Source organism: Passer domesticus, unplaced genomic scaffold (genome assembly GCF_036417665.1).
Source record: "Passer domesticus isolate bPasDom1 unplaced genomic scaffold, bPasDom1.hap1 HAP1_SCAFFOLD_37, whole genome shotgun sequence".
NCBI classification, from domain to species: Eukaryota; Metazoa; Chordata; class Aves; order Passeriformes; family Passeridae; genus Passer; species Passer domesticus.
The window spans coordinates 944,385-1,085,521 of record NW_026990149.1 but is presented as its reverse complement, the minus strand read 5'-3'; the positions used below and the strand labels follow the sequence as shown (position 1 = coordinate 1,085,521).

General features: G+C 50.6%; 2 protein-coding genes, 3 long non-coding RNA genes and 1 pseudogene across 5 annotated transcripts in view; 3 read left to right on the top strand and 3 right to left on the bottom strand.

Annotated features, from left to right (window-relative positions):
* Window positions 1-1,734, bottom strand: part of LOC135292516 (H-2 class I histocompatibility antigen, D-37 alpha chain-like) — a 1,817-nt gene extending 83 nt beyond the window's left edge. The window contains exons 1-2 of the mRNA XM_064406709.1: window positions 1,485-1,734; window positions 1-1,199 (exon numbers count right to left, since the gene is read on the bottom strand). The exon at window positions 1-1,199 is cut by the window's left edge and continues 83 nt beyond it. Coding sequence (XP_064262779.1) covers window positions 757-1,199; window positions 1,485-1,734 — 693 coding nt within the window. The 3' untranslated portion in view covers window positions 1-756. The remainder of the gene's footprint in view (window positions 1,200-1,484) is intronic.
* Window positions 1,735-4,949: 3,215 nt separating this feature from the next.
* LOC135292551 (uncharacterized) lies at window positions 4,950-7,377 on the top strand. Its single transcript, XR_010354789.1, has 3 exons — window positions 4,950-5,068; window positions 6,203-6,322; window positions 7,261-7,377. It is a non-coding gene; the product is annotated as an uncharacterized LOC135292551 (long non-coding RNA).
* A 12,623-nt stretch (window positions 7,378-20,000) lies between these two features.
* LOC135292515 (hydrocephalus-inducing protein-like) lies at window positions 20,001-42,686 on the top strand. The gene is made up of 9 exons (XM_064406708.1): window positions 20,001-20,257; window positions 22,179-22,246; window positions 24,391-24,623; window positions 25,420-25,520; window positions 26,767-26,902; window positions 27,348-27,512; window positions 30,443-30,669; window positions 32,541-32,652; window positions 42,660-42,686. Exons 1-9 carry the CDS (start codon window positions 20,001-20,003, stop codon window positions 42,684-42,686), a joined length of 1,326 nt encoding a protein of 441 aa, XP_064262778.1.
* A 5,956-nt stretch (window positions 42,687-48,642) lies between these two features.
* LOC135292513 (zinc finger protein 883-like) lies at window positions 48,643-139,871 on the bottom strand (annotated as a pseudogene).
* LOC135292558 (uncharacterized) lies at window positions 74,401-76,139 on the bottom strand. The gene is made up of 3 exons (XR_010354796.1): window positions 75,999-76,139; window positions 75,031-75,122; window positions 74,401-74,526 (listed from the first exon to the last, which is right to left on the bottom strand). It is a non-coding gene; the product is annotated as an uncharacterized LOC135292558 (long non-coding RNA).
* On the top strand, window positions 119,983-121,399 carry LOC135292559 (uncharacterized). Its single transcript, XR_010354797.1, has 2 exons — window positions 119,983-120,225; window positions 121,021-121,399. It is a non-coding gene; the product is annotated as an uncharacterized LOC135292559 (long non-coding RNA).
* Window positions 139,872-141,137: the final 1,266 nt, after the last annotated feature.

Genomic DNA, 141,137 nt, shown 5'->3' with positions numbered 1-141,137 from the left:
CATGGTGGAGTTTTGGGGGTTCCCAAAGGGAGTTTTCAGGGGTCCCAGAGGGGGGGATTAGGCGATCCCAAGGGGAACGCAAGGCTGTTTTGGGATACCTGCTGGCGACGGAGATGGGGATCCCATGCCAGGTATGAACCTTCTCAAGGGGGTCTGGAGGGGTGTTGGGACGTCCTGTGGGAATTTTGATGTCCTGAGAAGGTTTGGGGGGGTCTGTATGGGGTTTTGCAGTCTTGGGGAGCTTTTGGAGAGGCTAGGGATGATATTGGGGTCCCAGGGAAGCTGGGATGTTCCAGAGGGTTTGGGGTTCCCGGGAGGCTTTCTGGGTACCTGGGCGATGCCAGTGACACAGCTGAGGCCTCGTGCTGGGAATGAACCTTCTCACTGAGCATGGGCAGTGCCACCGTGTTCAGGGAGATCCTGGGTGACCCGGGGGGGTGACCCCTAACCCCAGGGGACCCCAAATGCTAAGGGACTCCCCTCAGTGCTGGATCTGCTGCAGGCAGGGAGGCACCAGCACTTGGACCCCAGCCCCCACCATCACAGAGGGGCTGTGGAAGAAATCAGGGGGGGCACAGACAGGTCGGGGGGGACCCCCAAAGTCCTGGGAATGGGGGAACACAGGGGAACTCACAGAAATCCCCACTGGGGACTTAGGGGTGACCCAAGGAGGAGTTTGGGGGGGCTGGATGGGTCATGGGGGGATCTCCAAGCGTCTGGGAAGGGGAGAAGAACAGGGTGACCCCCAGGTTGGGTTTAGGGAGAACCAGATTGGAGCTTCCAGACACCAAATCCAATGAGGATAACAATGCTGATGGCAGCACTGACAGACACAGCGACCACCAGGGTGAGATTCCTGCTGGATTCCAGCTCTGGGAAGCATGGCATGGTTAGGAGGGAAGGGGAACCCCCATCCCACTGCTCCACAGTCCCAAATTCCCAGTTCCCACATTCCATGTTCCCAGCCTCAGCCCAGGAGCAGATCCCAGGCTCTGGCATTCCGGGATGCTCCGCCCGGCGCAGGGGCTGCTCCTGCTCCTCCAGCAGCGCTTCGATCCTGCCCAGGTGTGGAACGATCCGGGATTTCATCCCCTTCATCCAGCTGGTCCCAATGGTGCAGGGGTAGAATCTGTATGCGTGGCAGGACAGTGTCAGGATCCCGTGTTCCACTTTTCGGGACACACGGACATCAGGGGGCTCTGGGATGGGGTAACGGTGAGATGCATGCATGGAATTCCATGGCAGTGGGACAGGGCTGAGATCTCCCCATGGAATTCCATGGCAATGGCATGGCAGTGAGATCCATCTACAGAATTCCCATGGGAACGGGACAACAGTGGGATTCAACCATGGAAGTCCCATGGGAATGGGATGACAGATCTATCCATGGAATTCCCTTGGTAATTCCCATGTTGGCAGATTTTGTCCTCCCAAATCCCGCATTCTCAATTCCCACATTCCCATGGGAACTCTGCCCTCCCCACCTTTACACTGCAGCTCCTCCCGCCCATATCTGACATATTTCTGGAGCCACTCCACGCAGCTGTGCCCTGGGGAATTTGTTCGTTCCTCGGGCTCCATCTCCCGGATCCCCATGGCAGTCCCACAGTTGCCATGGCAGCCCCAGAGATGCCCCAGGCGCGGCTGCCCCCGCTCAGCCCCGCTCTGGCTGTGCCGCTCCCGCGGCACCTGCAGCTCCCCGGTGGCCCCGGGCTGGTGCTGCTCGTTGTGCATGCTCTGTCTGTGCTGAGATCCCGGCTCGGCTCCAGCTGCCACCCCCGGCGGCTGCGGCAGTGCTGGAAGGGGATCCCATCCAGGGACCCCATGGACACCAACCGGGGGAACCCCGGGCCGGGCTCCAACAGTACCACGGGCAGGGAACACAGGGGCAAGAGAACTGGGGGGGGACAGGGAGCTCTCAGTGCCCGGCAAAGGGGTAAAAGGGTGTCTCGTTTCTCAGGAATAGGGGTGCAGGAGGGTGTCAGTGGGGTGACGGAAATGGGGGGAGGCAGGGACATGGAGAGGTAGAAGGGAATTCCAGGGGGTCCTTGAGCCCAGGAAAGGGGAGTCCAGGGTGGGGACACCTGGGATGTTGGGAAAGGGGGAGTTCAGGAGGTCTCTGGTTTTGCAGAAAGGAGGGGCTAGGGGCTGGGAAAGGCAGAAATGGGGTTCCAAGGTGTTCCAGGCCGTCAAGCCCACGGCAAGTCTGCAGGCTGGGAGCCATGGATGTCCGGGAAAATGGGGAGCAGAGGGTCCTGATGTCTGGAAATGGGGGATTCAGGAGGGTCCCTGTGCAGGATAAAGAGAGCAAGGGGGTCCCGTGCCGGGGGTCCCACCCCCCCTCTCTCGCCAAGGAGTGCCCCCAGTCCCAGCGCTGCAGCCATCGTGCTGCTCCTACTCCCTCCCAGCATGATCCCAGTATGGTCCCAGTACAGCCCAGTCACTCCTACTCCTGGCATCCCCTCTCTGCATTCCGCCCTGTCCCGGCTCTATCTCCACTCCTCCCGTGGGCTGCGAGGGCTTCGGAAATGGGGGAGGAGGAGGAGGGAGGGAGGAAGAGGTTGAGCGGGAGAGGAGAGAGGGAACCACGCCGCTCCGGCGCTTCCTGAACCCGCAGCGCCCTCCTGCCAGGGAGCTGTGCAGAGCCACAAGGTCCCCCCGAGCCTCCTCCTCTCCAGGCTGAGCCCCTTTCCCAGCTCGCTCAGCCCCTCCGGCTGTTCCAGCCGGGACAGAACACCAGTGCTACACAGAGAGCAAGGGACAGACCTGACAGAGGTGCCTCTAGCACCACATTTTAGGCTTTCGTGAATACTTACAGAAAGACTCTTCACAAAGTTAAGGCAGTAGTTCAAGTGACAATCTCCTTTGAAAATCACTGCGGCCCGGCCCCGGCCCGAGCCCGCCAGAGCCCGGCCCGGCCCCGCCCGAACCCGCCCGGCCCTGCCCGAGCCCGGCCCGGCCCCGCCGGAACCCGCCCGGCCCCGCCCGAACCCGGCCCGGCCCCGCCGGAGCCCGGCCCGGCCCCGACGTTCGGGCGCCGCGGTTGCCTGGTAACCGCGCGGGCGGCAGCGTCTGTGACAGCGGCGCGGCCTCAGTTGCCCGAGAACGCGGCCCTGGCTGGGTGTGCGCAGCCTGGGCTCGTACAGGCAGCTACACTGGGCGATTCGCCGAGTGAATTGTTCACGGAGCATTGGTCTCTGCGAGTGAGTCCTTTGAATTTGCGGAGCATTGTGCCCCGCTGAGAATTCCGAAACGTGCAGAGCATTGGCCTCTGCAAACAACATCCTGAACGTGCAGAGCATTGGCCTCTGCTAGGAGTCCTCAGTTCGCGGAGCATTGGTCTCTGCAGAGGATTCCTCAACGTGCAGAGCATTGGCCTCTGGAAAAGATCGTGAATTTCCTTTGAAGGTAAAGATTGACTAAAGTTGAACTGTTTGGTTTTGTCTCATGTGCACTCTGAGAGAGAAGGCCAAAGGGAAATACAGGATGGGATAATGCCAGTCTTCTGGTGCAGCAGTTCAGTGGCATGCACAGCTGAGTGGATGAACAATAGTTCGTCTACTGATTGTGCTTTTTTTTTGCACTGAAGAAATGCAACATTTTCTAAATGTACTCATCTATACTTTTTTTTCCCTATAGTGATTGCTTAAACTGCTTCAAGGTGAATGAGTTCTGTTCCAGTTTCCGTGGGTTGTTATCATCTGGTTATTAAAATTATTAGGGAGAGGCCTCTGAATTGAGGTGCAAACGAGGCAATTTGCCAAAGTCAGTAGTCTGGATTTTATGGAACAGTAAATGTGAGGAAGAGAGAGAAAGGAATAGAAAAAAGGGGGGGTGGGGTGAAGGGGGTGGAGATGGGGTTGGGAAGAGGGGGAAGAAAGAGAATGACAGAGACAGATGAAGTAAAAAATATCACCATTCCATGGATCCCATTGGCATACCATAAAATCCTCTTCTGGTCTTCTCTGTGGTGAGGTATTGAAAAATGTAAGATTCCAATGGATTAATGCAGATTTGGGCAAGGTGGGACCTCCCAGGTACCTCCCTGGGGTGGGGCAAGTTTGACTGTCTATTGCTATTTTCAAGTAATATAAAATCTTCAGCACCAGTATATCCTTTGAGTCTGCCATGAATTGGGTTGTGGATTTTCAGATCTGTTGTGTTACTTTGCATGCCCTGCAATCATCTGGTGCAAGGCCTCAGGAATGGGTCTGGGGACACAGTGGAGGTCTTTGATGGGAAGTTTGTGTGCAAACCTGGCCTCAGCAGAGGAGTCTGTGGCTATGACTTGCCCAGCCTGAAGGCAGACAGAGCTGATTTTCAGGAGAGCTGCTGGCTTTGGCTTTGTTGTGGATCTGTTTTTCTCCCTTGGCCTTGTTCACTTCTGCCCAGACCTGAGCTAATGGGACAATAGTGTCACCTTTATCTTGTCTCAAGTTCCCTTGTGGGGCTGAATTCTCAGTCCCAAGTTCCAGTCAGGAGGCATTTTCAGGGAAGGGTGGGCTTGGGTGCTCTCAGCTTCTTTATAGAGTTTTGTCACAGTCGGCAAAATGTCCTTTATAGCAATATTTAAGCCATGAACCATAACATTGCAGTCTCTCCCAAGTCCAGTGAGGAGCAGCTGAGAGAGCAGGGGGTGTTTAGCCTAAAGAAGAGCAGGTCCACGCAAGCTGTTTTTAAGTAATATTTAAGCTACAGCTTTGTCTGTTCTAAGCATTATTCATGCTCAGCTTTTTAGCTCCAGGTTTCAGTATGATCCATCTTTGAATTGCACAAGGTGGTCATCTATTTCAAATAAAGTCCAACTAGAGGCCTAACAATACTAGCTACTTATGACAAACAAGCACTTAGCTACTTTCAAATGATATAAAATGTTTAGCAGCAGTGTATGCCTTGAGTCTGCCATGAATTGGGTTCTGGATTTTCAGAGTTCCATTGTTGCTCCTTCCAGTTTTGCTGAGGCCTTGTCGTTCCTCTGTAACATCCTCTCTTCAGAATGGCTTCTGGATTCCCAAAAAAGACACCAACACCTCGTCTTTTGCTGAGGGAAAGACTGCAGCCTAACACTGTGAGTAGCCACTGGGGCTGTGCTCAGGCTGGCAAGTGCCCTGGTGTTCCTGGTGTCCCTGCCCCTGTTGTCCAGCAGCGCTGGGAAGCTGCAGAGCCCCTGCCCAGCTCTTTGTGCTGTGCTGCTGTTGGTGGGGGCTGTCCTGGTGCAGTAGGGAACACTGTGTGATGTTTCAGGGACAGCCCAGCGCCTTGCCTGGCTGTGCCACGGGAGCCAAGTGAAAGCAATGTGCAGCTGAAGCCCTCAGCATGTGCTTCTGTGCCTGCCCTTTGCCACAGGAATTCCTTCTGTCAGGCTGGGCACTGCCCTGTGCTGCTGTGACCAACCTGCCCTTGGGCACCTGGGCATGTGGGGGGGAGAGCTCAAACTGTGCCCAAAGCCTTGAGAGCCACGGCTGGTCCCAGCCAGAAGAGCTCCCAAAGCAGCTGTTCTCTCTCAGCTCCTGGGTGGGCACAGCTCCAGCCCTGCAGGCAGCACTGCAGTCAGGGCCACCAAGGTGCCTTGCTGTCTGGAGCTCACTTGGCTGAAGATGCCCCAGTGCTGAGGCTCTGCCAAGGAGATCCCTGTGTTTTCTTCTCTGGAGGTCTCTGTCAGCCCAGACAGAGAAAACAAATGCTCATTAACAGAGAGAGCTAAAACTTGGACACATTCCTGTGCACCTCCCTCTTGGTACAGCTTTTCTTTCTTGCTTCTCTTGGACTCAGCCAGCAGTGCTGTCTCCTGCTGTGAGTTGTGAGTGTTGTGCAGGGATGGAGTTGGGGCAGTTCTGAGAGCTCCTTCCCACTCTCTGAAAAGGTCACTGACACTTACATTTTTCATTTCCAATGAAATGTAAGAGGAAAGAAATGGCCAAAGAGCAGAAATCCCCAAACATGTCACATCAGATCACAGAGAGACTAATGGGCCACAGCCATGTGGTTGGAGTATGTGTATTGCACTCTGTATTGATTGATTGGTGCTAAGTATTTCAGCAAGTACCTTCCAGGGCTTCCAGAAGTGTCCTAGTGGCTGTGATCACAAATTATTCACCAGTGATACTTGATCAAGATAAACCCCTCTGAACAAGCACATCTTGCTAATTTGTTTTTTTTTAATTATTATAATTTTTCCTTTTTTTCCTTTTTTTCCTTTCAGTTGCCTCTGTCTAAGTTCCAGCAGGAGAAGTTTGTCAGCATGAAGAAGGAGGCCAGCACTGGGGGGAGTATTCTGCCCAGAATTGGCCCATGGATAGACCTGGGCAAGACTGGTCCAAAGGTAGCCTTTTCCTGCTCTTTTCCTTTCTGTTTGATGGCAAGTTTGAAGAGGGTGTGTGCTTGTGACAGGCTTGCCTCCAGCAAAACACCTCAGTGTCCAGGTGCTGTTGTCATTGCAAGCTGCTGGCAGTGGTGGACTGGGAGTCCTGATGTGCACTGAGGCAACACAAATAACCTCTGCTGCAGCTGCTGGGCTGTGCTGGAGTGTGGCTGCCATTGCTAAAACAATGGGGGAAGGCTGGGGACACAAAGGCACAGCATTGCCATGTGCCATTCTCCTGCTGAAGGAGCCACCTCTTGCTTTGGTGTGGTCACCATCAAATGCTCGGGGTCACAGGATTCCCTCCACAGTGGCAGCGTTGGCCTTGGAAGGCCGAGGACCTGCAGGAATTCCTTCAGATTTAGCAAAACCAATTGCATTCCTTCTTTGGGTTGGAACAATATGTTGGACCCTGACGGGGTGTTAGATTTTGCAGGCTGCCAGATGTGCAGGGGACTGGCCCTGGGCAGAGGGGAATGGATGTGCTTTCTGTGGATCAGTGCCTACTTAGAGGTGTGTTTCAAGTTGCTTTTGTGACAGGACTGGCTCAGTAGAAAGCACAGTCCAAAGGGGCAGGTGAGCCAGGTGGGCTGTTGAGCAGGAAACTGGCAGCAAGGGACATGGAACAAAGTGGTTCAGGATTGCCCTGGAGAGGGGCCTTGTGGAGAAAGAAAGGTGGAGAAATCAAAAGAGCAGCTTGGCTTGAGCCTGCTGGAAGCTGATCAAGCAGTTCTTGATCAGCTCCGAGCAGAGGTGGGTGAGGCACTGTTTGCCCAGTGTGTCCTGGGCAGATGTGCTCCCCCAGAGTCTGCACTTCACTGGGGGTCAGTGTAAGATTGTCCTTCATGAGCCTTCCTCCCAGCAGCTGAAGCTGTCCCTGCTCTCTCTCGCCTCTCCAGCTGCCGTCAGCTGCCCCGAAACAGAGCTTGTTTCAGGTTTCCCCACCAGAGATGGTGTTTGAGAACTTCGTGGCTCGGGAGGTCTCTGAAATGGTGCTGTCTGTGACGAATAAGGACAAGGTGAGTGCTGGCACCTGGAGCTTTAACCCTGTGCTGGAAGAGGAGAGTGCTGTCATTGCCCGAGTGTCCAGCAAAGCAAGTTATCTGCTGCAACACATGCAGAAGAAAATGTCTCAGCAGCTGGCTCTGCAAGATGGTGGAAATCTTCCTGTGCTGGGAATTGTGCCCTGATTTTGGACACGCACTGATGGTGCAGATGACTTGATGTGGTCGGTCAGGTGCTCTGTCTCCATCCTGCTGGTGCTGACCTGCTTGGCCCTTCCTTGCCACCAGGCACTGCCCCAATGGCCCTGACCAAAATGCTGGAGCCAGACAGAAGGGATTCCAGTTGAGCCTTGTGAATGATGTGCCTGTACCTGCAGAGCTGCAAATGCTTTGGAAAAGGGGTCAAGGAGGGATGTCAGCAGGGCAGGGACAGGTCTCCTGTTGTCCTGTGTGCACAAGGGGCGAAATCATCATTTGATGTCTTTGCTGCAGATTCCTCGTCTGGTGAAGGTGTGCATGGAGAGCTGCCCTTATTTCCAGCTGGCGAGCCCCAGGGGTGTGTACCACATGGTGCCAGCAGGCGCCTCTGCCCCTGTGCACATCCGCTTCAGCCCCGAGGAGAACAAGGTGAGCCTGGAGGAGCCCAAGCACAGAATTCTCTGCAAAGCCATTGTTTTCCCTGCACTCTGGGTGCAGCCCATTCCATGCTGGGAGCTTGGCTCCAGGCCGTGGGCAGGCAGCCTGCAGCCAGTCCCAGCTTGGCACGGGCTGCCAGGCACTGCAGCCAGGCCTGACAGGCTCTGCTTCCCCTCCCTGCACATCCCTGAGCATTGCCAAGGGAAGATGCCCAGGGAACAGGATGAAAATGACAGAGGGCTGTTGATAGATGTTGGGCCATCTCTAGGTACAGTGGAAGGTTTCATGATGATGGCAAACACTAGAGGAACAAAGAGGTCTGAGAGCTTTCCTCCTTCCTGCCTGGCAAGAGCTTCCCTGCCTCCCCCTGGGCTGGAGCAAGGACGGTGCTTTTTCCCAGCCTCTGCTCTGCAGCCTTGCAGCTGTGCTGTGCCAGAGCACAAGTGAGCATGGTGCAGCTGCAGGGCCAGGGCAGAGGATGTGCTGTGCCCGTGAGCCCGGCCTGGCACAGGCACCCTGGGCTCTGGGTGCCCTTGGCCAGCAGGAGGTTGCTGAGCTGCAGGGACTTGGACAGCTGCCTGCAGGAGCTGGTGTAGGGCAGGTGCAAGCTGCAGGCAGAGCTGTGAGCCCAGAGCCCGTGGCAGTGACACTGCTGTGCCTCTGTCTTCATGCCTGTGCCTGTGCTTGCTCTGTCAGCTGGCACCCATTGCGTGCCAAAGGTGCTTTTGCCTGGAGGTTTGAACAGCAGTGCTGAGGCCCTGGCAAGTCTGATCTCAGTGCTGGCATCTGCAGGCTTGTTCATCCAGAAGGGTTTAGGCCGTGGCATGGAAGGGAGGAAGCCTTGCAGGGAAGCCAAGAGAGGCTCTTTCCAGCAGCATCCTGCTGCCTCTTAGCACTGTTCTTCTCCTGACTTGCTTGGAGAGGCAAAGGTGGAGGGGAGTTCTGAGGCACCTGATGTTTCTGCACCAGGCCAGAGATGCAGGAGCTCTTTGGGTCCAGCTGTTTTCTCATCTTCCTTTTGCTGCTTCCAGTCAGTTGAACATTTTGTCCTATTCTCAGACAGTGGGAATATAGAAACCTAAAGAGGAATGTCCTGTGATCCCTAGCTCCATGTTCCTTAGAAGGAACGTAGGAATTCTTTAACATCATTAAAATGTAGAGTAAAAATTATGGTGGCCTAGGGCAGTTCTTAGTATGACCCAAGTGACACAAGAGCTTAATGTCACAGAGATAGGTTTTGCAAAGTGCCCTGGTGCCTTTAAAATGTGGCATATTAGTAGAGCTTAGTGCTTATTTTGGGGTGGAATAGCTAAATTGATGCCCTTGAAGGGAGTCCATTTTTTTTTCCTGCCATGGGGATGGCACTAAATGCCCTGTGCTGAGGCAGTTTCTTTTCCTGCAGGATTATTCCCACGAGCTCATCTGCATGACTACCAGTGAAAGGATCGTGGTGCCAATTCGGGCCATTGCTGCCCGAGCTGTCCTGGACTTCCCTGAGCAGCTGGACTTCTCCAGGTGTCCAGTCAAGAGCAGCACCCAGAAGACTCTGCTGCTCCGCAACACTGGGAACCTGGAAGCTCGTTTCCAGCTGAGCACCCAGAGGTGAGGCAGCCCATCTGTTCTTGAGCAAAGGATATCACCTCTGGGTGATAGTAGCGTTGGGAAAGGGCAGCAAAAGGAAGCAGAGCATCAGAGCTGCTGCCCTGCAGCCCTGGCTGGAAGGGAGCAGGATGGATGGCAGCTGCTCTTGCCTTCAGTGTTCTTAGCAGGATGCAGCCTTTGAGCTTTCTCTGTCCCAGCTTTCCTGGAGGCTGCTGGAACATGTTGGCAGCTGGCTTGCACCCTGCTGAGCACAAGCAGCTCCTGAAATGCTTTCTCAGCACTGTCAGCCAAACAGAGCCATTCTCTGGGAGGCCACAGGCACGTGGCTTTGCAGGGGTCCCTGCATCAGATGCCCAACATGAGCTGTGCTGCAGGCAGCCCGTGCAGTTCCTGTTCCTGAAGCTGATCTGCTTTCCCTTGTCAGCTGAGGGCATCAGTCACCTCTTGTGTTCCATGATGAACCTCTGAAAGCTAGTTTAAAATTTCGTAACAGATGATTCAAATCTCTGAATCAGATTATGCCCCCTTTCATTGAGATTTCTTTTTGAATACTCTGAAGTTGCTGTGTTTCTGCTGTTTTTTTGTTTTGGTTTGTGTTAAATGTTTGCCAAAAGATCATACAAATAGACCTAGTTAAAAAGCAGAAGAAAACAACCTATTCAAACCCTCTCCATACTTTATCTTTTCTGCCTGTCACGTGCAGTAGTGATTAATGGAAAGGGCAGATCTGAGAGGATGAGAAGTGTCTTAAGGAACAGCTCACAATGGACAGAAAAAAGGCCAAAATGTAGCCTGTCAGCCCCATCTCTTGGCAGTGGTTTTCATTTGGTTATTAGAGTGTCAGGGATGTCTCCTTCACAGCTCTTCTATCTTAGAGCAGCTTTCATTGAAATGCTGATCAAATGTGCCCTTTCTAGGCTAAATCAGGATGTTTTCAAGGTAAAGTAAACCAAAGAACCACACTGCAAATTCAACAGTTACTATTCCTTGGTCTTCAGGGAAAAGTTCCTTCTCCCTGTGTGATTCCTAGGCTGTAATCTCCCAGGACAGGGAGTGCCCTAACATTTGCATCTCCTGAGATGAGGTTTATAGGCGGCAGGAAAAGAGAAATTCCTGAGGCAGACAGTGTCCAGTTGTGCCTGCAGATAGCTCTGAAGCCTCTCTGTGCTCTTCAGAAAGCATTCTCTGATGGGATTGCTGGCAGTGGGAGCCCTGAGTGTCACTGCAGAGAGCTGGATGCAGAGTGTGGGGAGCTGAGGCCATTTTGCCCACAGGATGTTGTGAGGGCTGGATCTGCTCAGCAGTGGCTCCGTGGCTGTTTCTGATGCTGTCTGTCCTGGCTGTCTTCTGCTGGCTGTGCTTGGTTTGCTCCCTGCTTGCCCAAGGGAGCTGCAGTGAGCTGCAGTGCAGAAGGAATCTGCTGGCCAGCTGTGGCCAGCCCTGATGGCTCTCTTTGTGTTGCAGTCCTTTCTCCGTGGCTCCGGCCGCAGGAGCTCTGGGCGCTGGTGACACCGTGCAGGTGACAGTGAGATTCCACGCGCTGACGGCCGGTGACCATTGCGGGTGCCTGGCAGTGTGCTGCAGCACAGGTGAGTGCTGGGCCTGCCCGGCCACAGGACAGCTCTGCACCATGGCTCCCTGCTGTCCCATCCCCTCCATTCCCTCCAGAGGTGCCTCCCCTGCTCAGCTTCACCCCAAAGCAAACGGAGAACTCCTTGGTGTTTGGGGGCTTGAGAAAGTGCATCCCCTCTAACAGGCTAAGATTTTGGACTCCTGTTTTGCTGGGAGTTGCTGAGTGGAGGAAGGAGGATCCCTGATTCTCCACTGCCATGTGGCTGTGCCTGGGTGAAGGTTTCTTTTATTCCTGGGCAATGCTGTAGGTGAGCTCTCCATCAGATTCTCTGCAATGCAATGGATTTCTAGCACACCTCTGTCCCATATGCTGCTTCTGCACTGGCTTGTCACAGACCCTTTTCTATGTGGCCCTTACACATATATGTAGTTTCTGTTTAACAACATTTTCAAGCCCTCAAGTTCCTTTTTTGTGACAAATCAAAACAAATTTTTCCTGTCCCCATTTCCCAGGCTGTTCATGCTGTTGCAAAGCTCTCACATCTATCTCCCATTTGATTTCTAGGCTGAGGAACCCCATTGAGTCTTCCTGCAGAAACTGCTCTGTACTTAGTAATCTTTCCTTTGTTCCCTTTTTATTAAATTGGAAATGCTGCTCTTGGTTTTTGACAGAACAATATAAAATATTTCAAGGCTGATGTGGCTGTGGGTTTGGACAGGGAGATGATGATGATGATGATTTTCCTGGTGTTCATTTTGTAGTGGTTTGTCCTATTGCAGAGCCAGGCTGGTTGTGTTTCCTCACCTGGGTCCCCTCCTGCTGTGGGCTGTCACTTCACTTGTTCCTCTGGGCCTCCTTTTGCTGCCCACCTGCCCCCAGGCATATTTGCTGGTCAGCAGCAAGGGATGCAAGGGATCAGGAGAGACAGAAGTCTGGTGGGATGCCCGGGGAGGCCCTGGGCAAGGCAGGAGTGAGCAGGGCTCCTCAGCGTCACCTGAAGGACTTTGGTGCAGAAATCCCAGTGATCTGAGTGGGTCACCAGAGCACATGGACCAACCCCACTGTACACACTGTCACCCTGGGGCCACAGCTCTACAAACACACTCAGAAATAAGGTGTTGAAGGAGCTGCCCAGGACATCCCCACGCTCTACACCCAGAGCTGTCAGGATGTGATCCATGGACTGATCCACAGAACTGCTCATTCAGCTAAAAACTGGGACACTTTCTTCTGTGACCTGTGGTTTGCTGCGTTCCTTGTGCTTCCATCAGCCAGTGAGCTGAGCAAAGACTCCCCTTTGCTTTGTTCCAGGTGAAGAAAGAATCCACACACACCTCAAAGGAGAAGCTGTGGATGTCAACGTTGGGTTGAGCACAAGTTCTGTGGAGATGGACAAGACTTTGATCACCATGTCAAGCCACAGAACTGTGTTCATCCAAAACAGGAGTAACATCACAGCCCACTTCCAGTGGAAGGCTTTTCCTAGTGAGGAAGAAGAGGATGAAGAGAAGAGGAGGTTGGTTTGAAAGATGCATTTCAGTGAGATACATGGCCCAAGACTGAAAGGAACATGTGGCCTCAGGGGGTGTTTTTGCTTTTGAATGGTTTAGGCCAAGTAAACCATCCCTGGCACCAGGGTGTGTGTCCCTGGGCTTTGGGAGCTCAGGACTCAGCATTCCAGTTCCATTTATACTCCAAGCATGGATGGCATTTTGGGAAGGAAAGGTTGATTGTGATGACTGGATTTCCTCAGGTTCTGATTGGCCTTTTGCCTCTCTCATCTTCTTCCTACATGACCTGGCCACATCCTTAAACAGTTCACCCTCTTTCCAAAGGTGATACACCCTCTTTTTTTCCCTTAGTTCCTTCAAAGGCTCCTTGCCCATCCAGGCTGGTTGTCTTCCCTGTCAGCTTGTCTTTCAGCACACAGGGGCAGTCTGTTCCTGTGCCTTCCAGACTTCTTTCTTGAAGCATGTCCATCCTTCGTGGAGCCCTTTGTTTTTAAGGGCTGTTTCCCAGGGTACTCTCCAAATCAGTCTCTTCAACAGGCCGAATCTGCCCTCCAGAAGGCCAGAGTGGAAGTTTTGTTGATGCCCCTCCTCGTTTCACCAAATATTGAGACCTCTATTATTTCCCCGTGACTGTAGCCCAGAGAGATGAAGGTGAACAGATGAAGTTCATTTAGCCATTAGGGAATTTCCTGGTGATATCCAGTACCTGGAGGCAGGGAGGCAGCAGACTGCCCTGTGGAATGGATCCAGTCAATAGACAGGGCCCTCAGCTCCCCTTAGAAGGGAGTCACCTACTGCCACTACCCTTCTTTTCTTCTCAGTACTTGAGGCTGTGCTCTGTCTGACAGACCAAGTGCAACTGGGAGACTCTCTAGACTGAATTTTTTTCTTTAGTGTCATCTGCCTGAGCCTCTGGAGCCCGGGCCTCATACCTGTCCTGTCAGGGCACCTGGGTAGGTGATGGGGGTCAGGATGGGATTTATTACCTGCCCAGTAGAGGCCCACTTCCATTCCCCAGTGTCTCCTAGGTCTCCTCCTTCTGCCTGATCCCAAGAAGGGCAGGGCTCCTGTGACTCCTGCTGAGCTTCTCTCAGGGTTGGACAGGTGTAACTCCACAACAGTTTCTTTCTGTTTCACTCTCCCTAAGGCTCCTCAGCCTTTCCACTTCTTCCTTTTGCCCTGTCCTCTGATATTAACACCAGGCTCAGACCCTCCCTGCAGCCAGGGGCCTGGACAGCTGCGTCCTTCCTGGGGGGTTCTCTTTGAGTTCCTACACTCCTGCTGGCAGCAGCAGCAGCAGCAATGGCTTTTCATCATTTGTAAACCATAGCTGGGGAGGTGGGGGGAAAGCAGAAGGAAGAAAGAAAGAAAGAAGAAAAAAAAAAGGCAAGCACCTCACAACCAGCAAAAAGACCCAACCCACTACACAAGGAGGATGGGTGGCTGCACCCTTTCTGCTCAGCCTGTTTGTGCCAAGTGCCTCGCAAAAACTGAAAAATGCTGTGCCAAAAGTGCTGGGCCAAAAGTGCCATGGCAAGCCTCTGTTTGCTGTGGGCCAGATCACTTACACTCCCCAGAGCCATTTTAAATTGCCTGCAAAGGCCCAGGAGATCAACCCTTGCCCACCTGAATGGCTGGTGAGAGGGTCCTTTAGTGTCCTGGTCTTCTTGGTTTTGCACTGTTCTCGATCTCCTTGCTCAGTGTCTGACTTCCATACAAGCTCTGGGTGTTCAAAAGAAATCCCAGGACCTTCTCTGGCTACTTCCCTGGGCTGTTTATTTCCATTTTTTCCCACTTTCCTGCCTCAGCCTGGACCCCAGGGGATCCACTTTCCCCTGAGAAGCAGCTAGGTTTCCCCAAAATAAACTTCAACCTGGTTTTGGTTTTGGGGGGGTTTCTTTTGTAATTGAATCTGGTTTTGTGCCAGTTTGTGTCCTAGACTGCCACCAGGACATTTTGCTCTTCCTTCCTTCCGGTCTTAGGCATGGTTGTAGCTCCAAGGCCACTGTCCTGCTGTCAGAGCAGCTTTTGAGGTCTCAGAGCAGAGAGGACTTTTTGAGGAGAGGAGATCGTGCAGGATCCTTTCCCTCTCAGGACATTCTAGAACCATGCACTGGGATGGGAGCCAAAAAGCTCTGGATGATGAAAAGGTCTCTCCAAGAGTTTGCTGTCTCCCTCCTCCACAACAAAGTCCCTTCCCCTCTCAGAGCCTCTGTTTTCATGCATATAGAACCTTGAATGTCACTGAAGGGATTTGGTGCCTGAATTCATCAATTTCCTTTGGAAGTGCTCTGGGATGCTCTTGTGAAAGACAGAGTAGGGAACAGGGCAGGTCCAAAACGAACGAAACAAAGTGATGTTTGTGAAAAACAGCAATCACTTGTCTTAATTTTTTTAAATGTTTAACAGTAATGAAATAGTTATAAAGATAGTAATAAAAATTAGAGTAGTAACAATTTGGACAGTCAGAGTTAGGACAATAAAGGGACAATAAAAAAGCAAAGAATTACAGACATCTGGGTGCTCTGCTCTGCCACAGAACAAGTTTTGCTAACAAAGGATTAACCCTTAAAAGCAATAGCTTGTTGCATATTCATCTATCTCATACATGATGCAAACATTCTTTTCAAACAAAGGGTGTTTTCTGTTTATTGTCAACTTCTTCCCTCATCTTGTACATCAGTCATCTTGGTCCCTTGATGTCTGGTTCTCCCCAGTGAGGAGGCAATAATTCTTCTCTTGGGATTTTGGGTGTCTTGTTGCTCTTATCTCTCCTTGAACTAGTTAGAAAAAGGATCTTACACCACATAGTTTCTGTAGCCTAAAACTATATGCACCACACTACTTAAAACGATTAGTACAGCACTGTAAAAAAGGATTCATACAACATCACTTTCCAACATCACACATATAGTAATCAGTTTAATATTTGCAAAAAGCCAATAATATAATAGGCATTTTTCACAGTGCTGGTAACATGGAGCTGCAACCCAGCTCTGTCTCCCCTCCCCAGGGAAGTCCTGCTCCATAATCTTTATCTGCCTCCCCCAGCAGCTCAGTGGGAGGAAAAGCCACTTGAAGTGGCTGGTGGATTGTCCCTCAGTTTTGGCAGAGGCTTTGAGCCAGGAGGTTCCCTTGAGGGATTCTGGCTTTGGAAAGCCCTCCTGAGCCTGCAGGTGTGGAGTAAAACTACCTGCTGCGCCAGTGAGCAGCAAGTTATCCTGTGATCCCTCTGGGACCCCCAGGGCTTGGGGTCAGCCCTTGCTGGGGAGCGGCTGCTTGTGAGAAACAGCCACTCACTTTTCCTAAGTTTAGAAAGGTTGATTAAACCTTATCAAAAATACAACCGGAGACTGGATAGAGAAGATGTTACAGCTCTGGGAGCAAAGGATTTGCCCCACCCTGTGCTCGCCCACACAATGGAGGTTTTGCCTTTTAACCCTTTAGCCTCTCCCAAAATTCTGACCATCGACCCCTTCTTCGCTGTCCTGTGGTGGAGTTTACTTCCTCCAATCTTGATTGGAGGTCAGATGCCACCATGGTGACAAGCTGACCCTCCCAAATACCCCAACCCCGGCTGTCCCTTGATAACAACTCAGGGGGTAAAAAACCTTTTCTTAACCTATAAACATGGTATTGGTCTGTTAATGGTGAGAGTCAGTCGTGGCATTGCTCATCTGTCACACTGCTGCTCCTCCCCAGGTGCTTTGCTCTCCTGCACTCCCACTTCTCTCTGCAAATCTGTGGCTCATTAAACGACCTGCTGGCTTTGTCTCTCCTCTGGCTGCAGGCAGTGTCTTATTCGGCAGTCACAGAGAGAGCTGCAGCAGGAAAAATTAATGGAGGAGAAAGAAACAGGGAAGGAGAAGGGCTCTTGTGAGGATCGTGCTGCCCTCCTGAGAGCCCCAGGGGAGATGGCAAAGGTGCACCCAGACCCCATGTTCTCTGATGACTTTTTTTTCATTGAGCCAATGGTAAGTGATAGCTGAGAACCTCATTTTCCTCCTCTTCCTCCTCCTCCTCCTCTCCCTCTTTCTCCTCCCACCCACTCCAACCCTGGCTGTGGTCACTTGGCAGATCCTCAGCTGGCCCCACATGCTGGGAGGGAGGACATGGAGTTTGTGGTGCAGCTGCAGAGCTCACCTAAAAACGCTGAAGTGCTAAAAGCATTTCTGCCCTGGAGGGTCAAGGCAGGGCTGGGAGCCTGACAAAGCCCAGCTCTGCTGCCAGGGCTGGAGCTCAGGGCACTCCGTGCGTGTCCTTGCAGTGTCACAGGGAGCAGTTCTTGTAGGGAGGGGCTGCCCCCACACGTGGGGCTCAGCAGAGGCTGTTGCAGCACTGCCAGCTCACACACTGACCTGAAGCTGGCAATGGCTGGCTGGGAAAAGGAGGCCAAACTCAGCCCAAGGTTGATCCCAGAAATGCCAATGGCCTCCTGTAACCACGCCTTGCACTATTTCTGAGTCTGCCTTCCAGTGTCATCTGTGAGCCTGGACACAAGGCTGGAAGGTTTCACTGGGCCTTTTGAGTTCTCCTGCACACAGGGACAGAAAACCTTTTCCTTTTCTGTTTCTGCAAGCAAACTGCCACGTGCTGCCATCAGCCAGAGCCCTGATTCTGAGCACTGGCATTGTGAGAGATGATGAACGCCTGGTGTCTGCACAATGCAAAATCCCTTCTCCCCTTGGAGTAAAGCCCAGAATAATCCCAACCTCTGCTTTCTTTCAAAACAGCTTGACTAATGTTTGTATTTCAAGGAAGGGGCTCATGTTCTCTTCTTGGTTACTGCTATGGCCCATCTAAGGCCAAGAGGCAGCAGTGCACAGGGGCAGTTGCATCCCAGTGCAGCTGACAGCAGCATGATGTGAGCAAGAGCTTGTGTCAGAGCAGTAGGAATCTTGTGGAGAGTGGGAGCTGATCAGCTGAGCATTGAGAGCTTCCAGCGCTGTGTTGAGCTGCCTTTGGAGGGTTTCCTTGGGCTCCTTGTGTTGTTCACTCATCATTGATGCTCTAAACAAAGGCTGACAGGACTGTGGTTGAAAACAGGAAATGTGAAGTTAAAGAGAAATGTTTTGCTGTCTCTTTGTGTTGCAGGAGGGAGAAATCGGGCCGAATTGTTCGGCCGAAATCCAGGTGACCTTCAAACCCCTGGCAGCTCTGGAGTATGGAAGTGTGGCTTACTGCAGCATCTCAGGTGCAGCTCCTTTGCCCTGCTTCTCTCCCCCTCAGTGCAGCCATGGTGCAAGCCTGAGCCCACTGGGCTGGCCTGGCAGTGCTGGGAAGAGTCCCTGGCCAGCAGGGCAGTGCTGGCACATCCCCAGTGGCCCTGCAGCTCCCAGGGAATGTCCCGTGCAAGGCCAGGACTCAGAGTGCTGTGTCTGGGTTCCTGAACCCAGCACAGCCCTGACAGCGCAGGGAGAGGTTTTGATGCCATGCCTTTGCCAGCATTTCCTCAAAGGCCAGAGAGCTGCAGAGCAGAGCAGCTTTAGTGAACAAGCACTAAGCCCCTGCAGGCCCCTGGCCTCCAGGATGGCTCCATTGGACATGGATCCATCATCAGGTGGCAGGAGCTGGGTTAGAAATGTGCTCCCTGAGCCTGGCTCAGCTCCCACTGGCCAGACAGCACCAGAGCAGAGGTGGCTGAGCCCCACTGAGCCCAGGCTGTTGGTAGAAGGAGCAGTCTTGGCCAGCAGCTGCTTCTCTCCCTGTGTGGGAGCTGTCACCTTGCAGCTCTCCGTCTGTGGAAACAGCTCCAGTGTCTCACCACCCTCACAGGAAAAAATGTCATCCCTAATATCTAACCTAAATTTCCTTTCTTTCAATTTCTACCCATGACTCCTTGGCCTGCCACTCCAGGACCCCAGAGATGTTTGAAACTCAGAAAACTGGTGGCTCCCATTGGAAACCAGCCTGAGGAATGGGTTAGGAATTAGAAGTCAGCCCCAAGGGATATCTGCTGAGGGAAGAGAAGGGTCCATATCTTCTCCTGCAGCATCAGGAGCTGGTAGCATCCAGCTCAGAGTCAGGGACTAGCGCTGAGGCAGCCTGGAAAAGACAGTGTGACAGAGGGAATGCTTGTACTGAAATGGACATCTCTCCCCAGGCCGTGAGAGCAGGCTGCCCCTGCAGCTCAGAGGGGAAGGCCAAGGACCCTTGGTTGAGCTCAGCTGTGACACTCTGGACCTTGGGGACATTTTTGTCAACACCCCCCATGTCTGTGAGGTGAGCAGCAGGGCTGGGGATGGATGCTGATGGCTCCTGAGGCAGCAGCAAGCCTGGTGGAGCTGTGGAATTCCTGCCAAGCTGGGCAGTTGTGAGCAGGGAATATTTGATGTGCTGGTCCAGTCTGGGGGGTCAGAAAGGTGTGTCTGTTGTTCATGAAGGCCCAGCCCCTGCTTTTGGGCAGCCTTCCTTAGGGATCAGCTGGGAGGCTTCCTGCAAAACAAGCCCTTGGCAGGTGAAACCAGCACTGGGTGCAAAAGCTGCATGTCCAGAGGCTTTTGTGGCAGTGCCAGACACAAGGCACCTTTGGACTGGGCTCTGCAGAAGCAGCTGGAACCAACTGGCTGCCTTTGAGCTTCAGTCCACTGCCAACAGCTTCCAGTCAAGGGTCTCCTGCTCATTCCTGGAAGTCCCAGGAAAGCCTTGGGAGTTCTGTCCCTTGCTGGCAGTCCCACACTTCAGCCTTGGTGCATCTCTGGCTCTGGAAAGAGAAAAGTGGTCCTGGGAATTAAGAAAAGGATTTTTCTTCCTCTTTGCTTCCCCCACAATAATGCTAAGCTTGCAAAAAAACCACAAGAGAGCAACTGAAAAGAGGTAGAAAATGAGGCACTGCATCAGGGCAGACACTTTCAAAAGCTTGGCTGGGGAAGAGAAAGACACCCTGAGTTTTCTCACCAAAAGATGGTGCTGTCTGTACATTTTGATGCTGATGCCTCATTACCAATGTCTTCTTTCCATGGTGTGGGAAAAGGTGAATGAGTGGATGGTGCTGTTGGAGCTGTGCTGGCTGGGGCAGCAGCAGCTCAGTGCTGATTCACTAGGCAGCTGCAATCACCCCACGTTGCTCTCAGGGCCAGGTCTCCATGAGCAGGGTGATGCTGCCCAGAGGTGCACTGCTCTGTGTCCATGGGATAAGCCCAGGGTGACTGCAGGTCTGTGCAGTTGCCACTGCTTTGCATGAAAACCCAAAGGCAGAACTTGTCCTCTTGTATCTTTTGACTTCTGCCATTCAGCAGCACAAAGCATCTTCTGCCTTTCCTGGCTGTTCATTGCATCCTTAGACAATAGCTCCCAAGAAGGGAAGATTCCACATGGATTTCCACTTTGCTTTCTTGCTGCTGCAGGTGAACCTGATCAACCAAGGAGCTCTTGATGCTCCCTTCAGCTGCATCCCTTCAGCCACAAAGGTGGGCTTGGGCTTCAAGTTGGCACCTCAGGAGGGCATCATTGCAGCACGTGGGAGCCAGACTCTCCAGATCTCCTTCAGTGCCACCGTGTTGGGGAGGTTTGAGGAAGAATTCCGGTTCAGTGTGGCTGGATCTCCTACGCCTGCCATCCTGACCATCAGGTAAGGACCCTGGGAGCTTGGTGGGCACATCTGGAGCTGTCTCTGGGACATGCCCCACCTATCTCCTGTTGGGGTGGAGCAGAGAGAAAAGGTGTTTGCTGAGGTCTTCATCTCTGCTCTGATGCTGGCATTGCTTTAGTGGGAGGATGCCTCCTGCCCTGTGTGGTACCTGGAGCTGGAATGACTCCTCCCTGCAGGGATCTCCCTCTGCCCTGGGCCATGGCAGGCAGTGGGATGGATCAGCTTTGGGCAGCAGCTGCTCTGGGATGTCCCAGCTGAACAGCCAGCAAGGCCCCCAGGGCTTTGGAGATGGGCCAGCCTGGGGCATTCTGCAGCAGCAGCAGTGCTTGTAAAAACTTCTGTCAATAATCCATGCCAGATGGGCAGCAGCAGCCTCACCTCACCTCTCATGGCCATGCTGTGGGGCACAAGCCGTGCTCCCAGCTGCTGTGCCCAGAGTGCTCTGGTGCCTCCTGTGCACAGCCAGGCAAGGGCTGATGTGGGAGTCAGGGAACTGTGCAGCAGGAACTGTGCCAAGGACTTGGGCATCATCCCCTGGGCTGGTGCCATGGCAAGAGATCATCCTGGCCCAGCACAAGGGACAAGGGGTGATGATAGGGGAGGCAGAGCTCAGTGCTCAGCACCACAGTAGCACGAGGCCTTGTCCCTGCCAGCCTGAGCCTTGTGCTGTTAGGATAATGCAGTGGGAGCAGGAGAGCTGATGCTGGCTGCTCTGCAGCTTTGGAACTAGGCTGCTGCTCTTGGGAGGCACTGGGGCAAGGCAGTGAAGAAATGAAAGCAATCTGCACTGGATTATAGCAGTAAGATAAGGGAGATGGATGAAAAAGAACAAGGAAGTTATTACTTCACAAGAACAAAGTGGTGAGTAGGTCTGCCCCCAGTGGAGAAAGAATGATGATGGCTTTGTTTTTGGAGGAAAAGTGCTGCTTTTTTATTTTGGAGATCAAGAGGGAACCTTCCACCATCCAATAATTGATTCTCCTCTGTCCCTCCCCTAAACTGGTGATGGGATGTTTGTGCATCAGCAGCTTTCTCCTTGAGCGAGGGCAGGTTGTTGAGATGTGTGGAGCAGAGCCAGGGGCAGTCCTGTGAATCCAACAGAAGGCACAGGTCACTGGGCCTGGATTTTTAACCACAAGGCAGAGTGGGCATCGTTTGGCATCAGCCATGAAATCAACTGGGGAGTGTTGTGCAGCTTCAAGTGCTGCTTTCAGTGGGTGTTGGTGGCTTTTGCAGTGTGTCTGCTGAGTTCAAGGACAGGTGAGGTGCTGTGCTAGATTCAGGACCCCCTTGTTTGGTTGTTGAAGCTGTTGCTCTTGGCTGTGCCAGCTGCTGCACTGCTGACAAGCTGGTCCTTTCCTCTAGGATTCATCTGTGCCCTGTGTAGAAGTGTTGCTGCTCTTTTCAGAGGATGTTTGGGGCTGCCCTGGGTTCATGTGTCAGAACTGTGTCTGTAATGATGGTGTGGGTCAAACTCTGCTGAGAAAGCTCCTCCGTGGGAACAGCAGTTCCAGCTAAGAAGTAGCAAAGCAGGAACCTGTGTCTGGCAGGGCTGGTTACAGAAGTTTGTGGGGACACCTTGATGTCCATCCCATTGCAGATGGGGAAAGTTAGGCCCAGAGCCATGTCTGGCTGTGTGTTCAGGGTCCTTCATGGGACCAGCAGCATCCCGGGGGCTTTTCCTGCCTGCCCTGTGCCCAGAGCCCATCAGTGGCTGTTGGCTGCTGGCCACTTGGCTTTAGCTGCCTCCTGTGCCCAGGGGCACTGTGCTGAGCACATGGTGTGTGCTGGTTTGAAAGGCACGGTGCCCTGACCCCAGGTTGGTGCCCCCGAGCCACGACAGCCGGAGCTTTGCAATTCCTTGAACCAAGGCATTTCCTGCTCTGTCCTCGCCATGCAGGGGCAGCGTCACTGGACCGAGTTTGCACTTCGACCTCCCTGAGCTCGACTTCGGGGACATCTCCTTTGGTGAGTGCTGCCTGGGCTGGGACACAGCGGGACGGATCTGTGCCTTCCGAGAGAAAAGCATCCCTCCCTCCTGCTCTGCCCCAGCAGCCTCTTCAGGGTGGGAACTGCAGGGCTGCTGGTGCCGCAGGGAGCATTTGGCCATTGTCAGATCAAACAGAAGCAAGGCATAGAAAGTCAGGATTTTCTGGTGTCTCTGTCCTGCTTGAAAAGACAGATGTCTGCCAAGGAAGGTGGGAATCTTCCTGGAATGGAAAGATGAGCCCCTCCCTCCAAATGATGATACTTTGAAATGACAGGGCTCCCGGGCAAAACTGTGGGAAAAGGAATAACAGTTCTTTCCTAGACTATATCAGGAGAGCCCAGAGAACAAGAGCAGACGTTTGCCAGCTGCCAAGTCCCGTTTTTGTCCTTTGGTGCAGTGAGGATCCCAGCAGGAGGAGCTGTGGGCTCTGGCAGGGCAGTGATCCCCTGCCAGCCGGCAGCGGCAGGGAAGGAGGGAAGGAGGGAAATGCTCCTTTTGCAGAGGGACAGAGGGCAGGGGGATGTGGGCAGTGCCTCAGAGCAGCAGGCAGCAGCGGGGAAGGCAGGCAGGGTGGGTGCCAGGCTGAGCTGCAGCCAGGGCAGTGCCGGGGCCAAGCACACAACCTCCCGCAGCAGCACGCGGCCGAGCTCCCATCCCCGAGCGGGAGGAAGGGAAGCTCCGCTCCCTGCCCAGCCTCAGCTCCCACTGCACAGCGCCCACGGCATCACGCCACGGCTGCCAAAAACCCCCAAGGGAAAAGCCCACCCCCAGGGCCAAAACCCCCAAAACCCCTATCCCCCTTCCCAGACCAAGGGGAGCATTCACTACCAAGCCTGAACCCAGAACAAGGAAGGTCATGGACTTTTTAAGGAAACTACTTGCCTTTCCTGAGCTGCTTCTGTCCCACCCTGCATCACCATGGAGGCACTTGTCAAGTTGCCTTTTTGAAGAAATGAAACAAGAAAGGCAAGAGATGGAACTATGGTTCTGAACCAGGAGATCGATCCTGCTGGATCTGCTTTCATTCCTAAGGTCTCTTCAGCTGAAGGCAGCTGTTGTATCTTTGCTTCTTTGGAACTGTTGACTGTTGTCTGCATGCGGTGAGCTCAGTCTCATTGGAGGTTTTGCCATCTGTGTTTGTCCTTGTTGTGCCTCTCTTGCCTCCCTGCTGGAGTCACTGCTGGAGCTGGCAGTGCTCACTGGGATGGGCACAGAGAAACTCTGGGTTGCAGCTGCAGTTGTTTTTTCTCCCCATCTGTGTTCCAGTGCCTCTTGGTGAGCAGGCCCGGGGAGAAGTCTCCTCCCCAAAGAGCTGGCCAGCCCAGCCAGATGTCCACTGCAGAGCAGCTTGTGGCTGCTCTCCGGGCTCTGCAGGACATCCCCACCATGAGTGGCTGCATCTCTGGCTTTCCAGCATGGAAAGCAAATCCCAGAGCTCCAGTGGGGTAAAGCCTTGCAGGCTGCAACCCCAGTGAGCAGCATGGGTGTGATGTCCCCGTTTGTTGGGTGAGGTGGGACCTGGTTCCTCATTGCCAATCTCCAAGCAAGGCTTGGGTGTGCCCCCAGTTGAGTGGGCTCTGAGCTGTCTCGTGCTCAGTCTGTTTGGCCCAAACCAAGAGATGCCTTTAGGATCCTGCAGAGAGAAGCTGCATTGGGGTGCTTTGCCTCACGTTCTAGTTCCTGATTCCACCCTCTCTTTTGCTGTGGCTTCTTCTCAATGCTGACTCACTGTTTATCTATCTTGAAAAGGGTGGGAGTGTTGGCAGGCTGAACAGGGAATTTGACAGCTTGAATTCTCAGAGGAAATGCTCGGTCTGGGTGCACACTCGTCACTGGGAGATCACTGGTGCTGGTTTGGGGCAGGTGAGGCAGCTCCTCCCCATCGCCAAGAGAGAAGCTTGCAGTGTTCAGCAGGGCTAGGAGTGGGCATTTTCAAGGCTGCAGTCTGCAATCTGTGTCAAAGGGAACTGAGTGACGATTCATTCCTCATGCAGCTTCTGGGTGAGCTGTAGTTCAGATAATCCAGAGCTAAACTCCAGTGCCACTTTCATTGTGCCAGGCCATTCCCAGCAGGAGTCAGGCCACAATGGGAGCCTCAATGGATGTTGGTGTCCTTTCCTAGGCTTTCCCTACACCCAGTGCTGCCGGCTCACTAACAGCTCCCCGGTGCCCGTGACGTTCCAGCTCCGCATGTCGTTCGATGGCACGCAGCCGGCTGTGGACAGCGTGGATCAGATCCGCTGCCACAGTGACCCAGCCTGGAGGAAGGGCGTTCACTTGTATGTGGAGCCCCGGGAGTTTACCATCACTCCCAGCCAAGGGACCATCCTGCCCCAGGGACACCAGGACATCCAGGTACGGGCAGAGTGCAGCCAGAGACGCTTCAGCACCAGGGCTGCAGCTGCACTGGAGCGTGGGAGGGCTTTAGCTCTGCTGCCAGCTTTGAGCATGGTGTGAGTGAGAGATCTGCACTGCTCTGAGGCCTCTGCTAGCTGCCTTACTCGGGATGTTCCTCAAGGAGCACTGTTTTCTTTCCAAAATCATATGCTGAGGTCACATACCATATGGTCAAGGCCAGAAGTCACTCTTGGGTTCTTGAGAGCCATTTATTTGATTGCAAGTGGGCAGAGCAAAGATGAGGGCAAAAGGTGGCTGTTAGAGAGATGTCATTGTAGAAAGCAGCTAGCTTTTCTTCTTGGTCTGATTTCCCCTCTCCTGGGGAGCAGAAGGATTTGTGTTCACGGCAGGAATCTCCAGTGGGGACAAAAAACTCTGCAGCCATGAACTGCCCAGCACCTGCTGGGCCACACTTTGCCCTCATTTCCTGCTGTAAAGCTGAACTCGTTGTGTTCAAGTCAGATTTCTTCTGCATTTATGTCATTGTAGTCAGATGAGAAATTGGGTCTTAATTTGAATACAGTGGTTCATAGAGCTTTAGTCTAATGTTTTAATGTAGCTGAGCTATGCCCTGATAGCAAGGTGTGTTTAAGACATCTGCTATTGCCAGAAGGCTTTTGTTGCTTTGAGACTGTGCTCTACACATGGAGCAGCAGCAGAATTAAGACAAAATCTTCCCTCAAGGGCTGGAGGATATCACACGTGGATAATGAGCTTTTGTAAGGAAGAATTTCCTGTTCTTCTCTTCCACCAGGTGACCCTGTGTTCCAACTCGGTGATGGAGTTCTACAGGAAAATGCTGGTGGATCTGGAGGGTTTTGGCAAGGGAGTGGCATCATTGGTCATCACAGCCAGGTACCAGCCCTTCCCTGGCCTCCTCCAGCCCCTGCCTTGCCCAGGCTTTGCTGGCTGCAGCTGCCGAGGAGAAGTGCTGGTTCATGAGCTCATGTTGTGCCAGCTGGGCATGAGAAGAGCAGAGCTTGGACAGCAGCCTGTGGTGAAAAGCAGCCCTGCTCCCAGCCCAGCAGGGTCCTGGGCCCTTTTCTGAAGGCACCAGGAATGAGATCATTTCTTGGCCTGGCTTTTGGTGCTTGAGGTGGAACAAATTTCCCCAGGGCCTCCTCTCCTTCTTGCTGCAAGAGGTGGAGTTGTGCTGGGTGCGAGCACCGTGCATTGGTTTGGGACACAGCAAGCAGCCTGCTGAGAGCCAGGCTCTGGTTCTGTTCATGAGGGCACGTGGCAGGGGGGAAGTGGCTGCCAGCAAGAGTGCTGAGGGCAAGGTCTCAGGAGGGGAAAGCAGCCCTTGGTGTGGCAGCTCAGCTCTAGATTTTCTCCTTCCCTCTGCTTCCCACTCTGAGCTTGAATGTTCTCAGTGTTGAGAGCAAAAGTGGTTGTTGCTGCAGCAGAATTCCATCCTGCTGTGCTGCGGTGGGTGTCAGTGGAATGCCAGGAGGGATGCAGTTCCCTGGGGCTGTTCCCTCTCCCAGGCAGAGCCATCCAGGCAGTGCCTGGGCTGGCATTTTGTCAAGCAGGTGGGCTGGGGACAGTCAGTGCCTGGAGCTGTGGAGGGAAGGAGCCAGGGAGCTGTAGGGCCTGGGAGGGGCTGATCAGCCACTCTGGAGGGCAGCTGGTGTCTCGTGCCCTCCAAGGCTGGGGCAAGCAGCTGAGTTCCCAGGCAGGGCAACAGCACCATGGCAGAGAAGGGAGTCATTTTTCCTGGGACACTGGAGTTGTGTGTTCCTTGAGCATTAGTGAGCTCTGATCCTTGTTGGGAAGGCTCCCCCAGAGCTCATGGGTCACTGGGAGTGTTACAGGAGTCCTTGCAAGCCTTCCTGGGGAAAGGAGGGGCTGAGGCAGCTGTGGGACAAAGTGCTCTGCCTGGGGCACTTGGCAGCCTCTGGCTGCTGCCTCTCAGGGTTTGCCCCTCCTTGACAAGACCTGTTGGAGTGGGAAGACGTAGAAGGCAATTTATCACTGCAGGGCTGTTCAATGCCCATTTGACAGTGACCAGTGTGTTATGCTCTGTTTTACAATCTTTGGGGGTAAATGTTCTCCATTCTCTCAGTATCTCTGATTCCCCTGGGCTCATCTCTTTGTCCAGATGTCTTGTTCCTAAGCTGCAAGTGTCCCCCCACGTGCTGCAGTATGATGAGTGCCTCCTGAAGGTGCCATATGAGAAGAAGTTCCTGATTAGGAATCCCAGCCACCTGCCTGGCTGCTACGGGCTTATTGAACAGGTTTGGCATCCCATCCACCTCCCCGTCTCAAATATTATTGAGGAGCTTATTGGGGGAAAAAGGGTTTGGACGTGACCTTGTTGGTTTCTATTCAGTCTTAAAGATCTGCTGAGAACAGGATCCTACCCGAATGTTAACTTGAGGATGCAGTTTAACCTGCTGAGGGAACAGTTGATGTTCTAGTCTTCAGGGTGTTTTCTTGTGGGAGATCTTGGAGGGCTGTGAAAGCTGCTGCATCCACAGACAGCAGTGCCTGTGCTGGCAGTCTCCTGGCAGGATCCCCTGGGAATGCTAAGCCTACAATTCTTGCATCTTGTTTGTGCCTTTTACCTTTGTCCTGGGCATTTTTAAACACGTGTGTCAGTTGCTGTTGCGGTGGATGTTAGGGAGTGTAAAGTTTCTTCAGAGGTGCCTCTGAAGCTGCATTTCATTGTGTCTCTTGCAGAAACGCAAGGAGGACTCTGCTGTGCTCTACTCCAGCCCCAAGCCCTGTGGGATTGTCCAGCCTCACAGCACTGCAGAGATCCCAGTGCTGGTGGAAGTGCAGGCGCTGGGCACGCATCGCACCAATGTTCTCATCGGCGTGTTCGGGGATGAGAGAAACCCACTGGTGAGTGCAGGGGAGATGTGTGCCTCTGTGCAGCTGCTCCTGGCAGGCTGCAAAGGGCACAGGGATTCTGCCGGGGAAAACAGGCACAGGCTGCTGTGGAGAAGGCCAGGAGGGATGGGTGGCACAAACAGCTCGTGCCTCACGGGTGGTAATCTCAGTGTCTGGCACAGAACGTCGTTGGTCTGAGCTGGAATCCAGGGTCACTTTAGTGCATTACTCTTGAAAATGCTGTTAACTTTGGAAACATCTGTTTGAAAATGGCATCTCTCTGAGCGCAAAAGAGGATGTCAGAAGACTTCTGGGAACCTTGAGCTTTCTGTAAAAAAAAGGAAGGCTGGCATTTCAAGAGTGGTTGCAAGGATTGAAACTTAGATTAAAACATAAGGAAATGACAATGGCAAATTCCCTGAATGGCACCAAACATCTGAACCTGGGCCATTATGGCACTGCATGTAAATCAGTGAACAGGAAGGACAGGCAATGCAGGCTGTGCCAGGGAGCCTGAAGTTTGACAGAACAGTGTCTTTCAACTCTGAGGCTGCTTACCTTAAAGAGGAGGGTTTCTCCCCACCAGAGGAACCAGTTGTTTAACTGTCAGCCTGGCCATAACTAGAGACTTCTTGCAAAGCTTTTACCTTTGGGCCAATCCTTTGTAGTTTGAAAGGTTCTCTTACCTTGATCCTTTTAAATTTGGAGGTGAACATGTAATTATCTTTTTCTTTTTTCCCAAAAGCCCAGCATTTCAGCTGGAGAGTGGTAGCTGTCCCTAAAGAAATACCTTGAGCAGGGATGAGCTGTTTAAGGTTTTTTAGTTTTCCCTGTTATGGTTTGTTTGGGTTTTTTTTAAAAATCTTTCTTGCCTGCTTCCTGGGACAGAGAAAAAAGTTATGGAGCTCTGGACGGCTGGCAGAAACCTCCCCAAGCCCAAGGCTGATGGAGTCTGGCAGGATCCCAGCACTACAGCCGATGTATGTATGTCTGTATGCATGGGGAATGCCACCTGAGTCCCCTGGGAGTGTTGGAAAATGTCAGCCAAGCCCCCAGCAGTGTCAGGGAAACATTCCTGATAAATACCTGCTGGAGCTGCAGAGTTTCTGGCGTTGGGCCCTGGGGGGGCTGTGCTGGCTGTGCTGGCTGTGTCTGCCCCTGGATGTCTCAAATCTGCCCTTTTCGCTTGCCTTCTCTGTCTTTTCCTCTCCCACTGTGCTTTTTGCATGCCCACAAGGTGTTCATCCCTGTCCTCTGCAGTTCCTCAGTGCAAGCAGTTGCAGCTGCTGCAGCAGCTCAGTGTCATTCCTGGGCTGCCTTTAGAGCAGACCTGCTCCAGCCTGGATTGGGAAGGGCTGGATCAAAGCATTTCTCAGTTCAAGGTGCCAGCAGCCAGCCAGGGGCTGCATCCTGACCAGGAGCTGCTGGTGCAGGTGTCCCTCCCTCCCACTGCAGGTCTCTGTTCACAGTTATCTTCTTTTCCAGAGATGAGCTTCACCCACCTAAATTCAATCCCCAACCACCAAAGAAGATGAGAACATGTTTGGATTGCCCAGCGTCTCGATGGAGGCACTTCAAGGCTGGAAAGCAGGAGGCAGCCACAGCCCTGACTGAAGAGCAGGATTTGACCCAGTCTTCAGGAGCAGAGGTGGATTTTCTTGTACACCTACTGCTTGTGCTGCCTCCTTAGCCTGCCACCAGCAAGTCATGCTCCTGCTGAGCTCCCTTTTTGCTGCCCTGCTGTCCTGTGCCCTGACAGTGGCTGGGCAGCAGGGCCAGTGGCTGGACATGGGGGAGTGGCAGGGAGAAATAGGAGAGTTTTCCTTGGAGAAGCTCACTCAGATCCTACAGGCCTGTGTTGAGTGTGGCATTTTTTGCCTTGTTGCCTTCCCAATGCAAGATGAGGCTTTTATCTGCATCATGATGGGAAGAGCTGCAGCTTCCTTGCCCACAGCAAGCTGGGATGAGTCCTGATCTCCATGTGCCCTCTTCCCAGCCCAGCCAGACTCCCTGTTTGCAGGTCTCTGCTGTCACCCGAGAGCTGCTCTTGCACTGCTGGCCCTGAAGCTGTCTTACAAACTGAGACTTGGCAAAGTGGCTGTCTCTTCCTGCAGGCGTAGGGAATGGCTTGTTTTTCAGGTGCCACCACAAGCTCCTGCAAACCCTCACCTCCCAGCAGGCCTGGAGGGATTCAGGTGCTCCGTGGGCGCACCGCACACTGCCCTGGAAGCGGAGAAGGGAAGAGGGAATCTGTCTCCCTTGCACACTGGCAGTGTGGCAAGCAGGGCTGGAGCTGCCAGTGCCACTGGTGGCCCTGAGCATTGGCCACAGAGGGGCCTCCCATCCCTGCAGGCCCAGCACAAAGTGCTGCTGGAGCAGCTGGGTGTTGGAGAGGCCGTGCAGGACACGTTGTGGGGCTGCCCAAGGACGCTGTGCAGCACCTATGGAGGGCACTGCTCCCCCTGCAACTCCTCAGGTGGTCCAGAGGAAGGTTTTGCAGGAGCTTTTGCTGTAGCACCTTGAGGAAGCAGCATTTAAATCAGAGAGAGAGGGGAAGAGCCTCAGGAGTCAGATGAGCTGGGCTGGGAGTCCTTTGCTCAGCTCCAAGAGCTCTCACTCTGAGTCTCCTCCTTTTCTAAAAGCAGTAAGTTTTGAAACTTTTTCAAGGCAAGTTGTGCATCAGAGAGAATTTCTAGTGCCAGGAGACATCCCAGTTCACTTTCATGTCATGTACTCATGAATGCATTGACCCGTGAGGATGGGAGAAGATTTTCCCCATGGTCCCTGCACTGGTCAGTGGCATGGATGCAGGATGAGATCAGGGTGATTCTGGCAGTGTTTGGGGAATAGGCCCCTCTGGCTGCAGCTGCACTTTGCTCCAAGATGCTCTTCTGCATCCATTTCCATGCTCAACACCTCCATCTCTCCTGTCTTCCATACAGGCTTCCAGTATCCTGCCAGTGTCAGGTGTGCTACAGCCAGGAGAGAGCCAGCAGGTCTCCTTGCCCTTCTCTGGCCACCTCAACAGCATCTCCAGTGCCACGGCGCTGTGCCACGTGGAGGGAGGCCCCAGCTCCGAGGTGCTGGTGCCCGGGGAGGCCTCACGTGTCAGCTGCTCCCCGAGCCCCCAGGAGATCAACTGTGGCTCTGGGGCACCTCTCAGGGAGAGGTGAGTAAGCCTTCCATGGGTTCCTGCTCTCCATGGGTTACTGTCCCTGCAGGGCTTCCCTGCTCCAAGGACTCTGAGCTCAGAGGTGCTGCATAGCAAAGGCCAGAAGCAGCACAGGGATGGCCACTCTTAGCTCCCTGGCTCCCAAGAGAGGAAGCACCTTCTTCTGTTGGGACAGAGCATCTTCTTCTCTAGTTTAGTGGTGAGCCCTCCTGGCTCAGATGCTGCCTTCAGGGAGCTGGGCTCTGGCCCTGCCTTGGCACTGCCTCTAGAGGTGTCTTTAGCTCCATGGTGTTGAGTCGCATCTTCTTCATCATCTCCCTTCTTCACCAAAACAGTGGGATTGCGGTGTGGGCAGGCGTGGGGCACAGACCAAACCTTGGTTTGGGTGCTGGTGCTGCCACAGATGAAGTCCTTGCAGTGCTGATCTGCCAGGGTTCTCCTGATGGTGGGACAGCAGCCATAAAAGCTCCTGTCCTTGAGGCTCCCCTTCAGCTGCAGCAGTGGGCAAGCACAGGAGAAGCTCTGCTCCAGCAGGGCAGCCCAGCTCAGGACACACAGGCAAAGTGTGCAGCTGGGAGTGGGGGCTGCTTAAAGCAAGCCTGTGCATCAGGACTTCCTTCAGGCCAGGCTGAAGTTGGTTTCATGGGGAGGAGAGGGACGAGGCTGCTTCAGATGGTTTCCATGGCAGACAGCACCAGCTGGCTTGGTCACAGCTGGCTTCCAGCAGGAAATCTGGCTGACAAGAGCCTGTCTTGCAGGAGAGCAGTTCCTCCAGCCTTTGCTTTCTGACTGATAGGCTATTCTCATTTAGGATCAGGCTATGAGTTGTTAAAACCGAGGCTCACGGACAGAGACTCTCTAACTCATTAAAGTTAGAAAGTGGTATGTTTATTAACCCCGGTGGGTGGCACCAGAGTCGTCCCTACAAGGCGTGACCGTGCTGTACAAGGTTCTTTGCCCTCTCTTTATTTCCCAGGATCTTACATACAACATATGTGCACAACCCCAGCACTTCCCCTCCGTGCTCTGTATTAAAATGAGGTCATTAGTCCTTCACACCGGTGCAATTCTTCTCTGGAATTGGGTTGGTGGTCTCCTATTGGGCCAGTGGTCTTAAGGGATGAAGTCAGGAATGTCTTCATCAGGTCTCTGTGACCCTCTGGCACCATCCAAGGTCCCCTGCTTAGTGACTGATTGACATAAAGCCCAGGTGCTAACCATTGTTCTACGGGTTTCAGTATGTTCTTCTAACAGTTCACTTACTCCACTTCCTTCTATCAAGAAGCTCATCATGGTAAACAATATAACAATCAGCTCTGGCTTAAGCATCTAATCATCATTAACCTATGGTCTACCTGTCTAACTGACATCCTGATCAATGTGAATTGCTTCTAAGCCTCAGCTGAAATCTGAACTCTTTAAATTCTTGCTTCAGCTCTGCCCAGGGAGAAGGGAGCTGAATGAGCTGAGTAAGAATTGCAGGAGAGATCAGCAGACGTTGGCACTCTGTGCTCTGCTTGAAACTGGGAAGTCAAGAGACAAAGGGCGTTTTCAGGCACAGCGCAGAGAGCTGGTGGATCAGCCTTTGGCAGTGGGCTGGAGGTGTCTGGCTGTGCCTGGAGAGGGAGCTTGCACAGTCAAGCCCTTCTGATGGCAAGGCTCAGGCTTGGCCGGTCCTGGAGGTGCCCTTCCACCACTGCCCTCCCTTGGGATGTTCCCAACCTCTGGGGGTTGAGGAGAATTCACGGAAATGGTCTGGCGCTGCTGCCTGGCCTCAGGGTCAAGGAATGAAGTGCAGGGCCAGCCAGGACGAGTGAGCCCAAGGTTCTGGTGGTGACTCTCAGCCATGTTTTCTGTTTTGTCTGCAGAAGGGAGCTGAAGCGGCCGTCTCCAAAGCTTGAGGAGGAGACAAAAGCCTTGGCGGAGGAAGAGAGGCAGAAGGAGAAAGAGAAGCAGAAGAAAGAAAAGAAGGGTGTCTCTGTGGGGAAGGAACCTCCAAAAGCAGAGAAGGGGAAAACCAAACCCCCAGAGAAGAAGGAAAGCAAGGCCCCAGAGAACAAGGACACCAAAATCCCACCAAGGAAGGAAATCAAAGAACCAGAGAAGATGGAAAACAAACTTCCAGAAAAGAAAAACAAACATCCAGAAAAGAAAGAAACCAAAATCTCAGAGAGGAAAGAAAGCAAAGCCCCGGAGAAGAAGGAAAGCAAGGGCCCAGAGAAAAAGAATACAAAAGCATTAGAGAGGAAGGAAACTAAATTCCCTGAGAAGAAGGAAACCAAAGCCCCAGAGAGGACGGAAAGCAAACTCCCAGAAAAGAAATACAAACCTCCAGAAAAGAAGGAAACCAAATTCCCAGAGAGGAAGGAAAGCAAGGCCCCAGTGAAGAAGGACACCAAAGCATTAGAGAGGAAGGAAACCAAATTCCCAGAGAAGAAGGAAAACAAAGTCCTGGAGACGAAGGAAATCAAAAGCCCAAAGAAGGAAAGCAAAGCCACAGAGAAGAAGGAAATGAAAAGCCCAGAGAAGAAGGAAAGCAAAGCCCTAGTAAAAAGGGAAATCAGAATTCTAAAGAAGGAAACCAAATCTCCAGAGAAGAGAAGCAAACCTCCAGAACAGAAGGAAACCAAATTCCCAGAGAGGAAGGAAATCAAAATCCCAGAGAAGGAAATCAAAGCACCAAAAAAGAAGGAACCCAAAGCCCCAAAGAAGGGGGAAGCCAAAGCCTGAAAGAAGGGAGGAACCAAAATCCCAGAGAACCCAGCTGAGGTGGAGAAGAACTCTTTATTTTATTCACACAACTTATTTTATACAGTTTGCCAAACCTAATGTGCAACTTTAGGTAGTTAATCGATTTCTTATTACTAGTTATGCCAGTTATTCTGTTGGATAATAAAATATATTTTACTTGTGCATCAAATCTCTCTGTTGTATTCTTTGTATTGTTACCTATTCTCTTCACTGATTCTCATGGGACAAATCCCTTGTTCTTGCAGGTGCATTTGTTTTTCACCCTCAGATCAGATTGTTCACCAAGTCTCATTCTCAAAATAACTTCACGTGGGAACTTGTGACTGCTTAGCTGCACTTAGAAGAGATGACAGGCCAGCTGTTAATATAGCAGAACAAGGCCTGGTTTCATAAGGCCTTTCTTTTATCATTATTCTACCTGTCTCTGACATCTCCCCCTTTTTGTTCATTTAAAAAAGGCTCCTATGTTCTGATGTTGAAACAGCTCACTCTTGGGAGGGTATGATCTCATGAAGGTTATCACTGGTTATCTGTTAGATGTGGGATAAGATACATAAAAGACCCGTTCCAATCAACAAAACTTACCCAATTCTGTCAAGTCATTGACACAGGGTTTTGCAGCATGAGCAAACAAAAGAATAATGTCCAATGTCTCTTAGGGAAATGGAAAGAAATGACCATTGTTTCCAATTAGCTGAGAAGTAGGAGAAGGTCCATTAGCTGGAAATGTTGATCTTGGACATCACTGAATGTCCTCCTGGGAGCAGGAACAGGGAAGAACTGAAGAAGGTTGGGAGGAGCACTGTCCCATGATGATGCCATGAGGCTTTTGTTGGCCAATTGCCTCTGTCAGTTTCCAGGCACAGCTATGTCTTGGCAGTCCTACTCCTGTTCCTGTTCTGGCCACAAAGGCTGCAAGGGGATGAGGTTATTTCTCTTTCCACTGGGCTTCATTTCTTCAGAGCTGATCAGTATCTGATGGAATGAACAGGTGACTGCTTTGAGCTGTTGGTGATAAAACACAGGCATCTCTTCTCCTGAAGTTAATGAATCAATTAGGCTTCCCTGTGGGACACTCCACTGGGATTTAGATGGGATGACCTTTTTTCCAAGTTTCTAATGTAAATATTGCATGATTCAAAATGATTAGTCGTCCAAATTTCTCATGTACATATTGCATTATTTGAATGTTCTTAAGGCATTCATTCCTCTTTTTTTTTTTTAATAAGAATGAGATGCATGTCTTTTGTTATGAGTATGAAGAAACATTGTAGCGAAATAATACATGTAGTGGACAAGAAACTTAGAGCAATTAGGAATAATTTGGATACAACAATCAGGAATATTTCTAATAGCAGACAAAACTAACAACATAGGTGGAATGAAATAAATAGAAATCTCTGAAATAATGTACCATCATTCCAGAGTCTGCAAACAGCTGACAAACCTCGATTCAGTGGGGATTTGGATAATTATTTCCAGATCATAATTCCCAAGCTCCCTTTAAAAATAGTTCAACTGTCATGTACAGACGGTGAAATTGCAAAGTCAAAGCAACTCCAATCTAGTTCTGATGCAGAAAACATCTGGGTCTGTTGGCAAATTCCTGTCCAGGTAGAGCTAAGGCCTGGCCACCACCCAAGCTCTAAGTGGGAGAGAATTCCCTAAATGTAATTTTAAACAAGGCTCCTAAGAATAGCACTTAGGAGTAAAGGTCTAGGGGTGAAAGACGGATGAACCATCCAATAGCCGCCTCCTCCAAAATCTCCTCAGCATGGAGATGCTTTAAACACAGCAAACTGTTGGAGTGGTTCTGTAATAACAATTGGGATTGCATCTGATTGCTTAGAGTAGATGTCACAATACCATCAGTTTAGAGAAGACTTCTGACAAAGCTGAGATATCATTTCCTGGAACTCTGAAAAATACTTGAAAATCATGAGGCAGCACTAGGTCAAACCATGGAGCCCCAGTGCAGAGCCCAGCCAGAGGGGTAGTCTGGTCTAAGAGATACATGAGCAGCTAGAGAACAAAAGAAGGATCCTGAAATGACACGTGTCTTGTAGATAATTACACCAAAAGATGGTAAAACATATGAAAAGCTGGCTATAAAAACAGGAATACAAACATGAATGTATTTATGACAGAAAAAATGCAACAAAGGAAACACTGAACAGCTCACTCATAAAATTTATGATATCTCAGATTAAATCACACTCAAACCTGATATAAATTCCTTTCGACATCAATAGAGCTTAACAAGATGAACTCAATAAAACCCAGTCCTAAAAGGATTTCAAATTAATAAACATAATTTCATTATCACCTTAGTGGAACAAAAAGCACACTCAAGAGAACTCAATGTTAATTACTATTAATACCGAACATAACTGGATCCATAAAAAGCTGGAATAGATCATTGCTGAAATGACGTAAAACTGAATCTTAACATTTATAAAATCTACCAAAATTTACTTAATAAAACTTAGCCTTATTCAAGAAGGTAACTGAGCGTTACAATATTTGGCCTTAATTTAACAGAATTCAAATGAACATTCTTAAAAGTTATAGATATGACATGATGTAACTCAGTCTAAGGTTATTAACACAAAAAGACAACTTAAAGGTGAACAAGCTGTAAGTGAAATAACAGCATGATGGTCTGCTGGAGGGATTAAAGTTGTAACAAGCATATTAGAATTAGAAGTAAATCAGTTATGAGTAAAACCCATGGTAACTGCAAATTCCATGGAAACAGAAATTCAGTAAGACTTTTCAAAGTGCAGGGTTACTGGGAAATAAATATAATAATGTGCAATTTAGCATATTGCTGAACAACTCAACAGCTTTTAGTGACAGTATCTGGCATCATTTTATATGGCAAATGTGTTAGCATTCTTGTTAAAGAGATCAGACCATGTTAAAATTTGATAGGTAATAAGGCGCTGCATTTACCGCTTTTCAATCTCTCCAGTAACTATAAAACTACATAAAACAATCAGAATTTAGTCAGAAACTAAAATAAACTTTTAAAAACCCTAGAGCACCACGTTTTCAAGGCACACAAACACAGCTCTGGGCCAGAGCGGGGCCTGTGCCGCCCACAGGGGAGAGGGAAGGCGCTGCCCACAGGGAAACTATGGGGAGAACAGAGGCCATCTAAACTGCAATGACATAACTGTACACCAATAAAGCTTCTCTCAATATTCACACAGTATTCATCCCTTAATTGCCAGAGCCAATCATCTCATTTTCCATCTCCCAGCAGGGCCCTGCGGCCGTGAATCCAGCCCGCCGGGGCTGGCCCGGCTCGGCTGCCACAGCCCTCCCGGGGCTGCTGCACCTCTGCTCCCCAAACACTGCGGGGAAAAGAGCAGGGGAAAAGCAGCAACACACAACAAACCCTACAACCTGCACACAAATAATAAACACAGAAGAGGCACAAGCTGCATTTTATTGCACATTCTGACAACAGTCACTGACTGAGAGTTGCATTTCCAAGGCCAAGATCTGTCTTTTGAGAAACCTCAAACTCAGAAATACCATTTTTACTAGATGTGTACAAGGCCAGGCCTCACTGGAGGCACAGCTTTTCTCGCAACTCTGCATCATCTTGAACTGAAAAAGAATTAAGCAGTGTGCTCATGATTCTGGCATCTCAGCCAGAAAGGCCAGGTATTAGAGGGAAGAAGTCAGCCTACAAAATCTGATTATTTTTTCTCTTCCATTGGCCTGTCAATAATGATAATCAGAATATATTTCCACATGTTAACATGAAGGTGTTTGTATTTACAGAAGCAGGAACATATCTATGAAGGCTTTTGAATTCTCTTCAAGGACAAGGACATTTGAACCACTAACCCATTCTTAATAGAGAGGCCCAGTTTAGCTTTTCACTGAAGATGTTAAACCCAAGGGCAGTTCATGCAATGCTGTCTTTACATGTCGCTGTAGAGACAGGCAAGACACCTATTTCTTCATGCACAACAGCCCATCTTTATTCTTCACAGTTCATATTTCTATGGTTTTCTGAAGGCATTGTGTTTCATTTTAATTGCTTAGTAACTTAGTGCAACTCAGTTCATTGGTTAGTAGTTGCTCATGTAGGTGTCAGTCAAAACCTTTCCTCTCTCTAACGCGGTTTCCATTCTTGTCTCCTGCATAGAAGATGTGGGTAGAAGTCTTTCCTCTCACAGGTGCAAATTCCTTTCTCACAGGAACTTGTCAGGCTAGCTGTTAGCTGTACTTAGCCCAAGCAGCAGGCCTGAGCCATCATTTTACAAGGGTAACAAGGCTCTTCTTTTATAGGGTTTACCTATATGCAACATTGACATACGATTCTTTCAATCTTAAAGAATCATCTTTAATTTCTTTCACGTGAATTTTGACCTTTGTAATATTTGTATATGGTAGATTTGGAGTTCAAATCTGTTTTGAATCATGCCTTCATAGAATCCCAGACTCATGGAATCATTCAGGCTGGGAAAGCTGTGTGAGACCATGGAGTCCCAGCTGTGCCCGATGCCCACCTTGTCCCTGAGGCGACTCCGGCGTTTCGGGGTTTCCCCGGCCCCGGCTGCCGTGGGAGCCCAAGACAGAGAAGTCCAATTCAGCACGACCTGTCCGGGCCCCTCAGGCAGGCCCCAGAGCTGCAGCCAGTCTTAGCAAGCTCAGCTCTTTAGTGATTCTCAGCTCATTTGTGATTTCAGCTCTTGGCTTGCTGAGTGCCTTTGGCAGATGCTGGCAGAGAGAGGAGAAGGCTGTGTGAGGTTCCACAGAGATGTCTTTATTGATGTCTTCTGACAAGGTCTCAGGGACAGCTCTTCTGCAGAACAGGGCAGAAGTAGGGCTTTATATAGGGTACAGGAGTTTTAGAAACAATCCAATAGTGAGGGTCGAGGCGAAAGTGAGCTGTGGGCTTAGAGAGATAAGCAAGGGTCCGAGGGTGGAAGAGGGGATTCTTAGGTCCAGTCATCATGACCAGGCATTTCCTGTCTTAGGCTGCTGAATGCCATGGAGGCATTGCAGGCCCTGGGCCTGCTACAACTCCACTTTCTGTATTTAGAAAAAAGGCGTGTTTCTGTATTTAGAAATGGGGCACACTCTAGTTGAATGTCCAAAGCATTTACCTGTATTCCCATTTCTACTCGCTTCAGAGACCATTCTGGATTAACCAGCAGTCTCTGAGTTCTTGTTTTCTTCATAGCATACGGCCCAATTCTAGTAATCACAGGAACTACAGGCTGCACTTCTGCTTCTGGAATAATTGGCCTTTGGGTAGGAACAGCTTTCTTTTGTGTTAGTGGGGTAGTTCTGATCTTGTTCTTCTGATATTCAGTGCACACTTGAGTGATGCTAAAGTCAAGATCATACTCTCTTATTGCACACCCTTCTATTTTTAGGGCACTTACTCAAAGATTTGTCACAGCATTCAGAGCTAATCTGAATGAGTTTCATGGGTGGATGGTAAGCCTCATGCAACCCACCTTGCACAAATGCATAGCTACATCCCCAAACATTTCTCCCTTCCCACAAACGTGCATTTGTGACTTTCAGGATCTCATTTAGGGCCCTATGAGAGTGGGGATCACAGGCCCTCCCTTGGCACCGGTACATCCCAGTTACGTTGTACCTGCGCGGTATCGCACTGGCTCCTGTTACAACCATGGCAATGGCTATAATAGTTACCACCTTCTCCATCATGTCCATGGTTTCTCTAAGTCCATATATTCACGGTTCCAGGTGAGCTTCAGCTTCAGTTCTTTGTCACCTGGCATCAGTTTCCAGACTTCCTCAGGGGCTTTCTTCACTCGGGAGTGATGGATGCAGGCCTGCTGTTCTTTGATCTTGATTGCAGTAAAGGTAGTGAGGAGCACCTGGAATGGTCCTTCCCACTGCAGTTCCAGGGTCTTTTCTGCCAAAGACTTAACATACCCATAATCCCCAGGTTGTACATCATGTACTGGTCCATCCAAATCTCTGTTTTGAGCTCCAGCCACATATTTTGCAGTTCCTCTCAGTTGTTTATTCAGGGCTATCATATACTCGGGTAGGGTTTCCTCCCCTATTTGTGTAGGTGTGGCTCCTTCTTGAACTGCATATGGTCTCCCATATAATATTTCAAAGGGGCTCAATTTTTCCCTTGTCCTTGGTTTTGTCCAAATTGGCAATAATGCTAATGGAAGAGCCTGGGGCCAAGGTAGGTTTGCCTCTTCTCCCAATCTCACAATTTGTTGCTTAATCAAATGATTCATCTTTTCCACTTGGCCACTCGATTGAGGATGATATGGGGTATGCAGCTCACAGTCTATCCCCAGCTGGTGGCTAATTTCTTGCACAATTTTGGAAACAAAATGCGGCTCTCTGTCTGAGGATATGGTGGCTGGAACCCCAAACCTCGGGATTATTTCTTGCAACAGTGCTTTGCTTACCTCTCGTGCTTTAGCTGTCCTAGTAGGGAAAGCTTCTGGCCAACCTGAAAAGGTATCAGGCAATACCAAGAGGTAATGATATCTACCCTTCCTGGATAATTCTGTGAAATCGATTTGCCACTGTTGCCCAGGTCCGCAGCCTTTCCCAATTTGTCCAACTTTAGGCTTTGGGATGTTTTTAGGATTAGTTCAGAGGCAAAGACTACACTGACGAGTTACCTGTATTACTGTGCCCTGGAGTTTCCTGGCCATAATTTTTCCTTTCAAATGGTTGTACAGGGCATCTACTCCCCAGAGTGTTTTTTCATGTTCTTTTTGCACTGATGACCACAGCAAATAGGAAGGCGCTACAAGTTTCCCTTCCTCTGTTACAGCCTGTCCTTCTTGATTATAATTTGCTTTTTTTGCCTTAAAAAGTTTCTTATCCTTTTTATTGTACACTGGCTTACCATCAATAGAAATGTTTCCATCTGGGATCAATGTTGCCTCCACTGTCTCCTCAAATACCTCACCTCTGGCTGCGTCTTTTGCCTCTCTGTCCACCAGCATGTTCCCTTCTTCCAATTCAGAGCTCACTTTTTGCTGTGCCTTAATGTGCATGATGGCTGCCTTCTCAGGTAGTTGTACTGCACCTAGTAGTCTCAGTATCTCTTGTGCATGTTTAATATTCTTCCCTTGTGAATTCAACAGTCCTCTCTCTCTCCAAATGGCTCCATGTGCATGAACCACCCCAAACGTGTACCTTGAGTCCGTGTAGATGTTAACCTCTTTTCCTTTTGCCAGCTCTAAGGCTCGAGTTAAGGTGATTATTTCAGCCTTCTGTGCAGAGGTGTTTGCTGGTGAAGGTCCAGACTCTATTACCTCTCTGCTTGTGGTAACCGCATATCCAGGGTGCCTTTTTCCACTGATGACATAGCTGCTTCCATCAGTGAACCAGGTCTCAGCATCTTCAAGTGGGGTGTCCTTCAGATCCGGGCAGCTGGAGAAAGTGGCTCCAGTGGTCTCCAGACAGTCATGGATCACTGCTTCTCCCATACTCCCACTGAGGAAGGAAGCTGAATTTACAATGTGAGTTACCACAATTTCAACATCATCTTGTTCTACTAGTATAGCTTGGTACTTCAGAAACCTCTGTGGGGAGAGCCAATGTCCCCCTTTTGCCTCAAGGACTGCAGACACCGTGTGGGATACCAGCACAGTCATTTTCTGGCCCAGGGTGAATTTGTGTGCTTCCTGGATGTTCACTGCCACTGCTGCAACAGCTCTGAGACACCCTGGCCATCCTTTAGCTGCCGTGTCCAGCTGTTTGGAGAGATAGGCCACTGCTCTCTGGTACGGGCCTAAGTTCTCTGCTAATATTCCCAGGGCAATCCCTTGTTTTTCATGGGAAAACAGGAAAAATGGTTCACTCACGTCTGGAAGTCCTAGAGCCGGAGCTGACATGAGGGCCTTCTTTAGTTGGTCAGAGGCTTGGGTTGCTTCTTTTGTCCACTGAAGATCTCTGCTCCCTTCCCTGATCAGGGCATATAGAGGTTTAACAAGTAACCCATAGTTAGAAATCCACAGGCTGCACCACCCTGTCATGCCTAAAAAGGTTCTCAGTTCCTTCAGTGTCTGAGATCTCGGGGTCTGGCATATTGCTTCTTTGCCATCCTGCCCCAAGGTCCTTTGACCTGCACTCACCTCATAACCCAGGCAAATGACTGTTTGCCTCACCATCTGGGCTTTCTCCTGGGATATTCCATACCCCTGCAGGCCCAAACAGTTTAGGAGGCTTACCGTCCAGTGCACGCGTGTCTCCTGGGTCTGGGTGGCTGTTAGGAGGTCATCCACGTACTGCAGCAACTGCCCTTCTCCTGGTGGAGGTTTCCAAGACTCTAAATGCTTGGCAAGTTGCTCCCCAGATACAGTGGGAAGTTCTTGTACCCCTGTGGTAATACACACCATGTGAGCTGCTTCCTCCGTGCAGTTTTGGGGTTCTCCCATTTGAATGCAAAAATTTTCTGGCTGGCCTCGGAGAGAAGGAGGCAAAAGAAGGCATCCTTCAAATCTAAAATGGTAAACCAGGTTAGTTCAGGTGTTAAAGGAGTTAATAAAGTATAAGGGTTAGCAACTACTGGATACAAGTCTTCAGTTACTTTGAGAACAGCCCTTAGGTCTTGTACTAACCTGTATGACCCATCAGGCTTTCTTACTGGCAAAATGGGGGTATTGAAATCAGACTGACACTCTCTTAACAGTCCTATTAGCAAAAAGTTTTCTATGATTTTGCTAGTCCCTTCTCTGTCTTCCTTCTTTAGGAGGTATTTTTTAACCCTTACTTGTTGTTCCCCTTCCTTGAGCTTAATTTGTATGGGCAATGCATTCTTTGCTCTCCCTTGTATATTAGAAGCCCATACACCAGGGAATATTTGATCCATTATTTTCTTGAAGTTTTTCTCTTCTTCACTTACAATTTCAATTTCTTTGATTATTAACATTAGGCTTAACAGCTCCACATATTGTTGGTCCTTTACCTCCAAACTAATTTCTCCATTTTTCAATATTATTTTTGCATCCAGCTGCTCTAGCAGATCCCTGCCCAAAAGTGCAGATGGAGCATTAGGCATATATAAAAATGGATGAATCTCCCATTGCTTTCCCAATTTATACTTTAATGGTTTGCAAAAATATGCTCTTTCAGATTGACCAGTAGCCCCCTTTACCATAACATAATCATTTGTTAGAGGTACAGGACCTTATTCAACACTGACAATGTTGTCCCTGTGTCCACTACAAATCCACTTCCTTTTCCTTGTTCCCCAGTTTAACTACAACCAGAGGGTCCCCTAGGGTAGGGCCCTCCTGTCCTCCTCAGTCCTCCTTCACATGAGCAACCAGCCTTTCCCCCGACCCCCAATCGCTTTTTCTCTGTTCATCACCCCTTCTTCATTCTGGGCACTGGTTTTTCCAGTGTCCAAATTTCTTGCAAAATGCACATGGATCTTTTCCCACTCGGGGTGGTCCTTGTCTTGGCAGGTCTTGCTCACGTTTCTCCTTTTCTCCCGCCCTTACTACTGCTACTAATTTCTTCATCCCTGGTTTATATCCTCCCTCCCGATTACTAAACACTCTCCATGCTTCATCCAATAGAGTCTCCAAGCCTCAGCTATTTGGGCCCCGGATCTTCTGAAGTTTCCACCTGATATCTCCTGTGGATTGTCCGAAAAATAAATTTATTAGTTGTTGTATTCCTTCATCCAATCCAGAGTCCAGGGTGGTATATCGCCGCATCGTGTCCCAGAGGTGATCCAAAAATTCAGAAGGTGTTTGAGTAGGACCTTGTTTAACAGCATGTAAGGCTGACCAATTTATGGTTTTAGGAATTGCTCATTCTAGTCCTTTTACTACAAAGTCTTGGTATCTCTTAAGCTGTGCCCATTCATCGGGTTCATTGGGATCCCACATCGGTTCCTGAAGGGGAAACACATCTTTGATATCCTCTTGTGCTGCTGCACAAGCGTCTTCAGCTAAATCCTTGGCTACCTTCAAAAGCAACTGCTTCTCTGTTTCTGTTAAGGCATCAAGCAGTAACTGCATGTCTGCCCAATCAGGTAAATGCTGCTTAGCCATAAACTTTACCCTTTTAGCAACCCCTATTGGGTCATTCCCTTAACCCTTAGCAGTCTTTTCCCAAGCCTCCAAATCCACTGAGAAAAAGGGGACCTTAATCATCCTTGGTTCCCCATTAGAGGTTATAGCCTGCCTTAAGGGTGCTTGTATGAGTCCTTTAGTTTGCTTTCTAGTTGTTTGTGGGGGTGGGTTCAGTCTGGTTTGCCTTCTGGCCCTTGATGCTATCAGACCTTGCAGGGAAGGCTCAGGACTTGGTTCAGATTCATCCCATTCACTATCACTACTAGGCAACGGTGGGTAAAGCCTCCATGGTTCCCTTAATTCAGGAGTTGGTGGGGAAACCCCTCCCTCAATTACTGTTTTTCCCAGGGCAGATGAACCAGAAGACAAGTTAGGGGAGGCTAAAGTTGGTGAGGGTTCCAATTTTACTCGTTCCTCTACCCTGCCTCCTTCCTGCTTTCTAGGGGGTGCTAAAAGTGCCTCTACTGTCTCTTGTTCTAAGATCTCTGTTGCATGGAGCACGTGCTACAACACCGTTTCAGCTTTTCCCTGTTAGCTTTATTATCCTTCTCAAGAGCCAATACCAGTGGATCAGATGGAGGCCTAATCCCACAATCCCTTTGCCACTCAGGGAAAGCATGAACTGTAATAGAGTCTCATAGTCCAGTGTACCATTTGCTGGCCACTTCACTCCTCCATCAAGTCTATAGAGTGGCCACCACTACGTGGAAAGTTTGACAAGTTCCCTTTTAGTTTCACTGCCACCATAGCCCACCAGCTCTTTCCAGTGTGTTAACATACACCCTAAAGGGCTTCCTCTGGGAATCTCTTTGCTTTCATTTGCCCCCATGTTTAGGATCCTCTTTTTCACAATGTCATTTGATCTTATCCCAGTTCTTAAATTTCACTTGGTATTCCCTTGGTACAAAAATATACTGGCAACACTCAACTCTAAGAATTTCCACTGCTTTCTTTAATGTTCCTGGAACCCCATTTTCCAACAACTCAAATATTTTACTGCTATCCCGTAACTCTTGACCAATTGCCAACAAAATTCATATAGTTATCTGGGCAGCCTTTTGTTCCTTTTTATAACAGAGAGACAAGTTCCAGTCTTAGGTATTAACCACCTGTACCCTTGCCAGACCCACGAGTCCTGACAGACTGCACACCGAAACACGATCCACAGATCACAGCAGCAATCTTTCCTTGGGCAGGGGAATACCCCTGAACCAGGTTCTCCATTCCTGTGCCTCCTGTTCCTGCTCATATAGTTGTGCTAGCAAACAAAAGGGATAAAACAGCTTGTTAATTAATTTTCTCCTTTTCTCTAAAAAAAGAAAGGGTTAGCAGGCCTTCAAAGGCAGGGTTCAGAGCAGCAGCCGTTAGGGAAAGAACTTGTAGTTCTACAAAAAAGGGGTGGGAAAACTCCTTTTGATTCAATCTAATGAAACCACACCATGTAGTTAGGTACTCCACCCAAGTTGCAGGTTACTAATAATTTATTAAATCAGGTCCTCTGTTAAGCTTTGCTCCAGGTGTATTCCTATTAAAATATGTTTAAAAATTGGAAGCAACTTTTCATACACTGTAGACAGTGTGCAGCTGAAAGCAAAGCGTATCTCTTGTCATGCTGTAACCAAAGGACAGATGGAAACCTTGCAAAGTATCAGTCAAGTTCTGGCAGAAATTTGACGATTCCACGCTGCACCAAGAGCTGTGTGAGTCACTACTGTAACCCATTCCGAAGCTTTCTGGACTGCTAACCAAATTTCTCTCACCCTTTGGTGGAAAATGTTACAGAACACAGAGTTCAGCTGCGTATCTGGGCACCAAAGAAGTCTCTCAGCTACCTCTGCCAGCACTACTTCTGGGCTCTCTGTTTTCTGCATACAACCAAAGCCGCTAAACTGAATTTCCCTTTTCTTGCTGACAACCTGACTCCTAACACTAATAGTTTAGGCTCACAAAAAAGAAACAGACAGGGGTTTTTCACGACCCCAAACACAACAAAAGTTTTAACAAGGTCCTGCTGAAAATCACACAAACTTTGGCCAGGGCACAGCACAAATCCCTCCACAAGAATTGGGGGGGTGGGGGTAAACCATCAGCACTTTAAAATATTACCACACACTCTAGCAACTGCAAACCTCACATACCAATAAAATTATCAAAACACGCGCTCACCAAACTCTCTGCGTTTTACAGGGAGATAAAAAGAGGTATCCCAAGGCTACAAAGTCTGGACTCCCCTCTGGTTACCCAGGAAACAAATGACTGCCTGATCACCAGGACTGTGTCAGGAATAGTTGTGGGCTTTCCATTCACTCTTTTAACTACTAAGGAAACAAATTTAACTCACACAAAGCCTTTTTCACCTGACCATACATCAAATAAAAGTTTACATCCAAAAACACATGCTGTCCAAGCTCACACACAGCCTAATTCCCCTCTAACACAGTCTAAGCACAATACAAACACTTGAAATCAGTCCGCTCTCCCAAACAAAAGTGTCAGTGTTCCTCCACAATCAGGCAGGGATTTCAAAGACCTTTTACAACTTTAAGCTTACAAAACTCCCAAAAACACTTACAAACGTTAATAACACATGCCAAATCACACAAATGATAATGCTTACAACACAAACTCTCACAAACCACAACAAATACAGTGCATCTACAACCTAAACACACAAAATCACAAAACCACCAAACAAACACGGATCCAATTACAATACACACACACACACACACACACACACACACACACACACACACACAGAGACACACACACACAAAGCTGGGGGCACAACCAGGATTGTCTGCCACCCACAATGGGACCCTTCGCAGCCCAAAAATTCAGACTAACCACCCAAATGACGAGTCACTGAGGTGCACCTTTAAACTACAAATTGAAACCAGAGCCACCCCTGCTCCAATCCCAATTCACAACACCACAGCCATTGTCTCCACTATGAGACATGGACTACCAGAGCCCTGGTCCCCACTGCGGCACACGGGTTACCAGACCACTGAGGCGGGACGTCTCCCGCGTCCTATTAACTGCTGATATAATAAGGTACCTTTCCCTAAAGAGAAACATACCTTTTGTCCGTGGTTCCAGCAGGACCTGGTCTTTCCCCATGTAGGCAGCAGGATCACAGGATCCTCCTTCCCAGAAATTCCTGGGTGGGTGCCCAGAGGGGTCCCGGACCCCCACTGGCCCCACGGCCAGAGAGTGCAGGATGTCCTGCTGCAGTCACCAAAGTGATTTATTAAAAAAATATGGATATTGATCTAGCACCGATATCCAACTGTGACGGACAAAAACTCTCTAACAGTTTAAAGCTAGAAAGTGTATGTTTATTGCGATGCTGGGTGGCGTGTGGGATAGCTCCCAAATGCACACTGCAATTTACAGGTGATTACAGAGTCCTGTCATCCATACAACTACTGAATACCCAAAATACAAATACATATTCATAATTTTGGTACATCCCATTCCCTGTTTCATAGGCTAATTAGTTCAAAATCTATTAGGCATACGTAGTTTGTTCTTTGAAATGGGTCGAGGTCCCTTTCATGGGAAGGGTCCCAAAATGAGGAAGTAAATGAAGTCTTCCTCATTCTGACCTTTCTACCTTTTCAATGCAAATATGACAAATGAACCCTTGATAGAATTCCCATTCCCTGTCTTCAATTGGTTTCAGAACACAGGAGGCCCACAATTGTCTTATGTTCCTAAAAGCTATCTGTCAGTTTCTATAGTCTTCATTAGAAACCCAGCTAACCAAACATTGTGTTTGATTAGCTGGGTTTATAATAAAGACTATAGAATGATTGACAAGCAATCCATTATTAGTTAATTACTAACTCTTACCTTCATCAAGGCCTACCTATTTATTTTAATTAATTACAATAAAGCTTATCTCTAACTAAAATCTTAGCTCCTCTAAAATGTCTAACTTCCTTAAAGTTTTTGTTTCAAATCCAGCCTCTTGCCATGGTGCTCTTGGGTCTTCCTCTTCAAGATGGGGGTCCCACAAGGTGTGGCCATCAGGGGGTGACTTACGGGGTGCAGGTCGTGCTGTCCTGTCTTGGTTTGGAAAGCCAGGTGTCTGCTAAGGAAGGCAGGAACCTCCCCTGAAATGGAAAATGGAAACTCCTTCCCTCTGAATTGTTATAATTCTGAATTAAGGGGCTCTCAGGCAAAGCTATGGGAATAGGAATTCTTTTTTAGCAAAAATTAAAAATACAAAGGCAATAGCAAAAACCAAAAAAAAAAACCAAAACCACTGACAGAGTCAGAATATAACCTGACACCCTGTGGGTCAGGGTGCTGGCAGCAGTCCCATTGAATGGTGGCTGAAGCCCTCCTGCAGTGACAGGTGTGGCTCTGTTGGAGCAGGGATCCTGGAGAAGGGTGGAGTTTTCCTCTGAAGGTCCAGTGGTGGTATAGATGGGCCTGGTCTTCCTCTGGCAATCCAGTGGGAAAAGGTTGATCCTCTGGCAATCCAGTGGGAAAAGGCTGCTGCAATGTTCCAAACTCAGATTCTATCCAGGAAGAAATGCTTGGCTCCTCCCGCTGGGCAGAGCATCTCCCAGTGGCATGATGTTATTTTATCAGCCATGCAGTAGCACTCACTGGCCCATTAACAGGAGGTAATTAATAATTATTGACAGAAGCTATCTCCTGGATGAAGGATTGGTTGTGGAAGAGATAAACTGCCCAATGAACAGAAGATAAGTGCTCCACCTCTGACAGATGGCAAACAGAACACACACTTAGCTTGCAATCCAGGACATGTCCTCACTGGCTGCCCCCATTCTCCAGAGTCCATGGTGTCCAGGGAGGCTGCAGCTGCCGGTGCCGGGAACAAACGAGATGGGTCTTGGTTTCAGAAAGCTCCAGAATCCATTTCTTACCCCCAAAAGACAGGGCAAAGGCAGGTGCCCCCTCAAACACCTATGAAATGGTGAGACTTTAGAGATCGCTGATCAATGTCATTCATTTAACACAGTTTGGGCTGTTTTTAAGGGATAAAGATGAATCAGAAGAAAATCAAGGCCAAACCAAAAGGACAAGCAGCCAGGTGTGTTCCCAGCATGGATCACAGGGAATGTGGGTCACCAGGGCTGTGCCCAGCGTGGCTCCTGCAGTGGGGGATGGAGCTGGAGCAGCGCACGAAGCTCTTCCCGCACTCGGGGCACTCGCAGGGCTTCTCTCACCGGTGCCTCCGTTGGTGTTGGGTCAAGTTAGAGCTGCTGGAGAAGCTCTTCCCACACTGGGGACATTCGTAGGGCCTCTCTCCGCTGTGGATGCGCCGGTGCCTGACAAGGTGGCAGTTCTGCCTGAATCCCTTCCCGCAGTCGGGGCAGCAGAAGGGCCTCTCCTCCGTGTGACTCCAATAGTGCAGGAGGAGATGGGAGTGGGTCCGAAACCCCTTCCCACACTTGGAACACTCGTAGGGCCTCTCCCCAGAGTAGATCTTTTGGTGGACAATCAGGCTGGAATGCTGGCTGAAGCTTTTCCCACACTCCCCACACTCGTAGGGCCTCTCCCCGATGTGGATTCTCTAGTGGCAGAACAGACTGGAGCTCTGGCTGAATCTCTTCCCACACTCCCCACACCCGTAGGGCCGTTCCCCAGTGTGGGTCCTCTGGTGCTGGATCAGATTGGAGCTCTGCCTGAAGCTCTTCCCACATTCCTCACACTCGTGGGGCCTCTCCCCAGTGTGGATGCGCCGGTGCGTGACAAGATGGGAGTTCCGCCTGAAGCCCTGCCCGCAGTCGGGGCAGCGGAAGGGCCTCTCCTCTGTGTGCGTGCGCTGGTGCCTGAGGAGATCAGAGCTGGTCTGAAACCTCTTCCTGCACTGATCACACTCGTAGGGCCGTTCCCCAGTGTGGCTCCTCTGGTGCCTGATCAGGTTGGAGCTGTGCCTGAAGCTCTTCCCACACTCCTCGCACTTGTGGGGCTTCTCTCCATCAGGAACCTCCTCATGGACCACCAGCTCCGACCTCTGGCTCCATCTCCGGCCGCCTTCCCGGCCCAGGCTGGCTCTTTCCCCCTCAGATCCCCACCATCTGCGTTTGCAGCCCCTCCTCGTGTGGCATCTCCGGGGCTTTTCCTCCCCGTTGGGTTCCTGCACCGTGGAGCCGCTCAAAATGGCCTCTGCCACGAGGTTCTGCTGTGCTGGGCTGGGAGGTGGAGCAGGAGAGAGAGGCAAAGGGGCACTGACTTCCTCCTCACCTGACTCCATGTCCAGGGACATCTTCCTCTTCCTCACTACCTCACAAGAAGTGACAATGGGAAATCCTGGTTTGGGGAAAACAAGGGATGAGCATGTTGAGTTTGAAGGTCTTTCTGCCCAAGTCAATCTCTACAAGTCACCAGCGACCTAGGCTGCAGAAACACCTCCCAAACACCAAGATTCAGGGCTGAAAAACCCTCCCCAGGAGTTCCCCACCCCTGCTCCCTCCCCTCTGCTCTTTGGGAGTTCCCTCTGTCCCAGGTGCTGGGGTCATGCTTGCATTGGGGGTCCCCCTTCTCCTCAGTGCCCGCCCTCCCCAGCCTGCTGGCAGTCCCAGCAATCCTAAAAGCTGCCCCCTCTTCGCTCCCCATTCAGGGCTGCCGGGGCTTTTTGGGCTCCCTTCTCCCCTCATGCTCTCCTCTGGGCTGCAGGGGCTCCAAGGAGTCCCCCCTGCCCCTCTCCAGCCTCTGCAGGCTCCCGCCCATGGCGGCGCTCCCCCCTCTCTGGGCTCCCCACTTTGGGCTCCTGGGGGACACAGGGCTCTGCTCCTCCAGGCTGCCTCTGCCGCCAGCCGCCACCGCCACCCCCCGATGTCCCCCCGAGGGGCCTTTTCCGCTCAGCCTTGCACTTCTTCATTCTCCAAACATCCCCCCAAAAAAATCCCAGCCCAGGGACCCCCCGGGATATCTGGGCCGAGCTCCCCCTCCCCGCTCACCTGCGCCATGGGGGCGATGATCCCACAGGTGGGGGCTGCGAATGCACGGAGGGCTCGACCGCGTGCTTCCTGCTGCTCAGCCTTGATCCGCCTCTGTCCCTCCTCTTCCTCTTCCTGCCCCTTCTCCTATTCCATCCCCCGCCTCCTCCTAATCCTTCTCCTCCCTAACCACACCTCCTTCTCCTTCTGTGGCTGCTCTCTCTCCGCCTTCCCCTTCCTCTTCCATCTCCCCTCCCACCCTCCTCCTCCTCCTTCATCCCTCCCCTTCCCTCCCTCCTCCTCCTCCCGCAGCAGCAGCGACCCCCTCGCTGCCCCGTTCCCGGAGCCCTCGCAGCCCGCGGCAGGAGCGGGGCTGGAGCCGGCACAGCTCGGCACGGGCAGCGCGGGGCTCTCGGCTGCTCCCGGCCGCTGCGGAGAAGGGGGGAAGCCGGCCCGGGCAAAAGGAGAGGCAAACTGCGACAACTGGGGGCCCCACATCCAAACTGGGCCCTGCTGGGGAGCCTGCCTGGGCACTGCCAGCCCTTGGGGCTCCTCTCGGCACAGCCGGGAGGGGGGAACGCACAGAGGGCTGCGGGATCCCAGCGCTGGCAGCACTGCCAGGGACTGGGCTCTGCTGGCATCATACTGGGAGTGACTGGGACTGCACTGGGTTTGTTCTGGGATCATACTGGAATCATACTTGGACTGTACTGGGTTTGTACTGGGATCATTCTGGGATCATACTGGGAGTGAGCAGGAGCCTGCAGAGGCAATTGAGACCATGTTAGGGGCAAATGGGATCTACTGGGAGTGACTGGCATTATGCTGAGGGTGACTGGGAGCAGCTGGGAGCAACTGGGATCATGCCAGCAGCAACTGGGAGTGGTTGGCTGTGTGCTGGGAGGGATTGGAAACAACTGGGCTTATACTGGGATCAACTGGGATCATGCTGGGGGTGACTGGGATCATCCTGGCAGTGAGTGCCACTGCACTGAGGCTGACTGGGAGTGCTTGGCAGCAAATGGGATCATACTGGGGAATAATGGGAGGGACTGGGAACCTGCTGGAGGGACCTGGGATACACTGGGAGATACTGGGAGTGACTGGAACCAAAGGGAGGGTGAAAGAGAGCCACTGGAACCATGTGGAGCACAACTGGTTCATACTGGCAGGGACTGGGAGCACACTGGGCTCATCTCTGGATCATACTGGGAGGGACTGGACTAATACTGGGAGAATCTGAGAGCGACTGGGAACACACCCTGCACATCATCCCCCATACTGGGCCTGACTGGGAGCAACTGGGATTATACTGGGACCACACTGGGAGGGCTGGCATGTGACTGGGATCCAGCTGGAGCTTACTGGGATCATATTGGGGTTGAAAGGGTGCAACTGGGATCACACTTTGGCCTACTGGGAGCACCTGAGAGAAACTGGGATCATGCTGCAAGCAAACTGGAGGAACTGGGCAGGACTGGATGCATGCTGGAGGCAGCTGGGATATTCTGGGCATGACTGGGGAATCACACTGAGAGAACTGACACCTTCCTGGGGCCACTGGCGGCGCCTGGAAATGACTACAGACATGCTGGGACAAGGTGGGAAATGTTGGGGGGTTTTCTGGATTTTGGGGGTGTTTGTGTTTTGGGGGTTTTATTGGTGCTTTGCGGGGGGGGGGGTTGTTCTGGAGGTGTTTATTGAATTTTTTGGGGTTTTGTATTTTGGAAGGTTTTACTGAGATTTTCCTGGGTTTTTTGGGATTCTCAGAAATTCTGGGAGTTTTATTGGGATTTCTAGGAGATTTTGAGGCATTTCACTGGAATTGTGGGGGCTTTTAGTGGGATCCATTGGGGATTTGGTTTTTTCAGAATTTTCGTGGGATTTTTGGGGTTTTATGGGGTTTTTTGGGTGTTGCCATGATTTCTTCGGGTGTTGGGGAGGGATATTATGGGATTTTTATTATTTAGGGGACATTTTTTGGGGGGATTTGCGAGGTTTCATCTGGATTTTGGGGGTTCTTGAGATTTCAAAAGATTCTGTGGGGTTTTATTGGAAGGAGATTTTGATGCCTCTCAGCCCTTCCGGAAAACCCTGGGACAACCCCAAAGGTCCACTAAAAGGTCCAGACCCCCGAACTCCACTAAAAATCCCAAATTCCTCAAGAAATTACAATAGGATCCTCCAAAACCCCAGAGAATCCCACAAAATCCCAGTCAAACCCACCAAAACTCAAAAAAACTCCCCAAAATTTCACTGAAGCCACTCAAAAATCAATCCCCCCAACCCCAATAGAATCCCCCAAAATCCAAAACTCCCCAAATCTGGGCCAGAAAATGACTGTGCTGGTATCCCACACGGTGTCTGCAGTCCTTGAGGCAAAAGGGGGACATTGGCTCTCCCCACAGAGGTTTCTGAAGTACCAAGCTATACTAGTGGAACAAGATGGTGTTGAAATTGTGGTAACTCACATTGTAAATTCAGCTTCCTTCCTCAGTGGGAGTATGGGAGAAGCAGTGATCCATGACTGTCTGGAGACCACTGGAGCCACTTTCTCCAGCTGCCCGGATCTGAAGGACACCCCACTTGAAGATGCTGAGACTGGTTCACTGATGGAAGCAGCTATGTCATCAGTGGAAAAAGGCACCCTGGATATGCGGTTACCACAAGCAGAGAGGTAATAGAGTCTGGACCTTCACCAGCAAACACCTCTGCACAGAAGGCTGAAATAATCACCTTAACTCGAGCCTTAGAGCTGGCAAAAGGAAAAGAGGTTAACATCTACACGGACTCAAGGTACACGTTTGGGGTGGTTCATGCACGTGGAGCCATTTGGAGAGAGAGAGGACTGTTGAATTCACAAGGGAAGAATATTAAACATGCACAAGAGATACTGAGACTACTAGGTGCAGTACAACTACCTGAGAAGGCAGCCATCATGCACATTAAGGCACAGCAAAAAGTGAGCTCTGAATTGGAAGAAGGGAACATGCTGGTGGACAGAGAGGCAAAAGACGCAGCCAGAGGTGAGGTATTTGAGGAGACAGTGGAGGCAACATTGATCCCAGATGGAAACATTTCTATTGAAGGTAAGCCAGTGTACAATAAAAAGGATAAGAAACTTTTTAAGGCAAAAAAAGCAAATTATAATCAAGAAGGACAGGCTGTAACAGAGGAAGGGAAACTTGTAGCGCCTTCCTATTTGCTGTGGTCATCAGTGCAAAAAGAACATGAAAAAACACTCTGGGGAGTAGATGCCCTGTACAACCATTTGAAAGGAAAAATTATGGCCAGGAAACTCCAGGGCACAGTAATACAGGTAACTCGTCAGTGTAGTCTTTGCCTCTGAACTAATCCTAAAAACATCCCAAAGCCTAAAGTTGGACAAATTGGGAAAGGCTGCGGACCTGGGCAACAGTGGCAAATCGATTTCACAGAATTACCCAGGAAGGGGGGATATCATTACCTCTTGGTATTGCCTGATACCTTTTCAGGTTGGCCAGAAGCTTTCCCTACTAGGACAGCTGAAGCACGAGAGGTAAGCAAAGCACTGTTGCAAGAAATAATCCCGAGGTTTGGGGTTCCAGCCACCATATCCTCAGACAGAGAGCCGCATTTTGTTTCCAAAATTGTGCAAGAAATTAGCCACCAGCTGGGGATAGACTGTGAGCTGCATACCCCATATCATCCTCAATCGAGTGGCCAAGTGGAAAAGATGAATCATTTGATTAAGCAACAAATTGTGAGATTGGGAGAAGAGGCAAACCTACCTTGGCCCCAGGCTCTTCCATTAGCATTATTGCCAATTTGGACAAAACCAAGGACAAGGGAAAAATTGAGCCCCTTTGAAATATTATATGGGAGACCATATGCAGTTCAAGAAGGAGCCACACCTACACAAATAGGGGAGGAAACCCTACCCGAGTATATGATAGCCCTGAATAAACAACTGAGAGGAACTGCAAAATATGTGGCTGGAGCTCAAAACAGAGATTTGGATGGACCAGTACATGATGTACAACCTGGGGATTATGGGTATGTTAAGTCTTTGGCAGAAAAGACCCTGGAACTGCAGTGGGAAGGACCATTCCAGGTGCTCCTCACTACCTTTACTGCAATCAAGATCAAAGAACAGCAGGCCTGCATCCATCACTCCCGAGTGAAGAAAGCCCCTGAGGAAGTCTGGAAACTGATGCCAGGTGACAAAGAACTGAAGCTGAAGCTCACCTGGAACCGTGAATATATGGACTTAGAGAAATCATGGACATGATGGAGAAAGTGGTAACTATTATAGCCATTGCCATGGTTGTAACAGGAGCCAGTGCCATACCGCGCAGGTACAACGTAACTGGGATGTACCGGTGCCAAGGGAGGGCCTGTGATCCCCACTCTCATAGGGCCCTAAGTGAGATCCTGAAAGTCACAAATGCACGTTTGTGGGAAGGGAGAAATGTTTGGGGATGTAGCTATGCATTTGTGCAAGGTGGGTTGCATGAGGCTTACCATCCACCCATGAAACTCATTCAGATTAGCTCTGAATGCTGTGACAAATGTTTGAGTAAGTGCCCTAAAAATAGAAGGGTGTGCAATAAGAGAGTATGATCTTGACTTTAGCATCATTCAAGTGTGCACTGAATATCAGAAGAACAAGATCAGAACTACCCCACTAACACAAAAGAAAGCTGTTCCTACCCAAAGGCCAATTATTCCAGAAGCAGAAGTGCAGCCTGTAGTTCCTGTGATTACTAGAATTGGGCCGTATGCTATGAAGAAAACAAGAACTCAGAGACTGCTGGTTAATCCAGAATGGTCTCTGAAGCGAGTAGAAATGGGAATACAGGTAAATGCTTTGGACATTCAACTAGAGTGTGCCCCATTTCTCAGAAATCCTTTCATGGACTGGACCACTTGGCTTCAAGAATGAATGCCCCCTAACTTTAGGAGTGAAAGAGATCTCACTGGGCTGCTAGGGACTGGACTGGGAGTGCTAAACACCATAGATTCAGAAGTGTTGATGAATAAATTAACCACAGTGGGGAGTGACTTAGTTAAATTACAGCAACCTTTACAATCCTCCCTGCTAGCACTAGGTGACAACCACTGGAAGTTCTCCAAAGTATTGCCAGAAAGGAAGAACACTGAAGAACAGGACGATGAGGTAATAATTAGTGCATTAGGCACAGCCAGTGAAAACGTCTCACTAGCTCTTGGGTGTACTCAAGCACAACTGTGGATGCAGTCAGTGGCTGCTGCATCATCAGGGAGGGCAGAGGGGAATATTCTCTGCTGAACTCCACAAAATTGTTTGGGATAGTGCTTCCGATATGGAAAGGGATCTTGGTGGACTTTGGCCAACTTCACTTATAACCCTGCGACTAGTAAAGTAACAGCCTTTGTTTTAACAATACGTAATGCATCAGTGAGCTTAAGTCACCCAATAGTTCCCCTGGGACTAAACCATGAAGGGACTGTGTTGTATCCTTCTGAACATAGAACATGGGCACGAGAAATTAGAGGAGAGTGGCAGACCATCAACCTAGAGCCCTGTTTTATGAGGAACCAACTGGGGTACATATGTGAGGGGACATTAGAAAGTGATCAAGACACACGTTTGGACACAGACCAAAGGATTTGCCACTTTGAAACGCATTCAGGCAATCAGACAATGTTGCTTGTATATATAGGACAAGGTTGTATCTGTCTCAGCACAGCATGTCCCACCGTAATGATATGAAGAGATAAGGGGTCTGGAATCAAGACACGACTCGACACGAGGTATGCATCTTGTTCGATTTATTGGAAATTGATAGGCTCTTATATAGTGAAATAAATGGGCAGGAGATCTTTCTCCTTTTTAATGACTTTATTAAGAAGAATCAGCTCAGGTGGGAAGAAATCGACGGGTTGCGCCCTCGCCGCCGCTGCTCCCAGGCGTGGCACGAAGCAGGAGGATGATGCAGTTTTGTCCGCTGGTCTGCAGACAGAACTGGGGACTCTGTCCTCACGGGAGAGTCGTTGAGTCCTTGGTTTGTTGGTTTAGAAACCCGGGGGGGTCTCTTTAATCAGTTTCTTTTCAGGTTAGGGTGAGAAATAAAAAGATTCAAGCAGGTACGGGACAATGCTCCCATCCTTAGACGTCACTTTAAGTCACTTATTGGCTCGTGATTTTAGGGGTTTTTCTTATAAAAACTGTAAAACTGTAACAATCCAGGGTGCACTGCGTTTCTTATTTGCATGTTGTTTCTGGTGTCACTGCCCATCTCTTTACCCTGGAGGGTTTCCCTTGGTATCTTCTTGGCATGCAGCCAGCATCAGGGAAACAATCAGTTAATCACCTGCCATTAACAGGTATTTGAAAAGCTTTCCTTCGGCAGCGAAACTAAAGGAGGCTGACTCGGTCTGGCTTGGTTTTTTTGTTTTTTTTTGTTTTTTTTTTTTTTTTTTAACTCTGAAACTTTAAAAAAAATACAACTTTCTATTCATAACAGTTCCCCCCTATTTTTCTTTGATCAAGCTTAAGCTTGCATCAACTTATAATTTTTGGCTCATTAACATAGAATTTCCTATATTTTTTGTATTGATTATACATTTTCTCAGTACTTGGGTGATCATATTTACTAAGCTTCATTACCTTTTTTTGGTTTTTTCAGGTTAATTCTTTTAGAGATCCTTAGGTTATTCTGTACAGCAGATGTCACTATTTTTGTTAAACATGGAAATAAGAACAGACTAACAAGTGTACCCACAGTGAAGGTTATAGTTTTCCAACTTTTTTTGAAAATCCATAGATTATCCCACCAACTGGAATCAAGTGTAGGAGTCTTTTGATTTCGCAAATATGCTAGTTCTTTTATTTCGTTTAAAGTGTTTCTAATGACTGCTACAATTAATTTGATTTGATAAACTACTGTTTTGGTTTGGTTGGGTTGGTCATTAATATGATTAAGAGCCAATGCGGTCTGATTAGATATTACTTCCAATTCTGATTGTAGTTTCAAAATTTTGTTTAACATATATTGTTCCTTCAGTTTTGTTTTTCTCAAATCCTCATATATAGGAACTCTTAAACTTGATCCAGATTCTTTGTGTATTATAAAGACAGTTTGTTTTATAATTTTAATGATGCCACTACTAGACCAGCCTCTTGGCAATTCAGTGGATGTTGTGGTACCATTGACCCAAAACAGGTGTTTAGGGGTTTCCTGAAAGATATTAATTTTTGTCGTGCCCTCCCAATATTTAGAAATACTTTTTCCTTTTACCAGATTTACCAGGTTTGCTTCAGTAGCATTACGTTCAAAGCACCACCAGGTTTCTCCTACAGGGTGCTCTCCCAGGAGTGGCTGCCTAAAGGTGGCAGTGTTCCGGGTCATCCAATATATTTTCTTATTCTCTTGATAAAAGATCAATTGGGAGAGGTTAACACAATTGTTGTGGACTCTCAGCAAGGAGCTTACTTCTTTCTCATAGAAAGGTTGGTAGTACTCATTGCACGGCTCTCCTGGGCTCTCCAGAGCACCACCAGCAATCAGAGCCAGCACTACTACCCTTCCCAAGAGTCCGGTATGGGTCATCCTGCACAGCCTGCCCACCTGGCCTTGCCTCTTGAGGATTTTACTGAGAAGAAGTCTCCAAGTTCTTTAGAGTCTCTTGCTCCTCTGGTTAAACCTCTCTTGATCTGTCCCTGCTAATTTGGTCCCTCCTAGGGGAGCACTCTGGAGAAGATTAACCTGGGGTCTTTGGTACCAAGTTGGGCCGACTTAACCAGAATTACTTATTAACAATTTTTAACTTTTACAAATTTCTTAAAACACTTCAAGACATGTTATGATTCTAAACTTTTTTCTTATGCAGTTCATCAGTCTTTTTGAATGTCAATTTTAAGTCATTTGGTCCTTTTATAATAGTATACTCAGCTGAATTAACTCCTGATGCAGTTGAATCCTGTCCCGAGTTAGAGTGTGAGGGTGGTGTGGAATCTGGTCCAATACCAGAAGGAGACACTGACGAATCTTGTCCAATGCCCGGGGGTGAAAGTGGTGTGGAATCTGGTCCAATACCACACACTGAAGAATCTTGTCCAATGTTCGGGGGTGGGACTGGTCCTTTAATTCTCGTAATGTGAGTCCAACCTTTTTCTCTGGTTCGCACGGCCGAATTAGCGATGAGGAGTACCTGAAAGGGGCCTTCAAATTTCTCCTTCCAGGTAGTCTCCTGTGCTATAGGGTGTTAACAAGAATGGCAATCCGAAAATCATTTTATAAGGTGAAATCCTTATATCAGACCGGGGTCTTGTTTTGATGCGCAAGAGCGCTAGGGGTAAACACTTTAGCCAATTCATTTTTGAGAATTTTGTTCATTTGTTCCACCCTCCCAGAACTCTGGGGGTGCCACAGAGTATGCAATCTCCACTTTATTCTTGAAGCTTCAATTATAATTTGGAATGTTTGGGCCACAAAATTTGGACCTCAGTCTGAGTCTAAGGTATTCACTATTTCATTCTGGTTCACGTTTTTGGCAAGTTAAACACTTTTTTATAATTGTTTTTGCTAGACCATATACACTTATGCACAGGTTATTTCTTAGGAAATAATCACATAGTCCTTGGACTCCCCAGTGGGTTAATTTCTGTAGTTCTGTTAGCACTATCCCAGCAAGTGCTTTGTTTAGCAACACTCATCCGTCAGATATTAACCACTCCCCCATATCCCTTGATGTAACTTTAAATTTCACAAAATATGAGTTCTTTTTTTCTTTTTCCCTACTCGGGTGTGGTTTCTGCTTAAAAAAACTTTTTACCAGATCTTCTGGTCTTAAAGCTGCTTCCTTTGCTATCTTGATCAGCTAGCAAAGGTTTCACAACTTTAGGCTAAACAGTCTTGGGGGGGGGTCCAGTTGCTCCACAGTAATAGCAGCAGCTTTCACTCAAAGGGACTCGAGGCCTCTCCATGCCTCCTGTTCCTGACAGTACTGCCGTATTCTTGCCTGCTCCTGGTGGTGGCCCCCCCCACTCCTTTGTGGCTTTGTACTGTAGGAAAGAGTTGTTTGCTCCCACACTTTCTCTGGCTATAGCAAGCATGATCTTGGCTTTGGCTATTGCTTTTTCTTCTTCCCTCCTTAAATACACTTTCAATGCTTCCCTCAATAACTCATTAATATCTTTTTCTTGCCAATCCTCAATCTTTTCCAATTTTCTTCGTATATCAGGCCAAGATTTAGTAACAAAATGGACTTTTAGTAGCATTTCACCTTCGCTGGTGTCCAGGTCTGTTTTGGAGTACAATTGAAAGTTCCGCCTCAGGCGATTAAGCCAAGTGGCAGGAGTTTCATCTTTCTCTTGTATACTCTCAAATGCCAGTTTTGTATTGGTTCCTTTGGGAATTGATTCTCTTATCCCTCGAATTATCAAGGACCTGTACTCCATCATGGCCTTCCTCCCTTCCTCCTGGTTAGGATTCCAATTCGGATCTACTAGTGGCAATTTTTCTTCTCCTGATGGCACTTGGGGCCCTGGACGGTTATCTTTTTCCCAAACTCTTATGCTTGCGGCCCTAATCATTCGGGACTCTTCTGGGGAAAATAATATATTTAGAATGGAATTCATCTCTCCCCAAGTGTAGAAATTTGGACCTAAAAACTGATCCACTTGGTTAGCAATGCCCACGGGGTCTTCAACTAAATTCCCTAACTCCTTCTTGAATCCTCTCACCTCAGAAGCAGTTAGAGGAGCATTTACAAAACCAACACCTCCTGCTACTCCTCCCATAGGAACTTCTCTAAGGGGAAAAAGTCTCTCTGCCTTGGAGGTCCTGGATCGGGTACTACAGTATGGCCCATCTTCAGACACAAGATTGTTCACTTGAGGGGTAATAGCATTAACTTGGACCTGCTGTAAGTCAACGGCTATACCTGGTGATAAGGGGTTATTAGATAAGGAGGTATTTATGTCACAGTTAGGAGGAGGTGGAGGGACTGCCGTAGGAGGGGGAGAAGAGCTTGGGTGCATGTTAGGTGGAGCTGGAGAAGGGGTGGAGCATGCAGCAGGTGTAGTAGGTATTAGTGGTGGTGCAGAAGCAGCTGAAGGAGTCGAAGGGGGTGGTGAGGGAATGGCCCCCATGGCAGCCGGGAGAAGAACTGGATCTGCTATTTGAGGTGCTCGAAGGAGAGGGTTATAAGGTGGAGGGGCATCAGGAGGCAAGTAGTCTAGGGGGTCCCACCTTTTACCAATTTCCTTAATTCTAGCATCTCCTCTTTCATTCCCTTCTTTCTTGCTCTGCACTTTACAAATTTGCACTCCTTTTTTCTCTATAGCATTCAACCAACAAGCTATATACAATAGTTCCTCAGCATCAGTATTTTCTCTAGCCGTCAGGTAATTACACAGCTGTTGACACATCCACTTGTCTTTCGTCCCACACCATGGCCATCCTCCTTGCACTTCTAATTCTGGCCACACTTCTGAACAGTAATGAATCATCTTAACTTTTTCTAATCCTTCTGTACTTTCTATAAAGTCCCATCTCTCTAATAGTTCACCTAGGGGACTGTGGGGAGGTATATTCTTTAATCTTTGGCCACTTTTCTTACTACCGCACCCTCCCATTATTTTCTGCCAAATCACAAGATGTCTTTTTCTCTAAAGGAAATATATCTTATTTAAGAAGTCTCGACCTCCTGCCAAAACTCCAATTTCACTGACCCTTTTCGTCAGGACTTTGTTAAGACCTTGGCTTTCTTGCCAAGACTCAACAAACAACCAAAATACAAAAAAACATCCTCGAGGTCTTGACCTCTGAGGTTCGCCTGACCTCCTTCGTCAGGACTTAGAGAGACCTTGGCCTTCCCTTGCCAAGGCTCAAACAGTCAAACCTCGAAACCCTGGCTTCTGAGGCGCCCTTTGTCTGGGCCAAACTGCCTGATACCCTAACTTCTTTCGTTAGGACCTGTATCAGGGCCTTTGGGGTGCGTGCCACTCACACAGCTATTTCCTCCGCACGCCCGGAGGGGGGTCCTGTGGGGTGCGTGCCACTCACACAGCTATTTCCTCCACACGCCCGGAGGGGGGTCCTCTTTACCCCTCTGGAGGCGCCTCAATCACCAGTTCCACTCGCTTCCCCCTGTTCCCGGCCGGCCCCCTCGCGGGGGTGCGGAACCGCGGTACTGAGGGGTCCTCACTCGCTTCGAGGGGCTGAGCTGCCGGCCCTCGTCTCACGCACACACACTCGCTCGCCTCCCTCTCCCGCCGCCGGATATTCTCACCTATCCGACGCTGCTCCGTGTCACTGTCCCAAGCTGATCTTCTGTGGTCCTGATAGCCAGCTGTCCTGCAGGTCCAGGGTGGGCGGCCGTCCCAGTCCTGGTGTCCTCTTCAGGCGTGGCTATCCCGGACGAGCCCCCAAGCTGAAATAAATGGGCAGGAGATCTTTCTCCTTTTTAATGACTTTATTAAGAAGAATCAGCTCAGGTGGGAAGAAATCGACGGGTTGCGCCCTCGCCGCCGCTGCTCCCAGGCGTGGCACGAAGCAGGAGGATGATGCAGTTTTGTCCGCTGGTCTGCAGACAGAACTGGGGACTCTGTCCTCACGGGAGAGTCGTTGAGTCCTTGGTTTGTTGGTTTAGAAACCCGGGGGGGTCTCTTTAATCAGTTTCTTTTCAGGTTAGGGTGAGAAATAAAAAGATTCAAGCAGGTACGGGACAATGCTCCCATCCTTAGACGTCACTTTAAGTCACTTATTGGCTCGTGATTTTAGGGGTTTTTCTTATAAAAACTGTAAAACTGTAACAATCCAGGGTGCACTGCGTTTCTTATTTGCATGTTGTTTCTGGTGTCACTGCCCATCTCTTTACCCTGGAGGGTTTCCCTTGGTATCTTCTTGGCATGCAGCCAGCATCAGGGAAACAATCAGTTAATCACCTGCCATTAACAGGTATTTGAAAAGCTTTCCTTCGGCAGCGAAACTAAAGGAGGCTGACTCGGTCTGGCTTGGTTTTTTTTAACTCTGAAACTTAAAAAAAAAATACAACTTTCTATTCATAACATATAGCATTGTTATCTGTCCATGCGGCTCAAGCGTACATATTATTGGTTACAAGGGACTGTCCAGGAGCCCTGACTCATGCTGTGATTGGTGTAAACCAGCTGCTCATGCTTTTCTTGGTTCTACACTCTTTCTGTCCTGCGGTCTGCTGCTATCTTGTGTAATTGCTGCCTTGCGGTTTTGCTGGTATCTCCTGGTGTCTAGCTAGCCTAGTCTGCAGCCATTGTGTAACTGTCCAACTTCCTCTTATCTCTGGTCCAAGGACATTTCAAGGACTGTCTGTTGGCTTCAGGCCTGGGTTATGCACTCCTTGTAAAAGTCCATGCCCTCTCTTTACTAGCCAGGCAGTAGAAATACTTTCTGTACTAATACTCTCTGCAATGGACCTCCCTATACCTCTTGTCAGTTAAAAGAGTTCTTCAGTGAGTGGGGAATAGAACACAAGAAAGGCATACCTGCAAATCCCACAGGACAATCCATCGTAAAAAGGACACATCAAACCCTCAAAAGAGTCCTCAGTCAGCAGCAAAGAGAAACAAAAATGAAATCTCCAGTGGAAAGACTTTGCAAGGCTCTCTATGTCATCAACTTCCTGAACTCTACAACATCAGAGCCTGACCCCCCAGTACTTCACCACTTTGCAAATACCACCCAAGCAAAGCTCACTGAGAAACCACCTGTACTGGGGAAGGACCCAAAAACACATCAAATTTCTGGGCTATTCCAACTGATTACCTGGGGAAGAGGGGATGCCTGTGTTCTACTCCCATCTGCTCCTGGATGGTACCCAGGAAAAAACATAAAACCATACCTAGGCACTGCAAAAGCCACTCCCACAAACACTGACAAGAATTCCCCTGAGTCAAACACAAGACCTCCTCAAAACCAGACCAGTTCTGCCTGGAGATGAAGATGTTGCCAAATGTCCACATACAGAAGAAAAGCCCATCCCATCACAGGACAGCAGACAAAACAGAAAGCTGAACAACATTCTGCTGCATCAAGCCATAAGCCAGACACAGCCTGAACACAAAATTGTTCTCTGAATTATATGTTATTATCCCTTTAGGTCCTAAAAAGCCCTATTATTCCCCTTTCTCAACTCTTACCAAAAACCCCTAACCTTATACCCACTCCCCCATCCTTAGTTTAAGGAAAAAGAAAAAAAAAAAAAAAGAAAAGAAAGAAAAAAAAAAAAAAAGAAAAGAAAGAAAAAAAAAGGGGGGAGGGGAAGGAACAGAGGAAAGGAACAAAGGAGAAAACCCTAACCCTCCCCTCCCACCATCAAGATAACAAATTTTGCTTATATTCCCTATCAGAAGCCCCATTCCTGTCCAGAGATGAAAAATGTCTCCGTTGGTGCTGTCCTCACTGCTGCTTGGATTTCCTCACTGTACCGTGTGCCATCAGTTGGATCAGCCCACAGCCTGGCCACAATGTCTGGGTAACCTCAGCAAGGACGTTAAAACAGGATAACATGTGCTTATCCATGGGAAGCATGGATAACCCACTTTCCACATGTCTGGTAGGAATTCCCTTCGCAGCCGATGCCTGGCCCATCTATAACTCAGAGCTCCTCCTCACCACAGGTAAGAGACCCAACCTGGTGGGCACCTGGGACCAGTGGACAAAAATGCTGCCCAATGCTCTCGAGGAACCCCAAGAATTGGACCTGATGGGATCCTCCAAGGCAACATACTGTGTCAAATTTTAATTTAGATGTCCAAATAATAATTGGCCAGAAATTGACCAGACCAAAACCAGATACCAGAAAGACACACCACCAATTAACAAAGCCTATAACCCTCCTGACTGGTGTAATTACACTGCTCGTGTGATCTCTGTATCCTCTCTCCACCCCAAAGTACTACCCAAGGGAACGTTTCTCATCTGTGGTGACTGAGTATGGGCTGGGATCCCCTCATGGCTACAGGGAGGTCCCTGTACCCTTGGAAAACTTTCTACCCTCACATCAAATATCACCTTGCTACATAACTGAAAAAAAGAAAGTGAATGAAAATGGCACAAAAGATCCTACACAGAATTTGATGAAAATTGCAATCCCAAATTATACGATTGGAACAAACCAAAAAGGATTTCTGTCTCCCTATTCCTACCATGGGTAACTGCAGCTAAAGCCCTTGGTGAAATGAATCACCCTGGGTGCTGGCTCAGTAAGCAAGCCAGCGCTACATCGGCTGCCCTGAGCGATCTTTGAAAGGAAGAAGAGACCACAAGACATGCACCACTCCAAAATCGAGCAGCAATTGACTTCCTGCTGCTTGCCCACGGACACGGCTGCCAAGACTTGGAAGGGATGTGCTGCTTCAATCTCTCTTAATGCTAGGAATCCATCCATGCAAACATCCAGAAACTGAAGGAACTGGTGAAGGACTGAAAAGTAGAAAACAGCCCAGACTGGGTCAATGACCTTTTCAGTCAGTGGGGATATACAGGATGGGTTGCATCTTTGGTTAAGGGAATGTTGTGGATTTTCCTTGTAATTGTCATTGTATTAGTTTTGTTCTCATGCCTTTTCCATTGGTTTAAAAGAACTATAGGGAACGCCTTTTTTCTAAATACAGAAAGTGGAGTTGTAGCAGGCCCAGGGCCTGCAGTGCCTCCATGGCATTCAGCAGCCTAAGACAGGAAATGCCTGGTCATGATGACTGGACCTAAGAAGCCCCTCTTCCACCCTCAGACCCTTGCTTATCTCTCTAAGCCCACAGCTCACTTTCACCTCGACCCTCACTATTGGATTGTTTCTAAAACTCCTGTACCCTATATAAAGCCCTACTTCTGCCCTGTTCTGCAGAAGAGCTGTCCCTGAGACCTTGTCAGAAGACATCAATAAAGACATCTCTGTGGAACCTCACACAGCCTTCTCCTCTCTCTGCCAGCATCTGCCAAAGGCACTCAGCAAGCAAAGAGCTGAAATCACAAATGAGCTGAGAATCACTAAAGAGCTGATCTCACTAAAGAGCTGAGCTTGGTGAGACTGCCTGCAGCTCTGGGGCCTGCCTGAGGGGCCTGGACAGGTCGTGCTGAATTGGACTTCTCTGTCTTGGGCTCCCACGGCAGCTGGGGCCAGGGAGACCCCGAAACGCCGGAGTCGCCTCAGGGACAAGGTGGGCATCGGGCACAGCTGGGACTCCATGGTCTCACACAGCTTTCCCAGCCTGAATGATTCCATGAGTCTGGGATTCTATGAAGGCATGATTCAAAACAGATTTGAACTCCAAATCTACCATATACAAATATTACAAAGGTCAAAATTCACGTGAAAGAAATTAAAGATGATTCTTTAAGATTGAAAGAATCGTATGTCAATGTTGCATATAGGTAAACCCTATAAAAGAAGAGCCTTGTTACCCTTGTAAAATGATGGCTCAGGCCTGCTGCTTGGGCTAAGTACAGCTAACAGCTAGCCTGACAAGTTCCTGTGAGAAAGGAATTTGCACCTGTGAGAGGAAAGACTTCTACCCACATCTTCTATGCAGGAGACAAGAATGGAAACGGCGTTAGAGAGAGGAAAGGTTTTGACTGACACCTACATGAGCAACTACTAACCAATGAACTGAGTTGCACTAAGTTACTAAGCAATTAAAATGAAACACAATACCTTCAGAAAACCATAGAAATATGAGCTGTGAAGAATAAAGATGGGCTGTTGTGCATGAAGAAATAGGTGTCTTGCCTGTCTCTACAGCGACATGTAAAGACAGCATTGCATGAACTGCCCTTGGGTTTAACATCTTCAGTGAAAAGTTAAACTGGGCCTCTCTATTAAGAAAGGGTTGTTGGTTCAAATGTCCTTGTCCTTGAAGAGAATTCAAAAGCCTTCATAGATATGTTCCTGCTTCTGTAAATACAAACACCTTCATGTTAACATGTGGAAATATATTCTGATTATCATTATTGACAGGCCAATGGAAGAGAAAAAATAATCAGATTTTGTAGGCTGACTTCTTCCCTCTAATACCTGGCCTTTCTGGCTGAGATGCCAGAATCATGAGCACACTGCTTAATTCTTTTTCAGTTCAAGATGATGCAGAGTTGCGAGAAAAGCTGTGCCTCCAGTGAGGCCTGGCCTCGTATACATCTAGTAAAAACGGTATTTCTGAGTTTGAAGTTTCTCAAAAGACAGATCTTGACCTTGGAAATGCAACTCTCAGTCAGTGACTGTTGTCAGAATGTGCAATAAAATGCAGCTTGTGCCTCTTCTGTGTTTATCTTTTGTGTGCAGGTTGTAGAGTTTGTTGTGTGTTGCTGCTTTTCCCCTGCTCTTTTCCCCGCAGTGTTTTGGGGAGCAGAGGTGCAGCAGCCCCGGGAGGGCTGTGGCAGCCGAGCCGGGCCAGCCCCGGCGGGCTGGATTCACGGCCGCAGGGCCCTGCTGGGAGATGGAAAATGAGATGATTGGCTCTGGCAATTAAGGGATGAATACTGTGTGAATATTGAGAGAAGCTTTATTGGTGTACAGTTATGTCATTGCAGTTTAGATGGCCTCTGTTCTCCCCATAGCTTCCCTGTGGGCAGCGCCTTCCCTCTCCCCTGTGGGCGGCACAGGCCCCGCTCTGGCCCAGAGCTGTGTTTGTGTGTCTTGAAAACGAGGTGCTCTAGGGTTTTTAAAAGTTTATTTTAGTTTCTGACTAAATTCTGATTGTTTTATGTAGTTTTACAGTTACTGGAGAGATTGAAAAGCGGTAAATGCAGCGCCTTATTACCTATCAAATTTTAACATGGTCTGATCTCTTTAACAAGAATGCTAACACATTTGCCATATAAAATGATGCCAGATACTGTCACTAAAAGCTGTTGAGTTGTTCAGCAATATGCTAAATTGCACATTATTATATTTATTTCCCAGTAACCCTGCACTTTGAAAAGTCTTACTGAATTTCTGTTTCCATGGAATTTGCAGTTACCATGGGTTTTACTCATAACTGATTTACTTCTAATTCTAATATGCTTGTTACAACTTTAATCCCTCCAGCAGACCATCATGCTGTTATTTCACTTACAGCTTGTTCACCTTTAAGTTGTCTTTTTGTGTTAATAACCTTAGACTGAGTTACATCATGTCATATCTATAACTTTTAAGAATGTTCGTTTGAATTCTGTTAAATTAAGGCCAAATATTGTAACGCTCAGTTACCTTCTTGAATAAGGCTAAGTTTTATTAAGTAAATTTTGGTAGATTTTATAAATGTTAAGATTCAGTTTTACGTCATTTCAGCAATGATCTATTCCAGCTTTTTATGGATCCAGTTATGTTCGGTATTAATAGTAATTAACATTGAGTTCTCTTGAGTGTGCTTTTTGTTCCACTAAGGTGATAATGAAATTATGTTTATTAATTTGAAATCCTTTTAGGACTGGGTTTTATTGAGTTCATCTTGTTAAGCTCTATTGATGTCGAAAGGAATTTATATCAGGTTTGAGTGTTATTTAATCTGAGATATCATAAATTTTATGAGTGAGCTGTTCAGTGTTTCCTTTGTTGCATTTTTTCTGTCATAAATACATTCATGTTTCTATTCCTGTTTTTATAGCCAGCTTTTCATATGTTTTACCATCTTTTGGTGTAATTATCTACAAGACACGTGTCATTTCAGGATCCTTCTTTTGTTCTCTAGCTACTCATGTATCTCTTAGACCAGACTACCCCTCTGGCTGGGCTCTGCACTGGGGCTCCATGGTTTGACCTAGTGCTGCCTCATGATTTTCAAGTATTTTTCAGAGTTCCAGGAAATGATATCTCAGCTTTGTCAGAAGTCTTCTCTAAACTGATGGTATTGTGACATCTACTCTAAGCAATCAGATGCAGTCCCAATTGTTATTACAGAACCACTCCAACAGTTTGCTGTGTTTAAAGCATCTCCATGCTGAGGAGATTTTGGAGGAGACGGCTATTGGATGGTTCATCAGTCTTTCACCCCTAGACCTTTACTCCTAAGTGCTATTCTTAGGAGCCTTGTTTAAAATTACATTTAGGGAATTCTCTCCCACTTAGAGCTTGGGTGGTGGCCAGGCCTTAGCTCTACCTGGACAGGAATTTGCCAACAGACCCAGATGTTTTCTGCATCAGAACTAGATTGGAGTTGCTTTGACTTTGCAATTTCACCGTCTGTACATGACAGTTGAACTATTTTTAAAGGGAGCTTGGGAATTATGATCTGGAAATAATTATCCAAATCCCCACTGAATCGAGGTTTGTCAGCTGTTTGCAGACTCTGGAATGATGGTACATTATTTCAGAGATTTCTATTTATTTCATTCCACCTATGTTGTTAGTTTTGTCTGCTATTAGAAATATTCCTGATTGTTGTATCCAAATTATTCCTAATTGCTCTAAGTTTCTTGTCCACTACATGTATTATTTCGCTACAATGTTTCTTCATACTCATAACAAAAGACATGTATCTCATTCTTATTGAAAAAAAAAAAAAGAGGAATGAATGCCTTAAGAACATTCAAATAATGCAATATGTACATGAGAAATTTGGACGACTAATCATTTTGAATCATGCAATATTTACATTAGAAACTTGGAAAAAAGGTCATCTCATCTAAATCCCAGTGGAGTGTCCCACAGGGAAGCCTAATTGATTCATTAACTTCAGGAGAAGAGATGCCTGTGTTTTATCACCAACAGCTCAAAGCAGTCACCTGTTCATTCCATCAGATACTGATCAGCTCTGAAGAAATGAGGCCCAGTGGAAAGAGAAATAACCTCATCCCCTTGCAGCCTTTGTGGCCAGAACAGGAACAGGAGTAGGACTGCCAAGACACAGCTGTGCCTGGAAACTGACAGAGGCAATTGGCCAACAAAAGCCTCATGGCATCATCATGGGACAGTGCTCCTCCCAACCTTCTTCAGTTCTTCCCTGTTCCTGCTCCCAGGAGGACATTCAGTGATGTCCAAGATCAACATTTCCAGCTAATGGACCTTCTCCTACTTCTCAGCTAATTGGAAACAATGGTCATTTCTTTCCATTTCCCGAAGAGACATTGGACATTATTCTTTTGTTTGCTCATGCTGCAAAACCCTGTGTCAATGACTTGACAGAATTGGGTAAGTTTTGTTGATTGGAATTGGTCTTTTATGTATCTTATCCCACATCTAACAGATAACCAGTGATAACCTTCATGAGATCATACCCTCCCAAGAGTGAGCTGTTTCAACATCAGAACATAGGAGCCTTTTTTAAATGAACAAAAAGGGGGAGATGTCAGAGACAGGTAGAATAATGATAACAGAAAGGCCTTATGAAACCAGGCCTTGTTCTGCTATATTAACAGCTGGCCTGTCATCTCTTCTAAGTGCAGCTAAGCAGTCACAAGTTCCCACGTGAAGTTATTTTGAGAATGAGACTTGGTGAACAATCTGATCTGAGGGTGAAAAACAAATGCACCTGCAAGAACAAGGGATTTGTCCCATGAGAATCAGTGAAGAGAATAGGTAACAATACAAAGAATACAACAGAGAGATTTGATGCACAAGTAAAATATATTTTATTATCCAACAGAATAACTGGCATAACTAGTAATAAGAAATCGATTAACTACCTAAAGTTGCACATTAGGTTTGGCAAACTGTATAAAATAAGTTGTGTGAATAAAATAAAGAGTTCTTCTCCAGCTCAGCTGGGTTCTCTGGGATTTTGGTTCCTCCCTTCTTTCAGGCTTTGGCTTCCCCCTTCCTTGGGGCTTTGGGTTCCTTCTTCTTTGGGGCTTTGGTCTCTCTCTTCTCTGGCACTTTGGCTTCCCCCTTCTTTGGGGCTTTGGGTTCCTTCTTTTTTGGTGTCTTGGTTTCCTTCTCTGGGATTTTGATTTCCATTCTCTCTGGGCATTTGGTTTCCTTCTTTTCTGGAGGTCTGCTTCTCTTCTCTGGAGATTTGGTTTCCTTCTTTAGGATTTTCAATTCCTTCATCTCTGGTGCTTTGCTTTCCTTCCTCTCTGGGATTTTGATTTCCTTCTTTTCTGGAGGTTTGTATTTCTTTTCTGGGAGTTTGTTTTCAATCTTCTCTGGAGCTTTGGTTTCCTTCTTCTCTGGGAATTTGGATTCCCTCTTTTCTGGAGGTTTGTATTTCTTTTCTGGGAGTTTGTTTTCAATCTTCTCTGGACCTTTGGTTTCCTTCTTCTCTGGGAATTTAGTTTCCTTCTTCTCTAATAATGCTTTGGTGTCCTTCTTCTCTGGGGTCTTGCTTTCCTTCCTCTCTGGGAATTTGGTTTCCTTCTTTTCTGGAAGTTTGTTTTTCTTTTCTGGGAGTTTGGTTTCTATCTTGTCTGGGGCTTTGGTTTCCATCCGCTCTGAGATTTTGGTGTCCTTCTTCTCTGGGGCCTTGCTTTCCTTCTTCTCTGGGGGTTTGGTTTTCCCCTTCTCTGCTTTTGGAGGTTCCTTCCCCACAGAGACACCCTTCTTTTCTTTCTTCTGCTTCTCTTTCTCCTTCTGCCTCTCTTCCTCCTCCAAGGCTTTTGCCTCCTCCTCAAGCTTTGGAGACAGCCGCTTCAGCTCCCTTCTGCAGACAAAACAGAAAACATGGCTGAGAGTCACCACCAGAACCTTGGGCTCACTCGTCCTGGCTGGCCCTGCACTTCATTCCTTGACCCTGAGGCCAGGCAGCAGCGCCAGACCATTTCCGTGAATTCTCCTCAACCCACAGAGGTTGGGAACATCCCAAGGGAGGGCAGTGGTGGAAGGGCACCTCCAGGACCAGCCAAGCCTGAGCCTTGCCATCAGAAGGGCTTGACTGTGCAAGCTCCCTCTCCAGGCACAGCCAGACACCTCCAGCCCACTGCCAAAGGCTGATCCACCAGCTCTCTGCGCTGTGCCTGAAAACGCCCTTTGTCTCTTGACTTCCCAGTTTCAAGCAGAGCACAGAGTGCCAACGTCTGCTGATCTCTCCTGCAATTCTTACTCAGCTCATTCAGCTCCCTTCTCCCTGGGCACAGCTGAAGCAAGAATTTAAAGAGTTCAGATTTCAGCTGAGGCTTAGAAGCAATTCACATTGATCAGGATGTCAGTTAGACAGGTAGACCATAGGTTAATGATGATTAGATGCTTAAGCCAGAGCTGATTGTTATATTGTTTACCATGATGAGCTTCTCTATAGAAGGAAGTGGAGTAAGTGAACTGTTAGAAGAACATCTTGAAACCAGTAGAACAATGGTTAGCACCTGGGCTTTTATGTCAATCAGTCACTAAGCAGGGGACCTTGGATGGTGCCAGAGGGTCACAGAGACCTGATGAAGACATTCCTGACTTCATCCCTTAAGACCACTGGCCCAATTCGAGACCACCAACCCAATTCCAGAGAAGAATTGCACAGGTGTGAAGGACTAATGACCTCATTTTAATACAGAGCGGAGAGGGGAGGTGCTGGGGTTGTGCACATGTATTGTATGTAAGATCCTGGGAAATAAAGAGAGGGCAAAGAACCTTGTACAGCACGGTCACGCCTTGTAGGGACGACTCTGGTGCCGCCCACCGGGGTTAATAAACATACCACTTTCTAACTTTAACGAGTTAGAGAGTCTCTGTCCGTGAGCCTCGGTATTAATGACTCATAGCCTGATCCTAAATGAGAATAATCCCATCAGTCAGAAAGCAAAGGCTGCAGGAACTGCTCTCCAGCAAGACAGGCTCTTGTCAGCCAGATTTCCTGCTGGAAGCCAGCTGTGACCAAGCCAGCTGGTGCTGTCTGCCATGGAAACCATCTGAAGCAGCCTCGTCCCTCTCCTCCCCATGAAACCAACTTCAGCCTGGCCTGAAGGAAGTCCTGATGCACAGGCTTGCTTTAAGCAGCCCCCACTCCCAGCTGCACACTTTGCCTGTGTGTCCTGAGCTGGGCTGCCTTGCTGGAGCAGAGCTTCTCCTGTGCTTGCCCACTGCTGCAGCTGAAGGGGAGCCTCAAGGACAGGAGCTTTTATGGCTGCTGTCCCACCATCAGGAGAACCCTGGCAGATCAGCACTGCAAGGACTTCATCTGTGGCAGCACCAGCACCCAAACCAAGGTTTGGTCTGTGCCCCACGCCTGCCCACACCGCAATCCCACTGTTTTGGTGAAGAAGGGAGATGATGAAGAAGATGTGACTCAACACCATGGAGCTAAAGACACCTCTAGAGGCAGTGCCAAGGCAGGGCCAGAGCCCAGCTCCCTGCAGGCAGCATCTGAGCCAGGATGGCTCACCACTAAACTAGAGAAGAAGATGTTCTGTCCCAACAGAAGAAGGTGCTTCCTCTCTTGGGAGCCAGGGAGCTAAGAGTGGCCATCCCTGTGCTGCTTCTGGCCTTTGCTATGCAGCACCTCTGAGCTCAGAGTCCTTGGAGCAGGGAAGTCCTGCAGCGACAGTAACCCATGGAGAGCAGGAACCCATGGCAGGCTTACTCACCTCTCCCTGAGAGGTGCCCCAGAGCCACAGTTGATCTCCTGGGGGCTCGGGGAGCAGCTGACACGTGAGGCCTCCCCGGGCACCAGCACCTCGGAGCTGGGGCCTCCCTCCACGTGGCACAGTGCCGTGGCACTGGAGATGCTGTTGAGGTGGCCAGAGAAGGGCAAGGAGACCTGCTGGCTCTCTCCTGGCTGCAGCACACCTGACACTGGCAGGATACTGGAAGCCTGCATGGAAGACAGGAGAGATGGAGGTGTTGAGCATGGAAATGGATGCAGAAGAGCACCTTGGAGCAAAGTGCAGCTGCAGCCAGAGGGGCCTATTCCCCAAACACTGCCAGAATCACCCTGATCTCATCCTGCATCCATGCCACTGACCAGTGCAGGGACCATAGGGAAAATCTTCTCCCATCCTCACGGGTCAATGCATTCATGAGTACATGACATGAAAGTGAACTGGGATGTCTCCTGGCACTAGAAATTCTCTCTGATGCACAACTTGCCTTGAAAAAGTTTCAAAACTTACTGCTTTTAGAAAAGGAGGAGACTCAGAGTGAGAGCTCTTGGAGCTGAGCAAAGGACTCCCAGCCCAGCTCATCTGACTCCTGAGGCTCTTCCCCTCTCTCTCTGATTTAAATGCTGCTTCCTCAAGGTGCTACAGCAAAAGCTCCTGCAAAACCTTCCTCTGGACCACCTGAGGAGTTGCAGGGGGAGCAGTGCCCTCCATAGGTGCTGCACAGCGTCCTTGGGCAGCCCCACAACGTGTCCTGCACGGCCTCTCCAACACCCAGCTGCTCCAGCAGCACTTTGTGCTGGGCCTGCAGGGATGGGAGGCCCCTCTGTGGCCAATGCTCAGGGCCACCAGTGGCACTGGCAGCTCCAGCCCTGCTTGCCACACTGACAGTGTGCAAGGGAGACAGATTCCCTCTTCCCTTCTCCGCTTCCAGGGCAGCGTGCGGTGCGCCCACGCAGCACCTGAATCCCTCCAGGCCTGCTGGGAGGTGAGGGTTTGCAGGAGCTTGTGGTGGCACCTGAAAAACAAGCCATTCCCTACGCCTGCAGGAAGAGACAGCCACTTTGCCAAGTCTCAGTTTGTAAGACAGCTTCAGGGCCAGCAGTGCAAGAGCAGCTCTCAGGTGACAGCAGAGACCTGCAAACAGGGAGTCTGGCTGGGCTGGGAAGAGGGCACATGGAGATCAGGACTCATCCCAGCTTGCTGTGGCAAGGAAGCTGCAGCTCTTCCCATCATGATGCAGATAAAAGCCTCATCTTGCATTGGGAAGGCAACAAGGCAAAAAATGCCACACTCAACACAGGCCTGTAGGATCTGAGTGAGCTTCTCCAAGGAAAACTCTCCTATTTCTCCCTGCCACTGCCCCATGTCCAGCCACTGGCCCTGCTGCCCAGCCACTGTCAGGGCACAGGACAGCAGGGCAGCAAAAAGGGAGCTCAGCAGGAGCATGACTTGCTGGTGGCAGGCTGAGGAGGCAGCACAAGCAGTAGGTGTACAAGAAAATCTACCTCTGCTCCTGAAGACTGGGTCAAATCCTGCACTTCAGTCAGGGCTGTGGCTGCCTCCTGATTTCCAGCCTTGAAGTGCCTCCATCGAGACGCTGGGCAATCCAAACATGTTCTCATCTCCTTTGGTGGTTGGGGATTGAATTTAGGTGGGTGAAGCTCATCTCTGGAAAAGAAGGTAACTGTGAAAAGAGACCTGCAGTGGGAGGGAGGGACACCTGCACCAGCAGCTCCTGGTCAGGATGCAGCCCCTGACTGGCTGCTGGCACCTTGAACTGAGAAATGCTTTGATCCAGCCCTTCCCAATCCAGGCTGGAGCAGGTCTGCTCTAAAGGCAGCCCAGGAATGACACTGAGCTGCTGCAGCAGCTGCAACTGCTTGCACTGAGGAACTGCAGAGGACAGGGATGAACACCTTGTGGGCATGCAAAAAGCACAGTGGGAAAGGAAAGGCAGAGAAGGCAAGCCAAAAGGGCAGATTTGAGACATCCAGGGGCAGACACAGCCAGCACAGCCAGCACAGCCCCCCCAGGGCCCAACGCCAGAAACTCTGCAGCTCCAGCAGGTATTAATCAGGAATGTTTCCCTGACACTGCTGGGGGCTTGGCTGACATTTTCCAACACTCCCAGGGGACTCAGGTGGCATTCCCCATGCATACAGATATACATACATCAGCTGTAGTGCTGGGGTCCTGCCAGACTCCATCAGCCTTGGGCTTGGGGAGGTTTCTGCCAGCCGTCCAGAGCTCCATAACTTTTTTCTCTGTCCCAGGAAGCAGGCAAGAAAGATTTTTAAAAAAACCCCAAACAAACCATAACAGGGAAAACTAAAAAACCTTAAAGAGCTCATCCCTGCTCAAGGTATTTCTTTAGGGACAGCTACCACTCTCCAGCTGAAATGCTGGGCTTTTGGGAAAAAAGAAAAAGATAATTACATGTTCACCTCCAAATTTAAAAGGATCAAGGTAAGAGAACCTTTCAAACTACAAAGGATTGGCCCAAAGGTAAAAGCTTTGCAAGAAGTCTCTAGTTATGACCAGGCTGACAGTTAAACAACTGGTTCCTCTGGTGGGGAGAAACCCTCCTCTTTAAGGTAAGCAGCCTCAGAGTTGAAAGAAACTGTTCTGTCAAACTTCATGCTCCCTGGCACAGCCTGCATTGCCTGTCCTTCCTGTTCACTGATTTACATGCAGTGCCACAATGGCCCAGGTTCAGATGTTTGGTGCCATTCAGGGAATTTGCCATTGTCATTTCCTTATGTTTTAATCTAAGTTTCAATCCTTGCAACCACTCTTGAAATGCCAGCCTTCCTTTTTTTTACAGAAAGCTCAAGGTTCCCAGAAGTCTTCTGACATCCTCTTTTGTGCTCAGAGAGATGCCATTTTCAAACAGATGTTTCCAAAGTTAACAGCATTTTCAAGAGTAATGCACTAAAGTGACCCTGGATTCCAGCTCAGACCAACGACGTTCTGTGCCAGACACTGAGATTACCACCCGTGAGGCACGAGCTGTTTGTGCCACCCATCCCTCCTGGCCTTCTCCACAGCAGCCTGTGCCTGTTTTCCCCGGCAGAATCCCTGTGCCCTTTGCAGCCTGCCAGGAGCAGCTGCACAGAGGCACACATCTCCCCTGCACTCACCAGTGGGTTTCTCTCATCCCCGAACACGCCGATGAGAACATTGGTGCGATGCGTGCCCAGCGCCTGCACTTCCACCAGCACTGGGATCTCTGCAGTGCTGTGAGGCTGGACAATCCCACAGGGCTTGGGGCTGGAGTAGAGCACAGCAGAGTCCTCCTTGCGTTTCTGCAAGAGACACAATGAAATGCAGCTTCAGAGGCACCTCTGAAGAAACTTTACACTCCCTAACATCCACCGCAACAGCAACTGACACACGTGTTTAAAAATGCCCAGGACAAAGGTAAAAGGCACAAACAAGATGCAAGAATTGTAGGCTTAGCATTCCCAGGGGATCCTGCCAGGAGACTGCCAGCACAGGCACTGCTGTCTGTGGATGCAGCAGCTTTCACAGCCCTCTAAGATCTCCCACAAGAAAACACCCTGAAGACTAGAACATCAACTGTTCCCTCAGCAGGTTAAACTGCATCCTCAAGTTTACATTCGGGTAGGATCCTGTTCTCAGCAGATCTTTAAGACTGAATAGAAACCAGCAAGGTCACGTCCAAACCCTTTTTCCCCCTAATAAGCTCCTCAATAATATTTGAGAGGGGGAGGTGGATGGGATGCCAAACCTGTTCAATAAGCCCGTAGCAGCCAGGCAGGTGGCTGGGATTCCTAATGATGAACTTCTTCTCGTAGGGCACCTTCAGGAGGCACTCATCATACTGCAGCACGTGGGGGGACACTTGCAGCTTAGGAACAAGACATCTGGACAAAGAGATGAGCCCAGGGGAATCAGAGATACTGAGAGAATGGAGAACATTTACCCCCAAAGATTGTAAAACAGAGCATAACACATTGGTCACTGTCAAATGGGCATTGAACAGCCCTGCAGTGATAAATTGCCTTCTACGTCTTCCCACTCCAACAGGTCTTGTCAAGGAGGGGCAAACCCTGAGAGGCAGCACCCAGAGGCTGCCAAGTGCCCCAGGCAGAGCACTTTGTCCCACAGCTGCCTCAGCCCCTCCTTTCCCCAGGAAGGCTTGCAAGGACTCCTGTAACACTCCCAGTGATCCACGAGCTCTGGGGGAGCCTTCCCAACAAGGATCAGAGCTCACTAATGCTCAAGGAACACACAACTCCAGTGTCCCAGGAAAAATGACTCCCTTCTCTGCCATGGTGCTGTTGCCCTGCCTGGGAACTCAGCTGCTTGCCCCAGCCTTGGAGGGCACGAGACACCAGCTGCCCTCCAGAGTGGCTGATCAGCCCCTCCCAGGCCCTACAGCTCCCTGGCTCCTTCCCTCCACAGCTCCAGGCACTGACTGTCCCCAGCCCACCTGCTTGACAAAATGCCAGCCCAGGCACTGCCTGGATGGCTCTGCATGGGAGAAGGAACAGCCCCAGGGAACTGCATCCCTCCTGGCATTCCACTGACACCTGCTGCAGCACAGCAGGATGGAATTCTGCTGCAGCAACAACCACTTTTGCTCCCAACCCTGAGAACATTCAAGCTCAGAGTGGGAAGCAGAGGGAAGGAGAAAATCTAGAGCTGAGCTGCCACATCAAGGGCTGCTTTCCCCTCCTGAGACCTTGCCCTCAGCACTCTTGCTGGCAGCCATTTCCCCCCTGCCACGTGCCCTCATGAACAGAACCAGAGCCTGGCTCTCAGCAGGCTGCTTGCTGTGTCCCAAACCAATGCACGGTGCTCGCACCCAGCACAACTCCACCTCTTGCAGCAAGAAGGAGAGGAGGCCCTGGGGAAATTTGTTCCACCTCAAGCACCAAAAGCCAGGCCAAGAAATGATCTCATTCCTGGTGCCTTCAGAAAAGGGCCCAGGACCCTGCTGGGCTGGGAGCAGGGCTGCTTTTCACCACAGGCTGCTGTCCAAGCTCTGCTCTTCTCATGCCCAGCTGGCACAACATGAGCTCATGAACCAGCACTTCTCCTTGGCAGCTGCAGCCAGCAAAGCCTGGGCAAGGCAGGGGCTGGGGGAGGCCAGGGAAGGGCTGGTACCTGGCTGTGATGACCAATGATGCCACTCCCTTGCCAAAACCCTCCAGATCCACCAGCATTTTCCTGTAGAACTCCATCACCGAGTTGGAACACAGGGTCACCTGGTGGAAGAGAAGAACAGGAAATTCTTCCGTACAAAAGCTCATTATCCACGTGTGATATCCTCCAGCCCTTGAGGGAAGATTTTGTCTTAATTCTGCTGCTGCTCCATGTGTAGAGCACAGTCTCAAAGCAACAAAAGCCTTCTGGCAATAGCAGATGTGTTAAACACACCTCGCTATCAGGGCATAGCTCAGCTACATTAAAACATTAGACTAAAGCTCTATGAACCACTGTATTCAAATTAAGGCCCAATTTCTCATCTGACTACAATGACATAAAAGCAGAAGAAATCTGACTTGAACACAATGAGTTCAGCTTTACAGCAGGAAATGAGGGCAAAGTGTGGCCCAGCAGGTGCTGGGCAGTTCATGGCTGCAGAGTTTTTTGTCCCCACTGGAGATTCCTGCAGTGAACACAAATCCTTCTGCTCCCCAGGAGAGGGGAAATCAGACCAAGAAGAAAAGCTAACTGCTTTCTACAATGACATCTCTCTAACAGCCACCTTTTGCCCTCATCTTTGCTCTGCCCACTTGCAATCAAATAAATGGCTCTCAAGAACCCAAGAGTGACTTCTGGCCTTGACCATATGGTATGTGACCTCAGCATATGATTTTGGAAAGAAAACAGTGCTCCTTGAGGAACATCCCGAGTAAGGCAGCTAGCAGAGGCCTCAGAGCAGTGCAGATCTCTCACTCACACCATGCTCAAAGCTGGCAGCAGAGCTAAAGCCCTCCCACGCTCCAGTGCAGCTGCAGCCCTGGTGCTGAAGCGTCTCTGGCTGCACTCTGCCCGTACCTGGATGTCCTGGTGTCCCTGGGGCAGGATGGTCCCTTGGCTGGGAGTGATGGTAAACTCCCGGGGCTCCACATACAAGTGAACGCCCTTCCTCCAGGCTGGGTCACTGTGGCAGCGGATCTGATCCACGCTGTCCACAGCCGGCTGCGTGCCATCGAACGACATGCGGAGCTGGAACGTCACGGGCACCGGGGAGCTGTTAGTGAGCCGGCAGCGCTGGGTGTAGGGAAAGCCTAGGAAAGGACACCAACATCCATTGAGGCTCCCATTGTGGCCTGACTCCTGCTGGGAATGGCCTGGCACAATGAAAGTGGCACTGGAGTTTAGCTCTGGATTATCTGAACTACAGCTCACCCAGAAGCTGCATGAGGAATGAATCGTCACTCAGTTCCCTTTGACACAGATTGCAGACTGCAGCCTTGAAACTGCCCACTCCTAGCCCTGCTGAACACTGCAAGTTTCTCTCTTGGCGATGGGGAGGAGCTGCCTCACCTGCCCCAAACCAGCACCAGTGATCTCCCAGTGATGAGTGTGCACCCAGACCGAGCATTTCCTCTGAGAATTCAAGCTGTCAAATTCCCTGTTCAGCCTGCCAACACTCCCACCCTTTTCAAGATAGATAAACAGTGAGTCAGCATTGAGAAGAAGCTACAGCAAAAGAGATGATGGAATCAGGAACTAGAACGTGAGGCAAAGCACCCCAATGCAGCTTCTCTCTGCAGGATCCTAAAGGCATCTCTTGGTTTGGGCCAAACAGACTGAGCACGAGACAGCTCAGAGCCCACTCAACTGGGGGCACACCCAAGCCTTGCTTGGAGATTGGCAATGAGGAACCAGGTCCCACCTCACCCAACAAACGGGGACATCACACCCATGCTGCTCACTGGGATTGCTGTCTGCAAGGCTTTACCCCACTGGAGCTCTGGGATTTGCTTTCCATGCTGGAAAGCCAGAGATGTAGCTACTCATGGTGGGGATGTCCTGCAGAGCCTGGAGAGCAGCCACAAGCTGCTCTGCAGTGGACATCTGGCTGGGCTGGCCAGCTCTTTGGGGAGGAGACTTCTCCCTGGGCCTGCTCACCAAGAGGCACTGGAACACAGATGGGGAGAAAAAACAACTGCAGCTGCAACCCAGAGTTTCTCTGTGCCCATCCCAGTGAGCACTGCCAGCTCCAGCAGTGACTCCAGCAGGGAGGCAAGAGAGGCACAACAAGGACAAACACAGATGGCAAAACCTCCAATGAGACTGAGCTCACCGCATGCAGACAACAGTCAACAGTTCCAAAGAAGCAAAGATACAACAGCTGCCTTCAGCTGAAGAGACCTTAGGAATGAAAGCAGATCCAGCAGGATCGATCTCCTGGTTCAGAACCATAGTTCCATCTCTTGCCTTACTTGTTTCATTTCTTCAAAAAGGCAACTTGACAAGTGCCTCCATGGTGATGCAGGGGGGGACAGAAGCAGCTCAGGAAAGGCAAGTAGTTTCCTTAAAAAGTCCATGACCTTCCTTGTTCTGGGTTCAGGCTTGGTAGTGAATGCTCCCCTTGGTCTGGGAAGGGGGATAGGGGTTTTGGGGGTTTTGGCCCTGGGGGTGGGCTTTTCCCTTGGGGGTTTTTGGCAGCCGTGGCGTGATGCCGTGGGCGCTGTGCAGTGGGAGCTGAGGCTGGGCAGGGAGCGGAGCTTCCCTTCCTCCCGCTCGGGGATGGGAGCTCGGCCGCGTGCTGCTGCGGGAGGTTGTGTGCTTGGCCCCGGCACTGCCCTGGCTGCAGCTCAGCCTGGCACCCACCCTGCCTGCCTTCCCCGCTGCTGCCTGCTGCTCTGAGGCACTGCCCACATCCCCCTGCCCTCTGTCCCTTTGCAAAAGGAGCATTTCCCTCCTTCCCTCCTTCCCTGCCGCTGCCGGCTGGCAGGGGATCACTGCCCTGCCAGAGCCCACAGCTCCTCCTGCTGGGATCCTCACTGCACCAAAGGACAAAAACGGGACTTGGCAGCTGGCAAACGTCTGCTCTTGTTCTCTGGGCTCTCCTGATATAGTCTAGGAAAGAACTGTTATTCCTTTTCCCACAGTTTTGCCCGGGAGCCCTGTCATTTCAAAGTATCATCATTTGGAGGGAGGGGCTCATCTTTCCATTCCAGGAAGATTCCCACCTTCCTTGGCAGACATCTGTCTTTTCAAGCAGGACAGAGACACCAGAAAATCCTGACTTTCTATGCCTTGCTTCTGTTTGATCTGACAATGGCCAAATGCTCCCTGCGGCACCAGCAGCCCTGCAGTTCCCAGCCTGAAGAGGCTGCTGGGGCAGAGCAGGAGGGAGGGATGCTTTTCTCTCGGAAGGCACAGATCCCTCCCGCTGTGTCCCAGCCCAGGCAGCACTCACCAAAGGAGATGTCCCCGAAGTCGAGCTCAGGGAGGTCGAAGTGCAAACTCGGTCCAGTGACGCTGCCCCTGCATGGCGAGGACAGAGCAGGAAATGCCTTGGTTCAAGGAATTGCAAAGCTCCGGCTGTCGTGGCTCGGGGGCACCAACCTGGTGTCAGGGCACCGTGCCTTTCAAACCAGCACACACCATGTGCTCAGCACAGTGCCCCTGGGCACAGGAGGCAGCTAAAGCCAAGTGGCCAGCAGCCAACAGCAACTGATGGGCTCTGGGCACAGGGCAGGCAGGAAAAGCCCCCGGGATGCTGCTGGTCCCATGAAGGACCCTGAACACACAGCCAGACATGGCTCTGGGCCTCACTTTCCCCATCTGCAATGGGATGGACATCAAGGTGTCCCCACAAACTTCTGTAACCAGCCCTGCCAGACACAGGTTCCTGCTTTGCTACTTCTTAGCTGGAACTGCTGTTCCCATGGAGGAGCTTTCTCAGCAGAGTTTGACCCACACCATCATTACAGACACAGTTCTGACACATGAACCCAGGGCAGCCCCAAACATCCTCTGAAAAGAGCAGCAACACTTCTACACAGGGCACAGATGAATCCTAGAGGAAAGGACCAGCTTGTCAGCAGTGCAGCAGCTGGCACAGCCAAGAGCAACAGCTTCAACAACCAAACAAGGGGGTCCTGAATCTAGCACAGCACCTCACCTGTCCTTGAACTCAGCAGACACACTCCAAAAGTCACCAACACCCACTGAAAGCAGCACTTGAAGCTGCACAACACTCCCCAGTTGATTTCATGGCTGATGCCAATCCATGCCCACTCTGCCTTGTGGTTAAAAATCCAGGCCCAGTGACCTGTGCCTTCTGTTGGATTCACAGGACTGCCCCTGGCTCTGCTCCACACATCTCAACAAGAGACACCTGCCCTCGCTCAAGGAGAAAGCTGCTGATGCACAAACATCCCATCACCAGTTTAGGGGAGGGACAGAGGAGAATCAATTATTGGATGGTGGAAGGTTCCCTCTTGATCTCCAAAATAAAAAACCAGCACTTTTCCTCCAAAAACAAAGCCATCATCATTCTTTCTCCACTGGGGGCAGACCTACTCACCACTTTGTTCTTGCAAAGTAATAACTTCCTTGTTCTTTTTCATCCATCTCCCTTATCTTACTGCTATAATCCAGTGCAGATTGCTTTCATTTCTTCACTGCCTTGCCCCAGTGCCTCCCAAGAGCAGCAGCCTAGTTCCAAAGCTGCAGAGCAGCCAGCATCAGCTCTCCTGCTCCCACTGCATTATCCTAGCAGCACAAGGCTCAGGCTGGCAGGGACAAGGCCTCGTGCTGCTGTGGTGCTGAGCACTGAGCTCTGCCTCCCCTATCATCACCCCTTGTCCCTTGTGCTGGGCCAGGATGATCTTTTGCCATGGCACCAGCCCAGGGGATGATGCCCAAGTCCTTGGCACAGTTCCTGCTGCACAGTTCCCTGACTCCCACATCAGCCCTTGCCTGGCTGTGCACAGGAGGCACCAGAGCCCTCTGGGCACAGCAGCTGGGAGCAAGGCTTGTGCCCCACAGCATGGCCATGAGAGGTGAGGTGAGGCTGCTGCTGCCCATCTGGCATGGATTATTGACAGAAGTTTTTACAAGCACTGCTGCTGCTGCAGAATGCCCCAGGCTGGCCCATCTCCAAAGCCCTGGGGGCCTTGCTGGCTGTTCAGCTGGGACATCCCAGAGCAGCTGCTGCCCAAAGCCGATCCATCCCACTGCCTGCCATGGCCCAGGGCAGAGGGAGATCCCTGCAGGGAGGAGTCATTCCAGCTCCAGGTACCACACAGGACAGGAGGCATCCTCCCACTAAAGCAATGCCAGCATCAGAGCAGAGATGAAGACCTCAGCAAACACCTTTTCTCTCTGCTCCACCCCAACAGGAGGCAGCTGGGGCATGTCCCAGAGACAGCTCCAGATGTGCCCACCAAGCTCCCAGGGTCCTTACTTGATGGTCAGGATGGCAGGCGTAGGAGATCCAGCCACACTGAACCGGAATTCTTCCTCAAACCTCCCCAACACGGTGGCACTGAAGGAGATCTGGAGAGTCTGGCTCCCACGTGCTGCAATGATGCCCTCCTGAGGTGCCAACTTGAAGCCCAAGCCCACCTTTGTGGCTGAAGGGATGCAGCTGAAGGGAGCATCAAGAGCTCCTTGGTTGATCAGGTTCACCTGCAGCAGCAAGAAAGCAAAGTGGAAATCCATGTGGAATCTTCCCTTCTTGGGAGCTATTGTCTAAGGATGCAATGAACAGCCAGGAAAGGCAGAAGATGCTTTGTGCTGCTGAATGGCAGAAGTCAAAAGATACAAGAGGACAAGTTCTGCCTTTGGGTTTTCATGCAAAGCAGTGGCAGCTGCACAGACCTGCAGTCACCCTGGGCTTATCCCATGGACACAGAGCAGTGCACCTCTGGGCAGCATCACCCAGCTCATGGAGACCTGGCCCTGAGAGCAACGTGGGGTGATTGCAGATGCCTGGTGAATCAGCACTGAGCTGCTGCTGCCCCAGCCTGCACAGCTCCAACAGCACCATCCACTCATTCACCTTTTCCTACACCACGAAAACAAGACATTGGTAATGAGGCATCAGCATCAAAATGTACAGACAGCACCATCTTTTGGTGAGAAAACTCAGGGTGTCTTTCTCTTCCCCAGCCAAGCTTTTGAAAGTGTCTGCCCTGATGTAGTGCCTCATTTTCTACCTCTTTTCAGTTGCTCTCTTGTGGTTTTTTTGCAAGCTTAGCATTATTGTGGGGGAAGCAAAGAGGAAGAAAAATCCTTTTCTTAATTCCCAGGACCACTTTTCTCTTTCCAGAGCCAGAGATGCACCAAGGCTGAAGTGAGTGACTGTCAGCAAGGGACAGAACTCCCAAGGCTTTCCTGGGACTTCCAGGAATGAGCAGGAGACCCTGACTGGAAGCTGTTGGCAGTGGACTGAAGCTCAAAGGCAGCCAGTTGGTTCCAGCTGCTTCTGCAGAGCCCAGTCCAAAGGTGCCTTGTGTCTGGCACTGCCACAAAAGCCTCTGGACATGCAGCTTTTGCACCCAGTGCTGGTTTCACCTGCCAAGGGTTTGTTTTGCAGGAAGCCTCCCAGCTGATCCCTAAGGAAGGCTGCCCAAAAGCAGGGGCTGGGCCTTCATGAACAACAGACACACCTTTCTGACCCCCCAGATTGGACCAGCACATCAAATATTCCCTGCTCACAACTGCCCAGCTTGGCAGGAATTCCACAGCTCCACCAGGCTTGCTGCTGCCTCAGGAGCCATCAGCATCCATCCCCAGCCCTGCTGCTCACCTCACAGACATGGGGGGTGTTGACAAAAATGTCCCCAAGGTCCAGAGTGTCATAGCTGAGTTCAACCAAGGGTCCTTGGCCTTCCCCTCTGAGCTGCAGGGGCAGCCTGCTCTCACGGCCTGGGGAGAGATGTCCATTTCAGTACAAGCATTCCCTCTGTCACACTGTCTTTTCCAGGCTGCCTCAGCGCTAGTCCCTGACTCTGAGCTGGATGCACCCAGCTCCTGATGCTGCAGGAGAAGATATGGACCCTTCTCTTCCCTCAGCAGATATCCTTTGGGGCTGACTTCTAATTCCTAACCCATTCCTCAGGCTGGTTTCCAATGGGAGCCACCTGTTTGCTGAGTTTCAAACATCTCTGGGGTCCTGGAGTGGCAGGCCAAGGAGTAATGGGTAGAAATTGAAAGAAAGGAAATTTAGGTTAGATATTTGGGATGACATTTTTTCCTGTGAGGGTGGTGAGACACTGGAGCTGTTTCCACAGACTGAGAGCTGCAAGGTGACAGCTCCCACACAGGGAGAGAAGCAGCTGCTGGCCAAGGCTGCTCCTTCTACCAACAGCCTGGGCTCAGTGGGGCTCAGCCACCTCTGCTCTGGTGCTGTCTGGCCAGTGGGAGCTGATCCAGGCTCAGGGAGCACATTTCTAACCCAGCTCCTGCCACCTGATGATGGATCCATGTCCAATGGAGCCATCCTGGAGGCCAGGGGCCTGCAGGGGCTTAGTGCTTGTTCACTAAAGCTGCTCTGCTCTGCAGCTCTCTGGCCTTTGAGGAAATGCTGGCAAAGGCATGGCATCAAAACCTCTCCCTGCACTGCCTGGGCTGTGCTGGGATCAGTAACCCAGACACAGCATTCTGAGCCCTGGCCTTGCACGGGACACTCCCTGGGAGCTGCAGGGCCACTGGGGATGTGCCAGCACTGCCCTGCTGGCCAGGGACTCTTCCCAGCACTGCCAGGCCAGCCCAGTGGGCTCAGGCTTGCACCATGGCTGCACTGAGGGGGAGAGAAGCAGGGCAAAGGAGCTGCACCTGAGATGCTGCAGTAAGCCACACTTCCATACTCCAGAGCTGCCAGGGGTTTGAAGGTCACCTGGATTTCGGCCGAACAATTCGGCCCGATTTCTCCCTCCTGCAACACAAAGAGACAGCAAAACATTTCTCTTTAACTTCACATTTCCTGTTTTCAACCACAGTCCTGTCAGCCTTTGTTTAGAGCATCAATGATGAGTGAACAACACAAGGAGCCCAAGGAAACCCTCCAAAGGCAGCTCAACACAGCGCTGGAAGCTCTCAATGCTCAGCTGATCAGCTCCCACTCTCCACAAGATTCCTACTGCTCTGACACAAGCTCTTGCTCACATCATGCTGCTGTCAGCTGCACTGGGATGCAACTGCCCCTGTGCACTGCTGCCTCTTGGCCTTAGATGGGCCATAGCAGTAACCAAGAAGAGAACATGAGCCCCTTCCTTGAAATACAAACATTAGTCAAGCTGTTTTGAAAGAAAGCAGAGGTTGGGATTATTCTGGACTTTACTCCAAGAGGAGTAGGGATTTTGCATTGTGCAGACACCAGGCGTTCATCATCTCTCACAATGCCAGTGCTCAGAATCAGGGCTCTGGCTGATGGCAGCACGTGGCAGTTTGCTTGCAGAAACAGAAAAGGAAAAGGTTTTCTGTCCCTGTGTGCAGGAGAACTCAAAAGGCCCAGTGAAACCTTCCAGCCTTGTGTCCAGGCTCACAGATGACACTGGAAGGCAGACTCAGAAATAGTGCAAGGCGTGGTTACAGGAGGCCATTGGCATTTCTGGGATTAACCTTGGGCTGAGTTTGGCCTCCTTTTCCCAGCCAACCATTGCCAGCTTCAGGTCAGTGTGTGAGCTGGCAGTGCTGCAACAGCCTCTGCTGAGCCCCACGTGTGGGGGCAGCCCCTCCCTACAAGAACTGCTCCCTGTGACACTGCAAGGACACGCACGGAGTGCCCTGAGCTCCAGCCCTGGCAGCAGAGCTGGGCTTTGTCAGGCTCCCAGCCCTGCCTTGACCCTCCAGGGCAGAAATGCTTTTAGCACTTCAGCGTTTTTAGGTGAGCTCTGCAGCTGCACCACAAACTCCATGTCCTCCCTCCCAGCATGTGGGGCCAGCTGAGGATCTGCCAAGTGACCACAGCCAGGGTTGGAGTGGGTGGGAGGAGAAAGAGGGAGAGGAGGAGGAGGAGGAAGAGGAGGAAAATGAGGTTCTCAGCTATCACTTACCATTGGCTCAATGAAAAAAAAGTCATCAGAGAACATGGGGTCTGGGTGCACCTTTGCCATCTCCCCTGGGGCTCTCAGGAGGGCAGCACGATCCTCACAAGAGCCCTTCTCCTTCCCTGTTTCTTTCTCCTCCATTAATTTTTCTTGCTGCAGCTCTCTCTGTGACTGCCGAATAAGACACTGCCTGCAGCCAGAGGAGAGACAAAGCCAGCAGCTCGTTTAATGAGCCACAGATTTGCAGAGAGAAGTGGGAGTGCAGGAGAGCAAAGCACCTGGGGAGGAGCAGCAGTGTGACAGATGAGCAATGCCACGACTGACTCTCACCATTAACAGACCAATACCATGTTTATAGGTTAAGAAAAGGTTTTTTACCCCCTGAGTTGTTATCAAGGGACAGCCAGGGTTGGGGTATTTGGGAGGGTCGGCTTGTCACCATGGTGGCATCTGACCTCCAATCAAGATTGGAGGAAGTAAACTCCACCACAGGACAGCGAAGAAGGGGTCGATGGTCAGAATTTTGGGAGAGGCTAAAGGGTTAAAAGGCAAAACCTCCATTGTGTGGGCGAGCACAGGGTGGGGCAAATCCTTTGCTCCCAGAGCTGTAACATCTTCTCTATCCAGTCTCCGGTTGTATTTTTGATAAGGTTTAATCAACCTTTCTAAACTTAGGAAAAGTGAGTGGCTGTTTCTCACAAGCAGCCGCTCCCCAGCAAGGGCTGACCCCAAGCCCTGGGGGTCCCAGAGGGATCACAGGATAACTTGCTGCTCACTGGCGCAGCAGGTAGTTTTACTCCACACCTGCAGGCTCAGGAGGGCTTTCCAAAGCCAGAATCCCTCAAGGGAACCTCCTGGCTCAAAGCCTCTGCCAAAACTGAGGGACAATCCACCAGCCACTTCAAGTGGCTTTTCCTCCCACTGAGCTGCTGGGGGAGGCAGATAAAGATTATGGAGCAGGACTTCCCTGGGGAGGGGAGACAGAGCTGGGTTGCAGCTCCATGTTACCAGCACTGTGAAAAATGCCTATTATATTATTGGCTTTTTGCAAATATTAAACTGATTACTATATGTGTGATGTTGGAAAGTGATGTTGTATTAATCCTTTTTTACAGTGCTGTACTAATCGTTTTAAGTAGTGTGGTGCATATAGTTTTAGGCTACAGAAACTATGTGGTGTAAGATCCTTTTTCTAACTAGTTCAAGGAGAGATAAGAGCAACAAGACACCCAAAATCCCAAGAGAAGAATTATTGCCTCCTCACTGGGGAGAACCAGACATCAAGGGACCAAGATGACTGATGTACAAGATGAGGGAAGAAGTTGACAATAAACAGAAAACACCCTTTGTTTGAAAAGAATGTTTGCATCATGTATGAGATAGATGAATATGCAACAAGCTATTGCTTTTAAGGGTTAATCCTTTGTTAGCAAAACTTGTTCTGTGGCAGAGCAGAGCACCCAGATGTCTGTAATTCTTTGCTTTTTTATTGTCCCTTTATTGTCCTAACTCTGACTGTCCAAATTGTTACTACTCTAATTTTTATTACTATCTTTATAACTATTTCATTACTATTAAACATTTAAAAAAATTAAGACAAGTGATTGCTGTTTTTCACAAACATCACTTTGTTTCGTTCGTTTTGGACCTGCCCTGTTCCCTACTCTGTCTTTCACAAGAGCATCCCAGAGCACTTCCAAAGGAAATTGATGAATTCAGGCACCAAATCCCTTCAGTGACATTCAAGGTTCTATATGCATGAAAACAGAGGCTCTGAGAGGGGAAGGGACTTTGTTGTGGAGGAGGGAGACAGCAAACTCTTGGAGAGACCTTTTCATCATCCAGAGCTTTTTGGCTCCCATCCCAGTGCATGGTTCTAGAATGTCCTGAGAGGGAAAGGATCCTGCACGATCTCCTCTCCTCAAAAAGTCCTCTCTGCTCTGAGACCTCAAAAGCTGCTCTGACAGCAGGACAGTGGCCTTGGAGCTACAACCATGCCTAAGACTGGAAGGAAGGAAGAGCAAAATGTCCTGGTGGCAGTCTAGGACACAAACTGGCACAAAACCAGATGCAATTACAAAAGAAACCCCCCCAAAAGCAAAACCAGGTTGAAGTTTACTTTGGGGAAACCTAGCTGCTTCTCAGGGGAAAGTGGATCCCCTGGGGTCCAGGCTGAGGCAGGAAAGTGGGAAAAAATGGAAATAAACAGCCCAGGGAAGTAGCCAGAGAAGGTCCTGGGATTTCTTTTGAACACCCAGAGCTTGTATGGAAGTCAGACACTGAGCAAGGAGATCGAGAACAGTGCAAAACCAAGAAGACCAGGACACTAAAGGACCCTCTCACCAGCCATTCAGGTGGGCAAGGGTTGATCTCCTGGGCCTTTGCAGGCAATTTAAAATGGCTCTGGGGAGTGTAAGTGATCTGGCCCACAGCAAACAGAGGCTTGCCATGGCACTTTTGGCACAGCATTTTTCAGTTTTTGCGAGGCACTTGGCACAAACAGGCTGAGCAGAAAGGGTGCAGCCACCCATCCTCCTTGTGTAGTGGGTTGGGTCTTTTTGCTGGTTGTGAGGTGCTTGCCTTTTTTTTTTCTTCTTTCTTTCTTCCTTCTGCTTTCCCCCCCACCTCCCCAGCTATGGTTTACAAATGATGAAAAGCCATTGCTGCTGCTGCTGCTGCCAGCAGGAGTGTAGGAACTCAAAGAGAACCCCCCAGGAAGGACGCAGCTGTCCAGGCCCCTGGCTGCAGGGAGGGTCTGAGCCTGGTGTTAATATCAGAGGACAGGGCAAAAGGAAGAAGTGGAAAGGCTGAGGAGCCTTAGGGAGAGTGAAACAGAAAGAAACTGTTGTGGAGTTACACCTGTCCAACCCTGAGAGAAGCTCAGCAGGAGTCACAGGAGCCCTGTCCTTCTTGGGATCAGGCAGAAGGAGGAGACCTAGGAGACACTGGGGAATGGAAGTGGGCCTCTACTGGGCAGGTAATAAATCCCATCCTGACCCCCATCACCTACCCAGGTGCCCTGACAGGACAGGTATGAGGCCCGGGCTCCAGAGGCTCAGGCAGATGACACTAAAGAAAAAAATTCAGTCTGGAGAGTCTCCCAGTTGCACTTGGTCTGTCAGACAGAGCACAGCCTCAAGTACTGAGAAGAAAAGAAGGGTAGTGGCAGTAGGTGACTCCCTTCTAAGGGGAGCTGAGGGCCCTGTCTATTGACTGGATCCATTCCACAGGGCAGTCTGCTGCCTCCCTGCCTCCAGGCACTGGATATCACCAGGAAATTCCCTAATGGCTAAATGAACTTCATCTGTTCACCTTCATCTCTCTGGGCTACAGTCACTGGGAAATAATAGAGGTCTCAATATTTGGTGAAACGAGGAGGGGCATCAACAAAACTTCCACTCTGGCCTTCTGGAGGGCAGATTCGGCCTGTTGAAGAGGCTGATTTGGAGAGTACCCTGGGAAACAGCCCTTAAAGGGCTCCACGAAGGATGGACATGCTTCAAGAAAGAAGTCTGGAAGGCACAGGAACAGACTGCCCCTGTGTGCTGAAAGACAAGCTGACAGGGAAGACAACCAGCCTGGATGGGCAAGGAGCCTTTGAAGGAACTAAGGGAAAACAACAGGGTGTATCACCTTTGGAAAGAGGGTGAACTGTTTAAGGATGTGGCCAGGTCATGTAGGAAGAAGATGAGAGAGGCAAAAGGCCAATCAGAACCTGAGGAAATCCAGTCATCACAATCAACCTTTCCTTCCCAAAATGCCATCCATGCTTGGAGTATAAATGGCACTGGAATGCTGATTGCTGAGCTCCCAAAGCCCAGGGACACACACCCTAGTGCCAGGGATGGTTTACTTGGCCTAAACCATTCAAAAGCACCAACACCCCCCTGAGGCCACACGTTCCTTTCAGTCTTGGGCCATGTATCTCACTGAAATGCATCTTTCAAACCAACCTCCTCTTCTCTTCATCCTCTTCTTCCTCACTAGGAAAAGCCTTCCACTGGAAGTGGGCTGTGATGTTACTCCTGTTTTGGATGAACACAGTTCTGTGGCTTGACTTGGTGATCAAAGTCTTGTCCATCTCCACAGAACTTGTGCTCAACCCAATGTTGACATCTACAGCTTCTCCTTTGAGGTGTGTGTGGATTCTTTCTTCACCTGGAACAAAGCAAAGGGGAGTCTTTGCTCAGCTCACTGGCTGATGGAAGCACAAGGAACACAGCAAACCACAGGTCACAGAGGAAAGTGTCCCAGTTTTTAGCTGAATGAGCAGTTCTGTGGATCAGTCCATGGATCACATCCTGACAGCTCTGGGTGTAGAGCGTGGGGATGTCCTGGGCAGCTCCTTCAACACCTTATTTCTGAGTGTGTTTGTAGAGCTGTGGCCCCAGGGTGACAGTGTGTACAGTGGGGTTGGTCCATGTGCTCTGGTGACCCACTCAGATCACTGGGATTTCTGCACCAAAGTCCTTCAGGTGACGCTGAGGAGCCCTGCTCACTCCTGCCTTGCCCAGGGCCTCCCCGGGCATCCCACCAGACCTCTGTCTCTCCTGATCCCTTGCAGCCCTTGCTGCTGAGCAGCAAATATGCCTGGCGGCAGGTGGGCAGCAAAAGGAGGCCCAGAGGAACAAGTGAAGTGACAGCCCACAGCAGGAGGGGACCCAGGTGAGGAAACACAACCAGCCTGGCTCTGCAATAGGACAAACCACTACAAAATGAACACCAGGAAAATCAGCATCAGTATCATCATCATCATCTGTCCTGTGGCAGAGAGAATAGGGACAGGCGGTCGGAAGATTTCGGGCTGTCACGGAAACCTGATAGGGCCTCCCTCACCTGACTCCCAGAGATAAGGATAGCCGCAGGACAAGAGGCCAAGAATGTTGTAATCCCCCCAAGAATGTTGTAACTAACACGGCCTCCACCCAGTCCCCTTACTAACCATATAAGGTAAAAGTCAGACCCCGAAGGTAGGGGAAGGACCAAGGGTATATATACCGAGGAGAAAACCAATAAAGGGCCTTTTGGACCGTCTATCACATTGATGTCTGCGTGTCCTTAGCCCGAGCGGCCAAAAGCATTAGGCCGTCGTGCTGCGTTTCCTTGGAACCAGGTCGTTACGCCTTGCCTGCAAGGCAACACTGTCCAAACCCACAGCCACATCAGCCTTGAAATATTTTATATTGTTCTGTCAAAAACCAAGAGCAGCATTTCCAATTTAATAAAAAGGGGACAATGAAAGATTACTAAGTACAGAGCAGTTTCTGCAGGAAGACTCAATGGGGTTCCTCAGCCTAGAAATCAAATGGGAGATAGATGTGAGAGGTTTGCTACAGCATGAACAGCCTGGGAAATGGGGACAGGAAAAATTTGTTTTGATTTGTCACAAAAAAGGAACTTGAGGCCTTGAAAATGTTGTTAAACAGTAACTGCATATATGTGTAAGGGCCACATAGAAAAGGGTCTGTGACAAGCCAGTGCAGAAGCAGCATATGGGACAGAGGTGTGCTAGAAATCCATTGCATTGCAGAGAATCTGATGGAGAACTCACCTACAGCACTACCCAGGAATAAAAGAAACCTTCACCCAGGCACTGCCACATGGCAGTGGAGAATCAGGGATCCTCCTTCCTCCACTCAGCAACTCCCAGCAAAACAGGAGTCCAAAATCTTAGCCTGTTAGAGGGGATGCACTTTCTCAAGCCCCCAAACAGCAAGGAGTTCTCCGTTTGCTTTGGGGTGAAGCTGAGCAGGGGAGGCACCTCTGGAGGGAATGGAGGGGATGGGACAGCAGGGAGCCATGGTGCAGAGCTGTCCTGTGGCCGGGCAGGCCCAGCACTCACCTGTGCTGCAGCACACTGCCAGGCACCCGCAATGGTCACCGGCCGTCAGCGCGTGGAATCCCACTGTCACCTGCACGGTGTCACCAGCGCCCAGAGCTCCTGCGGCCGGAGCCACGGAGAAAGGACTGCAACACAAAGAGAGCCATCAGGGCTGGCCACAGCTGGCCAGCAGATTCCTTCTGCACTGCAGCTCACTGCAGCTCCCTTGGGCAAGCAGGGAGCAAACCAAGCACAGCCAGCAGAAGACAGCCAGGACAGACAGCATCAGAAACAGCCACGGAGCCACTGCTGAGCAGATCCAGCCCTCACAACATCCTGTGAGCAAAATGGCCTCAGCTCCCCACACTCTGAATCCAGCTCTCTGCAGTGACACTCAGGGCTCCCACTGCCAGCAATCCCATCAGAGAATGCTTTCTGAAGAGCACAGAGAGGCTTCAGAGCTATCTGCAGGCACAACTGGACACTGTCTGCCTCAGGAATTTCTCTTTTCCTGCTGCCTATAAACCTCATCTCTGGAGATGCAAATGTTAGGGCACTCCCTGTCCTGGGAGATTACAGCCTAGGAATCACACAGGGAGAAGGAACTTTCCCCTGAAGACCAAGGAATAGTTGAATTTGCAGTGTGGTTCTTTGGTTTACTATACCTTGAAAACATCCTGATTTAGCCTAGAAAGGGCACATTTGATCAGCATTTCAATGAAAGCTGCTCTAAGATAGAAGAGCTGTGAAGGAGACATCCCTGACACTCTAATAACCAAATGAAAACCACTGCCAAGAGATGGGGCTGACAGGCTACATTTTGGCCTTTTCTCTGGCAATTGTGAGCTGTTCCTTAAGACACTTCTCATCCTCTTAGATCTGTGCTTTCCATTAATCACTACTGCACCCAACAGGCAGAAAAGTTAAAGTATGGAGAGGGTTTGAATAGGTTGTTTCCTTCTGCTTTTTAACTAGGTCCATTTGTATGATCTTTTGGCAAACATTTAACGCAAACCAAAACAAAAAACCAGCAGAAACACAGGAACTTCAGAGTATTCAAAAAGAAATCTCACTGAAAGGGGGCACAACCTTACTCAAGAGTTTTAAATCATCTGGTATGAAATTTTAAACTGGCTTTCAAAGGGTCATCATGGAACACAAGAGGTGACTGATGCCCTCAGCTGACAAGGGAAAGCAGATCAGCTTCAGGAACAGGAACTGCACTGACTGCCTGCAGCACAGCTCATGTTGGGCATCTGATGCAGGGACCCCTGCAAAGCCACGTGCCTGTGGCCTCCCAGAGAATGGCTCTGTTTGGCTGACAGTGCTGAGAAAGCATTTCAGGAGCTGCTTGTGCAAGCCAGCTGCCAACATGTTCCAGCAGCCTCCAGGAAAGCTGGGACAGAGAAAGCTCAAAGGCTGCATCCTGCTAAGAACACTGAAGGCAAGAGCAGCTGCAATCCATCCTGCTCCCTTCCAGCCAGGGCTGCAGGGCAGCAGCTCTGATGCTCTGCTTCCTTTTGCTGCCTTTTCCCAACGCTGCTATCACCCAGAGGTGATATCCTTTGCACAAGAACAGATGGGCTGCCTCACCTCTGGGTGCTCAGCTGGAAACGAGTTTCCAGGTTCCCAGTGTTGCGGAGCAGCAGAGTCTTCTGGGTGCTGCTCTTGACTGGACACCTGGAGAAGTCCAGCTGCTCAGGGAAATCCAGGACAGCTCGGGCAGCAATGGCCCGAATTGGCACCACGATCCTTTCACTGGTAGTCATGCAGATGAGCTGGTGGGAATAATCCTGCAGGAAAAGAAACTGCCTCAGCACAGGGCATTTAGTGCCATCCCCACGGCAGGATGAAAAAAAATGGACTCCCTTCAAGGGCATCAATTTAGCTATTCCACCCCAAAATAAACACTAAGCTCTACTAATATGCCACATTTTAAAGGCACCAGGGCACTTTGCAAAACCTGTTTCTGTGGCATTAAGATCTTGGGTCACTTGGTTCATACAAAGAACTGCCCTAGGCCACCATAATATTTACTCTACATTTTAATGATGTTAAAGAATTCCTACGTTCCTTCTAAGGAACATGGAGCTAGGGAACACAGGACATTCCTCTTTAGGTTTCTATATTCCCACTGTCTGAGAATAGGACAAAGTGTTCAACTGACTCGAAGCAGCAAAAGGAAGATGAGAAAGCAGCTGGACCCAAAGAGCTCCTGAACCTCTGGCCTGGTGCAGAAACATCAGCTGCCTCAGAACTCCCCTCCAACTTTGCCTCTCCAAGCAAGTCAGCAGAAGAACAGTGCTAAGAGGCAGCAGGATGCTGCTGGAAAGAGCCTCTCTTGGCTTCCCTGCAAGGCTTCCTCCCTTCCATGCCACGGCCTAAACCCTTCTGGATGAACAAGCCTGCAGATGCCAGCACGGAGATCAGACTTGCCAGGGCCTCAGCACTGCTGTTCAAACCTCCAGGCAAAAGCACCTTTGGCACGCAATGGGTGCCAGCTGACAGAGCAAGCACAGGCACAGGCATGAAGACAGAGGCACAGCAGTGTCACTGCCACGGGCTCTGGGCTCACAGCTCTGCCTGCAGCTTGCACCTGCCCTACACCAGCTCCTGCAGGCAGCTGTCCAAGTCCCTGCAGCTCAGCAACCTCCTGCTGGCCAAGGGCACCCAGAGCCCAGGGTGCCTGTGCCAGGCCGGGCTCACGGGCACAGCAGATCCTCTGCCCTGGCCCTGCAGCTGCACCATGCTCACTTGTGCTCTGGCACAGCACAGCTGCAAGGCTGCAGAGCAGAGGCTGGGAAAAAGCACCGTCCTTGCTCCAGCCCAGGGGGAGGCAGGGAAGCTCTTGCCAGGCAGGAAGGAGGAAGCTCTCAGACCTCTTTGTTCCTCCAGTGTTTGCCATCATCATGAAACCTTCCACTGTACCTAGAGATGGCCCAACATCTATCAACAGCCCTCTGTCATTTTTCATCCTGTTCCCTGGGCATCTTCCCTTGGCAATGCTCAGGGATGTGCAGGGAGGGGAAGCAGAGCCTGTCAGGCCTGGCTGCAGTGCCTGGCAGCCCGTGCCAAGCTGGGACTGGCTGCAGGCTGCCTGCCCACGGCCTGGAGCCAAGCTCCCAGCATGGAATGGGCTGCACCCAGAGTGCAGGGAAAACAATGGCTTTGCAGAGAATTCTGTGCTTGGGCTCCTCCAGGCTCACCTTGTTCTCCTCGGGGCTGAAGCGGATGCGCACAGCGGCAGAGGCACCTGCTGGCACCATGTGGTACACACCCCTGGGGCTTGCCAGCTGGAAATAAGGGCAGCTCTCCATGCACACCTTCAGCAGCCGAGGAATCTGCAGCAAAGACATCAAATGATGATTTCGCCCCTTGTGCACACAGGACGACAGGAGACCTGTCCCTGCCCTGCTGACATCCCTCCTTGACCCCTTTTCCAAAGCATTTGCAGCTCTGCAGGTACAGGCACATCATTCACAAGGGTCAACTGGAATCCCTTCTCTCTGGCTCCAGCATTTTGGTCAGGGCCAGTGGGGCAGGGCCTGGTGGCAAGGAAGGGCCAAGCAGGTCAGCACCAGCAGGATGGAGACAGAGCACCTGACTGACCACATCAAGTCATCTGCACCATCAGTGCGTGTCCAAAATCAGGGCACAATTCCCAGCACAGGAAGATTTCCACCATCTTGCAGAGCCAGCTGCTGAGACATTTTCTTCAGCATGTGTTGCAGCAGATAACTTGCTTTGCTGGACACTCGGGCAATGACAGCACTCTCCTCTTCCAGCACAGGGTTAAAGCTCCAGGTGCCAGCACTCACCTTGTCCTTATTCGTCACAGACAGCACCATTTCAGAGACCTCCCGAGCCACGAAGTTCTCAAACACCATCTCTGGTGGGGAAACCTGAAACAAGCTCTGTTTCGGGGCAGCTGACGGCAGCTGGAGAGGCGAGAGAGAGCAGGGACAGCTTCAGCTGCTGGGAGGAAGGCTCATGAAGGACAATCTTACACTGATCCCCAGTGAAGTGCAGACTCTGGGGGAGCACATCTGCCCAGGACACACTGGGCAAACAGTGGCTCACCCACCTCTGCTCGGAGCTGATCAAGAACTGCTTGATCAGCTTCCAGCAGGCTCAAGCCAAGCTGGTCTTTTGATTTCTCCACCTTTCTTTCTCCACAAGGCCCCTCTCCAGGGCAATCCTGAACCACTTTGTTCCATGTGTCTTACTGCCAGTTTCCTGCTCAACAGCCCACCTGGCTCACCTGCCCCTTTGGACTGTGCTTTCTACTGAGCCAGTCCTGTCACAAAAGCAACTTGAAACACACCTCTAAGCAGGCACTGATCCACAGAAAGCACATCCATTCCTCTCTGCCCAGGGCCAGTCCCCTGCACATCTGGCAGCCTGCAAAATCTAACACAGGGTCCAACATATTGTTCCAACCCAAAGCAGGATTGCAATTGGTTTTGCTAAATCTGAAGGAATTCCTGCAGGTCCTCAGCCTTCCAAGGCCAACGCTGCCACTGTGGAGGGAATCCTGTGACCCCGAGCATTTGATGGTGACCACACCAAAGCAAGAGGTGGCTCCTTCAGCAGGGGAATGGCACATGGCAATGTTGTGCCTTTGTGTCTCCAGCCTTCCCCCATTGTTTTAGCAATGGCAGCCACACTCCAGCACAGCCCAGCAGCTGCAGCAGAGGTTATTTGTGTTGCCTCAGTGCACATCAGGACTCCCAGTCCACCACTGCCAGCAGCTTGCAATGACAACAGCACCTGGACACTGAGGTGTTTTGCTGGAGGCAAGCCTGTCACAAGCACACACCCTCTTCAAACTTGCCATCAAACAGAAAGGAAAAGAGCAGGAAAAGGCTACCTTTGGACTAGTCTTGCTCAGGTCTATCCATGGGCCAATTCTGGGCAGAATCCTCCCCCCAGTGCTGGCCTCCTTCTTCATGCTGACAAACTTCTCCTGCTGGAACTTAGAGGGAAGCAGCTGGAAGGCAAAACAAATCCAAAAAAAAAAAAAACATATCAGCAAGAAGCTCAGAGATATGCTTGTTCAGAAAGGCACTTCTTGAGCAAGTGGCACTGGCAAATAATTTGTGATCACAGCCACTAGGATAGTTCTGGAAGCCATGGAAATTACTTGCTGAAATGCATAGCAAGAATAAATTAATAATACAGAGTGCAATACACATACTCCAAGCACATGGCTGTGGCCCATTAGTGATCTGATGTGACATGTTTGTGGATTTCTGCTCTTTGGCCATTTCTTTCCTCTTATGTTTCATAGGATTGAGGCAGTGACCTTTACAGAGAGTGGGAAGGAGCTCTCAGAACTGCCCCAACTCCATCCCTGCACAACACTCACAACTCACAGCAGGAGACAGCACTGCTGGCTGAGTCCAAGAGAAGCAAGAAAGAAAAGCTGTACCAAGAGGGAGGTGCACAGGAATGTGTCCAAGTTTTTCCACTCTCTGTTAATGAGCATTTGTTTTCTCTGTCTGGGCTGACAGAGCCCTCCAGAGAAGAAAACACAGGGATCTCCTTGCCAGAGCCTCAGCACTGGGGCATCTTCAGCCAAGTGAGCTCCAGACAGCAAGGCACCTTTGTGGCCCTGACTGCAGTGCTGCCTGCAGGGCTGGAGCTGTGCCCACCCAGGAGCTCAGAGAGAACAGCTGCTTTGGGAGCTCTTCTGGCTGGGACCAGCCGTGGCTCTCAAGGCTTTGGGCACAGTTTGAGCTCTCCCCCCCACATGCCCAGGTGCCCAAGGGCAGGTTGGTGACAGCAGCACAGGGCAGTGCCCAGCCTGACAGAAGGAATTCCTGTGGCAAAGGGCAGGCACAGAAACACATGCTGAGGGCTTCAGCTGCACATTGGTTTCACTTGGCTCCCGTGGCACAGCCAGGCAAGGCGCTGGGCTGTCCCTGAAACATCACACAGTGTTCCCTCCTGCACCAGGACAGCCCCCACCAACAGCAGCATGGCACAAAGAGCTGGGCAGGGGCTCTGCAGCTTCCCAGCGCTGCTGGACAACAGGGGCAGGGACACCAGGGACACCAGGGCACTTGCCAGCCTGAGCACAGCCCCAGTGGCTACTCACAGTGTTAGGCTGCAGTCTTTCCCTCTGCAAAAGACGAGGTGTTGGTGTCTTTTTTGGGAATCCAGAAGCCATTCTGAATAGAGGATGTCACAGAGGAACGACAAGGCCTCAGCAAAACTGGAAGGAGCAACAATGGAACTCTGAAAACCCAGAACCCAATTCATGGCAGACTCAACCCATATACTGCTGCTAAACATTTTATATCATTTGAAAGTAGCTAAGTGCTTGTTTGGCATAAGTAGTGAGTATTGTTAGGCCTCTAGTTGGACTTTATTTGAAATAGATGACCACCTTGTGCAATTCAAAAATGGATCTTGCTGAAACCTGGAGCTAAAAAGCTGAGCATGAATAATGCTTAGAGCAGACAAAGCTGTAGCTTAAATATTACTTAAAAACAGCTTGCGTGGACCTGCTCTTCTTTAGGCTAAACACCCCCTGCTCTCTCAGCTGCTCCTCACTGGACTTGGGAGAGACTGCAATGTTATGGTTCATGGCTTAAATATTGCTACAAAGGACATTTTGCCGACTGTGACAAAACTCTATAAAGATGCTGAGAGCACCCAAGCCCACCCTTCCCTGAAAATGCCTCCTGAGTGGAACTTGGGACTGGGAATTCAGCCCCACAAGGGAACTTGAGACAAGATAAAGGTGACACTATTGTCCCATTAGCTCAGGTCTGGGCAGAAGTGAACAAGGCCAAGGGAGAAAAATAGATCCACAACAAAGCCAAAGCCAGCAGCTTTCCTGAAAATCAGCTCTGTCTGCCTTCAGGCTGGGCAAGTCATAGCCACAGACTCCTCTGCTGAGGCCAGGTTTGCACACAAACCTCCCATCAAAGACCTCCACTGTGTCCCCAGACCCATTCCTGAGGCCTTGCACCAGATGATTGCAGGGCATGCAAAGTAACACAACAGGTCTGAAAATCCACAACCCAATTCATGGCAGGCTCAAAGGATATACTGGTACTGAAGATTTTCTATTACTTGAAAATAGCAATAGACAGTCAAACTTGCCCCACCCCAGGGAGGTACCTGGGAGGTCCCACCTTGCCCAAATCTGCATTAATCCATTGGAATCTTACATTTTGCAATACCTCACCACAGAGAAGACCAGAAGAGGATTTTATGGTATGCCAATGGGATCCATGGAATGGTGATATTTTTTTTACTTCATCTGTCTCTGTCATTCTCTTTCTTCCCCCTCTTCCCAACCCCATCTCCACCCCCTTCACGCCCCGCCCCCCCCCCCGCCTTTTTCTATTCCTTTCTCTCTCTTCCTCACATTTACTGTTCCATAAAATCCAGACTACTGACTTTGGCAAATTGCCTCGTTTGCTCCTCAATTCAGAGGCCTCTCCCTAATAATTTTAATAACCAGATGATAACAACCCACGGAAACTGGAACAGAACTCATTCACCTTGAAGCAGTTTAAGCAATCACTATAGGGAAAAAAAAGTATAGATGAGTACATTTAGAAAATGTTGCATTTCTTCAGTGCAAAAAAAAAGCTCATCAGTAGATGAACTATTGTTCATCCACTCAGCTGTGCATGCCACTGAACTGCTGCACCAGAAGACTGGCATTATCCCATCCTGTATTTCCCTTTGGCCTTCTCTCTAAGAGTGCACATGAGACAAAACCAAACAGTTCAACTTTAGTCAATCTTTACCTTCAAAGGAAATTCACGCTCTTTTCCAGAGGCCAATGCTCTGCACGTTGAGGAATCCTCTGCAGAGACCAATGCTCCGCGAACTGAGGACTCCTAGCAGAGGCCAATGCTCTGCACGTGCAGGATGTTGTTTGCAGAGGCCAATGCTCTGCACGTTCAGGAATTCTCAGCGGGGCACAATGCTCCGCAAATTCAAAGGACTCACTCGCAGAGACCAATGCTCCGCGAACAATTCACTCGGCAAATCGCCCAGTGTAGCTGCCTGTACGAGCCCAGGCTGCGCACACCCAGCCAGGGCCGCGTTCTCGGGCAACTGAGGCCGCGCCGCTGTCACAGACGCTGCCGCCCGCGCGGTTACCAGGCAACCGCGGCGCCCGAACCTCGGGGCCGGGCCGGGTTCCGGCGGGGCCGGGCGGGTTCCGGCGGGGCCGGGCCGGGTTCCGGCGGGGCCGGGCCGGGATCCGGCGGGGCCGGGCGGGGGCGGGCCGGGGCCGGGCCGGGTTCCGGCGGGGCCGGGCGGGTTCAGGCGGGGCCGGGCCGGGTTCGGGCCGGGGCCGGGCGGGTTCCGGCGGGCTCGGGCCGGGGCCAGGCCGCAGTGATTTTCAAAGGAGATTGTCACTTGAACTACTGCCTTAACTTTGTGAAGTCTTTCTGTAAGTATTAGCGAAAGCCTAAAATGTGGTGATAGAGGCACCTCTGTCAGGTCTGTCCCTTGCTCTCTGTGTAGCACTGGTGTTCTGTCCCGGCTGGAACAGCTGGAGGGGCTGAGCGAGCTGGGAAAGGGGCTCAGCCTGGAGAGGAGGAGGCTCGGGGGGACCTTGTGGCTCTGCACAGCTCCCTGGCAGGAGGGCGCTGCGGGTTCAGGAAGCGCCGGAGCGGCGTGGTTCCCTCTCTCCTCTCCCGCTCAACCTCTTCCTCCCTCCCTCCTCCTCCTCCTCCCCCATTTCCGAAGCCCTCGCAGCCCACGGGAGGAGTGGAGATAGAGGCGGGACAGGGCGGAATGCAGAGAGGGGATGCCAGGAGTAGGAGTGGCTGGGCTGTACTGGGACCATACTGGGATCATGCTGGGAGGGAGTAGGAGCAGCACGATGGCTGCAGCGCTGGGACTGGGGGCACTCCTTGGCGAGAGAGGGGGGGTGGGACCCCTGGCACGGGACCCCCTTGCTCTCTTTATCCTGCACAGGGACCCTCCTGAATCCCCCATTTCCATACATCAGGACCCTCTGCTCCCCATTTTCCCGGCCATCCATGGCTCCAGCCTGCAGACTTGCCGTGGGCTTGACGGCCTGGAACACCTTGGAACCCCATTCCTGCCTTTCCCAGCCCCTAGCCCCTCCTTTCTGCAAAACCAGAGACCTCCTGAACTCCCCCTTTCCCAACATCCCAGGTGTCCCCACCCTGGACTCCCCTTTCCTGGGCTCAAGGATCCCCTGGAATTCCCTTCTACCTCTCCATGTCCCTGCCTTCCCCCATTTCCGTCACCCCACTGACACCCTCCTGCACCCCTATTCCTGATAAACGAGACACACTTTTACCCCTTTGCTGGGCACTGAGAGCCCCCTGTCCCCCCCCCAGTTCTCCTGCCCCTGTGTTCCCTGCCCGTGGTACTGTTGGAGCCCGGCCCAGGGTTCCCCCAGTTGGTGTCCATGGGATCTCTGGATGGGATCCCCTTCCAGCACGGCCGCAGCCGCTGGGGGTGGCAGCTGGAGCCGAGCCGGGATCTCAGCACAGACAGAGCATGCACAACGAGCGGCACCAGCACGGGGCCACCGGGGAGCTGCAGGTGCTGCGGGAGCGGCACAGCCAGAGCGGGGCTGAGCGGGGGCAGCCGCGCCTGGGGCATCTCTGGGGCTGCCATGGCAACTGTGGGACTGCCATGGGGATCCGGGAGATGGAGCCCGAGGAATGAACAAATTCCCCAGGGCACAGCTGCGTGGAGTGGCTCCAGAAATATGTCAGATATGGGCGGGAGGAGCTGCAGTGTAAAGGTGGGGAGGGCAGAGTTCCCATGGGAATGTGGGAATTGAGAATGTGGGATTTGGGAGGACAAAATCTGCCAACATGGGAATTACCAAGGGAATTCCATGGATAGATCTGTCATCCCATTCCCATGGGACTTCCATGGTTGAATCCCACTGTTGTCCCATTCCCATGGGAATTCTGTAGATGGATCTCACTGCCATGCCAGTGCTATGGAATTCCATGGGGAGATCTCAGCCCTGTCCCACTGCCATGGAATTCCATGCATGCATCTCACCGTTACCCCATCCCAGAGCCCCCTGATGTCCGTGTGTCCCGAAAAGTGGAACACGGGATCCTGACACTGTCCTGCCATGCATACAGATTCTACCCCAGCACCATTGGGACCAGCTGGATGAAGGGGATGAAATCAGGGATCGTTCCACACCTGGGCAGGACTGAGGCGCTGCTGGAGGAGCAGGAGCAGCCCCTGCGCCGGGCGCAGAATCCCGGAATGCCAGAGCCTGGGATCTGCTCCTGGGCTGAGGCTGGGAACATGGAATGTGGGAACTGGGAATTTGGGACTGTGGAGCAGTGGGATGGGGGTTCCCCTCCCCTCCTCACCATGCCGTGCTTCCCAGAGCTGGAATCCAGCAGGAATCTCACCCTGGTGGTCGCTGTGTCTGTCAGTGCTGCCATCAGCATTGTTATCCTCATTGGATTTGGTGTCTGGAAGCTCCAATCTGGTTCGCTCCAAACCCAACCTGGGGGTCACCCTGTTCTTCTCCCCTTCCCAGACACTTGGAGATCCCCCCATGACCCATCCAGCCCCCCCAAACTCTTCCTTGGGTCACCCCTAAGTCCCCAGTGGGGATTTCTGTGAGTTCCCCTGTGTTCCCCCATTCCCAGGACTTTGGGGGTCCCCCCCGACCTGTCTGTGCCCCCCCTGATTTCTTCCACAGCCCTTCTGTGATGGTGGGGGCTGGGGTCCAAGTGCTGGTGCCTCCCTGCCTGCAGCAGGTCTAGCACTGAGGGGAGTCCCTTAGCATTTGGGGTCCCCTGGGGTTAGGGGTCACCCAGGATCTCCCTGGACACGCTGACACTGCCCATGCTCAGTGAGAAGGTTCATTCCCAGCACGAGGCCTCAGCTGTGTCACTGGCATCGCCCAGGTACCCACAAAGCCTCCCGGGAACCCCAAATCCCCTGGAACAACCCAGCTTCCCTGGGACCCCAATATCATCCCTAGCCTCTCCAAAAGCTCCCCAAGACTGCAAAACCCCATACAGACCCCCCCAAACCTTCTCAGGACATCAAAATTCCCACAGGACGTCCCAACACCCTTCCAGACCCCCTTGAGAAGGTTCATACCTGGCATGGGATCCCCATCTCTGTCACCAGCAGGTATCCCAAAACAGCCTTGCGTTCCCCTTGGGATCGCCTAATCCCCCACTCTGGGACCCCTGAAAACTCCCTTTGGGAACCCCCAAAACTCCACCATGACCTCAAAAACCCCCAGTATACACAAACCCCCCTGGGAACCCCTCACAACAGTTTATGCCCAGCACAGAGTCCCCATCACCATCACCCAGGTACCCCCAAACCCTCTAGGGACCCCCAAACCCCCCTGGGACCCCCAACCTTCCCAGGATGTCCAACCCCTCCCCGGGCTCCGCTGTCGGAATCAACGGGAGTGGTGTTGCCCTTTTAAGGGGACTTATAGTAGGACCTGACCATAGCAGGAGCCCTTAAAGCAGCGATGGTAGAGAGAACCCCAAAAATCCACCCTGGGGGGCAAAACGTCCCCTACTGGAGCTTGGAATGGAGGGTGGGGTCCCATAAAAATGTCACTTAAAGCTGTCATGATCCCCCCCTTAAAAGGGGCTTGTGGGGCTGTGTCCTCTCAAACACCCTAAAATGGGGTGGAAAAAACACCCTAGTAGTGTTGAGATCCCCCCAGAAAAATCCTAAAAATGTCCCCTTCAAAGGGGTCTGAAGAGCCTTAAAGGGTCTCAAGGAGGGACAAGGTCCCCTCCTCTGCTGGGGCCTCTCCGAGCTGGGAACTCTCCCGTTTACTGCCCTCGGAGGAGCCCTGAAGGACGGCGGGTCCTGGGCTGAGCCCCCCCTCATTTGGGACTGCGGAGGGAACTGGGGGGGCTGGGATGGGGCTTAGGGGTCCTGGGGTAACCTGGAGGACCCTCAGTGGGTCTCACCTCCCCCTGTGCCCCCTCTCCCACCCCTTTCCCATTGTTGCCCCCAAACCTCTACTCCCCCAGATCGGTTTGGGAGTGACCCAGCCCATTCCCGTTGGCCAGGGAGGAGGAGGAAGACGGTGGGATAGAGGAGGAGGAAGATAGAGGGAGAGAGGAGGCTGAGCAGGCAGAGGAGGAGCTGGAGCAGCTGGAGGAAGCACCGCGTGCTTTCAGTTCTCTCTGCACTCGCAGCAGCTTCAGCTCAGGACCATCGCCCCCCATCCCGCAGGTGCCTGGGGAGGGGGAGCTCGCCCCAAGTATCCCGGGGGTCCCTGGGTTTGGGATTTTTTTGGGGGGATGTTTGGAGCTTGCAGAGCTCCAAAGCCGAGCCGCAGATGGCCCTCAGGGGGACATCAGGGGGTCCCTGGTGATATGAATAAGAAGCTTGACTAGGCCAATACTCAAGCAGCAATCAATTTATTAATGAATATGGTAAAGTATGAGCAATACAGCGCTGGGTACAGTGGGGGGAATTTTCCCTCCAACTGCACACCGATAGTTGGGGCTTACAGATATTTATAGGGGTTTTCATAAGCTTTTTCAGCAGTTTCTATTCCAAATGTTTGCGTCACAATTCTATACACTATTGTGATTTAGTTTTTCTCAGGATGTATCTCAGAAAGGAGTATCCCCAGATGGTGGGGTCCAGCTTCTGAAGGAAGAAAGAAGTCTCTCAGCTGGTGAGGTCCAGGGTCCATATGCGGGTTCACCTTTGAATTGCAAGGACTATAAATCTCATACCAGTGATGTCCAGCTTCCCTTGGTCAAAACTATCAATCCTTGAGTTCTTCTTCCTTTCTCAAGCTGCTTTTGCATATTTTGTTAAGGTGTCGAGATAAGCATCTTTCCTTTTGATATATTCTAAAGCTATAGTTTCAAAGATCCTTACTACAAGCAATATTCTGAAATTATATTTCAAAAGGTTATTATTGCAAACTCTTTTTAGCTAGAAGCAGAACGTTCCTGTCAAACAGCAACATCCTTAAAGCTTTAATTCGAATGCTCCTAAATCAACTTAAGACTTATAAAGGTTAATTGCAAACAAAGGATAGGTTCAAAGGCCTTCTTCCATGCTTTACTTCCTCAGTTATTTATTAGAATTGTCTTCATAACTGTCCCACGGTCAGTTTCCACACATATCACAATCACAGATATACACATTGCCTGTATGTACCTGACACAAAACACAGCTTTATATTTCACATCGGGAGGTGTTTTTAGGGAGTTGCAGCCATCCCCTGGCAGGGCTCACCTGCAAACTGGGTATAGGCTGTGTCTTGGAGGAAGGTGCCACGGCCAAAGTCAATCAGTTTCAGCTGCCCGCTGGCCAGGTTGAGCAGGATGTTCTCAGGCTTGATGTCCCTGTGCAGGACCCCGCAGCTGGTGCAGTGCCGCACGGCCTCCAGCACCTGGTGGAACAGCCCCTGCGCCTCCTCCTCTGGCAGGAACCTCCGCTCCGCCAGGAAATCCGAGAGCTCCTGGCACCGCTCCGGACGCTCCAGCACCAGCAAGAAGCTGTCGGGGAGCTCAAGCCACTCCAGGAGCTGAATGACACCAGCACAGCCACAGGACACCTTGGCCAGCAGCACGATCTTCAGGGGCGTGCTGGTGCCGTCGGGCTGCGGGAGGAGCGCGATGCCGTCAGTGGGGCTGAGGCCGTGCCAGGGCTCTGGGACCCCTCAGCCAGCCCGGGATGCTCTGCACGCCCCACTCAGCCCACACCTGCTCTCCCTGCAGGGCTCCCGGTAGCTCCACGGTGCTGGGCCCCGGCTCCTCGCCGCCCGGCACGGCCCGGCTTCTGCCGCTGGCCCTGCTCACTCACCAGCTCGCCCCAGTGCCGGATGCCATCCCACGGCATGCATTGATGGCCACCTGCAAGCAAGGGGCAGCAGTAGGCTGAGCTCGCTGCCCGCCCCACCGCACCCCGGCCTTTTTCTCCTCCTCCTCCTCTGCCCGCCGCCGGCCCCTCCGCTCATCGGGGCGCCGCCCAAGACCCGTGTTCCCGAGCAGACGCTGCCGAAGCCGCTGGGTCCCAGCAGCAAACCCAGCCATTACTGCTCCTGCAGGGCCTCCTGCGCCTTCCCTGCGGGCGGGATGCGGCTGTCAGCACTCGGCCCAGGGCCAGCAACGGCCCCTGACCACCCCAGGCCGGCCGTCCCCACCCACCCCGGGCCCCGGTAGCCGCGGTGCCGAACGGCGGAGCTCGGCCCGGGGAAGCCGCAGCGGAGGCGGCGGGCGCAGCCGCGCCACGTGTGTCCTTCGCGGGCCCCGGGAGGAGCTGGGGCCGGGAACAGGACTGGAGACCACATGGGGGCCAGGGCCGGGCTCGGGCCAGGCGCAGCCAAAGTGAGGCAATGCCGCCCCGGCCCCAGGCACTGATGCCCGCCCAGCAGCACCACAGCCAGGACGGCGAGAGCCGGGGGGAGGCAAGACCGCGGCGGGATGCCTGGGGCCGGGGATGGGCTGGGGACATGGCCCTGCCCGGCACGGGGAGAGGGACGGGCCGGGGCAGGCACACCGGGAGTGGCTGCGGGGCACCGAGACAGAGTGCGGGACACCGGCAGAGGGAGAGGAGGAACAAGAGAGACATGGCAAGGGCCGTAGACTCGCTGCTGCAAGACCTGGGGCCATTTGTCCGTGTGTCCATTCCACGCTTGGCCCCGCACCCCGGGGCAGCCCCTGAGTCTGTCCAAACACGGGAACTTCAGAACTCCAGAGTCCTGACTCCTGCACAGGGGCACGGGAAAAACCCTCGGTCACTGCTGTGCATTGTCCCTGCTGAGGCTCAACACTGGCAGGGCACATTCCCTGCCTGCAGGATTTGTTTCTGACCCAAGCACTGCACTTATGGCTCTGGCATAGCTTTCCAGCAAAACCAGGGCGAGGCAAACTGTGTGTAGCTTGTGGTATTTTAGAGTGTCTAAAACTCGCTAAGCCATCGATCGGAGAGGTGAGATGCATTTGGAATTCATGGCATGAAGAACTAGTGCAACATAGAAAAGGGGAGCATAGAAATAAATAGAGGAAAAGATCTCACATTGTGCCTTTCCATTTTCATTTCACTTCCGGAAAGCCGTTTCACTTTTCCAGGAATCTTCTCCACAGTCCTGTCTGCTCTTTTCAAGAACCTTCTTTCCTGGAGAACAAGGTTGAGCTTCTGTCACAAGATGTGCCTCCAACTGCAGCTTCTCTTGGCTTTCCATACCGTGAGTGCAGCAAAGCAAGAGAAATGTTTGGATTACTTGACAACTTGTCCTTTCTTTTCCTTGTGGGCTGGGGAGTTATGCCATTGGGGAGTTTTTCATGGTGCCTGTTCTAACCCAAGAAAACAGGAGGTTTTGTTGGGGACTTGCTGGGGAATGCAAGCCTGACTGAATGCAGAGAAAGAATCTCCAGGACACTCAGGGAACTCCCTGGGCTGGGCTCAGTTCCTGCTGGGACTCTGCAGAGGGCTGGCCTCCAACTGGGATCAGCAGCAGCTGGAAATACCTCTGGGCATCTCCATTTTCTGCTGCTCCAAGGAAGCAATGAAGCCAGTCAAGTTCTGTTTCTTCTTTCTCCTAGTCGATTTTTTCATTTGATTTGCCACTCCAGAGGCAATGTCTGTGATGGTCTCTGTAAGTTGATTCTATTTCAACAGCACCAGCAACAGGGCTGTGTTTGAGTGCTCGGTGAGGCTTTAATTCCCCTCGATTTAGTGCTTAAAGACTTGTGAGCATTTCAATCTCTGCTAATCATGATGCCTGTGACAAAAACACGGGGTTCACCATCACAAAAGCACAGTTGGTAGCAGTGATTGAAAGAGGCAAGTGCAGTTGTACTGATAAAATTCAGGTGGCAAACAGAAGAGGGTCAAGAGCAGCCATGATCTCCAATTCCCAGGGCAAAGGCACCAGCAGCCTCCTGCTGTCAGCTCAGGGTGAGTAAAACAGTGCTGAAAACAGCTCTGGAACGCGATCTTTTCCTCCTCTGAGGGTTAGCTCAGGGCAGCACAGGCAGGCCCTGAGGAGTCAGGGCTGTGTGTGGGTGCTGGTTGCTCTACTCCAGGATCAGCTGGAAAAGCCCTTGGGAGCCGAGGCAGGAGCAGGCGGGAAGGGGCCGGCGCTGCTGCTGCTCCTGCCCGGGAGCCCCGGCTGGGCCGGGCCGGCGCCCGCTGCGCTGCGGCTGCTGCTGCTGCCAGAGCCGGGCGGGACTCGGGGACAGCGACGGACACGGGGGGACAGCAAAGGCCTGGCGGCTGCAGGGATGTTGGTGCTGGGGCCAGCGCCAGCACACAGCTTCAGCCCACAATTAACCCAGAGGAGAACACTGGGGAAAGGCTCCATTTCAGCCTTTCTTTACTGGTCGCTGGGAAGGGACTGAAATTAAAGAAGACAAGCAGGACGCGACCCCTTCTCCTTTGGGGGGACCCCCGTGCCTGGGGCTGTGAGGGGTTATGAGGGGCCATGAAGGGCTGTGAGGGACTGTGAGGGGTCATGAGAGGTTGTGAATCACAGAATCACAGAATCTCTAGGTTGGAAGAGACCTTTAAGATCATCGAGTCCAACCCATGTTCTAACACCTCAACTAGATCATGGCACCAAGTGCCACATCCAGTCTTTTTTAAAACACATCCAGGGATGGTGACTCCACCACCTCCCTGGGCAGATGATTCCAGTATTTGACCACTCTTTCTGTGAAAAACTTCCTCCTTAAGTCTAGCCTGTATCTCCCTTGGTGCAGCTTGAGACTGTGTCCTCTTGTTCTATCTGTTGTTGCCCGGAGAAAGAGACCGACCCCCAGCTCACCACAGCCAACCTTCAGGAAGTTGAAGAGAGTGGTAAGGTCACCTCTGAGTCTCCTTTTCTCCAGGCTAAACAATCCCATCTCCCTCAGTCGTTCCTCATATGGCTTGTGTTCCAAGCCCCTCACCAGCCTCGTGCTCCTCTTCTCTGAGGGGCTGTGAGGGGTCATGAAGGGCTGTGAGGGGCTGTGAGGGGTCATGAAGGGCTGTGAGGGGCCGTGAAGGGCCATGAGGGGCTGTGAGGGGCCATAAGGGACTTTGAGGGTCCATGAGGAGCCATGAGCTGTGAGAGGCTGTGAGGGTTGTGAGGGGTCATGGGGAACTGTGAGGGGCTGTGAGAGACGAAGAAGGGCCATGAGGGGCCATGGAGAACTGTGAGGGAGCCATGAGGGGCTGTGAGGGGCCATGAGGGGCCATAAGGGTCTGTTGGGGTCGGCCGTTACTTGTCTGTGCCCCAGCACGGGAAAAGGTGGTTCTGGACAGGCCGCGCTTTGAAGAAGGAGTCTGGACTCTTGCTTTTTCGGTCTTCGGTTGTGTTTATTGTTTCTTATCTACAAAGTTTTTCTGTCTGTCCAGCCGAGGTCTGATCAGCAAGACAGCCAAGGGCACTCTCTCCCGCCCACGGGGCGGTTGTCTCTTTTATAGTGACAACTACGTAGAAGATATTTACCTTCTATTTCCAGTACTTGTCATCCTTGTTAGCAAGTGCACCTTCACCATGAACCAATCCACACGTGCCAACGTCATCCTGAACATGGATGCCAAGGAGAAGAAAGAAGAAGGACAGGGCACACCCAAATCCCTCCATCTTAGAACCCCTGACCCCCATGTACAAGATTCAAAACCCCCCTGTACAGTGCTCTAAAATTTTTCCCTTCACCCTGTGATTGCTACTACTGTGCTACTTAAACTTTTGTGCCTGTAATTCTTCATATAAGGTTGGCAATTTGCTCCATGAATTAAGATGGAATTTCCAGGTGTCTTTGGCTTCCTGCCAGGGTGTCCGAGCCCCTGCCAGGGCTGTGAGACATCCAGGGCATCCAGAGAGATGTCCTGGGTTCCGACATGGAAGGAAGGATAAAAGGAAAGCAATGCTCTCTAAGACTGAGGCTGACTGAGCTCCATCCTCCCAGCCAGCTCCCCTACCCAACACTGGGTTTAATAGTCACCCGGGCAGAAAGGGCTTATCAAGCCTTCTGAGAGGCCAGCAGAGTCCAGATAAATCCATCAGGGAGGCTTCTCCCTGCTCATCCCTCTGGTGTGTCCACAGCACTCGTCGAGGATGTCACATTAATCTTTGAGGAGTACCTGATCTGCAGCAGCACCGACCTCGAGCACAAGCTGCAGTCGGTGGAATGCGCCAGCCTGTTTGTCACTGATGAGAACAGATTCATCTTCAGCAAGGCTCAGGTTGGGCAAGAGGCTGAAGCTCATTTCAATATTTACAACGCAAGCTGTCTGCCATGCGATGTGGTGCTCTCCATCGAACCCCTGCCTGGAGAGGTAAGAACAGGAGGCCAAGGTGGTGGCTGCCCTCTAAGGGCCGTGTGAGAGCCTGTTTTGTTCTCCAGATGCATTGCTGCCTGTGGCCCCGACTAGGCTAGCTCAGTGCAGGTCAAACTGCAGGGGAGAGCAGCAGAGCCAGGGAGCAGACATGCATTCTGCATGTCTGGGGCAAGGTTTTGGCTCAAACCGCTGGGTCTTTGATGGGAGAAGTGAGTCCTTCTGAACCTCTCTTGGAAGCACACGCAGAGAGGGGCTGTTATGAACTGACATGCCAGGGCTCAAAGCAGAGCATTTCCTCAGGCTCCCTGGCTTTTCCTTCTCTTTGAAGGCCAGCTCTAGGTTATTTGCAGGGTTTTCTGTGCAGTGCCCACCTCCCATATAGGTGGGTGCAGCTGCCAGCCCTCAAAACATACACTGCTTTAGCACAAGGTCAGCATTCCCCGGGAGGGAGCCTGCCCAGGGAAGCAGGAAGGAGACACACTGTCTGGGACTGCTCTCAGTAATGCATTTATGAATAAAACCACGTCATGTTGAAAGGTGTTTCCTCCTAACACTGCTCTCTGGGTTCCCCCAAGGCAAAAAGCCCTATCAACAACATTTTCAAGTTACATCCAGTCAAGATGTCTGTTCCTGGCTCATCCTGTGCCATTGCTACGGTGACCTTCACCCCACCAGAGGAGCAGAACTACAACTGCACTTTCAAGGCTTCCCTTGTCATCCCAAAAGGTAAGTGAGCCTGTGAAATACTCTCTGGTAGCTGCCTCTCCACTGGGAAGGCACAGACCTCTTGTTAGCTCTAATGCTTTCAGCAGCCTTAGGCAGAGTACTTGGCATGAGATGATCTGGGAGGTTCTAAGAACTCTTAGAGCAGAAGCATGAGGCTGATGGTTTAGCCTGTGTGAGGAACTGTGAAGAGAGGGAAATACTAGGTAGCCAGCTGTAAGTTACTGAGATGTGCTTCAGCTGAGCTGGGGGTTTCCAACAGCAAAGGCTTAGATGAAGCAGTTTCTGTGCCAGCAGTCAGCAGTCATATTTTCCTCATTTGTTTCTGTAAAATTAAGTGATCCTCTGTGACTCCCTGGCATACATTAAGCTCTTTCATGTGAGTGATTGGAGCTGGTATGAAAGAGGAGCCCAGTTCCTCTGCCCTGGGACCTGTGGACTGGGGCTTTGAGCTTCCCTTCCTCAACCCTTTAGTGGCTGAACCAAGAGAAGACTAACTGCTAATAAGCGATTGTAATTTTACTGTTCTTGGAAAAGATCTTTCTTGAAAACAACAATGATTTCTTTTTGCCTTCTTGCTTTTGGACTGATTTCATGCTGTGCTTTTTCTTGTTGTATAAGTCTCATCTCACTGCAGCATGGGGATTTGCCATATCTCGTCTGGTGCCGTGTTATTTCCCTGCTGTACTGCATGATTCAATTAAGTGAAGTTATTTGTAACTGTTATTGTGGAAGGCTTTGGCTCTTTGGAGCAGATTTGTCTTGTGAATGGCCCTGAGTGGATTGGGAAGAGGCTGGTGGGGGGCTCTGTTGTGGGGTACAGGAACAGCAGGCAGGGAAAAGACTGTGGGTGGCCCTTGCAGTTTTGCTTGCCCACTGAGAAATGGGTTAGTGCCAGCTGAAATTGTTTCTGTGCCTCTCCTGCAGCTCTGTGGGAATTAAACCCCAAAGCCTGACCTTCACCATCAGCGGGAAGGGGCATGAGCCACGGGTGACAGTCGTGTGCCCAAGCGCTCGCAGCAAGAGGGGAAACACCGTGCTGTGCTGCAAGAGGCTCCAGCTGGGGGATTCAGAGATGCTGCCCCTGGTCATCCGTAATGATGGCATCATACCTGTCAAGGTGAGGAGGACCTGCTCAAGGGATGGTCTGGTTTGGGAGCAAGTGCTTCTGGCACAGGGAAGGGTCCCAAAAAACATGGCAGACCTGTGAGGAGGTGTCAGAAATTCTTTTGAAACAAGTGACTGATGTCTGTTCTCTAAGAAGGGAGTTCTTGGAAATTTTCTGTCCCGTCTTTCTTCTATAAGTTGAACACCAGAAAGGTGGTGGATTATTTTCCCCCCTGTCTCTCAGGTCACCTTTTGTTCTCATGGACATGTGTGATTTCCCAGTTCCATTCGATTGTATTTCAGCCCACTTTAGTACATTTTAAGTAAACTTAATTGTGGTTGCATTACGTCCTGCCAATTACATTTTGTCCCATTTGGTTCTGTGTCAGTTCTATCCCGATGCCTCTGAACACCCTTTTTTTCCTGGCTGGTTTGATTTAACTTTTGGGCTAAGTACTGTTTCTATTGGGAGAGGTGCTGGGCTCCCATGTGGGACCAGCAGCACTGCAGTGTCAGGCCTCATGCCATCCTGTACTCACACCAGTACCATTGTGCTCTGTGTTCCCTTTTCTCAGTTTATGTTACACCTGGAGGATGAGCACAGAATGTTCTCCTTGAAAGGCAGGGCCTCTGCTGTCAAGGTGTTCCACAATGGAGATGTGGAAGAGGATTCAGCGGGAAACGGTAAATTCATTACCCATGAAGTGCAATCATGCACAGAGGGAAAACGTGTGCCCTGCTCTTGGCTTCTCTGAGCAGTAGCCACATGTTAGGCACAGTTTTGTCCCTTGGACCCTCTGTCTCCCAGCCTTTTCTCGGGGGCTTTTTGCAGGGTTTCCTCCTAGGAAGTTGCAGGAAGTTCTTCTGTTCTGCTAGACGTGGTGGGTTGAGTTGTGGGGGACTGTCACTACCTCAGTGGACCCTCTGAGGTATTTGCTGCACATGGCATGGTACCAGCCTGAGCAGACACAGCCCTTGAGCACTCAGATAGCCAGCAGAAGCTGAAAGCACTCTTTGGCTCAGCTTTCCATATGGCTGGAGCTGGTGGGAAGCAGATGGAATGAGGGCTGGGCATCAGCCTGAGGTTAAGCTGCTTAAGTGGTGCTGTGTCTGGGAGTGGCAGGCTTGTGAACATAGGAAGAGGGTCTGCAACAACTGGGGGTAGAACCAGTGCTTAGAAGGCAGCTGGTTTCAACCTCTTATTCCTCATATATCCTATGGAAATATTTCCTCAGTACAGCTGCAGCACTTAACTCTGATTTCCATTGCTGTGCAGAGAGCAAGTCCACAAAGCCTTTCTTCCTTCTGAATCGCGGGCAATCGGCAGAGTTTGATGCCATTTTCAAACCCACCCTGGCTCAACGTGTGGAAAGGCAGATTGGTGTGTTAGTGGGGGACATCTACTCTAACAAGACCGTAATTGAACTGGTGGGTGAAGGCCACGGGGCGAATTCACCCTCGATGGATTAGAGGAAGGCACTGAGGAGAGGAATGCTGATGGCAGCCTGAAGGACAACATCATTGATGGTAAGAGGAGAGACTGCCAAGGTGGAGCAAGGAAGAGGAAAATATCTGATCATATATGTCTTCCCTCTAGCCAGGCCTGGGCTGTCACCCATGGGACTTGGTGGCCATTTGGGGGTAGCAGCCATGCATGCAGAGCAGTGTGTGCTGTGCTGCACATCACTGGCTTAGGGATGTGTCAGGGTGTTTCCCTGGAAGTGGTGGAGCTGCCTGGGGAACTCCCTGGCAGAGGGGGAAAGGCTTGGAGCCAGGAAGCATTGAACATGCAGGTGTCTGTGCACGTGACGGGGGCAGGTGGAGCTCCCTGCATGCTGAGGTCCCTTGTTCTCCTCCTTAACAGCTGTCAGAGTGAATCACATTCAGTTTGGGGACTGTCACGTTTGGGAGCCCTACTGCAGGACCTTCACCATCACCAGCCACGCCGAGATGGTCATGCGCTTTGAGTGGGAGGCAGAGGCCCCATTCCGGTTCTCCCCCAAGGTGAGCATGGACTGCCTCTGCCTTTCCCCATCACTCAAGCCCTGCCCTGGTGTGCCCAGGAGCTGGCACGGAGCCCTCACATGCCACTGATAGCCCATTCCAGTGCCACGTAGGAGATGCAGTCCCTGGCTTGGCTGGGCCAAGGCTGCTAGCCTTGCAGAAAAGGCTTCATGTCATGGGAGGTGGCACCTTCTGTTCATACTTTTGTCTATCCAACTTCATGTAAATCCACTCTGAGGTGCAGATTCCTGGCACAGGTGTTCACCCCATCGGTCCCTTTTGCTGTCAGTCCTGCCCTTGGCAGTACTTCCAGTTTGGTCTTGACTCCCTGATTCTCCCTAGGTGGGACACCTCCATCACGGCTGTGCCAAGGACATCACAGTGACCTTGATGTCAGATGTCCCAGTCACCTTCAGGAGGCACCTTGTGAAATGTAAGGTGGCCAAGATCGACTTTGAGCTGCCAAAAAAGAAGGTTCAGGACTGGGATGACCAAATGACCATCGTCATGTGGAAGAATACCACCAGGAAAGACCCAGCAGCCAGGTGGCCTAAAATAAAGAAGGTAAGAAGCAAAACAGCAAAAAAACCCCAACCCAGCTTTTACAAAAAGAACCACCGTAGCACCATCACTGCTGGCTGAGCAGCTCCTGCGTCCTCTGGACATTGGACACCCGTGAGGTTCACCAGCTGTGCATTCCAGAAAAGAGGTGGAAGCACAGTGACCAGATACACTCACACAAGATGGGGAAGCCTTCTGACAAGAGACCTTTAGCCACACACAACTATCAGTCTGGGCCACAAGCACAAGTGTTGCAGCCCGTATTGAATGGAAGGCAATGCTTTATGATTTTATCCCATTTTATGCTGTTAGAAATCTCTTCATCTGATTTGGTACCCTTTCACCAACAAGGAATTAAGTCTGCTGCACTCTGTCTCTTCTTTTGAAGTGGAGAGAAATCCACTTCTCCTGCATATGCTGGTGAACTCCAAGTTTTGTCTGCATGAGAATTTGGTTGTGGTCTTTGTATTGTGTGGGATATCTCATCATGGAGTAACCCAGGCACTGTATGACTCTATGGAGGAGTGCAGAGAAGGATCATCTCCAGAGACTCTTGCTTTTATTGTCATTATTGCCAAACACACTCCTCTTGGTTGAAAGTTCTTTCCCAGTTTCTGGGCCATTTTTAGGCCTCTAAAGCATCCTCTTTTCTATCAGAACATCTGCAACTGGAGACTTTCCCAGTGAGATCTTTCACATTCCAAAATGCACATCCCCAGCTCCCAGCAGTGTGGCTGTTGCTCCAGACATGACATCTGGAGAGCACTTGCTCCTAAGACAAGAACAAAAAGATGCTTCCTGGAACTCTTCAGTCTTGGGGTCCTCCATCCACAGAGCTCTGGCAGGGGAGCCCTAATTTTGAGACCTGCTGGATTTATAGGGGACCAGAAAAAAAGCCAGTCACTCTGCAAGGTTGAAGTAAAGGGACTGGAATGCAGCTACAGTCTCCATGGGGATATTAACAGCTGTGGTAGTGACTGCTTGGATCAGTGGCTAGAAACAACTACTGCAGCAGAACAGTCCCAATTTGGTCATCTTTCCAGGGAAGTAAAAGTGGATGGTCCTTTCTAGTCTCTCTATGAGGCTGATCTTGGAGGCTAGAAGACTGCCCTTCTCAGCCTGACTTTCTGGGCTCTGCTCAGTGATTCCTCCCTCCTGTGTTTGCAGGTGGTCAAGACAGCCCCAGAACCAGCTCACACTGTGGTGGAGAAGAGCAGGCAGGAGGTCGAGGTGTACCTCAGTGCCATTGTTGCCTACGCCCAGTTCCACCTGGACACGATCATGGTTCAGTTCAACAACACCTTGCCCTTTGAGACAAGGACAGCCACGTGAGTGCTGGAGGCCAGGCACAGCTCCTCCTGTGAGCAGGAGCTGCCTTTGCCCAGGGCTGCTGCAGTGCCTGCTTCCCAGAACTCCACCCCAGCCAAAACTATCGGCTGCCGGGGGCTATGTACAAATCAGGGAGGGACGGGACTGCTGGGGCATATGTCTTTAGCCGTTTTATTTTCCAGCATCAGCCTCATTACATGGTTATGACAAAGGGAAGATGACAGCAACTCCCATCCCCAGCAGTAGATAAAGAACTTAATGTTACAACTTACTTTAAAAGTTTTTTGACCAATCACACAAAGCAAAAGCATATTGACAGTAGTTCCATCCAACCGCTATAAGCACATGTACCTTCAGTTAAAACAATGCTTGCTTATTTTGAATACAATACTGTCAATACAAAACATTGTGGTGAATGTTTTAAGTGTGGGGACAGGAGGCTTGACTCCATTTTTTCTTAGAAGGTTGATTTATTATGTTATAGATTATATTAAAATACTACATTAAAACTATGCTAAAAGAATAGAGAGAAAAAATAATCAGAAGGCTACAAAGAGCAAGACTAGAATAGAATACATAACAAAAATCCTGTGACTGCTCACAGCCTTGACACAGGCGGCTGTGATTGGTCATCAATTGAAAACAATCCACATAGACCAATAAAAGATGCACCTGTTGCATTCCACAGCAACAGATAGTTATTGTTTACATTTCTTTCCTGAGGCTCTCAGCTCCTCAGGATGGGAAAAATCCTAGCAAAGGATTTTTCATAAAATATCATAACTACACAATATCTGCTTGTAAGCCTTAAAACACAATGCACAGAGCTCCATTATTAAGCTTAGAACTTCCAATAACTCGCTAGATATACTTTTCAGCAGCTTAGGGAGCTATTCTAGACAAGCATTAAGACACAGACCATTGTTCTATTTGTCTTTACTTACTTTCTACTTCTTACATCATTTTTCTGCTGACAAATCTTATGGCTACTGCTTAGCTCTAATCATGGTTCTGCTGTCTCTGAGGCTTGCCTTTTGTAGCTTTCCCAAAACCCTCTGATTTTAAGGATTCCCACAAAAATCAGCAGTGGCCCCTTTACGTGCATGTGAAGCCAAGCAGGAGATGGTGGTCAGGAGAGGCTCAATGCTGCCATAGGTTTCTGCTGAGAACAGCCATGGCTTTGCTTTCCCTGCAGATCACCTGTCCTCCTCTGCTCAAGAATAAGTTTGCAGTCAAACCGAGACCTAAAGCCCAGAGTAAGCCCCTTAGCTTCAATGTGCTGAGCACCATGTTGGCCCTTTCCTCTAAACTTCCAGACTTTGAAATACTTTCTTGGGTCACCCAGGACAGCAGTCTGAGCATGGCAGGGTTGCCTGGAGAAGATGCTTCTCAGGAGAAAGTGGTACCAGGAGTCCATCAGACAATATTACTGTACTGTTTGCTTTATACTTAATGGACTTTCTGTTTTTTCTAATTCCTCCTACTTGCTTTTCAGTTTCACGATGCACAACACAGGGGAGGTAGTCCTGAAATACTCCTGGGAGAAAGCTGCAGAGACTGAACCAGTGAAGGAGCCATATTCAACCACTCTGATGCGTAAGGGCATTTCACTTGCTGAGGGCCTGGGGAGATGACACGATCCGTCCTAAGGACGTGATTCGTGAAGGTTCTTTTTCACTGATCTCAGGGTGCAAAAACTGACACGACAAGGGGATTTGTAGTAAAATCAAAACAGAGATACTTTTATTGTGTAGCCATAGCAAAGATGCGTTAGAGAGAAGGGGAATGAAGGAAGGGGAAAGAATAAGGAAAAGAAAAAAGAAGAGAGGTAGGGCAAGGAGGTATATAGCTACCAGACGTGCGGATGACAAAGTCCCTCGAAGTCCGGTCGACGAAGAGGCCTGTCGTCTTCACGTCAGGGGAGATCTCCAAGGTATCAGTCAGCTCTAACCCATTTTTATAGTCCTTTTGAAATGGGGGAAGGGGACACATTTCAAAATAGTCTATTGATAAAGGGTACAAGGAGTCCATCAGTAGTCCATCAGGAGCAGGTGTCGTCAGCAGCAGACGTCGTAGGCAGGAACCATTGTGTTCTCGGTCCAGTGGTCGCTTGCAAAACTTGCTTTGGTCCCCACGCACGCCTTCCTTCACCCTATGGTAGGGATTTCAGTCTCAGTCCTTTTGGGAAGAAGAGGGGAGCTCTTCCATGTAGGGGTCACATGTCTCAGTCCTTGAGGGAGAACCCTCTCCCATCTCAGTCCATCTGTCACAGTGGTTGACGTACGGTGAGTGGAGGGTCTTTTAGTGGTGACCACCAAGAAGGTCCTTCCAGAGAGAAAGTCCAGCCAAGTCAGAAAGGTGGAGAAATTCCAACACTAGCATTGCTAGGTGATGCAGGGGAAGGAGAGCACACTGCCCCTTCTCAGGTGCAGTGTTCCATGAGTTGAGCAAACACACCCGTAGGCAATAATCTGGCTTGGTGGACCAGACAGACCCGGATTTTCAGAACAGGATCTTTTCCTTTCCCTGGTGGTCTTGGCTTTCATGACAATCGAGAGGCAAAAAATGAGGGAAGTTTCAGACAGACACTCACAGGAGAAGACCCTGCCACTTCACTCCAAAACATGAATTGCTTTTTCATCCTTGTCCATCCATCCACTTTCATCAGCATCTTCCCAGCTGCAGCTGGAGAGTTTTCTCCTTGTCCCCCTCTGCCTTTCAGCCCCTTCTGTTCTTCTCTGCCACTCCTGCTCTGCAAAGGAGCTGAGCCAGGCTCTGGGGACAGCCACGTGCTGGGTCAGGACTGGGAAGGGGGATGTCAGGTCATCTCTTTGAGGAGTCTGAGACTGGGAAAAACGGTGGTGTAACGAGTGAGCTGCCCTGCAGCCACTGTCTGTGCGCAGTTCCCCACTGCAGGGCAAATGCAAAGTCACTGTCTAAAGCCAGCTCTCCTGCTTGGCACAGGAGTGTGTGCTGCAGGCAGAGACCCTGCTCCCAGAGGCTCTGTTTCCTGCCAGAAGAAAGTACTTAGCCAGAGATGCTCCAAGTGCATCCCAGCTCTCTTCCACCCACCTGCAGCAGGAGGCAGTGCTGCTGGGAAGACAGGATTTTGTCTTGGAAAGGTGTCCTCTTCCTCCCTGCAGGTCGGTTCCTCTCCTACGATACCATGAAGCATCGCAGAAAGCTGCTGAGTCTTTTCTGGTGGGAGCAGGACCATCCTCCTGAGACGCCTCCTAAAGTGCGGCGGCTGCGGCGGCCTGCCAAGCAGCAGCAGCAGGATTCCAAGCAGGAGCAGGATCCCGAGCACCAGGAGGAGCAGCCAGAGCAGCAGCAGCAGGAGCAGCACGAGCAGCAGGAGCACTCCAAGAAGCTGCGCCACTCAAAAGAAAAGAACCTGTCTCCAAAGCGTGCCAGCTCCTCCCTGGATGTCTTCACCGATGCTAAGCATGACCTGTTCTCCATCAGCCCCTACAATGGCACCATCCCTCCTGGCCAGAAGCAGACCTTTCACCTGCAGTTCAAGCCAAAGTGCACCAGGAATTTTAAGACCACCCTGCTGTGCAGGTGGGAAACGTCTACACACTTGCCAACTCATGCTACTGCTGGGTGTCACTGAATCACAGGGTGGGACAGGGTGAAAGGGACCACAGTAGGTCATCTGGTCCCACTTCCCTGCTCAAGTGGGGTCATCCCAGAGCACATGGCACAGGGCTGTGTCTGGAGGGCTCTGGAATAATTCCAGTGAAGGACACTCCACACCATCTCTGGGCAACTCGCTACCTGCACAGGAAAAAAGTTCTTCCTCAGGTTCAGGTGCAATTTCCAGTTCAGGTTCTGCCCATTGCCTCTGCTCCTAGTGCTGGGCATCACCAAGCACAGCCTGGTTCATCCCCTAACACCCTCCCTTCAGTCCCTCTGACTGGGATGGGGAGGTGGGAGACAGGCAGCCCCAGAGAGGCGGCAGAAGCACCCACATGAGCACAGAAAGATCATCATCTGGCCTTGGTAGGGAGGCACTGGGAAAATAGACACTGTATGAAACAGTAAGCTCCTGGAGGCTTGCAAATCTGGAACAAGAGATCCAGGGACCAGACAGTCCCAAGCTCTGCTTCCCTTTGGGACAAGCAAGGCCTGCTTCTCTACATGGGACCCTGTGTGCTGTAGTTGGTGCCCAGGCATTTAACCGGTCATGTTCCTGCCCTTGCAGCTCTGCAGCCTCCATGCAGCGAGTGCAGTTGTTTCATTTGCTGCTCGCTGCTTGCACAGAGAGAAGATGCAGCACTGTGTGCTCTGCAAGGAGACAGAAAAGCGGCTGGCTGGGAATGTTCATCTGGCCAATACCAGTCCCTTTCTTCCTAGGATTCCTAACCTGGAGCCGACTCACAAGATGGGGCAGGTGACTGTGAAAGGCAGAGTCCAGGAATGGAAGAATCTCGAGGAACCATTAGTGCAGATGGAGGAAGGCCAGGGACCCAAGGAGGAGGTGCTCTGGAGACCACCACCCGAGGGACAGCATTTGTGTGAGCTGGAGCATCCAGCAGGAGCCGGCAACATCGTGCCTTCTGAGGATGATGATGATCTCCCACTCTTCACCAGAGATGTCTGGAGCTGCCCTCCCAAGCTCCAAGAACATCTTTATCTTACCTTTTAGTTAGCTAAGTTACCTAACTAATTGTTTGTTAGATTGACAAGTAGTTGATAATTGTCAGTTCATTGTTAATAAACAATTGTTAATAAATTGTTAATTGTCATCTTGTCTTGGTTTTAAAGACAGGTGTCTGCGGGACCTCTCTGGAATGGAGAATGTGACCCCCTTCTCTCCATATTATTATAATTTTGAAATTAAGGGGCTTTCAGGAAGAGATATGGGAAAAGGAGTAACAGTTCTTTGCCAATATGTACAACAAGGCAAACAAACAACAACACCAGCAGCAACAACAAACAGAACCAGGTGGCCAACCACAGCCTTCCCTTGGCTGTAGGCACTTTCCCTTTGGTGTAGTTCCTGTCACAGCCAGGCAGGGAAGGGAGGCAAATAATGAATAAAGCAATTGCTAGAGAAACTTTAATTATTATTGAGGGGCCCAGAAAGGGACCCAGCACCCGAGGTGTGGCCTCACCAGTGCCCAGCACAGCCGGACAATCACTGCCCTTGTTGGGAAGGGTGAAAGTTTGACAAGGATGTCTCACAGAAATGTATGCTTGGCAGAAAGATTTTTGAGTGTAGAATCTGAAGAAGGAATAGAAATGAAAGCAAGTTTTGATGTAGAAGAAAAGAATTGCTGAGCCAGTCTTACTGGATAGCTAAGAAGGTAAAGGATATGTTAGTTTGTTGTAGTGTGTTTTTATACTTTGTAATGGTTTTGGTTTTGTATCCCCTTATTTTTCCCAAATGGTTTCCTCCTGATCATACCCCTTCCCTTTACCTGTGGAATCCCTCTCCTTTGTTGCGATTATCCCCAAATCCCCGTCAATCTGTCAATCAGGCTCTCTGTCAATCACTCTGTCAGCATCCCATCCTTTCTATCTAGAACTTTCAGTTCAGGTCATCGAGTGATTAGTCAGAGGCCAGGGGTCAGCCCCCCAAGTGCTACCCCCATACGCTATCCCAAATGTCCATTCCCTAAGTTTTCACCCCTGAAAGTTCTTTATTGATCAGCAAACTTATCTATTTTTTGGTTCATACCTCCCTTTAAAATGTAATCTTGGCACCTCTCCCAGGTACTCTGGGCAGGGGCCCCCTGAGGTGGGGAGCTCCCAGGAGCTCCGAACAAAACCTTGGATTAACCCCTGCTAAGAGTCGGTCCTTTCATGCTCCACCGATGTCTCCAGCGTCTCTTCTGCTGCAAAGGTGACTAGCCTAGCTGCCCTCGGTACCCTCGGGGCACAGGAGAGTGTCCCCCTGCTGTCGGCCTTGTCGGGGCTGCCCGGCGCTGTCTGCCGACCCGGGGCTGGCCGGGGTTCCTGGGGGGCTCCCAGAGAGATGGAGACATTAGTTAGAGCGTGTTTTTATGGCTTAGAGCAAAGGATAAACCCACCTCAGACAAGAAGATGTTTTTACCAAGCAAAAAGATTCCACAGGCAAACACAACTGCTGATGTTGCAAGTAGAAAAAAGGTCTCAGAATTTTCTACTGCAAGGAAACTGAAAAACAATTTTGTGCTTCAATTGTAATGTACTAACTTTTAGTGACTGAAGTATTGTTACATGAATATGGTAATTATAGTAGTTATGATAGTCTATAGGTAAAAATTAAGGTATAGATTGGTTCTTCTGTGTGAGGATACTCAGCAAAGAAAATTTTATTATGCATTGTAACCAAAATTCAAGGGACTCCAGGCTTGGAGCTGGAGCTGACAGCTGTAGGCGCAGGCTCTGTCACCCACAACCCTGGCCTGCTGAAACATCTTGGATACAATAAACTGCATTTTGAAGAGCCGCCTGGAGTCCTGCATCTCTCATTCAGGCTCTTGCTGCCCTGGTCCTCAGGGCTACACTATTGCTGATACAGGCCCAAAGCTATTGGCCTTCTTGCCCACCTGGGCACCCACCTGGGCACCCACCTGGGCTCAGGTTCTGTTGTCATTCAGCTTCCCAACCACTTTCCACAGCTGGGAGCTGCAGAGGGTTAGTGTGGCCAAAGTGTACGACCTGGCCCTTGGTCCTGTTTAACCTCATGCCAGTGGTCTCAGCCCATGGATCCAGCCTGTCCAAGACCCTCTGCAGCCTTCCTGTCCTCCAGCAGATCCGCTGAAAAATATTATTGTAAGCACTGATTGGCGAGGGGCAGCATGGCCATGGCCAGCAGTCCCAATGCCCAGGGGGTTGGGGGAGATGGGATCTTTGTTTTCCAGCCAGGCTCCCAGCCAAGAGCAGCCAAAGCCGAGGTAGAAGACAGATGTTGTGCGGCAGCCAGGAATTCAGGTCAAAGCTTCATTTTCTCCAGAAAACAAAACAAAACAAAACAAAACCCAAAAAAACCCAACAAAAAAAAAAAAAAAAAAAAAAAAAAAAAAAAAAACAACAACAAAAAAAAAAAGCCTTTAAAGTGTAAGGGGAAATTCTTGTTCCAGCCCTCCAGCCCCATCCTTGGCCAGAGAATGTATGTGCAATATTGTCCAGGAATTGAATGTATTGAAAGTAAGGAATCCAGATATGACATGTTATCCAAGAATCGCATGTAGTGACTTGTTATCTAGGAATCACATGCTGGGAAGCCAGACACAGCCTGTTAGACAGTGATTGTATGCAAGGAACCCAGATGTGGCACATCAGATGGGGTTGGATGCAAGGAATCCAGATGTGCTGCGTTATCCCAGAGCAGCAGGGGGGGTGAGAAACAGACAAACACACAGAGGCTGCACCTACTTGGGGAGTGCTTGACCTCTGACCCAGCTTGGCATCATCCAAAGAAGGACACTGAGGTGATGGAGCAAGTCCAGAGAAGAGAAAGCAAGTTGATTAAAGGTCTAGAGAATAAGTCTGATGAGAAATGGCTGAGAGAAGCAGGGCAGCTGGGGAGGGCTCAGTCTTGAGCAAAGGAGGCCCAGGGGGAACGTTGTCACTCTCTGCACCACCCTGACAGGAGGCTGTAGTGAGATGGGGATTGGGCTCTCCGCACAGACAACCAGTGACAGGACAAGAGGACACAGGCTTAAGCTGCACCAGGGAGGTTAAGTTGGACATCAGGAGGAATTTCTTCACAGACAGGATTCTTAAACATTGGAAGGCACTGCCCAGGGAGGTGGTGGAGCCGCCATCTCGGATGGTGGTCAAGGACCAGCTGGACATGACACTTGGTGCTCTGCTCTGGTTGGCAAGGTGGTGTTTGGGCCAAAGCTTGATGGAATGATCTCAGAGATCTCTTACAACCCAGTTGGTTCTGTGATTCTCTGACATTAACACCTGATAAAGACAGGGAATCCTTTCAAATTAAGTATGATAAACGATAACATTTTGTAAAAGGGTTTCACAGGAGCTCACATATTGCCCTGACCAATCTACATGATAGACATAATTCCCTAGAATTGTTAACTGTTCTCTGGTCTTTTTATCCACAAAGCACACCGTATTCAAGAGTCTTAGAGCTCTAATGAATCTCTAAATCATATTGGGGGTGGAATCAAATAACAATTTAATTGCTAATAACAAGAATCCTGTTAAATTATTTGAGCAGGAAGAGCAACTCCACCTGCCTTTGAAAATTTGTAATAAAGTTAATGGTACAAATTCTTCAGCAGCAATTGTTTGGATCATCTCTGGATATAACATATAGGTGATTGCACCATGATTTTCTTGAATGGTTCCTAAATTGCACTGTGTTTTCTTAATCATCATGCATGTTTTCTTTCATTTTCTAGCCTGTGTAAGCAAGGACAAAATACATAAGATACAAATTCATGAAGAAGTCAGGAGTTTCTGGATTGGTTCATGCATAATCTGTGACCAAAGCCTCATGTCAGTCATACAGTGCAGTGTCCAGCTCAGCAAAAAGATTTTCAGCTTAGAAAAGCACAGTTTTTTAAATCAAATATGTTACCTTTATGTATTTAGTGTCTATTTCTATGATGCCTGCCTTTGACTTGCTCTTGCATGGCTTACATGCAAGACACTCAAAAGACACTCCAGAAGAACTCGGTCAGCTGAATCCAGCCTGAAGCAGGTTCAAACCAGTGCTCTGGCCAGAATCTGCTTTTTGGTTTGGTTTGCATGGTGATATTCTGACATGTTAAAGTTGAAAGTGAAGTCTTGACTTGAATTAGTCTAATAAAACATTGTCTATCTGGAATAGAAAAGACCATAATGCCAATCTTTATCAAAGCCTTAGAAACTGACTTGGGAAGAAGAAATTAAAAATCCTTTTATGTATGTAATTGGAAGAGAATTTTGTGTTCTAGCAGCTTCTCATGATTGATCCTAATGGTGAAAAATTTATTGAGATGAGAAGAGAGGAGCAAGGAATGTGCCTGCCTATATGTTTCCTCTTGCTGTCTAACAGAAGCTGCATCACTGGAAAATGTGATCTAATGAGAATGTTCATTTTTTCAAGAGGAGACTAAACTGCTTTATAGAGTTCTGGATTGAGACAAATGACTTTTAAAGCCCAGAAATTAAATTTTGAAATGTGTCAACTTAGATCCTAGCTTTGTTTTCAGCTGCTGCTGATGCAGGTTTTCTCTTTTGGTGTCTAACTGACATACTGTATGAACACTTAATAAATAAGTTTTACATAAGATGGTGGAAAAAGATGATCTATTGCCACACTTTCTTTGCCTGCATCACAGCCTGTGTATTATTACCTCTAAGGATCTGTGGGGAATCAAGTTATCCTGATAGGTGTATTTTTAATAAGCTTTTACTCTAGAGAGTTGCCAGAATGTGGTTTGTATCTGTTATTGATTAACAGCTGAATTAGGAAGATGGAACTAAGCTGTTCTTGAGAATCAGCTCCTGGGATTCTATCAAGCTGCTATGGAAAAATAGCATGTGAAGTAATATATTAGCAGCTTAGTATTTATAGAAAAATAAGAAGTGGTGAAAAAGAAAGCCAGTATCTGGCAATTGAAAGAATTCTTGAAGTGGCAGAATTGCTGCAGAAGATCTTTACTATTAGGATACACAAGACAGATGATGGACTTTGGCCCATTTTTAGCATAAGAGATTTGATAACAGGACACCTTGGCAAGAACAAACAGCTTTGAAGATTGCAAGAAGATTAAAACAGATGGGTGTCACAGACATATGTTCTGGAAAAATCCCTTTGCCCAGGATTCTTCTCCTGGGAAGCTGAGAAGCCTCAGAGGAAAACAGTATTATCTCATTTGCTTCTCCTCTGTTTTGCTGCTTTGGAATGTGGTTGGAGATTGTTTATCCAACAGGTGATTGTTTCATTGGTTTCATGTGAATGGTTTTGACTCAATAGCCAGTCAGGGTCAAGCTGTGTCCAGGCTCTGGAGAGAGTAATGACTTTTCATTATTCTCTTTTAGCCTTTTGTCTGCATCCTTTCTGTATTCTTTGGTATAGTTTAGTATAGCATTCTTTAATATAATGCAGTATCATAAAATAATAAATTAGCCTTCTGAGTACATGGAGTCAGAATCATCATTCCTTTCTTTGTCTGAGAACCCTGCAAATACAACAGATGGGTTTACCAGAAAAGAGAAAATTGCATCAGACTCCTGCAAGCAAGAGATATTTAAAATATATAAATTTGTTTATGTGATGATTAGCCAAATCATTGCAGTAAAACATTACTAGTCTTCCTAGAATAAGCATATAAGTGTCCTAGGGTGATGTTATGATGCTTTTATCCCCAGTTGTGTGTTCTGTTGATGCTGGATATTATATTCTGTGCCTGCAAGCCTGACTCTGAGAGCAAAGGCAGGGAGAAGAAGCAGCATGGAGTTTGTTATCAGCCTGCTCTCACTCCTGCACTGTGGTGTCTGGGCACGGACGGGACAGAACATGGTGCTCTGTTGTTTTTTAGTTAGTTTTGCTAGCTGAGGCAGAGAAGTTTTCCCTGCACTGGTTTTCGTTCCCTTTTTTTGGAACTGTTCAAACCTGCTCCAGACTGGGACCCGGGGGAACAGCGAGAGCTCGCACTTTGTAGCCTGCCAGGGCCTACTCTGGGCAGCAGCCTTTCCCAGTGCCAGAGGGACTGATAACAGAGCGACCAGCCACCAGAGAGACTTTCTGAATTTGTCATCTCTTCAGAGCGACAAATGAGTTTTGTCCTGTGGTATTGTTCGTTTTTTGTGCTGGGGAGCCCTTTGCCTGTTAAATAAACAGGTTTTTCCACTTCTCTCTGAGGAAATTCTTCCCAAAAGAGTTGGGGAGAGGGGCCATGTGAGTTTGCTTTCTGGGGGGGCCCTTTTGGAGGATTTCTTCCAAATTTGCCCTAAACCAGGACAGAGTCTTACCAGTTCCTCATCCTTCAAAGGACAAAAACCTGATGAGTTGTGGTTCCCACTCCAGTGGCTGCTCTTGGACCTCCCTCCATAGCCAGAGCACAGCTTCCTTTTCCCAGAAAGTCCCTGGCACTGGAGGGATGAAGGAAACAGGACAGGCTGCGGGGATCAGGGGCAGGGAAGAGCCAGGGAGAAGAATGACTTTTGCATTGGATGGAGCTGTGATTTCCCTTGGCTTTGTTGGCTGACAAGAAATGAACATCCCTCTGTGTCTCGGGCAGCTCCTTCTCCAAGGAAAGCAGGTGGGAGTTGGAGCCAAAGAGCTGAAACCTACAGGTGCAGCCTGGGCTGGAGGGAGCTCAGATTTGCACGAGGCTGCTCTGAGTGCCAGGGCTTGGATGGGGGAAATGGTGGGGTGGGGGCAGGGACAGAGTCTGATTGATTGTCAGCCATGAAGGGTCTTGATTTTCAAATCTATTCAAACTGCATGAGGAGGTACTCGGATTCAGTGTCAATTGGAAATTGCACATATCCATGTGTTAACAGGAAGAAAAACCAAAACAGGACCTAAAAATCTTTTCTCATGGTATTTTTAAATATGATACCTTCAGTTTGAATACCCTTCCAGCCTCTGGAGCAGTAAAATTCAGCAGGAGCCTCTGCAAGTTTCTGAGGATGTCAGAAGCCCCCACTGAGGCCATCCCTGCCTATGGACCATGGGGGAATGGGCAGACAAGGAGAGCGTCCCTGGGGCTGGGCCAGCAGAACTCAGAGGCACCAGTGGCTCCAGCTGGGAAATGGAGTGTGGAATGTGGCTGGGAAAGCCCTGCCTGGGCTATGCCAAGCAGGACAGACAAGCCCAGACACTCATCCCTACAAAAATTAATCAAATGTCTCAATAAGACATTAAAAAGTAATTAGAATTGTTTCTGTACTTTGAGTTGGATGCACTGGAGAAATACCAACAAGAGATATTCAATTCACAAAAAACACTTCTCAGTGCATTAACTTGGCCCATTGATTCCATGAGGCCCCACAGTGTCACCATGGTCCCTTGGTCTCACAGGGCCCTACAGTGTCAGAATGGCCCCTTGGTCTCACAGGGCCCCACAGTGTCACCATGGCCCCTTGGTCTCACAGGGCCCCACAGTGTCACAATGGTCCCTTGGTCTCACAGGGCCCCACAGTGTCACCATGGTCCCTTGGTCTCACAGGGCCCCACAGTGTCACCATGGTCCCTTGCTTCCATGGGCCCTGTGCTGCTGCATTCCCCCCTCCCCTTCTCAGGCCGCCCTGCCAGCTCAGAAATGCTCCTTGGGCCTCGGCCTTGGCCAACAGCCCCTGGGCTCAGCTCCTCTGCAGCTCAGCACAAACACTCTCTGCCCCAGGCACTGCTGTGCCCAACCAGCTCCTGGTTTCATCAGGAGCAGCCCTGGGAACTGGTTTTGTTCCCTCAGTGGCACAACATCCCTGTTCTCACAGTGCCAAAGAAAGCTGTTGATGCCAAGTGTGGCCAGGATGAACCATTGCTGTGACTGCAGCCCCTCTCTTGGGGCCCTACAAACAGCGCTGCAAAAGGAGCCCCTTGGAGCTCTCCTGGGCCAGCGACTCCCTCTGAGTGGGGCCTCTCCCAGCCGGGAACTCTCCCGTTTGCTGCACTCGGGGATCCTGAACAGCGAGGGAGCCTGGGCCGATCCCCCCACTCCTCCAGGCTCAACCCTTCACCCGCTGGGGAGATGCCAAAGCATCCACAGGGAGCATTTCCTGCCCTCAGGGGAATTTCTCACAGGTGCCTTGCACTGGCTCTTTGTGTCTGTGTGCACACAGGAGTGCCTGTGCTGGGGAGATGTGGCAGAAATGCTGCTCTCGGGGGGTTGGAGTGCCATGGATAGCTGAGTCAGTCAGGCCTGTAAGTGAGGTTAAGTCATGAGGAATAACCCAAGTTAAATGCTGCTAGGAGTTGTTCTTATGCTAAGTTCTTATGCTTAATATAAGTAATAAGCTGAGTTAAATACTGTTGAGTGTTATTCTTCTGTTAAATTGCTAAGTCAAGGGTTACAAGTTAGGTTAAATACTATTAAGCTCTGTTCTTTTCCTATATTGTAAAGTTGAAGGGATCAGTAGGTTAAGATATAAGTTAAGTCTTTTTAAGTTTGAGCTCTGTAAGCTTTTGGGTCGTATTCCTTTTATCCTTGCCCTCACAAGGCAAGGATATCCTTGTCCTTGTATCACATACAGGAACAGTTCTCAGTTCACTTCTGGTTTGATTGCCTGGATTTTGTTTGGTTTTTTAGTTGCTTTGTTTCCTTGTTGTGCCTGAAGTGTCCAGTCAGGAGCAGAGTGACTCTTGCCAAGGAACTTTGTGGTGATGTTGCTTAATATTAAATCTGGCTTTTGCTGATCCCTTGCTGGGGATTTTCTCAGCACTCTCAAGCCCTCATTCGTAACAGGGTGAAGGAGCCCTGGCCCAGGCTCTGGCCCTGGGGGACACAGGGATACTGTTGGGGGTCCCTGTCCCCCTGTCCCACCCCCCAGAGCCCCGGCCCCCCTGTCCCCGTGTCAGGCTCTGGGGTCGATCTCGTGGAACATCCTCTGGGGGAGGCTGCGGCGCCGGGGGCGGGGGGACCCGGGGGGACAGGGGACCCCACTGTGCACGAGCAGTGTTGGACTGCTCTGGGGGAACTGTGAGGGGGGGCTGGGGCAGAGTGACCTCCCCAGTGACCTCACACAGCCCCTGTGATGTCACACAGCCCATTTGTGATGTCCCAGCCCACATTATGATGTCATGTTTAATGTTATGATATTACACAACCTACCCTGGCATGTCACACAGCCATTCTGTGATGTCACATCCCGTCTGTGATGTCACACAGTTACCCTGTGATGGCCGATTCCATTTTATGATGTTCAGTCTATGATGTCACAGAGCCTACTCTATGATGTCACAGGCAACTCAGTGATGACACACACAACTGCTCTGTGATGTCACAAAGCCCTTTCACGATATCACAGGGCCAGTGCTGGGATATAAGTTTCTGATATCATAAAGCTGCTCTGTGATGTCACGGAAGATTTGGTGATGTCACAAAGTTACCATGTGATGTCACAGTCTGTTCTGTGATGTCACACCTGGCTCTATGATGTTGCGCCATCACCCGGTGCTGTCACAACCCACTCTCTGATGTCAGAGGGCCACCCTCCATGATGGCAGACTCTGCTCCATGGCCTCACATCCCACTCTGTGACATAACAGACAGTTCTGTGATGTCACAACACCGTCAGTGATGTCACAACACCCTCAGTGATGTCACAAAACCCTCTCTGTGATGTCATACTGCCACTCTGTAATGTCACAGCACACACTTTGACCTCACAATCTGCTCTATGATGTCATACTGCCATGCCATGATGTCACAGCCTGCTCTGTGATGTCACACAATCCCCTCTATGATGCTGGAGCTGCCCAGTGACCTCACACAACAAACTGTGATGTCATAGCCCAACCTGTGACCTCACACAGCCCACTCTGTGCTGTCACACAGCCCCTTGCTGACATCACAGCTGCTCTGTGCCTCTAGGACACAGCCACAGAGGTGCCGCTGTGACACAGCCCCCTCTGGGACATCCCCCAGCCCCTGCCAGTGCTGAGCCCTGTCAGCTCTGTCTGTGCCCTGCTGGTGTCCCTGAGCTGCCCTGGCAGTGCCCCAGCCCTGCTGGGCTGTGCCCAGGAGCTGCTCCTGGCCAGAGCTGTCTCTCTGCAGCGCTGCCCTTGCCAGGAGCTGCCTCTTGGCCAGGAGCCCGGCACAGCTCAGCAGCACAGACACAGCACCAGGACTTTAATGACCCTCTGGGGCTTTGGTACTCTTTGCATCAGACTCTGTGCCTCAGAGTGTGCTCAAAAAACTTCTCAGAGACTCAAAAGGGAGTGAAACACTGAAGTTTCTCATACTTAAAATAAATCCTTTTGAGGAACAGGACCAAAAAAGTATCCCCATGTTCCAGGTAAAGCAGAACACTGGAGGCAGTGATGACAGCTGGGGACAAGCAAGGAAAAGGTGTTTCTGATGCTGAGAAAACCTGTGCCTCTGTCCCTGCAGGCTGTCGTCATCCCCCGGCTGCCCCACCTGGCTGGCCCCTTCCTTTACTGACAGCTCTGCCTCCTGCCTGCCTCTGCCTGCCCACACAAAGCCTTGGGCTGCTCCAGGCTTCTTCTGGGGGATGTGTTGCATCACAGCCCTGCCCTGGCAGGGAAATTCCTTTCTCCTCATGTCCAGTCTGGGCCTCCCCAGCTGCCCCTGTGTTGTGTTCCACCACAGTGAGGGGCGCAACAATTCCCTCAGGGCCCAGAGTCTCAGACCTCAGGCAGGCACCGATGACCAACAGGGAAAGGAAGGCAACAGGATGGATCTTGTTTAGCAAAACCCAGGATCCTTTATTGTGCCAGGGAACCAAGAGAAGAAATGAAGGGGGTGGGGTCATGGGTTTAGAGGTGAAGTTTAGGGTCAGGGTCTAATAGCAGAAGGAGCAGGGGACTGGAAATGGGTGGGTCAAGGAGGACAACCAAAACAAAAATCTAAGCTGGAGACATTGCAGTAGAATTTAAACCAATGAGGGTACAGAAAAGGAAGAACATTCTGGGGCCATTCCTTATTTGACCAGATGGGGTGGAGTGTCTTTTCCCGGGATTGCAGAGGCACACCCCACAGGGTGGAGGGGTGGAATCTGCTTTCAATTACACCCCTCGCCCAATGGTGTCTGTCTGGGTAGAATCCCTACTTCATGGGGCAGGGGCACTCCACACCCTTGGTGCCATTATTTCTTTCTCTAGCTGCTTTTTACAAGAAAAACTCCTCTCTGATACCATCCTTCACTCCCTCCCAGGCTATTCCTGTTCTGTCCTCAGTCTCAACACCACTGAGCCCAGAGCCATCAGTCTCTCCCTGCTGGTTATGTGATGAGGCCTCCAAACCCCATCTTGGGAGATTTTTCAGTCTTCTCCAAGGTCTGTGAAAATGGAAAAATAGTGGTCAAAGTTATTTTCTCCCAAATCTTGCAGTGACAGGATGAGGGCCAACATCTTTCAACTGAATGAGGGTGGATTTACATTTGTTAAAAGGAGGAAATATTTTACAATGATGAGAGTGGCCCAAAACTGCAACTGTTTTTCCAGAGAATTGTCCAAGAGCAGGAGTTTTGTGCAGCCTGACATAGCGAAACCCTTTCCCCTCCCCAAGAACAGAATTCCTGTTGTGTGGGTTCTCTGATGTGCTGGGTGCCCTCACAACGCTTCTGGCCAGAATGTCTGCTGAGGGCAGCCAGGCTGCTGCAGGGCAGTGACCTCACAGCCATCACCATGGCAGCCCTGTCCCCTGGGCCTGGCTCTGCCCTTTCCTCTGCCCCTGCCTTGTCTCTGCTGGCATGAAGAGTTTTGTCATTCATATCTTGTCCCCAAGGTGCTGGGGCCAATGGCTTCCCAGGCAGGCTCCTGGAGCAGAAGTGGCTTTTCAGAGCCCGGGCAGAAATGAGCCCTGAGGCAGCAGCTCTGCAGTGCTGGCCACCAGGCCGGGCTGCCAAGGGAGGCTTCTGGCCATGCCCTGCAAGCAGCTGCTGCTGCCAAGGTGCCTTTGGTGCCTCAGGCTCTGCCTGGCACAGCTGCCAGCACGGCACTCTGCCCTTGTGCCCGAACCCTTCCCTGTGCTGGGGCTGGCCTGGGGCTTTTCCTGCAGTGGGACCTGCCCTGCTGATGGCACAGGAAAGGCAGCTCCTGCTGGAGCAGGAGGAACTGCCATGGGCTCCAACAACTCCAGCAAGACTCTGTTGACATCAAAATTGCTTCCTAGATCACTATATTCTAATAATTGTTATATCTCCTGTACTGTGGAGTAAATAACTATCTTTTTTAAAATTTAATCTGTGGTGTAAACAAACCATTCTGTCAAATCATGATCAGAATCAATCAGAGCTGTATTTATATAAATTTATCTAGAATTCCATCGATAATCCTGTGGGACAAATTGCATTAAGGTTCAATTCTACCTGTCCAATCTTTTACACCTTTGACAAAGTCTGGGGCTGGGATTGGATCCAGCCACTCCCACTCTCCTGTACTAAAATAAATTTTGGAAGTCTAGGGGCCCTGCAGGGGTTTGAGGATCCATGGTGGCTGTTGGGTGTCATTTCTCCATCTCATGAATCTGCAGGAGTTTCTCCAATAAAGAAATAAAGCTTTTGCCTGAAGCTGCCACTGTGCCCATGACAGGAACCCCTGGGAGTGTCTGGGACATCCCGGCTCTTTGGTAGCCTGGGGACTCCTGGGATGTCACCGTGGAGCCCCCGTCAGTGCCTGTGACAGATCGGTGCCTTTGCAGCCCCAGGTGCCATGGGATGTCACCATGGAATGGCTGTGACTGGCTCTGATCACACGGCCCTTTACCATCCCCAGAAACCCCTGGGAGGTGTCCATGGAGCCCCTGTCTCTGCCTGTGACATTCCAGCTCTTGAACAGCCTGGAGACTCTTGGAAATTCCCCATGGAATCCTTCTGAGTGCCTGTGACAAATGTGATCCTTGGCAGGCAACCATCCCCAGCCCCCTGCTGCTATGGTCAGTTTCCATAGCAACCATCCCCAGCCCCCTGTTGCTGTGCTCAGTTTCCATAGCAACCATCCCCAGCCCCCTGTTGCTGTGCTCAGTTTCCATGGCAACCATCCCCAGCCCCCTGTTGCTGTGCTCAGTTTCCATGGCAACCATCCCCAGCCCCCTGTTGCCATGCTCAGTCCCTCGGCAGCTCCATGCAGACCCCATGCCAGGGGTGGGTGCCATGGACACCAGCTCAGGCCTGCAGCCAGAGCCTGTTGCCATGGCAACCATTGGCAGCCCCATCCCCAGGGTCACGGGATCCCAGATCCACAGAACTGGCTGAGCTGGGAGGGACCCATCAGGATCCTGGAGTCCAACTGCTGGCCCTGCACAGGACACCCCAACAATGCCAGCCTGGGCCTGGCAGTGCTGTCCAAACGCTGCTGGAGCTCAGAGAGCCCTGGAGCTGGGAGCCTTCCCTGGGGAGCCTGGGCATTGCCCCAGCAGCCTCTGGGGAAAAACCTTTTCCTGAGATCCAGCCTGAGCCTGCCCCGACTCAGCTGCAGCCGTTCCCTCCAGTCCTGTCCCTGGGCACCAGAGGGAAGAGGTTCCCACAGCCCCAGCCAGGGACCCGCTCCCAAGGCTGTTGCCATGGCCACCAGGGCTGGGACCATCTGGGATGCTCGGTTTCCATGGGCCAGGGTTCAGGAATGGGATTCCCCAATTTCCTGCTCCCGCTAAAACCGTGCTGCTGCTCGCTGCCCTCCCGCCTCCCATGGAAAGAAAAAAAGGCAAAGATCCCAGGCTGGGATAAGAACAATTTACTGGGAACAGCAATGAGATAAGGAACAAACAGGAAAAAAAGCAATATTGATAACAGAAGGGATAAGAAAAACTATTTACAGGGAAAACTACAACATCACCACTGAGTGGCTCTTCCTGGCCACGTATTTCCTCCTACCTGGAAAAAGGACACCTTTCTCCTCAGGGAGAGAGAAAGAGTCCCTTTCCTGCCCCTGGCAATGACCTGAGGTGGGAGTGAGTGTAATGACACGGCTCTGGCCAGACCCTCTTGTTCTTCAATCCCACATCAGGTCATTAGCAGGGGCAGGAAAAGTGACAAGTGTCTTCCCACCATGGATCACAGGGAACATGGATCAGCAAGTCTCTTCCCGATGCGGGTTCTCCAATGGGGGATGAAGCTGGAGCAGCACACGAGGCTCTTCCCACACTCAGGGCACTTGCAGGACTTCCCTTACTGGTGACTCTGTTGGTGTTTGGTCAAGTTAGAGCTGTGGGTAAAGCTCTTCCCACACTGGGGACACTCGTAGGGCCTCTCCCCACTGTGGATGCACCGGTGCCTGGCGAAGTTTGAGTTGCAGTTGAAGCCCTTTCTGCAGTCTGGGCAGCGGAAGGGCCGCTCCTCTGTGTGAATCCATTGATGCTGGAGGAGACTGGAGCTGGTCTGAAACCTCTTCTGACACTCGGGACAGTCATAGGGCCTCTCCCCGGTATGGATGCGTTAGTGAGTGATGAGCTCAGAGCTGCACCTGAAGCCTTTCCCACACTCCCCACACTCGTAGGGCCGTTCCCCAGTGTGGCTCCTCTGGTGCACGATCAGGCTGGTGATCCACCAGAAGCTCTTCCCACACTCCAAGCACCTGTGAGGCTTCTCCCCATCAGGAACCCACTCATGGACCACCAGCTCCAAGCTCTGGCTGAAGCTCTGTCCACCTTCCTGGCACAGGGTGGATCTTTACTCCTCAGAGCAACCTGGGCTGCGTTTGCAGCCCCTCCTCGTGCGGCATCTCCGGGGCTTTTCCTCCCCGTTGGGTTCCTGCGCCGTGGAGCCGCTCAAAACGGCCTCTGCCACGAGGTTCTGCCGCGGGGATTTGTCCTCCCTGCTCTCCATCCTCAGCTTCTGCTCTGGGGGAGGAAGGACAAGGACAGGATGGCATTTGCCTCCGTGCCACAAGCAAGGGCAAGGAGATGCCCCCAGACTGTCCTGCAGCCGGGGCCCTGCTGGGCTGGGAGATGGAGCAGGAGAGAGGGGAAAGGGGCACTGACTTCCTCCTCACCTGCTTGCATGTTCTGGGGCATTTTCCTCACAGCCTCAATGGGGGTTGGCAATGGAAATCCTGGTTTGAGGAAAACAAAGGATGAGCACATTGAGTTTGAAGGTCCCTCTGCCCAAGTCACTCTCAACAAGTCACCAGCGACCTAGGCTCCAGAAAAACCTCCCAAACACCACGAGTCAGCCCGGAAAAACCCTCCCCAGGAGTTCCCTGTCCCTGCTCCCTCCCCTCTGGTGTTCCCCTGTCCCAGCTGCTGGGGTCACGCTTGCATTGGGGGTCCCCCTTCTCCTCGGTGCCCGCCCTCCCCAGCCTGCTGGCAGTCCCAGCAATCCCAAAAGCTGCCCCCTCTTCGCTTCCCATTCAGGGCTGCCGGGGCTCCAAGGAGTCCCCCCTGCCCCTCTCCAGCCTCTGCAGGCTCCCGCCCATGGCGGCGCTCCTCCCTCTCTGGGCTCCCCACTTTGGGCTCCTGGGGGACACAGGGCTCTGCTCCTCCAGGCTGCCTCTGCCGCCAGCCGCCACCGCCACCCCCCGATGTCCCCACAAGGGGCCTTTTCCGCTCAGCCTTGCACTTCTTCATTCTCCAAACATCCCCCCAAAAAACCCAACTGGGAGGAACTGGGAGTGACTGGGAACATGCTGGTGGTCACTGGAACAAACTGGGCTTCTACTGGGATCAACTGGGATCACGCTGGAGGTGACTGGGATCATCCTGGCAGTGAGTGCCACTGCACTGAGGCTGACTGGGAGTGCTTGGCAGCAAATGGGATCATACTGGAAGGAACTGGGAGTGACTGGAACAAAAGGGAGGATGAAAGAGAGCCACTGGAACCATGTGGAGCACAACTGGTTCATACTGGCAGGGACTGGGAGCACACTGGGCTCATCTCTGGATCATACTGGGAGGGACTGGACTGATACTGGGAGAATCTGAGAGCGACTGGGAACACACCCTGCACATCATCCCCCATACTGGGCCTGACTGGGAGCAACTGGGATTATACTGGGAGCACACTGGGAGGGCTGGCATGTGACTGGGATCCAACTGGAGCTTACTGGGATCATATTGGGGTTGAAAGGGAGTGACTGGGATCACACTTTGGCCTACTGGGAGCACCTGAGAGAAACTGGGATCATGCTGCAAGCAAACTGGAAGAACTGGGCAGGACTGGATGCATGCTGGAGGCACCTGGGATATTCTGGGCATGACTGGGGGATCACACTGGGAGAACTGACACCTTCCTGGGGCCACTGGCAGCGCCTGGAAATGACTGCAGACATGCTGGGACATACTGGGAAATGTTGGGGGGTTTTGTGGATTTTGGGGGTGTTTGGATTTTGGGGGTTTTATTGGCGCTTTTGGAGAGGTGTTTTTTTGAGGGGATTGCGGTTTTATTGAAAATTTTGGGGTTTTTTTTGTATTTTGGAAGGTTTTACTGGTATTTTGTTGGCAGTTTTTGCGATTTTCATAAATTCTGGGGGTTTTATTGGGATTTTTAGGAGATTTTGAGGTGTTTATTGGAATTGTGGAGGCATTTAGTGGGATTTATTTGGGATTTGGGTTTTTTGGCAGTTTGGGGTTTTTTGGATGTTTTGGTGGGATTTAGGGGAGTTTTGTGAGGTTTTTTGGGTGTTGCTCTGATTTCTTTGGGTCTTTGGGGAGATTTTGCAAGATTTTTTAGGGGACATTTTTGGGGGGATTTGTGGGGTTTCATCAGGATTTTGGGGGTTCTTGGGATTTCAAAAGATTTTGTGGGCTTTTATTGGGATTCTAGGGTGTTCTGATGGGATTTTGTGAGATTTATTTCGGATTTCATGAGTTTCATTGGGACTTTTGGAGCTTTAAAGGAGATTAAGGAGATTTTGATGCCTCTCAGCCCTTCCACAAACCCTGGGACAACCCCAAAGACCCCAGACCCCCAAATCCCCCACAAATTCCACTAAAAATCCCAAAATTTCCAAGAAATTACAACAGGATCCTCCAAAACCCCAGAGAATCCCACAAAATCCCAGTGAAACACACCAAAACTCAAAAAAACTCCCCAAAATTTCACTAAACCCCCTCAAAAATCAACCTCCCCAACCCCAATAAAATCCCCCAAAATCCAAAACTCCCCAAATCCACAAAACCCCCAAAATCCCATAACGCCCCCTGAAACACAATAATTCTCTCCAAAACCTCTATAATTCCCCCTGAACTTGCATCAAATACCCAATAAAGCCCTGAAGAAGCCCCAAGATAATCCCCAAAACCCTCCCAAAATTGCATTAAAATTGCCCCAAAATGCCCCAAATCCCAAAATTCCCCCCAAAATCCCCCCAGAACCCCCAAGACTCTCTGGGGACGTCCTGGATCAGGGGCACCGGCCGGTGGAACAGGAGCCACCTCAGGGGCCCTCGGAGCTCTGTGGGGAGGGGGCACCATGGGAGATCCCCAAAAACGGGAGGGGGGGCCTGGGAACCCCCAGGATCCCCAAATCTCCTCCGGGAACCCCAAATCCTCCTGAAAAGCCCCCAAGGTTGGCCCAGGACCACCCTGGAACCCCAAAGTCCCCCCAGCACCCCCAGGACCCCCCTCGAGACCCCTCTCAGGACCCCTCCCCACCCCCAGATCCCCCCACAGTGCCCCAGGACCCCTCCCCAGACCCTCCCTGACCCCTCACGATCCCCCAGCCAAGACCCCTCCCCAGACCCCGCCCCACACCCCCGGAACCCTCCCCAAAGCCCCCCCGGAACCCTCCCCAGACCCCCCCGATCCCCTCTCAGCCGCTCCCGGCCCTGTCCCGGCCGCCTCAGCAGCTCCCGGAGCGCTCCGGCCGCTCCCAGCGCCGCCCCCGCTCTCTGCAGCGCCTGGCACCGCCACCGCCGCTGCGCCTCGCCTCTGATTGGCTGCAGCGGCGCGGGGAGGCGGGCGCTGCTGAAGGGAGCCGCGCCCTCATTGGCCGGTTCGGGGCGGGGCGCGCCGCTATTGGCTGGGGAGCCCGTGCACGCGGCGGAGGCGGGAGATTCAGAGGCGAGCGCGGCTGAGGAGGGCGCTGAGGGGAAACTGGGGGGGTTTGGGGCGGTCTGAGGAGAAATCGGGGATTTTGGGGAGATTGACGGGAAATAGGGGGGTGTGCGGCGTGTTTGGGGATAATGAGGGGGTCTGAGGAGGCTTTGGTGGGTCTGAGGGGGCTTTGGGGATCTTTGGGGGCAGCTTGAGAGGGTCTGGAGTGTTCTCAGGTGGGTTTAGGGGGATCTGAGGGGAATTGGGACGGCCTGAGGGGATTTTGGGGGATTGTGGGAGGAGCTGGGGGGATCTGGGGGGGTCTGAGGTGCATGTGGGGGGCTTTAGCGGAGTGTGAGGGGATTTCCCAGGGTTTGGGGGAAATTGAGGGGGATTTGGGGCAGTCTGATGGATTTGAGGGGGCCTCAGGTGGATCTGGGATCAATTTTGTGGGGAACTGCGGGGTCTGAGGTTTGGAAGGTTTTGGGGGTCCAGGGTGATCCTGGGCCAACCTTGGGGGGGTTTGGGGCTCCCCGAGGGGTCCCGGGGGAGATTTGGGGGTCCCGGGGGGTCCCAGGCCCCCCCTGAACCGGGGTCTGGGGGTTTCGGGGCGAGGGGGCACAACAGGGGTTCCACCCCCCCCTCCCGTTTCTGGGGGTCTCCCATGGTGCCCCCTCCCCACAGAGCTCCGAGGGCCCCTGAGGTGGCTCCTGTTCCACCGGCCGGTGCCCCTGATCCAGGACGGCCCCAGAGAGTCTGGGGGGTTCTGGGGGGCATTTTTGGGATTTTGGGACAATTTTGATGCATTTTAGCAGGGTTTTGGGGGATTATCTTGGGGCTTCTTTAGGGCTTTACTGGGTATTTGATGGAAGTTCAGGGGGAATTATAGAGGTTTTGGAGAGAATTATTGTGTTTCAGGGGGCGTTATGGGATTTTGGGGGTTTTGTGGATTTGGGGAGTTTTGGATTTTGGGGGATTTTATTGGGGTTGGGGAGGTTGATTTTTGAGGGGGTTTAGTGAAATTTTGGGGAGTTTTTTTGAGTTTTGGTGTGTTTCACTGGGATTTTGTGGGATTCTCTGGGGTTTTGGAGGATCTTATTGTAATTTCTTGAGGAATTTGGGATTTTTAGTGGAATTTGTGGGGGATTTGGGGGTCTGGGGTCTTTGGGGTTGTCCCAGGGTTTGTGGAAGGGCTGACAGGCATCAAAATCTCCTTAAAAGCCCCAAAAGTCCCAATAAAACTCATGAAATCCAAAATAAATATCACAAAATCCCATTAGAACATCCTTGAATCCCAATAAAAGCCCACAAAATCTTTTGAAATCTCAAGAACCCCCAAAATCCCGATGAAACCCTGTAAATCCCCCCAAAAATGTCGCCTAAATAATAAAAATCCCATAAAATACCCCCCAACACCCAAAGAAATCATGGCAACACCCAAAAAAACCCCACAAAACCCCAAAAATCCCACGAAAATTCTGAAAAAAACCTCAAATCCCCAATGAATCCCACGAAAAGCCCCACAATTCCAGTGAAATGCCTCAAAATCTCCTAGAAATCCCAATAAAACTCCCAGAATTTCTGAGATTCCCAAAAAAACAGGATAATCTCAGTAAAATCCTCCAAAATATAAAACCAAAAAAAATTCAATAAAGACCCCCAGAAGAACAACCCCCCCAAAGCACCAATAAAACCCCCAAAATCCAAACCCCCAAAATCCAGAAAACCCCCCAACATTTCCCAGTATGTCCCAGCATGTCTGCAGTCATTTCCAGGCGCTGCCAGTGGCCCCAGGAAGGTGTCAGTTCTCCCAGTGTGATCCCCCAGTCATGCCCAGAATATCCCAGGTGCCTCCAGCATGCATCCAGTCCTGCCCAGTTCCTCCAGTTTGCTTGCAGCATGACCCCAGTTTCTCTCAGGTGCTCCCAGTAG

Bases quoted from the DNA above. Each gene is read 5' to 3' on its own strand.
- LOC135292515 (XM_064406708.1), top strand. From the start codon at position 20,001: ATGGATTTCCACTTTGCTTTCTTGCTGCTGCAGGTGAACCTGATCAAC. The intron at 20,258-22,178 runs GTAAGGACCCTG...CTCGCCATGCAG, and splicing joins CCTGCCATCCTGACCATCAG to GGGCAGCGTCACTGGACCGA. The intron at 26,903-27,347 runs GTTTGGCATCCC...TGTCTCTTGCAG, and splicing joins GCTACGGGCTTATTGAACAG to AAACGCAAGGAGGACTCTGC.